A 117,138-nucleotide genomic window follows, 5' to 3' on the forward strand; every position below is an offset into this window, starting at 1 on the left:
GAGGCAAGGCAGAGCGTGTGACATTCTAGGATTTGGAGGGCCGCATAAAACTGGAGGGAGCGAAGATCCAGGCAATTATGGCATAACAGAGGATAGGACAGATGAGGAATTTGTAGGTGGGGAGGATGTCCAGCTAGACAGGAGTTCCAGGAAGTGGAGGTGGGAATGGGCTTCCTGCTGGATAGTCAGGAGATGAGGGGTCCAGGTGAAGTTATGGTCAAGGGTGAGGCCCAAGTTTCTCAGGGTGTGGGTAAGCTGGATGGGATGACCATAAGTGGTGAGGTAGAAACCATTGTGCAGCCTATGATGATTGCCTGGGTTTTGGAGGAATTGATATGAAGCAACCACTGGTTACACTGAGGGGTGGACCGGTCAAGGTGGATTTGGAGGGTGTACTGGGACCGTTGTAGGGTAGGACAACCAGGATGGCGGTGTCATCAGTATACTGGTGGAGGAGGTGGACAGGTGGTGGTGTCTTGGGCATATCAGCGGTGTCCAAGAGATAGAGGAGTGGGGAGAAGACGGAGCCCTGGGGCACCAGCAGTGGGATAAAAGAGATAGGAGTTGGTGTCGTGGGGGGTGACATAGGAAAGACGGTGTGAGAGGAAGGAAGAGACCAAACTGACAGAATTGATAGGCAGGGCGTAGATTTGGGAGTTTAAAGTGGGGACCGGGATGCCATACACGGTCATAGGCATTTCAGAGATCGAGGGAATCAAAAATGGCAGAGCGACGGGAGTTAAATTGGAGGGGAGAAGGTGGACGAGGTTAATGAGTCGGTCTTCAGTGGAGAAGGAGGGTTGGAAGCCACACTGGGTAAGGGGGAGGGTCTGAGCCCATGCACTGCCGGGTTTATAGGAGCACCGTGAGCGCCAATAGGCTGGCGCCATAGGGGTGGCCCTCGTATAGCGCTGTGGCGGCGGCAGAAGCGCTCGCATATTATAGGGACGCCGCCTAGCGGCTGTCGTCGAGGTCTACGCCTACTGGCGGGCTGTCGGAATTGTCGGACCGGGATACCAGACCTATGAGTGGAAGTGTGCAATATCTAAACTGATTTCAGTACATCTTCCACTACAAAGGAAACGAGCGAAAATGGCTTCGTTCCTGTCAATGTTCTTGTGACTTAAGGGGGGTAGGACGTCAAACGGGCCGACTTGGAGCAGGAGAGGCACCACAGGTCATTTTAATTTCCACTGTCTATAATTTTATAAATCAATTCATAAAACTTTATCAGCATTACCAGGAAGGAATCAGAATTAACACTCATAGCAGTGGAAGTTCGAAAACATAACGAACTAATTTTTTTTACGTGTGAAATTTCATCATTTTTTCACTTACTAATGGCTGCATTTGTTGCTATAGGTACACTTTTCTTCATAAGTAAAAGAGATGGTTCGATGAATTTTGCACACCGTACAAACCATACTTAAAGGTGTATGAAACTCTGGAATTTTCCAAATCTATTAAAAACTATGGTAAAAATTCAGGTAATTAACTGCAAAATTTGTGTTTTTTCTAAACATGAAGTTTAAAATACAACAGATCACTCGTTTTCTCATAAATTAAATAAATTCTAAAGTTTCATACACCTGTAAGTATGGTATGTATGCTGTGCAAAATTCATCGAAGAATCTCTCTAAGTTATGAAGAAAAATGTACCTATAGCAACAAATGCAGCCATTAGTAAGTGAAAAAATGATGTAATTTCACACTTAAAAAAAATTAGTTCGTTATGTTTTCGAACTTCCACTGCAATGAGTGTGAATCATGAATCCTTCCTGGTCATGCTGATAAAGTTTTATGAATTTATTTGTAAAAGTACAGACACTGGAAATTAGAATGTCCTGTGATGCCTTTCCCGCTCCAAGTCGGACCGTTTGACGTCCTACACCCCTTAAGCCGTCGGTACAGGAACCGTTCTGTCGAGCGTCAGCATTAAGCGTGCCGTGTTCAGTGTGCTCCTGAACGCTTGGAAACGATGCAGCTTGTGCGTACGGTACATGTTCTCTACGTGATATACGCGATCGCAGCACGCTCCAGCGGCAGTTGTCCACTGTATCTGAGTCGCACATCACACTTTTTACGAAACGGACGGGCGTAAAATACCTACGTTAGTTCTATTCAAACGTACATTTCCTCCGTTTTCCATATGCTATTGCTGTTCCTCCGTCTGTAGAAAGCACAAATAGGAAATTCAGCATCTGTGACCATGTTATAAGGCAAAAAGGAAAGTGCAATGCCATTCCCAATCAACATGGACAACAGCTTAAAGAAGTTAGATTAAAAATAGTGGATAAAACTGTACAATAGTTCTCCACAAAAGGTAAAAATTACGCAGTCCAACGAAAAAGTTTTTTTGAAAAACTTTTTTTACTTTGATAGCTGATCTTTAAAGATTTTTATGAGCTGAATCCAAATCTCGCCTTAGTTTTTTGTATCTCCCGTAGTTTTCGAGCAATATGCTTTTATCATATAGTATGAAAATGCTGAACTACTCAGTGAAGTGACCAACAGTAGTCCCCTACCATGTTGGTGTTCCAGCGGCCTTGGTAGCGTTTTTTTTTTGTCCTTTTTGGACCATTTTCTCAGATCTTCAACACACACATAACATACCTTTAACGGCGCCCAAGATTTATCTTGATCACTATGTTTAGATCCAAAGTATGATTGATAAGCCTTTTTCACAAAGTCTGTGGTGTTTTTTAATCACAAATTCACCACAAATATAATAAAAACTGTGAGAGTTTTTACAACCACGATTAGACATTGTACTGAGCATGTGTACAGGAAATGGGAAAGGGAGGTTAGGTTGACAATAAACTAAACACCATCTGTTAACACAAAAATAGAATCGACCTTTTTTGCCAGCAAATCTTTTTCAGTAGTGCTACCTACGTCTTCTACCATTACACCTCCTTTTTAAATTGTTTTAACTATATAGAAGCTGTTAAATTCTTTAAAAATCGCTTAATTTAATAAATTTAACTGTAAAATGTGAAGAACTGGTGGGTGATACAGGTTTTTAAGTATTATATTTGGATTTCCCACTGAAGCAAACCAAGCGCTGTATCATGTGTGAGATACAGAGGCTAGCGAGTGCGCCGGGACTTACCCCAGTTCACTGCTAGCACCGCCCCGTCACCTTAATACGTCTGCATGTAGCGCACAAGTATTGCATCACAATTTAGTATGAAATTAAAAATCAAAATTTAACTTTGGTAAATTATAGTTTAGTGTAATAATGTTCCAAATACCAAGTTTTGATGTTCTAAACTCAATAGTTTACGGATAATTGCTGTTTTAAGAGAAAAATCAGAGGCGCTAAATAATGACGCTAGGAAGCCAGAGTTTGGTCAGAAGGTGCAGTTAGAAGTTATAAATAAGTGATGCTGGTTTCCAAAACCATAAAACAAAAATTAACGCCATAATCCACGTTTTTAGGAAAAATCAGAGGCGCTAGATAATGGACTTGAAAATTTGTTTTATGCTTCAGTACACCCCAAAAATAATAACAGAGAGTCCACGTTAATCTACCTCTTACAGTTTTTGAGTAATTAAAAACTAATTTTGTAACTAAAATGTACCTAAGTGTTGTAGATTAAGTACTTGAAATTTTAATGATAGAGGATTTTGGTTACACCAGATAATGAAATATATCGAATAATAGAACAGCACCAAGTTTAAGACTTGTAACATAAATAGCAACTGATATAAGTCTTAGCAAAGGCATGGTTCAGAGGTAACAATCTACCGTTAGTTCCACTAAATAAATTCTATTAAGCAAAGTTTTCATTCTAGCGAGCTGAAACTTTCTACGTGCTTTCAAAAGTGCTTATCTGCATACCAGCAAAAATTAAGAAGTTTCTGAAGTAATTGGTAACTACACTCCTGCAAATTGAAATAAGAACACCGTGAATTCATTGTCCCAGGAAGGGGAAACTTTATTGACACATTCCTGGGGTCAGATACATCACATGATCACACTGACAGAACCACAGGCACATAGACACAGGCAACAGAGCATGCACAATGTCGGCACTAGTACAGTGTATATCCACCTTTCGCAGCAATGCAGGCTGCTATTCTCCCATGGAGACGATCGTAGAGATGCTGGATGTAGTCCTGTGGAACGGATTGCCATGCAATTTCCACCTGGTGCCTCAGTTGGACCAGCGTTCGTGCTGGACGTGCAGACCGCGTGAGACGACGCTTCATCCAGTCCCAAACATGCTCAATGGGGGACAGATCCGGAGATCTTGCTGCCCAGGGTAGTTGACTTACACCTTCTAGAGCACGTTGGGTGGCACGGGATACATGCGGACGTGCATTGTCCTGTTGGAACAGCAAGTTCCCTTGCCGGTCTAGGAATGGTAGAACGATGGGTTCGATGACGGTTTGGATGTACCGTGCACTATTCAGTGTCCCCTCGACGATCACCAGTGGTGTACGGCCAGTGTAGGAGATCGCTCCCCACACCATGATGCCAGGTGTTGGCCCTGTGTGCCTCGGTCGTATGCAGTCCTGATTGTGGCGCTCACCTGCACGGCGCCAAACACGCATACGACCATCATTGGCACCAAGTCAGAAGCGATTCTCATCGCTGAAGACGACACGTCTCCATTCGTCCCTCCATTCACGCCTGTCGCGACACCACTGGAGGCGGGCTGCACGATGTTGGGGCGTGAGCGGAAGACGGCCTAACGGTGTGCGGGACCGTAGCCCAGCTTCATGGAGACGGTTGCGAATGGTCCTCGCCGATACCCCAGGAGCAACAGTGTCCCTAATTTGCTGGGAAGTGGCGGTGCGGTCCCCTACGGCACTGCGTAGGATCCTACGGTCTTGGCGTGCATCCGTGCGTCGCTGCGGTCCGGTCCCAGGTCGACGGGCACGTGCACCTTCCGCCGACCACTGGTGACAACATCGATGTACTGTGGAGACCTCACGCCCCACGTGTTGAGCAATTCGGCGGTACGTCCACCCGGCCTCCCGCATGCCCACTATACGCCCTCGCTCAAAGTCCGTCAACTGCACATACGGTTCACGTCCACGCTGTCGCGGTATGCTACCAGTGTTAAAGACTGCGATGGAGCTCCATATGCCACGGCAAACTGGCTGACACTGACGGCGGCGGTGCACAAATGCTGCGCAGCTAGCGCCATTCGACGGCCAACACCGCGTTTCCTGGTGTGTCCGCTATGCCGTGCGTCTGATCATTGCTTGTACAGCCCTCTCGCAGTGTCCGGAGCAAGTATGGTGGGTCTGACACACCGGTGTCAATGTGTTCTTTTTTCCATTTCCAGGAGTGTATATTATTAAAGATTATGTGCCCGAGATAGCGGTCGTTTGTAAACTGCCACCGTATGCAAATAGACAGAGACAACAGATGTTTTCTCGGCAGTCCGCACCGGCACCTTATAAATACAGCCTCTGAAGCAGTAGGAAGCTTCACTTCGCTCTCAGACATCGTGAGGTCCACGCCAGTTGAACGTCCGGTCGCGCTCTGCCTCGGATGACGTCAGAGCCGAGCTGTGAAAAGCGCGTATTTGGCAGTGAAAACGGATAGTGAACTCGCGAGGACTGTACACCGTCCTGGATCGTTTAGAATTCGGCAAAATAACTGGTAGTGTGCCCTCCGTGTGAAACTCAATTCCGCGTGGCAAGTGGTGAATTTATTTCCACTTTTATGGCGAGCATTAATTTTTGAACATTTATTGCGAACTTTCAATTGAGGGATGTTAGTCAGGGCGAAAAACAATCTGGTAGGAAGTTACCGTAGAGGTCGCCTCTGAACTGCTAAAGGTGTTGTTAGATTAAAAAGACGTGTTTTCAATTGAACATAACGCAATTTTAACTGTTGTTTGTGCCGGCCAGTGTGGCCGAGCGGTTCTAGGCGCTACAGTCTGGAACCGCGCGACCGCTACGGTCGCAGGTTCGAATCCTGCTTCGGGCATGGATGTGTGTGATGTCCTTAGGTTAGTTAGGTTTAAATAGTTCTAAGTTCTAGGGGACTGATGACCTTAGAAGTTAAGTCCCATAGTGCTCAGAGCCATTTGAACCATTTAACTGTTGTTTGTGAGAAACTTTAATTAAATTAAATCTTGATTGGAACTTTAAACTTTTACTGAAGTCACAGTCCTGATCCCGCAAAGAAATGGGAAATAGACACTTTTCTTTCAGTGGGCTGGACCGGAATGTGGCCGTGCTGACTGGAAACAAAGGTCAGTATGTTTCCCTTCGCTTTCTGGCTGACCACCAAATTAGTTGCCAGACTCACGTGATTAAAGACGGCATCAAAACTTTAAACCAGTGAAGTATAAATTCTCGCCGCTCCATACCACCCTAAAAAACGTAAGAATAAGGTATTTTCAGCAAAAAAGTTTTTCCATCGTTGGCCTGTGTTATTTAACCTTTCTCACTGTTTAATAGAACCATAAAGTCATTCTTACTTGATCAATGTTCCTATTCAATAGCAGAATCTTTACGACATGTGAAATACAAAACTTAAAACAAAATGGTTCAAATGGCCCTGAGCACTATGGGACTCAATTACTGAGGTCATTAGTCCCCTAGAACTTAGAATTAGTTGAACCTAACTAACCTAAGGACATCACACACATCCATGCCCGAGGCAGGATTCGAACCTGCGACCGTAACAGTCGCGCGGTTCCAGACTGCAGCGCCTAGAACCGCACGGCCACTTCGGCCGGCTAAAACAAGAAAGCGCAAAATATCTTACTGCATGCTCTCTGGTAGATGGAGCCAATCAAACGCTATCACTCCTCAGAAACAGCGCGCACTTATATTTACGTAACATCGAATGCTATACAATATATTTTTATTAAACTGACAATAAAATATCAGAACCTGTTAATAAACTCGAAGGCTAGTAAGAAAAAAATAGACCCAGTGTGTAACATTATGTGATTTCCCTACCATTTCAAATCATTCACTAATCGAGCAGTCGCTCGGCAACAGCTGCAGTTAGCAAATAACGTTCAAAAAAGAAAAAACGAACGTCCTGTGACGTGACGTGTTTATTGTGGAAGCGCCGTCAGAGATGCATTGAGCTATTGACTTTAAAAGCCGCTGCGTGAAAGGCGGACAAAAGAAGAACACTTTTACACATTCCTCTGACGTACGAGATATTCTCAATGAACAGTTGCTCCCTCTTCTGTGTCTTGTACTTTGTGTCGGACACGTATTTCTTGCCACCGTATTATTATTGTTTGCAAATATTATTTTAGTGTAATGCACCTTCAGAGTATTGTAAGTTCGTTATCTACTGATTGCCATAAATTCAAAGTTAAATGGAACTTGTGTATGGACTATTTATTTAGTATAGAAACTATGTCTCACTACTTCATGACCATATGTATGTGATTTGCTTTTATTTTTCTGCAAAGTTTGATGGTTCACAGTCACGAACTGTTTCGTCGAAATCGGACGGAAGTTGCATACGACGAAATATTTTCTCCGCGCCTTATTCTACTAGTAAATGCATGATAAACTTCGGTCCCTTAGGAAATTCATGTTGAGCTATCCAAAAACAATTATGTTTTCAATAGTCATTTACAACCCTCTGCAAAGCAACTTCTGATTGATCAGACGATTCAACAAGAAACAGTCGCACACAGTCGGCGTAAAATTCCTGACCAGTAAAGGTACTCAAAACCACTACAATAACTAGTTATGTCTGTTTGCTTAAAATACAACATATATCATTATGTGCTTTTCTCTGCCAATGTATTTCCACCGCCGATTATAGCTGTATGTCAATGCACAAAAGTAAACCTACTGTTGTAAGTGAGACATGAACCATACCCTACAATTCAGCGACTCTACTCATTGCGCTGTACCGATCGTAAGTATTATATACCACTATTTTACAAGTTACAAAATTTTTGTAACCATCAATACAACTTTACCTTGATTTTATTACCAATCATCAGTTTGCTGACGCTTATAAACGGTATATATATGTATGGGCTTCAGCTCAAAGACAATAAGGCGTTTCGCAACTCTACACTGAGGTGACATAGCGCATGTGACGTAGATGGCGTTCTTTCCTCTCGTTGGTCAACGTTCAAACGCACATTGAGAATATCCGTCGTGTTAGATATTGCTCTGCACGTTCAGAAAGACTCCGCAACGTGCTCTTTCCACGCTATAACTCAGAAACTCGTCACACTCAACGCTCAACGGTCGAATCCACCATCCGTGTGCTGATGCCCTTAGACCCCAGAGCTACAGTTGTAAAAATACTGTAGGCTTCCGTAGAGTATCATAAATAAGCGTAGACCACAGTAGGTTTCCCAGTGGCTTTGGTCAGATAAGTTTGTACCCACATTACCTGTATGTTAGGTGTGTTTCATAACTATCACGCGTTACCTCATAACCACCACTTTGTTTGCATATGCGATCAGTGTCTTACCAGATTCCCCTAAAACCGGAAAACTGGCGCCATATGAAGGCCGAGGTAACCTACAGAACTTTTTTGTCCTGCACAGTTATCCTCCTGTCTGTTACTTAAAAATAAACAGTACTGGTAGCAAAATTGAAATTGTCAATTTTTAATTCAGATTTTATTGTTGATTTGTAATGTGAAACAGAGGAATGTAGAAGTAAAAATAAAGAAAACAGTACAGATTTATCATATAGCTCTAGAAAACGCAATTTCCTCCACAGAAACATAAACAAAAAACATCAAACTTTGCTTCAGTATTTCGTCGAACTTATACAAAACATATTTCTGTTATTCATAAACAACTTTCGTATTTATTAGTAATAACGAGAAATTCTTGCCTTCGATCATTGAGAAGAACGTTCTATCTAGTGCAAAAGAACAACATTAATAATACATAGTTTTATGTTTGTGCATGTAAACTGTACTTGTATCAAAAGTGATCTGACTCTGTTTATGCCCTTATGTACCCTACGAGGGTTGGTAACAACGCAAAATGTGAACAACACTGAAGCACTCTGCTGGCCGTTCTTCCTGTCACAGAGAATTGTAAGTCTAATCATTTATATGTCTGCCCATGATGTGTACGTGTGCGAAGTTAGACTACCTTCCGACCATGGCTTCTGTGTACTATTTGTTAGGCATTGTAACGTTTCATAACACAGTAAAAATAAATAACTTAGATATGTAAACACATAGAACATATACTGATGTTTTACGAGGACGTGACAGGTCTTTGGTCTCTGTATACTGTCATCCCACACACTTCGGACGCCCGCTGGCGGCTCCAGCACGGTGAACAGCTGCTATGCTCCATAAAAACACCGGAGAACTGCCGGATATCAGTAACGTCCTGCCACGATATTTCAGCGCAGAGCCTTCTGGCCACCTTCAGGTGAGTGCCACTGTAGTAGTACTGGCGAGTACGCTTTTTTTTTCTTTCTTTATTGTTATTTTCAAACCCGTACAAACAGGCAGGCTGTCAGCAGCATGTTACGCCGCTCTTCAGCCATAGAGTAGATAAATAAACAACAGAAAGAATACACAGATGTGACATAATGGTGGGTAATAAAACAGTAGACACATAAAGACAAACACGTAGCCGTTCACACTCGACGATAATCCACACTACAAATTGTTGTCACGACGCACTAACACTGAATATGGCGATGGCACAAGTGAACGATGGAGTGTGACGGTGAACACTGAACACTAAACACGACGGCACACACGAGACACTGATGGCGATGATCTCCGGCGCGCGAATGTCCACTTTGCGTGTACGAGTCCGGGGACCTGCCAAGAGGGGAAGAAGGGTGAGGTGAGGGAGAGGGGAGAACAAAGATGCCAATGGCTGAGGAGATGGGCGAAGGAGGAGAGGGACAGGGGAGGAGAAGCCCGAGGGACATCGCTTGTTTGAGGTGGAGAGAGAGTTTTGGCGGCTGGGCTATACCTTCTGGGGTGGATAGCACCCAAACAGTGACCGCGTACATGACTGCAATATGAGGAATCAGTCGAAATGGAACGTAGAGTTATCAGCTATTCCATCAGTGTGAGAGACGAGTTTAAATGTAGAGCTCGTGAATCACCTTCGGACTGTAGTTTGGAGACTCTACACAACATGAGCAAACTCTTCCGGTTTCCTTATGTTGTAACTGTCTTTTATTTAAAATCAGCTGCTGTGTGGTGTATTATGGTGTCCGCCATAAGAACATGATTTACACCGTACAACGTCTAGTTTCCTGCGAAATGCCGTGGATCAGAACTTCCTAATGTCAGTATAGAACCTGACACAGGACTCAAAGTTGTGGCAGAAAAAATAGAATGTATGGCATTGTACAAAAGCATGTTAGAAAACAATATTTCAAACGGCTAAACAGGACCAGAGGGAGCATCTCTTGCGATTAACAGTATAGTCTGTGGGATACGATCATTCGCCTAGGGTATAGGTGATCAAACTTTAAAGTGGTCTCTGCACTACCTGTATATTTAATAGGATCATGCCACACAGGCAGCAGTTTGACAGAATGGGGTGACCCATTAGGAATGCTGTTCTGGGGAGCATTGTGAGATCTCTTTCTCCACACTGGACTGCACTGCTGCTATGCATCATTGCGCCAGCATCTGTGCCTAGGTGACTTCTAATCGGATGAAGTTAGTGGAGCTTTTATAGTTCGTAATTTTTCTCTGTTGGGGGGTAGAGAAAACGATGATAGCATCTTGAGCTGATTGATTTGAATGGACGCAGATCTGCTTCGGACTGTAGTATCTGTAACTAGTTTGGAGACGTACCATATTGCCCGCATTTCCACGGAATGGTCAAAACATGGTACTGTTGCACTATTGGAACTATCACATGAGGAAATGTGTAGAAATGGGAGCAGTTGCAAGATGCGTTGCGGCGGGGGGGGGGGGGGGGGGGGGGGGGGGAGGGGAGTGACTAAAACCAAGTTGGAATTTTACTGTAGCAGCTAGGTTCGGGAATGGTGACTTGTTTCTAGATATGGGAGTGCCAGAAATATGACTGAGTAGTGGTTGTAATCATTAAAGCTTTTGTCAATAGGATCTAATGCAGGTATGTGCTTGAATGGAAAGCCCTGATTCCAAATCATGGACATCATTTCTAGTGGATAGCATAACACTAGAGATCTGGGAAGCTAGTGTACATTTTCTTATGATCTCAATCAGTACATCATATACTACTACTGTTTGTGTTCCTTCTCAATCAGTCATCGCAGAACCTCTGATATGGTATCAAGACAGAATGACCTACAAAATACTATAGAATTATCTATGTGGGGCGGTGTGAGGGAGTCGCAAATGCCGCTTGCATACCACGTTCCTTAGCCGAATCACATTCAAAACGAGGTAATTTTATCACTAGGTTGCATCGTGGGCTATATGGTGGTCTGATAACACACGTTCCTACATTCACTATCACGGTATTTGTCCGAAAAAAACCACCTCATTCAGAGGTAATGTACCACAATTAGTAAAGCGGGTATAGCTTTTAACATGGGTACTTGTGTGCAGCTGTAGAACCAAGACCGCTTGTGACAGCAACATACAGTAGTTGTTGCGATCGGATTTTTTTAGCATCTGGCTGATTACATCTCTCTTTCTAAGACACAGTGGTAGCACTCGCAAGAAAAACCTAAGAGACATGCCCACCCATCGTTGATTTTCGGTCAGTATTATTTTGAATCATGTGGCATCATTTATTGATCAAGTATTATAGTTAGTAGTATTGCAGGGTGCGTGAAATGTTCTCATTTGAGCATCAGGCTTATAATGTATGTGTTTGTGTTCCGACATGTATAAAGGAAATGACTATGTCCAGTCATAAGGATCGTATAGATATTTCCATTTTCAGACCCACAGCCTTCAGCAGGGTGTATTTCCGATACTTCGCTCATTGTCGAATGCCATTCAATTGAGACTGTTGTCATAACATTTAATTGTAAGTATAATGGTGAAATATATATGTGAATGGTTTTCTAGAACGATTCCGTATATCCGTGGCCTGCGGTGAGAATGATTCAAGTTAACAGCAGCAGTCGTTCGAATGCAGACACCTGTTGGAGTTTATAAATGTATCTGAGTCAACTTTGCCGTCCTCTAGACGGCCGAATAGCGAACTAATACTTAGTATGTGTTGGGCAGCTTTCATGATTAAGTGGAAATTTGAGAAGATTGTGTATGGAGGTGTGTTTGCACTGGACCGTTATTCCCTTCCACATAAACTGTTCTGTTGACTGCTTCTGCACATTTCGCGCCTTTATTTAGTTGAGAGAAGATCGATTGTGGTGTGTGCATCTAGCATGTGGAAGACACATTTGCCTGTTCTCTAGACATGGGAAAAACCTTAGTTGGATTGTAAATTATAGGGGTGATTTGGAATCTGTTCGGTATTCGAGAATGGAAATATCAGTTTCCTCTATTTGTTTCTAGTTACTCAGTGGTTTACAGCATGCCCCACCTATCTTAAGTTCCGTGTTTGTAGAGAAATAATTTTCAGTCTATATCTTAGGAATTATGTTGCGCTAACGATCGGTAGGGTGCTACCTAGTGCTTGATATCGAGAAGTACCACGAAAATGGTATAAAATTATGACGAACCATGCGAAAAAATACATGTTTTCTTGTAATCCCCAAGTCTGGAGATGTGTGTAGAAAAGCGAGCAAGCAAGGAAGCAGGTTCAGAGCAGAAACAGTAATGTGTTTGTGCCGAGGGAAAACGATCCCGAATTTGTAGAACAGTTCTGAAAGCGACTTCAGTCCACTGAGGGTACTCTGGCCTCGCATTGGGGGGTTGGATGACTTGTGATCGCTGGCTGTGGGAAAATATCTAGTGCTGAGAGGAGTATATATACAGTACTGTATGTCTTCGCAGTATATGTATGAATGGTGTAAAAGGGATTATTTTGTTTGGTGCAGAATACGAATTGTATGTTTACTACATTGACATGGTACGTGGCGATATATTGCTGGGTTGGAGATCTGTTTCACCCACTAATATTCAAGCTCCTGTCCTCAGTGGGAGAGCAGTGTAATCGAGGAGAAATCTTTCCATGTTTCACTATATGTATGGTAGTTTGCAAGATTTAATTGCCAGTGAAATATGGCGATCTGTGTAAAATAACCACTGAAACTCTCGTCTGCAGAAGGAAAAAACGTGGATGGTGCTTCGATACCGGCGGCATCAATAATTCGGCTGGTAAATTCGATAAGAGCCAATCATAATGCTCGATTCATTTACATCCTTTGTTCTGGGATATAGGAGGCTCTACACAGCGGAGGGAACATTTGTGTGTGTTGAAAGCAGGAAGGGTAACACATGATGGAATGGGTACCACGTTAGGTCTGCAAGGAAGACTAATGCATTCGGCGTTATTCGGCGCTTTTTTCGTAAACAGGTTCTGTTAGGGCAAGAATTTCCGTGCATACAAGTTGAGACAACAAGAAAGCGAGCTTTCTGAGACACTATACAATTCCCAAGAGATTGACTTGACTCTAATTTTTTACAAAGCCATGTGACATCAGAATAACATTGAGAACATTTTAGATGGCGATTCGCCATGTGGACGTTTTGCGGCGAGGTGTCAGTCACACTGGGGCAGGTATGTATGGCTGGATGCCGCCCAAAGCCGCCATCTTGGTTAATGGTGGTTGCATCATAAGCTAACGTCACGGCCGCCATCATGGATTACGTCATGTGCTGTTGCCAAGTCTACCTTGGATGAAGCCATCGCCGCCATCTTGGATACATCTGGCAACAATGCTGAGTGTGCCAGAACCACCTTGTCCCAATACTGTTGTCAGTCATCTGTTTGTTTTCAACAGCTTGTGGTATAAAAGAGAGGAAAAAACATTGTTAGGGATGGATAGGGACTGCACTTGTGTACTGATTCAGGGGGAATTTCCCACTGTCCATAAACAGCTGGAAGCTGTGTTGGCTGTGGCTGACAGGTTCCAGGCTGTTGCCCTGGGCTGCGGAGAGATTGGGACACCCGAGGCGAGCACTTTGGTGCCTCTGGAACCTGTAGCATCGCCTGGGATCTCTGACGCCACTGCCCCTCGGATTCGGACGTCCCTGCCGGTCGTCACTTGCCTGACGGTGCTTGGCGAACCATGGTAGGGTTGCGAATCCCTGGGTGGAAGGTGAAGTTGGTGCTGGTTGCAAGGCTGTACCCTTACACCTCCGTAACATGTTTGAGGTACTGCCCACTGCTGAAAGTACTTCTGAGTCAGCAAGGGCGACGTTGCCTGTTGCGGCAGTGGCCGATCTTCCTGAGAGGTCCAGACAAGAGAAGAAGGTGGGATTGCTTGTCGTTGGAAGCTCCAATGTTAGGTGGGTGATGGAGCATCTTAGGGATATGGCAGCTAAGGATGGGAAAAAAGCCAATGTGCACTCTGTGTGCATACCAGGGGGAGTCATCCAAGGTGTGGAAAGTGTCCTTCTGGATGCCATGAAGGGTACAGGATGCAGCCAACTGCAGGTGGTGGCTCATGTCGGCACTAATGACGTGTGTCGCTATGGATCAGAAGAAATTCTCTCTGGTTCTGGCGGCTATCTGAGTTGGTGAAGACTGCCAGTCTTGCTAGCGAGGTAAAGGCAGAGCTCAGCATCTGCAGCATCGTCGACAGGACCGATTGCGAACCTTTGGTACAGAGCTGAGTGGAGGGTCTGAATCAGAGGCTCAGACGGTTCTGCTCCATAGGTTGGTGAGGTTTCAGGTTCCGCTAAATAGGTCAGGTGTCCACTACACACAGGAGGCGGCTACATGGGTAGCAGGGGCTGTGTGGTGTGGACTGAGCGGTTCTTTAGGTTAGACAGTCTCGGGAAAGATAAAAAAGGGCTCCAGTCTCAAGGAGTACAGGGCACAGAAACGACGAGAATCGACCAAGCAACAGTCGGTATTGTAGTTGTAAATTGTAGTAGCTGTGTTGGAAAAGTACCAGAGCTTCAAGCGCTAGTAGAAAGCACTGAAGCTGAAATCGTTATAGGAACAGAAAGCTTGCTAAAGCTGGAGATAAATTCTGCAGAAACTTTTACAGAGGCGCAAACCGAGTTCAGAAAGAATGTATTTAATAAATTAGGTAGTGGTGTGTTTGTGTCTGTTGGTAGTAGTTTACCTTGTAGTGAAGTTGAAATATATAATTCCTGTGAATCACTATGGGTAGAGGTTATACTCAACAGCCGTACCAAAATAATAATTGGCTCCTTCTACTGACCCACCGACTCAGATGATATAATAGCTGAACAGTTCAAAGAAAACTCGAATCTCATTACAAATAAGTACACCACTCATACAGTTATAATTGGTAGAGACTTCAATCTACCCTCGATTTGTTGACGAAAATAGATGTTCAAAGCCGGTGGAAGAGAGAAAACATTTTCCGAAATTGTACTAAATGCTTGCTCTGAAAATTACTTTGAACAATTAGTTCATGAGCCCACACGAATTGTAAATCGTTGCGAAAACACACTCGACCTCTTAGCCACAAATAATCCTGATCTAATAGAGAGCGTCATGATGAATACAGGGATTAGTGAACACAAGGTCATTGTAGCGAGGCTTAAAACCTTATCAACCAAAACCACTAAAAATAAGTGCAAAATATATCTATTTAAAACAGTAGATAAAAATTCGCTTGATGCCTTCCTAAGAGAGAGTCTCCATTCCTTCCAAGCTAATTATGTAAGTGTAGAACACATATGGCTCAAATTCAAAGATACAGTATCGACAGCAATAGATAGATTCATACCGCATAAGTTAATAAGATACGGGACTGATCCACCATGTTACACAAAACACGTCAGAAAACTGTTACAGAAGCAACGAAAAAAGCATGCGAAATTCAGAAAAACGCAAAATCTCCAAGACTGGCTAAGTTTCATTGAAGCTCGAAATTTAGTGCGAACGACAATGCGAGATGCTTTTAATAGTTTCCACAATGAAACATTGTCTCAAAATATGGTAGAAAACACAAACAGATTCTGGTTGTATGTAAAGTACACCAGTGGCAAGAAACAGTCAATACCATCACTGTGTGATAGCGATGGAAATGTTACCGATGATGGTCCACTAAAGTGGAGTTACTAAATACAGTTTTCCATAATTCCTTCATGAAACAAGACGAATTAAATATTCCAGAATTCGAAACCAGAACAGCTGTTAGCATGAGTGACATAAAAGCAGATATCTTAGGTGTTGCATAACAACTCATATCACTTAAGAAAGGCAAGTCTTACCGTCCAGATGGTATACCAATCAGGTTCCTTTCAGAGTATGCACACACAATAGCGCATTTCTTAGCAATCATATACAACCGCTCACTTGACGAAAGGTCTGTTCCTAAAGACTGGAAAGTAGCACAGGTTACACCAATATTCAAGAAAGGAAATAGGAGTAATCCATTGACTTACAGACCCATATCACTGACCTCAATTTTCAGTAGGATTTTGGAGCATATACTGTTCTCGAACATTATGAATCACCTTTAAGAAAATTACTTATTGATACATAATCAACACGAAATCAGAAAATATCGCTCTTGTGCCACACAGAAGTAATGAGTGCTGTTGACAAGGGATCTCAGATCGATTCCGTATTCCTAAATTTCCAGAAAACTTTTGATATCGTTCCTCACAAGCGACTATTAATCAAATTGCGTGCATATGGAGTATCATCTCAGTTGTGTGACTGGATTCGTCATTTCCTCTCAGAGAGTTCACAGTTCGTAGTGATAGATGGTAAAGCATTGAGTAGAACAGAAGTGGTATCTGGTGTTCCGCAACGCAATGTCATAGGCCCGCTGACTTATCTAAATGATCTAGGTGACAACCTGAGCAGCCCCTTAGATCGTTTGCAGATGATGCTGTAATTTACAGTCTAGTAAAATCATCAGACGATCAATTCCAATTACAAAATGATCCAGAGAGAATTTCTGTATGGTGCAAAAAGTGACAATTGGCACTCAACAAAGAAAAGGGGGAGTTCATACAAATGGGTATTAAAACAAATCCGATAAATTTTGGGTATACGATAAATCGCCCAAATCTAAGGGCTGTCAATTCGACTAAATACCTAGGAAATACAGTTACGAGCAACTTAAACTGGAAAGACCACATAGATAATATTGTGGGGAAGGCGAAACAAAGACTGCACTTTGTTGGCAGAACACTTAGAAAATGCGACAAACCCACTAGAGAGACAGCCTACATTACACTTGTCCGTCCTCTGCTGGAATATTTCTGCACGGTATGGGACTGTGGCGTTCGCTGGATTATTCAGTGGTTTGGTATTTAACTGATTTGTAAATGGAAATGATAATCTTATTTTATTACATTGAGTAATTACTAAATAATTTTTCTCCGGGCTAAAGATTTGATCAAGTTGCTAAAGAACTCCAAGTTAATGTCGTGTTAAAGTGTTGTCTGTAAGTTGTGTAAGTGTCACTAAATCACAGTTCATACAACAGATTCTATACAAATATTGATTAAGATGGAAGCAGTTATCTTCAGCAAAATGATCATTGAAACCACCGAATATCAGCCGCACACAACACTGACGTATGTTACCTGAAACAATATTCTTCGCAACTCATATGTAATTAATTTCGGCTCCATACATCAGCTAGAAAAGTTTGTTATAACGTTAGTGCTATGAGCACTGTTTTTTTAAGAACCAATCTGATTCGAATTATTTTCATTAAAATGAGTTCGGGACCACCGGTGCACATTTATTTTTACACATTTGTATCACCTTCGGCATTTATTCTGCAGAGTTGCGTAATTTAAATTTGAATTTGCCGCTGAGATAATTGTAAAGATGGCGGCAGACAATTGATAGACCTTCTATTGCTAGAGCAAATAAGTAAATATTTAAAATGGTTATTAAACGCTATAAAATCTACTTTCGTATTGTGCACTGTTTAGACTTCATCAAGCAAACATTTGATTTGTTTCTAAGGAAAACACAGACAAACACGCGATGCAAATCACTATCATCAATGGCTGCGCTTGTTGCAGTGGAAAGAAATAATTAACACAGATAATGCTTACTAAGAGAGGAATTAGAGTTACAAATAATTAATCACTCATATTTATAATAGCAATGAACTCTATTTTCAAGTAATAACTAACAAATAATTACAATTTCTTAACAGACCTCAGTTTGATATGTGTCCGCGACTTACAAAAGCCATCCAACAAAAGGTAAAAGCAAAGAAAGACAAATGCAGATCATAAAAGCACTTTACAATTATCGTTGTCTTTGTATGATACACATTGAAATGTCCAATTATATAATAGAATATTATATAAATAATTAATATTTATAAGTTTTCACTGTTCTTTCATATGTCGAATAGATAATGTTTATAACTGTTAGAGGCATAATTTCCTCTCGTAGCCAAAAATTTATCACGTGGATGTTACAATGCCCCTTGAGCTAAGAAAAAAAATTGGTTTATCTATTCTATATTTTTTTTTTCGGTCCACGTAATCCACATAGATTTGCTACTCTCAAGATGCAAATGTTGAGTTTCAATGTTGTTTTAGACATGACAAAATTATAGTTGAATCGAGTAGTTTAAATGACTTCAGTGACTGTATTAACTCGGAAATTGCTGCGGATACTTCGCAGATTAACTTGTTCCCCCCCTTATTTGGGTTCACTGGACTCGGAAAACCGGAAATAAAACTGTCCAAGGGGCTTCAAGAAAATACAGACACCTACTTTTAACAGTCAGGCTTGACATGAATGTAAAAAAAACATGCTGGAAAATGCAAATTTATGACTCTGTTATAAGCATCTGAGGTAATGAATGTTTTTTCATGGTGGTATATCATAAAATTTCCAGTCACTCATTTATCGAACGTCATAATAATTTGCCGCTGACGTCGTAAAACCGCCCCCGTGTCGAGCCGTTGGAACGCAGACAGGTAGTGGCTGCTGCTGGGCCGCCCCCGGCCGAGTCAGTGGGGCTTCAGTTGCCGTCGGCTGCATCGTGGCTTGGACCTTCTGCTGGCTAGAAGTCGCGCTGCAGCAGGTCTTGTTCCTCCTTTCCCACGTCCCTCAATTTAAGATGGGTACATGAAATGTCAAAATATAAGCATCAGTGACAAGATAATTACTATTCTCATCCTGCGGAAAAGTTTATTAGTGTCCATTTCACTTGCATTCACACGGATGGAATTAGACTGTTTTTGGAGTATGTTCTGTATTTTGACACTGTTCAACACAATGTAGCGATTCACATGTAAGTTAATCACAATATGCACATTTTGAACACTGCACTGTTAATCATACAAGTGTCCATAGTGTGCCTCGTTTACTTAAGCGGAATGTAAATATTTTCGCGACACGCTGCATAGCCAACGTTGCATTATCGTTTTGCCACACGGCTGGCTGTACAGTCTGTCACATTAAATTTGGCACACGGAGACGCTTCATATCGAACTACTAAAGGTCATCAGTTCAAATTAATTATTAATACAGTCAACAGAACTCAACGTTCATAGCATTGCTGCTAACTTTGACATTCCAAGAGCGTTCATAAAGTTACGTGATCACAGTTTTTATCACTGTTCATCATTATTGACAATGTTAATCACAGTTCTTCATGTGTCCACTAGTTCCCGCAAAACACGTTTCACTGTTCTGATTGCTGTCAGTAGTTTTCAACAGTACTTAACAGACAGTCTATATGTAAATGACACATTTCAAGTAATGAGGTCTGGAACACTTGCACATAAGTTCATATTACCATGACTGAATAACAAAATTTAAAGTTTTACACTGTCACATGAACATGAGACAATATAAAACTTTCAGAATCTGCTACATTATCTTCACCATGAGATCATTACTGAACTGTCCAGATAACAGTACATTTCCATTTTTATTGCAGATACATATATTTATATATATTTCTATTTTTTATTTTTTTGGGATTGTTATTTACCATGTTTTTGGGACAGATGTCCATGTTCGGTTTATCTAACTGGAATGTTGCTCATAAGAGCATTTTAAATGACTTTGTAATGAAACCGTGTACATAAATCAGTACACATTCAGATTTTGCTTCACTAGTGGTGAAAGCAGTTTATTTTATTTTTTATTTTATTTTTTTTCAGTCACACAGCTCACACACCACCAACACTCACTACGTGTGTGGGACTACATGACATAATCTTATGAAAATATTTTTATTATATCCATTCTTACACATGAACAAATATATTATTTAAGCATTTTAATCATTTCTATGCTATGTATAGAAAGGTAAAATTCCTCATATTTAATGCAATAACACTCAAGTGTTTATCAAGTTATTTATTATGGGGATTTTCTACTCTTTGTTCAATTAAGTCAAGAACATTACAGTGCAATACCTCACATAAAAGCTTATAAACTAATACATACATAATATTATCAAATTATTACTGCTAATTATTTTACCATAAACATTATATATACAGTTATGGGGTAGTGCACTTGCACTTCTGATTGGTCCTTTGTATATTCACTTCGTTTTTCGTAGTCCAGGGGACCGAGTAAGATGCTCTGCAATAGGTCTTGTGCGGATATACTTTCATATTATACTGGTAATCTTTTATGATTCCAGGGCGTTCAATGAATACTTGGAGGTATCCGGATAGTAATTCTGTTAATTGTCTAGCCTCTGAAGTATTAATGCAAGTTGCCTCCTGTACTTTCTCTTCTATTGTTGTGACGATGTCACTCACGTTGCTGGGTGCATCGTTATTTCGATTTTTGTGACACATCTGTGGGTGCTTATGATCCAACACTAACAACTGTTTGCTGACAGAAAGATTCATTTTTCTCATCAGCGGAAGGTTCGCACCGAACTCCCGATTCAGCATTAATGTTATGGGTCGCTGTTGGTACTTAAGTGCACATTTCCCATGGGCGAGATCAATTACAGCTTCTCTTTACCGAAGGAAGTCAAGACCCAGAAGCACCGGTACTGACAAGTTATCCATTAGTAGGAACGTGCATAATAAGCGATCATTTCCCAAGGAAACTTCCACCTGTGTCTGGTATTTTATACTCTGTGCCTTTTTTCCCAATGCCCCTATAACCTTACAATTTGCAACCAGCAAAATCGACAATCTCCTTATCTCCGATACCTTCTTGAAAAACTGCGTGTTCATAACTGATACATTCGCACCTGTGTCAAGCAGAATAGTAGTTGTTACACCATTTACAGCTCCGGTGACACTTGCTTGGATATTTTCCCTTTGTGGCTTATCAGAGACAGCAGGTTCCTGATATAGCTCATCTTCGATCTTGTTGCCATCCTGATACCGTATCATGTTTATTTTTTGTTCTGTCGACCTATTGCCTTCATTGTTGGCCTCGGTCACCTGGCAAAGGCCTACAGGGACCGAAATTAGTTTGTTGGCTTCTGAGTGTTTTGTTTTGTTTCTGAAGGTACCTCCAGTATCCTAACATTTTGTGAGTTTTCAGTCAGAGGAGACCTGCTTGGATCCCACCAGGTGGATATTGATTGCTTGGTATAGGTATTGCCTGCACATAATTTATTGGCTGAACTGAATTGATAGAATTTTGCTGCAGCTGCCAATGACTTGGCCCTGGCTGTCACCAATATTCACTGCCACCCAGCATATTTTTAGGCTTGTCTTTATATGGACTGTCTGACCTGTTGTCATTTCGTCTCTTTCATTTGCTATTGTTATTGTTTGGGTTTTCATTGTGGTACGGCCTCTGATTACCATTAGGTTGTTCGTGTTCTTTGGCCTTTTGATAATTACTGTTATTATTATTAGGATAACCAAAATTTTGGTTGTAGGGACTCCTACTACTATTATTATTATTATTGTATTTTCCATTAGTACAAGCCTTTCTTTTATTTTTCTTTGGACTACCTTCGCCCCTATTTCCATTATTTCCATGCCATGAATTTTTCTATTAGGACTATTATTATTGCTGATCATGTCAGAATTTTTTCTGGCGTCTTCTTGCACTAGATCCAGAGAATCAATTACAGACAGAAATTCTTTCAGATCGGTGTCTGTAACATTAAATAATTTTTCTCTAATATGTGTGGGTAATCTAGCTTTTAACACTCGCAACAAGTCTCTGGTGGTTACTGGCTCATCCCAGTACCGGGTCATGTTAATATATTTTTCAAAGTACTTTCTTAAGGAACCTGACTTCGGATTGTACATTTCTGCACTGTAAACAATTTTACGGAGTCGCTCTTGAGTAGACGCTGACCAGAATTGATCACGGAATGCCTTCTCAAAGTCGTGGAAAGTCTTGCAAGGTTCTGCTGCATTTAATGCCCACAGTGACGCATCACCAGAAATATGTGAAACCACAAAGTGTATTTTCTGTTCTTCCGACCATGATTTTGGAAGAACTCTTTTGAAGTTTCGAATGAAGACTATGTATGTTTTTCTTGCTTTCTTCGTTAAATATTTGAAACTGTCTATACTTAATCAGGCTTTCTTCATGCATCAAAGTAGTTAAGTGCATGGAATTGCTATCATTCGCAGGTGGTGTGGTTACTTTATTACAAGTACATTCTATTGCACTATTATTGTTCCTTGGTGTCACATATTGCTCTGGTAATATCGGTTGATTACCAAAATTTGGGCTTCCTTACGGTGCATTAATATTTGCCGTCAGATTATCTGCAATCTTTTGCCTGTCAGTACCAGTGTTGTCATTACTGCATACTGTCAGATTTTCAAAGTTTTGATTTTCAGAGCTCAGCACCCTGGCTACTTCTGTTCGGACTTGCTTTCGGATTTCCGAGGGAATGTCCTCCTGCATTGTTTCCACAGCGGTAGCCAAGGCTTTGAATTGGTTCTCTAGTCTATCTACTTCAGTTTGAAGACTATTGACCTGAACTGGAATGTTTGTTAACGGTTCAATAGTGGTTTTTACTGCATCGATCTCCTGCTTAAAATGGGTAGTAATAGCATTATCACGATCGACCAACACTTGATTTGTCCTATGGACAATTTCTTTATCTCTTTCCAGAAAAATATTGTTTATATTTTCCATAAACTTCTTTTCCTTTTCTTGGTCCCTGAGCCCCTATTTCTGTTTTTCTATAAGCTTTTGCTGTCTACGTTTTTCCTTTTCCTGTTAACATTGTCTTTCACACTCCTGCTCTTTAAGCTTGCGTTGTTTTTCAGGCTCCTGCTCTTTAAGCTCGCGTTGCTTTTCATGCTCCTGCTCTTTAATAATAAACTTTTCAAATAATGCTGTTAGCATATCCTGTATGGACATAGCTTGAGCATTGCTAACTTCTGCCCCTTGCCCAGAAGAGATATTGTCATTAATTCCTAACTGGTCGAATGCAGGAGTGTCAGTTTGTTTTGGCAACTCCTTTGTTTTACTATCACTCGGGACATCAGTTTCTAAATCATCATTCGTAATTAAATTTTCTAATAATTCGACAGAAATGTGGGTAGATTGTTCTACCTGAGACTCTGATGTCATCTCAGCATCAGTATGCTCATTCGGTTTATTTCTCTTTTGTTTAACCATTCTATCACCAATATAGCACAACAAATATATAAATCACTGACAAGCACCAGTTGACACAAAATGAACTTATAACTAACACATATACACAAATAATACTCAAAACTATTATTTTCGCAGCCAGAAAATTCAATTATTACTACTTATGGCTGCAGGTACTGATTTAAATTTAAAATTGCACACGCAGCAAATGTTGTTAGTGTGCTACTATGTAATAACAGAACATGAACATCTGTTCCTACCTGAATTGATTGACAGTTGTGGACTGCACTGCTTATGTGAAGTTACTCGTGTGTCTGGCACCAGTGCAGATACAGCTTTGTACAAATAAATAAACAATGATTAATAGTTTGTTTTGGTACTCCGTACCTCTAATAAATCACAATTTCAATTATTAAAATGAATACATGTGCATTGGTGGCCCCACGCTGGGTTATCCAGTGGTTTGGTATTTAACTAATTTGTAAATGGAAATGATAATCTTATTTTATTACATTGAGTAATTACTAAATAATTTTTCTCCCAGCTAAAGATTTGATCAAGTTGCTAAAGAACTCCAAGTTAAGGTCGTGTTAAAGTGTTGTCTGTAAGTTGTGTAAGTGTCACTAAATCACAGTTCATACAACAAATTCTATATAACTATTGATTGAGATGGAAGCAGTTATCTTCAGCAAAATGATCATTAAAACCACCGAATATCAGCCACGCACAACGCTGACGTATGTTACCTGAAACAATATTCTTCACAACTCGTGCGTAATTAATTTCGGCTCCATACATCAGCTAGAAAAGTTTGTTATAACGTTAGTGCTATGAGCACTGTTTTTTTAAGAACCAATCTGATTCGAATTATTTTCATTAAAATGAGTTCGGGACCACCGGTGCACATTTATTTTTACACATTTGTATCACCTTCAGCATTTATTCTGCAGAGTTGCGTAATTTAAATTTGAATTTGCTGCTGAGATAATTGTAAAGATGGCGGCAGACAATTGATAGAGACTTTCTATTGTTAGAACAAATAAGTAAATATTTAAAATGGTTATTAAACGCTATAAAATCTACTTTCGTATTGTGCACTATTTAGACTTCATCAAGCAAACATTTGATTTGTTTCTAAGGAAAACACAGACAAACATGTGATACAAATCGCTATCATCAATGGCAGTGCTCATTGCAGCGGAAAGAAATAATTAACACAGATAATGCTTACTGAGAGAGGAATTAAAGTTACAAATAATTAATCACTCATATTTATAATAGTAATGAACTCTATTTTCAAGTAATAATTAACAAATAATTACAATTTCTTAACAGACCTCAGTTTGATATGCATCCGCAACTTACAAAAGCCATCCAACAAAAGGTAAAAGCAAAGGAAGACAAACGCAGATCATAAAAGCACTTTACAATTATCATTGTCTTTGTATGATACACATTGAAATGTCCAATTGTATCATAGAATATTATATAAATAATTAATATTTATAAGTTTTCACTGTTTTTTCATATGTCGAATAGATAATGTTTATAACTGTTAGAGGCATAATTTCCTCTCATAGCCAAAAATTTATCACGTGGATGTTACAGGATCCTGACCAGATAGGATTGATGGAGGACATTGAAAAAGTGCAAAGAAGGGCAGCTCATTTCATGTTATCACGCAATAGAGGTGAGAGTGCCACTGATATGATATGTGAGTTGGGGTGGCAGTCACTGAAACAAAGGCGGTTTTCTTTGCGGCGAGATCTATTTACGAAACTTCATTCACCAACTTTCTCTTCCGAATGCGAAAATATTTTGTTGACACCCACCTACGTAGGGAGAAATGATCATCATAATAAAATAAGAGAAATCAGAGCTCAAAAAGAAAGATGTAGATGTTCCTTTTTCCCATGCGCCATTCGAGAGTGGAATGCTAAGTGTGAATTGCAGAGTAACCATGTAAATGTAGATCATCTGCCTGGTCATACTCTGGATAAGACATCACACCACTACATATCCAAACTCTCATACCAATTAATGTCCACACAAACCATGCCCCAAAACAATCCATATAAAAGGGTCAGCAGTAACATCCCAAGTATCTCAGAAACCAAAACACAGCTGCATAAACCTTGGATCACTGCTCTAGATACAAATAGTTAAAACTGTTGCTTTGCATCGACATGTAGTGCATGACATTACTTTTGCATGTAAAATTATAATTAACTCAAAATGCGTGTTATGTGTAATAATAAAAAGGTTGCTTACTTTTGTTAAGCTTCTGAGGGTTGATTTTATAAACATCCTTGTTAGTAATAATAAGCAACGGAGTTTTAGGTAGATGTTAGTAGGGGTATTTTGTACCTCCCTACATTTCTCAAGTCATAAACAGCCCTCCTTACCCTAATACAACGCAATATCATAAACAACTATAACGCAATACAGTGTCAGAAACAGGGTGAGTGTCCTAAGACAGTCAAAGATTATATGACATCACAAAACTGCACAATTGTTGACCATATTTGTAGTTGGAAGGCTCTGGATTCAAATCCCGACCTGCATAAACTGCTTAAATTTCATCATAATTAAATGAAATTACACAGCACCTAAACTATGGAGTTCCAAGGCCTCAGGTTCAAGTCCTGGTATCTGTAACTTTCTTAAATTTCAGTGAATTTAAACACATTTATTGTTTAAATTATTTCACATCCAACTAACTGTCCTACCATCTTTATAGTCAGATGTCTCTGTGTAATTTTGTTTAAATTATTACAACACTGACCCAACTCTATAGGATGTAATGTTCAATCTAAAACACATTAAATTTTCATAGTTGCAGGGCAGATGTTGAGATCATATCCATCACCACAATTAAATGTGGATGATAAGATGTAAGCATATGTTTAAAAAACTTTGATTTTGTTCATGAAATTTCAAGCACATATGACGCCCTTGATACACATCCAGTACAGGAGATAAGATTTTCCCCATTTCTTCATTATGTCTAATGAATTAACTTCAGTCAAAAGACACCTGTTTCCACAGATCAATACATGTGGTACAATGAGCAAAATTCCGTGCTATTACTTTGTGAACTGTCACACAATTTTTTGCAAACTGCACTTTCTTACTATGCATAAGCATGATGATCAATACCATCTCTGATTCAAATTACCATCACATTAATGATACAATAATGTTAGGAATAACATTCACCCAACAATTATTTGATCATTAAATATCAATGCAGCAAAACAGGAGTAGTAAATTAATAATGTTAATAAAATACCATTTAGCATTTAGTCTTTCAGTGCCACTTCACCACTACTGTAGGAACATGTGTGTATTGGAGTTCGCTAATGATATGTTTATTGTTGCCCTCACTGATGCTTTACAACAATCCAATTCTACATCACTCTGTCAGCATGGTGAAACAAGTTAGCATAACTTCCATCAAAAGGAGCGTATAGGGATGCTGCTGCCACTAATAATGATAACAGTAATAATTATAATAATGACAATAATAACAATAGTGATAGGAGCAGATAGAAAAAGAATGTATAGGTGTACAAAATAGATTTTCTGATACAGCGAGTTCCAAGAGGAGAAATTTAATGAGACCGCACAATCTAAGAATACTGGGAAAGGAGGAAGATCTGGTTGGATAGAAGGATTTACAGGGGTAACAAGTGTGTAAAAGGACAATGGTAATCGTTATTGTTGCTTTAGCAGATATGTTATTAACAGTCTTTAGAAGCTGGAGATGTTGTTCAGTTCTCTAATATAAGACAAGGTGTTATTCTAAAGTCAGGTTCCTGCTGCTAAGAAGGAATTCGAGATAGGGCTGAACAGTGGAGTGGAACAGAATGGATTTTTCTCTGATGGGAACGCATGTTTCCGTCAGGTTGTTCAGATAAGAGTGATAAGGTCCAGGGGGGATATGATGGACAGTGTAGATTGATAAAACAGTAGAGAAGACAATCTGCACACAGCCATGATAGTTGTGCACTTGGTGAAATATCACCAAAGAGTCGAACTTCAAAGATATAATGAACACAGGCATTCATAACCAGTTCTAGGCGTCATGAGCTTTCCTGAGAAAGACTTTCCAGGATTACATCCGTGTAATCAATACGTGGAAGTACAAGTATTTGTACAAGTTTCTTTTTGAGGTCAGTAGGGAAAGCTTCTTATATTTTTGTAGGGCATGGAGAGATAGTGATACCTTCTTGCTGACTGCTGAGTCTAACGTAGATTTTCATCTATTATTACTCCAAAACTCTTTGCTGAGGAATAGAAGCTGATATTTGCCCAATTTATGGTCAAGGATGGTAGGGATTCCCGATATTTCGGGTTAACAAGCCTAGAATGACCCTTGTACCACTTGGTATTGGACACATTGAGCTTTAATCCTATACATGGTGTGCATTTTGATAGTGCACACAGGTCGGTTTTGAGATCCTCGATAACTGTCTACAGGTTTGTTGGTTTTGCACTTACAATAAGGAGGTGATCAGAATACATGTGGTACCACAAAATTGACGAAATATCTTTGATATCGAAGATATAGGATCTAATACCGAAGCCTAGGGGATGCCTGAAAACACCTGTCCCATTGTGACTTTCTCATGCCAGACATGACACACTCCTGGCGAGACATCTGGAATGAACGAAACCATTGCACTGCACTTCGCAAGAAATATAGTGTCAAAGGTTTCGCTGAAGTCTTGTTCATTAATATATCATACAGCATTCAGCAGTTATTAATTATCATTGAGTACCTTGATAATATTCGTTTGCTGCACATGTCTAACTCCTATAATTTTTGAGATACATACAATATTAATTCCTACAACACATCTTAGTGTTGTAAATGTTCTGAAATGCTTGTATTTGTGCTGTGATGAACTATCTGATTATTACAGAATTAAGGATGTTTGAATGTCTCCATATTCCAACAACTGGCTAACACCACCACTATACACTTTTCCTGCACTGTCCCTTTCACACTGCTGGCCACAAGCTCAGCCTGGCCGCCAGCTTCCATGGGAAAAACCGTCGATTACCTGGTTATGACTGCCTCTTAGCCAGCCGTGGTGGTCTAGCGGTTCTAGGCGCTCAGTCAGGAACCGCGCGACTGCTACGGCCGCAAGTTCGAATCCTGCCTCGGGCATGGATGTGTGTGATGTCCTTAGGTTAGTTAGGTTTAAGTAGTTCTAAGTTCTAGGGGACTGATGACCACAGATGTTAAGTCCCATAGTACTCAGAGCCATTGACTGCCTCTTTGTCACTGAGTGTGAGACCATCCCTTCCATTACTACCTGCACTGGTCTGACTCAGCTCAGCTAAGTCTTACCTTCAACATCTCATACTTTAAGGTGTCCAATTTCTCACACGATAAAAATTTAAGAACTCTGGTTCATTATGACACTTTTCCATCGAACTGTGGTACTTGACTTTCTGGGAGAACTTCTTGATAGCTGCTGTTATATCTTTGTTTTGATGAGACATTGATACTGACGATTTTTGCATGCATTATCAACCTCCTTAGCAAATCTTTCATTCTTGGGCTTTTTTTCTTGCACATGTCAATAAACTCAAAAATTCTGTTTTAAGAGCTCCCTTATCATCTTATCATTACCATCTATAATCAGATCTCATTATAATTCACTATAAAACCAACAAGCCTACTATTGCGACCTACATAAAACACTGGGCATGATTTTGTGCTAGTGCCATGTGCAATTCCTGTAGCAGCATATTATTCAATGTTTGCATAACCTTTTGCTTTTTAGTATGCCCTGTATTGCTTCTTTCACATGGTTAGCGAAAACAGCCCTCTAATCAACAATCAGCATTTTAATTTTACTGTGGAACTCTCTTGCAAATGCCGGTTTCCATCAGATCACCGAAGTTAAGTGCTGTTGGGCTGAGCTAGAACTTGGATGGGTGACCATCCAGTCTGCTGAGCACTGTTGGCAAGTGGGGTGCACTCAGCCCTTGTGAGGCAAACTGAGGAGCTACTTGATTCAGAAGTAGTGGCTCTGGTCTTGTAAACTGACGTGCGGCTGGGAGAGCAGTGTGCTGACCACATGCCCCTCCATATCCACATCCAGTGACACCTGTGGGATGAGGACGACACAGTGGCCGGTTGGTGCCATTGGGCCTTCCAAGGACTGTTCGGACGGAGTTTACTTTAGGGAATTTTCTCAGACCGAAAGAAAATTCGTTTGCAATCTCAATCAATACATATAATTGCGAATACTTCCATGCTCACTTTCAGATCAAATAAATCTTTGCAGACCTTTTTTACGTAGAAACACTGTTCCTTATAAAAAAATCTAACAATTCCCAGTTCACTTTTGATTTTTTATTAACTGAACACCACTAACTTCGATTAACTTAATATGACTTATTTCTGAAACAGTCACTCGAGGTTCAGTTGCTTCAGTTATTTGTTTAATATTTGATACTGTTTCTGACAAAGCATCAGTTACTAAATTTTAACTTTCTTCATCATTCCTTCAGTAGTACTGAGTTTTCTGAGCGAATCTCATCTTTTATCTAATCAAGTTTTTTTCGGTTTTTTCAAGTTTGATAGCCTGCTTATCAATATTTCGATTTGTCTTTTCAGAAGTTTTAACTGACATTTCGAGTTTTTCTTCTTGATTTTTCACGGAATTTTCGACTGATTCCCAGAGTTCTCTGAGAAACCCCATCATCCTGATTTCATGGTCAGTAATATTTACCACTGTACTTTCAATAGAGAGTTCACCATCACTATCAACCGGTGCAGTGCCTAATAATAAAGTGCATTGACTTTCACTCAGTACACTCATTTCTAAACCATAATCATTTGAATGAATCTGATCTGTGTATTCTGTGACATCTGAAATATCTTTTATTGATAAGCTTTTCTCATGTAATTCTGTCAATTCGTTATGTGATTCTGACTAAAGTTCATCGTTGTTATCTCTCCCATGAGAACACTAACATATTTCCATGTTGCTTAATAATGTGACATTTCCTCTGTTGGCACTCATGGATCAAATCTTACTGATATTTATAATAAAAATATCTGTTGCGCATCTTCATATTTTCACGACGCAATGACTGTTCCATAAAATTTTGAGCGTGCAACCACGTAAATTTTACTTCTTCTTCTGATATTCTGACTATATACCGTCCAGCCATCTTCAGAGTGAGCCAAGTGAGTGAGGCTTCAGCACTTGCTCCATCGTTTTAAATCCACTGGCCGTGCCACTGTGCATGCCACCACAGATGCACAAGGCGCCGGAGACTTTGATTGGTGGCAAAGAGGTACAGCGTATGCGTAAAATTAGATCTATGGCTGCACTCTCGATATTGATACATCACTGCGAGCTGTGCCGTTGCGACGTCTTTGTGAGTTTGTTACAGAAAGTGACTGATTCCATGATTTGCCCAAGCTCAAGTCGACATCTGTATTCATTAAATTTGTCGCCAACCGAATTTCGATTGCTTCTTTCACTACTGAGTCCCAGAAAGATGAAGTCAAGGCTAAAATTTCGATGTTATCGTACACCACAGAGTGTCCCATGTCAATAGAGTGCTCTGCAACTGCCGATTTGTTTTCTTGTAAGAGCTGGGTGTATCCACAGTGCTCTGTGCAAACAGATGTACGCACTGTAACTGTTCATTGCACATTTTTGATGTGGTTTTCACATCTTCGAAATATATTTAACTATGTTATGATGATTTGGAAATGGGCTTGGCCTGAAACTAGTCATGGAGTGAGTAAAAAAATAAAATTTGCAACTTTGGACTCATTTTTTGTTGCTGACCCACAGCTATTTCAGCATACTGGAAGTCCGTAAACAACAATAACAACATGATTGCCCTGTCATGAAACTGTGACATCTCTCTGTCCGTTGTCAAGGAATGCGAAATCTCCCTGCCCATCAGGTGGTGACTTTCGGTTTCTGTGACGGCTCCCTGTGGTGCAAAGGGTCGTCTGTCTGCCTGCCACAAAGTAAAGTAGAGTAAAGTAAAGTGCGATAGTTCTTATCAGTGATGTTACATACACAACCGCTCTCTGTTGTTGCCACTACTTAACTCTAGCAATGTAATATTTCTTAAGAATTGTCTACAGCCATCTCATATGTGACCATTCACCTTGGCCATCACCACCTGATTCTAACCAGCAATGACACCAAAGTTGTTGCCTCAAACTTATCAGCCAATACGGGACAAGGGAAATTTTCGCTACCTTATTAGGGTCTGCTTCCTTCAGCCAATACTAAGCGAATCTGCTGTCTCCAGGTGGATTGTAACGCTGTAACTTCTCACCAGGATGCCTTCACCTTGTAAAAGGCCACCCAGCAGTAGGGTTTGCTACATATTGCATAATATGACTATTTGAGGGATACTCATTTGCCATAAATGTTTCAAAGCCAAACTTTGCATTTGTTTCTATAAAACATAGCTCCACTTTCCACGATAGTTAGTCGTTGTATGTCATGAGAGTGAACTTTTTTTAGCTTTTCTTTGTTTTTCCTAGGTCAAGCCATTTTCATTAGCATTTTGTGAGTCTTCTGTTTTTGAAGTTGCTTATATACAATAGACACATCATAGGTTTTAGATCCACTAGCTACTGCTACCTGCTTGTAACATCTCTATTTCTTTGCTGATTTTGTTGTGTCGTAAAGGTAGCCACGTGAGACTGTGGATCATAGAGCTAGAAATTGCTTTCTTGCTTTCTGAAACAGGAAGGTGGTAGTATCTATAGAAGACCTCTTCTAGCTTTCTGAAACAGGAAGGCAGTAGTCTCTATTTTTCTTGTTCAAGAATTATATATCTCTGGTGGCATCTTTTTTAAAGCCAATAATCCCATTTGGATTAAACAAGGACTTTGTTTTTTTAATGTAGTTGCTATCATATATGACATCTGTATTATCTTTATCGCCCTCAGTAATGGTAACTTCAGCCATTTCTAGTTTTTATGAAGGTTACTCAATATCTGAATACTGTTCCATTGGCATTTTTCTATTTTAAAAGCTGTATTAGTTTTGATTGATCTACCTTAGCTACTTCAGTGACTAATATTATTTCCCCAATAATTTCTTTGATTTTATTCATCTTAAGATCAAGTCAAAAATTGTATTGAAAGTCTTTAACATAGCATGTTGCTTATTGGTCAATGCAATTTGAGTAAGACTAATTACTATATCATAGAACATTTGTACTTTCTGAGTTTCTTTTCAACTGTTTTCCTGGATTCCCAATATATGTTAGATATATTTTTTCATGTTAAACTACATTCCTGTCACTACTGTGTATTCTGTAAAACCACTTAAGGACCATATTAACTTCCTCAATTCCAATGCCACTACAGTCATTTCGATAGAAAAGAAGCATCATATCATACCCCAAACTAACAAATCTACAGCAAATCACGTATTTTTCGCTCATGATAAATAATGATTAGGCAAGAATAAGTTTATTAACTTACTGAGGAATAAGAAAAATCATTTGCAAAAATTTAGCCCATATGAAACTCTAAGTAAAGGAAACTAGTAGTGGAAATTTTTTGAAAGAAACAAAATAAATTTACACACCTTCCGGAAACATGAACTAAAAAAATGTAGGAATAAGCTCTGCTTAACTATGCTGGTAAAAAAAGCAATGACCGTCTGCTTACCACGACAAAACGTACACAATTATATGACTACAGACCGGATTTACGAACATTTAGCGTTTTCTTGAATGATACGTAAAAAAAAGTGAAACTTTTAATAGGAGACTGACAACACACACTATTACACGTATTTACTGCATAGTCTTTACAGAACTAGCCGTTATTGCACGCCAAATAACTTATCTTTAAGTGAGCACAAAACTTGGGTGCCTCCCTGTTACGTCGCCCTTCCGTTCAGTTCCGTTGACGTCCAGTGTGACTCGACCTCTAAGCGAACTAATGATTCTAAGTGTTCTTTAGATGACCAAACGAAACAGTAACAATCATAATAATAATAACAGTCTAAACTGATGCAAAAAACTCTCTAAAAATTAGGTACGTACATTTTGGGCGTGTTTGTGGCGACAACGTCTTTTTATTTTCATATCTCTGACGCGAGTAGAGTCACATGTTCCGTTATGGAAATCTTTGCACAAACCTACGTACTACGTAGTCGATATTGATGGCGTCGGAACAGTGCGAGTATTTGCGACCAAAAACGAGGGATTGAACGTCGATATCTATTTGTCAAAAGTTGATTATATCGGAAATATCGCGGTAAATTTTGAGTGATAAACAATTTAAAGTTACAAAGTGTTTACACTTTTTGTAGTTTTTCTCGGTATCACTTCATGGTATTAACTTCAACGTATATGAAATGTGTGGCATCCATTTTGAAGTGAATTGTGCGTTTTAAGATTGCCTAGACAAGCGTAGTGTAGTGTGTTGTGGAGCGACAATGTCAGTAAATTAAACACTTGGGTGCCGTTTTCTATGAAAATGATTGTGAATGTCATGCTTCGAAGTGTTAGGCGTGTGTTGTATGTAGTGTAAATATTTAAAATGGATTTCCTTTAAATATTATGAGGAAACCAAGACATGGATTCAAAAATACAAATGCAGATGATGTTAGCAAAAATGATGGAAGAAAAACACACATTTACGTATAAGAAGTTGGTTGTGCCGATGTCGATGAGGAGTATTTACTGGAAGTATTTCGGATTCCCTGCTACCGATGAGGGAGATATTTTGACAAAGGTAAAAATTGTCTGCATACTTTGCAAGACGCAAATAACATATAATCGAAACACCAGTAATTTAAGAATGCACTTGCAAAATAAACATGCCCACGAGTTGTTGGAGCTGGAGGCGTCAGCGCCGCCCCGTAGGCCAAGCATGGATCCCAAGGAAAAGCGCGCAATGAAAAAGCTAAAGTTGCCTGGACTTTCACCACATATTTACACAACGGCTGCGGACGGAACCGTGCAGATTGAGGGAGATATACAGTTTATAACGGATCCAAATATAACTCTTCAGAACATAGACGATGATTCGTCTAGTAACCAGAATGTTCGTGTTGTCCTGAAGGGTAATACGCAAGGAATGAGCAATCAAAATGTTGCCATTATTCTTCCAGAAGAAAACAATTCTAGTAGCCACATCCATAGTATGGTGGATGGTAAGACAGTGTCTGACGCAATAGCAGAATTTATCATTTTAGATTTACAATTACCTGATGTTGTTGAAGGTCGTGGATTTCAGAGACTTATAGCAACGCTACGTTCACCATGTGAAATACCAAGTAAGACCAAGCTTGAAGAAGAAATAATACCCAAGATATATGATTCTTTCAAGGATTCTGCCATGTCAGCACTGTCAGGTATAAACAGCGAAATGTCAATGAGTATAGAGGAATGGAGCCTTGCAAGTGGAGAACTGTATATCACTGTGTCAGTTCATTACCAGCCGTCTGTTGAGCCAGTAATGGAAACAAAAGTGTTATGTTCAATACACTGTGCTGCTGATATGGACTCGAGTCAGTGGAGTATTACTTTTGATGCATTATTTCAAGAGTGGGACCTAAAGATAGATCATATTACTGCTGTTGTTATTGCCACAACAAGGGAAGAAATCCTTACAGCATTGTCGCATAAGGGCCTATCATTGGTGCCATGCCTTGTTCATAGTTTACAGGTAAGTTTATGAGTAATGAACTGTGCCATTCTTTGTCTAGTATCCACCCTGCAGAATACCTATAGGCCTATTTATTTATTTTATGTCAAATGTCATGATGTTTGAGCATTGTCACACTGAATGTGATTATTTTTCTACCTAACCTTCTTTTTCCTCTAACCAATCTTCAAGGTATCATTTCTTGTTTTGATTTATTAGGTGAATTCTAAAAATGGAAGAACATGTATGTATGTTTATGTTGTAGGAGAGGTGTTTTAATACTCTCCATTTGTTGTACCATAATGAACTTAAGAGGTTATATTCATTACGGTACAACAAATGGAAAGTTTGAAGGCATTTCTCCTACAACATTGCTTACCACAAGTCTTACTTGTGCTCTTTGTAGCTTTCAAATAAAGCAATTGGTTTAATCTCTCTCTCTCTCTCTCTCTCTCTCTCTCTCTCTCTCTCTCTCTCTCTCTCTCTCCCTCCCCCTCCCCCTCCCCCTCCCCCTCCCCCTCCCCCTCCCCCTCCCCCCCCCCTCCCCCCCCTTCCCCCCCCCCACTGACTCTGTGTGTGTGTGTGTGTGTGTGTGTGTGTGTCGGAGGGAGGGGGGGGGTTTGTCAGTTATTTAATATTGTAAATATATGAGGGACTAGTGTAGCAGGGGATACAACCCGTCGGCTTTGGACAATGACGTCACAAGTCGCCAAACGAGAAGCGATTCTTCTTAGTGTTGTAGTTCCTTTCTGTAGCTGATAAGTGTTTTTTGGCTTAAAAAAAAAATCTCACGAGATAGAATAAACAGATCCACTTTATTAAGCAATCAGTAAAAAAACGAAACTGAAACATAACGGCAAAAGCGAAAATGGTAAACTGCTCTCTGGCGACTTGTGACGTCATTGTCCAAAGCCGACGGGTTGTATCCCTTGCTACACTAGACCCATATATGAAATACAGTATCTGCATGTGCAGTGTAAGAGGTGAATTCTGTATAAACTCTTAAGATAGATTGTTCGTATTTGACACCATCCTGTTCAGAATGTGTGTAGGTCATTCTCACAAATGACTTTCCAAGTGACAGACACTAGGGGTAGGTACACTGAAACTCTTACTGCTACATTTGAAAATGAATAGTAATGAATCTTTAAAACATTGTTTTGGGCTAACTGTACTTCCTTTCTGGTGTAGATTCTGATTGTCACAAGCATCTGCAAAGGTCTCAAGAGATGAGAATTTTCTGCAGAAGAATGAAACAAATGGTAAACATTAAAATTGGGGGAGGATCATTGTGGGTGATTGCAGCTTAGTTTGTAGATCACATGATTGGTTTCACAGGTAGCGTCTTCAGCCTATTACCCACAACCTACCTTCCTATAGAAAAGATACCAACCACTTACTCCACCAACTCTCCACATTTCCTGATCCTGTATCACATGGTGACTACAGCACCCTTCCTGGTCACCATGACTTCTTCTTTAAAGGCATCACCTACAAACAAATCTGGGGTATAACTATGGCACACACATGCCACCATCCTATGCCAACCTATTTATGGGCCATGTAGAGGAATCTGTCCTAACCATCCAGAATCCCAAACCCTCACCTCGTTCAGATTCATTGATGACATCTTTGCAATCTGGATTGAGGGTGAGGACACCCTATCCACATCCCTCCAGAACCCGAACATCATCTCCCCCATTTGTTTCACCTAGTTCTCCTCAACTCAACAAGCCACCATCCTCGACATGTAACTCCACCTCAAAGATGGCTACATCAGTACCTCCGTCCACATCAAACCTACCAACCACCAGCAAAAGCTCCCCGTCAACAGCTGCCACCCATTCCATCCCAAAAAGATCCTAGCCACCCATGGGTGTTGCATCTGTTGTAATGAGCAGTCCTTCTTGAAATACACCAAGGATCTCGCTGCGGTCTTCACAGACTGCAATTGCTCTCCAAACTGTGTACAAAAGTAGATCTCCCTTGCCTTATCTTTCCGGTCATCCAGCACCTCCCAAAGACCCACTGTGGCCACAAAGGAGCATTCCCCTTGTGACTCAGGACCACACAGGACTGGAGCAACTGAATCACATTCTCCGTCAGGTTTCGACTGTTCTCATCATGCATTTCATGAGGAATGCCCTACCCGCTAACCTTCCCAGTCCCACAGTGATATTCTGCTGCCCACTGAACCTACACAATATCCTTGTCCATTCCAACACAACACCTTGCCTCATGGCTCATATCCCTGTAATAGACCTAAATGGAAGACCTGCCCCACACATCCTCCCACCATTGCCTACTCCAGTCCGGTTACAAACATCACCTACCCATCAAAAGCAGGACTTCCTGTGAAACCAGTCATGTGATCTATGAACTATGCTTCAACCACTGTGCTTCATTCTATGTGGGCATGACAACCAACAAGCTACCTGTCAGCATGAATGGCCACTGACAAACTATGCCCAAGAAACAGCTGGATCACCCACTAGCTGAGCACTCTGCCCAACACGACATTCTTCAGTTCAGTGAATGCTTCGCATCCTGTGCCATCGGGATGCTTCCCACCTACACAAGCATTACTGAATTCTGCAATACATCCTACAAACCCATAATCCTCCTGGCCTCAACCTTCATTGGTCATTGCCCTTTACACGCCTATCTTCTTCAGCACTAAACAGCCCTGTATTCAGTTAATGAACCCACAGTCCTCCTCCCTCCTTTACCACTGCCTCCTTCTCCTCCCTCTACCCCCTCTCCGTTTAACCTCCAGACTGCACCTAGCTGCCTCACCCTCTCCCTACCTCGTTCCTGTATGCTCCCAGAAGCAGGACTTTACCGTACCCCATCCCTACTCTGCTATTCCTCCCCCTCCCCGCACCAGCCTCCTCCTCACCATCACCACCCAGTTGCTTCTCCCACAGTGTGCTGCTACTCGCAGTGTGGTGTTGGCAGTCAGAGAATGTTGTGTTTGTGTGTGGGGGGGGGGGGGGGGGTGCAGGACTGCACTGTTTAAAACAGTGATGCCTCATTTGGTTGACCCACAGTGTACAATGCTGTTTTACAAATAATTTACTTAATAAAGTAAAAGGCTGCATGTACATACATATTCTGCAAGCCACTGACCAGTGCATGGCAGAGAGTACCAAGCATCACTACTAGTCATTTCCTTCTCTCACAACTTTGCTGTCCATATGCGAGATGTACATTGGTGGCAATAAAATCATTGTGCAGTTTGGCCAAAATGCCGGTTCTCTAAATTTCTGCAGTAGTGCCTTGTGAAAGAGTATCTTCTTCCCTCCAGGGAAGCTGATTGAACCTACCAGCAATACATTTAGCAGCACACCTCTGAATGGCTTCGATTTCTTGTTTTAATCTAACCTGGTGGGGATCGCAAAAGCTTGAACAGTACTCAAGAATTAATCATACTAGCTTTCTGTATGCCGTCTCCATTATGGATGAGCTACCCATTCCCAAAATTCTCCTGATAAAAATAAACATCAAGCATTTGCTGTCTATACTATCAACCTGTCCTGCTCATTCCGTTTCATGTTGTTTTGCAACGTTATGCCTAGATATTTAATCGCTGTGACTGGTCAAGCAGTACGCTACTAATGTTGTATTTGAACATTACTGGATTGTCTTTCCTACTCATCTGCATTGCCATCCATCACACCAACTAGAAATTCTGTTTGCAGGGTGACAATTATTGAACTATATGAAATAAATTCATCATAACTTCTGAACAGTTGGTGTTACGATGTTCAAACTGCACACTTGGCCACAGGGCCTGGTGGGAATTAGTTCACGCTGTATGGTTTGGTTTAGCGACGAAGCCCACTTTCATTTGGGTGGGTTCATCAATAAGCACAATTGAAGCATTTGGAGGACTGATAATCTGCATTTCGCAATTGGAAAGTGTCTTCACCCTCTGTGGGTAACTGTGTGGTGTGCAATGTCCGGTCACGGAGTAATCAGTGCAATGTTCCGTGATGTCACAGTGAATACCCAATGGTACGTGAAAGTTTTGGGAGATGATTTCATCCTCATTATCCAAAATGAGCCTCTTTTCAACAAGATGTGGTTCACGCAAGATGGAGCTCGACCCCGTCGAAGCAGGAAAAAACTGTTTGATGTCCTGGAGGAGCACTCTGGGGACCGCATTTTGGCTCTGAGGTACCCAGAGGCCACTGGCATTAATTGGTTGCCGCATTCTCTGGATGTGAACACAAGTGACTCCCTTCTATGGGGCTATGTTGTACAGCAATAACCCCAAAACCATTGCTGAGCTGAAAACAGCCATTCTAGAGGTCATTGACAGCATCGATGTTCCAACCCTTCAGCAGGTCAAACAGAATTTTAATATTCGTCTGCGCCATATCATCGCAAATGAGGGCAGGTATATTGAATACGTCATAATCTAAATCCGTAGTGATATTTACATGTTGAATAAAGTGTATGCATACTGTAGTTTGTAACTAATCTATGTCCCCCCCATATGATTCAGTCATTGTCACCCTGTAAGTCATCTTGACTAGTCACTCAAAAATGACACCTTCCCATATACTACAGTGTCATAAGCAAACAGCTGTAAATTGCTGCTCACCATATCCAGAAGGTCATTTATGTATATAGTGAATAAGAGCCGCCCTGTCACACTTTCATGGGGCACTCCTGATGATACCAGTGTTTGTCACCTCACACACACACACACACACACACACACACACACACACACGTAAATATTTTCTTTAATGATGTTGCAGCCATTTGACTGCAACAATTTTTATTATATTGTTATGTTCGCTGTATTTCATACCAGTCTGATATATTTTGACACATAAATAAGCTAATGTACTTGAAAATGGCCAAAGGCCGAACTGTGGATTTTATAATAATAAAATAAAAATTATTCAACATTAACTAGGTAAAGCAAATTGCACAAATGTTATGTGTAAAATATCGAATAAGGACGTTATCTCTATTTTTTGTGCAGGAGAACAACCACATAGTCTTCGGTATCTTCACTGCTACTGTTCTCATCATCTGATAAAGAAATTACAATATTATGAACGGGTTCTTCTCTTACACTTTCTTCTACGTTTGACCTTGTAAGCTCTTTCCACGCGTGGTTCACGACATTCTTCCAATTTTCTGGCATTGTTCATGTGACAGCCTTATTTACCAGCCTCTCTGTGTCTCGCAAAGTAAAGGTTTTGTTTCGCTCCACAACATCTGCGTTTATTTGAGCCCAGATAAGTTCAATTGCGTTGTAATTGCAGTGGTACGGTGAAAGACGTATAACATTTTGGCCGTGGTTTTCTGCTACTGTATCAATCACATAATGCATTTTCTGTGGCTTGTATCATTTCACTAATTCCAGAAGTTCCACTTTCCGCATATTCTGTTCAAAGTCTATTTTACTACCTTTCAACCAAGTGACTATTTCATCTCTCCTTGCAACAGCCGGTGGTGCCTTATTTAATTGTACAGAATGGTACGGCATATTGTCCATTACAAAAACACTACCAGAATTGGCGTTTGGTAGCAAACCATCTCCTCGTGGTAGTCGACAGTTTTCTTTTTTTTTTTTACTCAAACATCATCATAGCCCAGACACAAAACCGTACATAGAGCCAGCATGAACTATAATTAGTCCCCCTCCCTTACCAGTTCCGTCGCGCATGTCGTCTGTCCATGCAACAGAACATGCATGATGCACGTTGACCCATGTTTCGTCAATCCGTATTACCTTTTCCGGATTCATTACTAGCAACTCACGCAAAAAAACGACATTTCCATGCTACAATGTCTCCACATTCCATTAATTCCTTTTGTCCTGAGAACTTTTTCCAATGGAAGCCAATTTTTTTCAAAACAGTGGAGAGACTTGTTCTGCCTGTGAACTAACCACTGCCCTATAGTGATGCCATCAACTTTTTAAGTGTCAGATACTACTTTCTCTTGTAGTACGTGTCTGTGTGTTGCCTGATAAAACGTTCGTCAAAGTTGTCCTTTTCGGTCACACGACACAATCTCTTCCTTGAGTATCCAGGTGTCACAATAACAGTTTCGCAGCCAAATTGGCAGCCTCCTTATCATTTGTGACTCTCTTCACTGTCGCTGTAGAGATGTTAAATGCTTCTGCCACTCTGTCAACCAGTTTACTCACTGATGTCAAAGGCCCACCATTGTCCCTTTCCCTTTCAAAGTAAACATGCAATCTGCATATAAATTCACATGTTTGGGATTTCAGCATAGCTCCTTTCGCTAACGCTCTCTTCTCTGCACTACAGGTAGCCATTTTCCACTTATACACGGCAAGAAACTCACAGAAGTAACAGAATGCACACACATATGCACAAACCTGAGCATAGAACGTAACGCAACTAACTGAAAGCAGCGGTTGCCCAGCACAACCACAACGCTGGGGCGTTGCCACAGTAATGTAAACAAAAGCTCATGATCTGATTGGCCCTCGTGAATGCGCGAAGCACGTGAGCCAAGGCCACGTCAACTGTCAGAGCTCTTCCCTCGCCGTGTGGAGTATAGTACTTCAGAGATTTACTAACTTTAGCAATGATCGTCACTATTGCGGCATGGTAGTCACTAATTCCTATCTTTCCACAGACACTGTCAATAAGGTCAGGCCTGTTTGTAGCTGTTGTTGTGGTCTTCAGTCCAGAGACTGGTTTGATTCAGTTCTTCATGCTACTCTATCCTGTGCAAGCTTCATCTCTCCCAGTACCTACTGCAACCTACATCCTTCTGAATCTGCATAGTGTATTCATCTCTTGGTCTCCCTCTATGATTTTTACCCTCCACACTGTCCTCCAATACTAAATTGGTGATCCAACCAATCCCTTCTTCTAGTCAAGTTGTGCCACAAATTTCTCTTCTCCCCAATTCTATTCAATACCTCCTCATTAGTTACGTGATGTACCCATCTAATCTTCAGCATTCGTCTGTAGCACCACATTTCGAAAGCTTCTATTCTCTTCTTGTCCAAACTACTTATCGTCCATGTTTCACTTGTATACATGGCTACACTCCAAAAAAATACTTTCAGAAAAGACTTCCTGACACTTAAATCTATACTCAATGTTAACAAACTTCTCTTCTTTAGAAATGCTTTCCTTGCCATTGCCAGTCTGCATTTTATATCCTCTCTACTTCAACCATCATCAGTTATTTTGCTCCCCAAACAGCAAAACTCTTCTATTACTTTAAGTGTCTCATTTCCTAATCTGATTCCCTCAGCATCACCCGACGTAATTCGACTACAGTCCATTATCCTCATTTTGATTTTGTTGATGTTCTTCTTATATCCTTCTTTAAAGACACTGTCCATTCCATTCAACTGCTGTTCCAGGCCCTTTGCTGTCTCTGACAGAATTACAATATCATCGGCAAACTCCAAAGTTTTTATTTCTACTCCAAATTTTTCTTTTGTTTCCTTTACTGCTTGCTAAATATACTGATTGAATAACATCAGGTTGAATTACATAAGGTTACAGCCCTGTCTCACTCCCTTCCAAACTACTGCTTCCCTTTCATGCCCGTTGACTCGTATAACTACCATCTGTTTTCTGAGCAAATTGTAAACAGCCTTTTGTTTCCTGTATTTGACCCCTGCCACCTTCAGAATTTGAAAGAGAGTATTCCAGTCAGCATTGTCAAAAGCTTTCTGTAAGTCTACAAATGCTACAAACGTAGGTTTGCCTTTCCTTAATCTATCTTGTAAGATAAGTCAGAGGGTCATTATTGCCCCACGGGCTCCAACATTTCTACGGAATCCAAACTGATCTTCCCCGAGGTCAGCTTCTACCAGTTTTTCTATTCGCCCGTAAAGAATTCATGTTAGTATTTTGCAGCTGTGACTTATTAAACTGATAGTTCGGTAATTTTCACATATGTCAACACCTGCTTTCTTGGGGATTGGAATTATTATTTTCTTCTTGAAGTCTGAGGGTATTTCGCCTGTCCCATACATTTTGCTCACCAGATGCTAGAGTTTTGTCAGGACCGGCTCTCCCAAGGCTGTCAGTAGTTCTAATGGAATGTTGTCTACTCCCGGGGCTTTGTTTCGACTTAGGCCTTTTAGTGCTCTGCCAAACTCTTCACGTAGTATCATATCTCCAATTTCGTCTTCATCTACGTCCTCTTCCATCTCCATAATATTGCCCTCAAATACATCACCCTTGTATAAACCCTCTATATACTCCTTCCACCTTTCTGCTTTCCCTTCTTTGCATAGAACTGGGTTACCATCTGAGCTCTTGATATTCATACAAGTGGTTCTGTTTTCTCCAAAGGTCTCCTTAATTTTCCTGTAGGCAGTATCTATCTTACCACTAGTGAGGTAAGCCTCTACATCCTTAAATTTGTCCTCTATCCATGCCTGCTTAGCCATTTTGCACTTCCTGTCGATCTCATTTTTGATACATTTGTATTCCTTTTTGACTGCTTCATTCACTGCATTTTTATATTTTCTCCTTTCATCAATTAAATTCAATATTTATTCTGTTACCCAAGGATTTCTGCTAGCCCTCATCTTTTTACCTACTTGATCCTCTGCTACCTTCACTACTTCATCCCTCAAAGCTACCCATTCTTCTTCTACTGTATTTCTTTCCCCCATTCTTGTCAATTGTTCCCTTATGCTCTCCCTGAAGCTCTGTACATCCTCTGGTTTAGTCAGCTTATGTAGGTCCCATGTTCTTAAATCCCCACCTTTTTGCAGTTTCTTCAGTTTTAATCTACAGTTCTTAACCAATAGATTGTGGTCAGAGTCCACATCTGCCCCTGGAAATGTCTTAAATTAAAGCCTGGTTCCTAAATCTCTGTCTTAGCATTATATAATCTATCTGAAACCTGTTAGTATCTCCAGGCTTCTTCCATGTATACAACCTTCTTTTATGATTCTTGAACCAAGTGTTAGCTATGATTAAGTTATGCTCTGTGCAAAATTCTACCAGGCGGCTTCCTCTTTCATTTCTTACCCCCAATCCATATTCACCTACTATGTTTCCTTCTCTACCTTTTCCTTCTATCAAATTCCAGTCACCCATGACTATTAAATTGTCGTCTCCCTTCACTTCTGAATAATGTATTTTCTCTCATCATACATTTCTTCAATTTCTTCGTCATCTGCAGAGGTAGTAGGCGTATAAACTTGTACTACTGTGGTAGGCGTGGGCTTCGTGTCTATCTTGGCCACAATAATGCGTTCACTATGCTGTTTGTAGTAGCTTACCTGCACTCCTATTTTTTTATGCATTATTAAACCTACTCTTGCATTACCCCTATTTGATTTTGTATTTATAACCCTGTATTCACCTGACCAAAAGTCTTGATCCTCCTGCCACCGAACTTCACTAATTCCCACTATATTTAACTTTAACCTGTCCATTTCCCTTTTTAAATTTTCTAACCTATCTGCCCGATTAAGGGATCTGACATTCCATGCTCCGATCCGTAGAACGCCAGTATTCTTTCTCCTGATAATGACATCCTCTTGAGTAGTCCCCGCCTGGAGATCCGAATGGGGGACTATTTTACCTCCGGAATATTTTACCCAAGAGGACACCATCATCATTTAAGCATACAGTAAAGCTGTATACCCTTGAGAAAAATTACGCCTGTAGTTTCCCCTTGCTTCCAGCCATGCACACTACCAGCACAGCAAGGCCGTTTTGGTTAAGGTTACAAGGCCAGATCAGTCAGTCATCCAGACTGTTGACCCTGCAACTACTGAAAAGGGTGCTGCCCCTCTTCAGGAACCACTCATTTGTCTGGCCTCTCAGATACCCCTCCGTTGTGGCTGCACCTACGATATGGCTATCTATATTGCTGAAGCATGTAAGCCTCACCTCCAACAACAAGGTCCATGGTATTATTGTCCATGGTTCATGGTTTGTAGCTTTGAGGTCTAAAATTCTTCCGTTGCACTTGCATTGCCCAACTATTTGTTAAAAGCACTTTTCTGAAAATTCTATCTAGAGCACTTCGCCGGACTGTCTTTCTGTACCACCTGCAGTGAATCTATTGGCGTCTCAGTCTATATTCAGTAAATTTGCTAAGTCACCAACAGCTAATATAACGTGATATGGGTATTCCTGCACTACTGAATGCAGACTTTCCTTGATTGGCTGGTAAAAACATCTGTAATCACCTAGGCTTACTACTCGTGTCTAGATACTTCACACCAGACTCAATTTCGACCTTGATAGTCACAATATTTTTGTCATCAGTAATGAACGTTCCTCTCTATTGTGTCTAATCTGCCTTTTCAATGTATGCTCCATGCCTCACTAAATGTTTTGGAGCGATCTACTTCAGGTTTCAGCCAGCTCTCGGTTCTGAGAGGCTAATGCTGCACATTTCATTCATTTCTATTTGGGAGTGTCATGAAATTCCGCTCCGTAAGGTAAGTTTCGGCCAGCCAGTATGTCTTGTAATACAGAAAGAAAAGTGCAACATTTAAAATTATAGTATGCAGGCATGTAGTGTGGATGTTCATTCACTATGAGATGCCTACCAGTAGTGATCATTTCTGTGCCTGAGGCTAGACGTTTATGGCTCAGTTTTATTATAACCCTCTGAAGCAACTGGATGAAGCAGCTAGCACAACTGTCATGAATAAGTAAATTTGTTTTGGTTTCATCCAATCCCAGCGATCTGTGATAGTATTGCTCTCCCATGCTTCATATTCTCCAATTTACTCCCGTGAGATCTTGGAGAAGGCTTCATAGCAATAACTCCATGTTCCAGCAGGAATTCAGAAGACAATGAAAAGCAGTGACATTCAGGAATCTGGCATTGCTTTACAAATAGTCCCATATATCTGACGTTCGAGAAACCGTGAGAGTATCTCAAATGTTTCTTTTATTTTTTCATAAATTCTGTCATGATGCCAGGAACATTTTTTTGGGGGAATGTTTGTACAATGTGGCAATTTATAACAGGACACAGCTTATTTTAGGAGTCATCTAAATCCAATCCTGTCTAGAAGCGATAATATTATTTTTTGGCTTCTGTGTCATTTACATACCAAAACAATTTCCTTCCAAATAATTCTGACAGTTCATTTCTTTTCTGTCGATGTTGAAGACAACCTTATACCAGAGGTGGTGAAAGATGGTGTAGGCACAGCAGTGACTATCCTTTATTAATTACTTGGAATTTAATTGGATGTTTCTTTCTCAAATAATTTTTCGTAGCGGAAGTACCTATTAAACGATAAAAATATTGGGTTTAGGATAGATTAGATACTTACTATTAGTTGTGAGTGATTTTTTATTACTGCATTCCACAAAAACATCTGTGCATCCCTAACCAGTTTACATAAATGATATATTCAGTAAATAGGCACATACTTGGCAATATTAATCATCATATCTAGGGACAAACATGTTGTGGATCAGTGTTACAGAGCAATTCAAATCAACAGAATAAATAACAATCTAAGTCTTTGGTACACAGCTGCTTTTCTTTCTTCTCTGCCACAAGAAATTTGAATTTTATACAACAAACAAATGGAAAACTTATTATTGTCACTGTTTATATCCACATGTTCTCTGATAACATTTTTTGTAATTTATCTTGCAATTAACAAATTGTTTTCAGTAGTTATCTCATATAACAAAAAGTGAATGTGATTACAATTCACAACCAGTAGAATAGTCAGGTCAGTCAGTATATCATTCACTTGGTTCACTCATGAACTAAAATGTCTGTGTTTACCAAAACCTGCCTGATCATCCACGCTGACCTCTGAAGGCTTGCTCAGATGTATGTGGTATGGCGTGCTTTGGGATGATGTTCGGCCGAATATCTGGCCACCGGCTATCCATCTTACAGGATGGCCAGACATTCAGTGTCTGGTCAGAGTTATACATGTAACCTCTAGTTACAACACTCCTGAGATGAAAAATTTATTGGTGCTGGTGCAAAAAAAAGTATGCTTATCAGATTTTTGCTGTGTTATCATTGGATGCAGGTATAGTTATAAGTTGAGTTCTGTGCAATACCACTGGTTTAGGGCGCTAAGCAAGAAATTTTCTCTGCATATATGTGCAAGTCAAATAATTAGATGAGTCATAATGCCCTGACATCATGGAATACTGTTGTTTTCGGATCACCACAGGAGCAAGTGAAATGGTATATTGACTAACTTGAGTATTTTATTTGTTGCAAATTGTGATCACATTCACTTTTTGTTGTATGAGGTAACTACTGAAAATAAATTGCTAATTTCAAGATCACCACTGATCGGATCAAATATACCCAGAGTCATCATCATCGGATGTGAGTCTTGAGTTCTGCAGTACTGTACCATGAACTATTTGCAGTAACAAGGAGGCAGAATAGCTGACCAGTAATTACTTTCAGGATCTGAAATCCCAATTACTGCCAACAGTAGTTTTTTCCTCTAATGTTGTACGTGTGGAGATCATTATTCTTCTCGAATTGCAATGGCATACTTATGATGAATTTCATTAATATATGTATTGTGATGATGCAGTTAAAATACATAACTCCTTGGCAATGTACCTACATGACAACTGCCAATGAACACCACATTTTATTTTTTTCTGCTCGCTTTGCTTTTGTGTAATCGGTACTTCATTTCTAAGTGATGAGTTACCACTGAAAATAATTCCATGAGACATTATTGAGTGAAAATATGCTAAATATGTCAGGAGATTGGTTTGTTTGTTTCTGAGATCAGTAATTATACAAGGAGCAAAACTAGCTGAACTTGAGTGTTTGAGAAGCTCAGTAATATGCTTTTTTCCAGTTCAAGTTTTCATTGATATGAGCACTCAAAAATTTGGATCATTCTACTCACTGACTCTTGTTCATGTGCTACATAAATTGTTTGTATGACTTCTTGTACATAATTGAATAGCGTCCTTTTTTTCCAAAATTAATGGGGAATCCGTTTTCAGAAAACCACTCAATAATTCTTCAAAAAACACCATTAACAATATCTTCTGTTGCTTTCTGTTTAATAGGATTTATTATTATAACAGATCTGCTGCCCAATATTTTACAGTTGGAATGAATGAGTAGACTCCCCCAGAGTAGTTTCTAGCTCAGCTTTAGTATAAGTTGGATTAAGATCTTTCATATTAATGTATTGTATTACACAACAATGACCAGTTGTATCCATGTTTACAGATTTGCTTAGAGTTTTCACTGTTGATGGCTGTGAAACAAATATTAAATAATGTGACATCATCAAACCTCGAACTTAAGCTTTTATAAGGATGGTACTTTCTACCATAGTCATTTGTTTGAAACAACCACCACTATCTGTACTTTAGGTCTGATGTTTCCGAGACAACCATTTCACTTAACAATCTCTGTACCACTGGCATACTTCGAGATGCAGTGTGGGATATGAAATCTCCTGTTGTAGTGATGGTAATGACGTTGGTGGCATGTGTTGCACACCACCACCGTCCCCAATTTATTCAGAAGTTCAAACGTATTCCACTCAACATTGTCAAATACTTTCTGTGATTCACAAATTACCTGAAGAGAAACAGTCTATCGTCTTTTTTCCCCAGTTGTCTCTTCTGTTATTACAGGTAAGATCAGATTTATATCTTTCCCTTTCGGAAACTGGTTAATTTTTATGTTGTGCCCCTTTAGCTTTCCTTAACTCTCACCTGCACACTATTCCTGTCAGCAGTTCGCAGATGTGAAATGTGAGACAGATAATGTGATAGGTCACACATTTATCTATGTTTTCGCTTTATGTAGCAATGTAATGATAATTATTCTGTGGGAATCTGGTGACATAAGTCTTGCGTCATAAAATATATCAAATAAAAATTTTGAAAATTTACCAATGTTTTGAATATGAACTGATGGTAAGGTTATATAATTGTACCAAATTAACCAGTAACAGGCCTTCTCTTTATGGATACAGTTTTGCTGCCTTTACACGAGAAACTCTTTGCAGAGCAAATGTGTGAATATTTTTGTTGACATTGTCCCTTTATTGGAGAAGTGGATGCTTCAAGATTTTACTTTGGACAAATATTAAAGCTTTGCAGCCCCTCAGGGGGCTTAGCATTTAGTTGCTGGGTACGGGCTTGGCGACCCCGGGGGTCCCTGAGCTGGGGACTGGGAAGCGCCAACAGCCCACAATACCGTAAGCTCTGAGCGTGCTTCAACGACCACCGTAAGGCGCGACCGTGGAACGTTGTACAGTACAGAGCCCGGGGATCTTGGCTTAACTGCCTGGGTCGTGAGGATGGTATAAACCCCTATAAAAAAAACCTCAATCTCAAGGTGTGCTGCACGCCGAGGAGACGCATGGCTGTTGAGGCAGAACGGTTGCTAGCGGGCGACCTCTGGGGAACCTGCCACCCCCCCGGTTGTATTAGGCTTACCCAGGCAAGCGGGGCTCTGTCTGCTTGGACAGTCCTTCCCCTAGCTGCTCATAGGACCACCATGAAACAAAATATGAATAGTGCGCAAGCACGAGTCTCTAAAAAATGAAAGTTCAATGCTTTACAGTATGACCCCAAATCGTTCCCCTCCCTGTCCACACCAGGGGAGGAACGGCGGTCTAAATTACCTGGTGAGACGTATTCTCCTCGATTTCTGGTTTGCAGCCGAACAGATGGGGACCCATTTCTGACCACAAAGCCTCAGGTTTTTGTGGAAAATTTAGAGGACAAGTTTGGAGAAGTTGAGGGCATGTCTAAAATGAGTTCTGGAGCAGTCACGGGCATTGCTTGCTTGTGACAAGCTCGGTGATGTTGCAGTCTTCATTACACCTCATAAGAGCCTCAATATGGTTCAGGGACTTATTTTTCATCGTGACCTGTTGTTGCAGTCTGACGACGAGCTCCGTGCGAATCTGGAATGCCGCGATGTCCACTTTGTATGACGTGTCTTCAGGGGACCTAAAGATAGTAGGGTCGCCATCAGCGCCTTCATCTTGGCTTTCGAGGGAGACACCCTGCCCGAGAAGGTCAAGGTGATGATATATTGATGTGATGTTAAGCCTTATGTCCCTCCTCCCATGTGCTGCTTTAAGTGCTGGAGGTTTGGGCATATGTCATCGAGATGTGATGCCAACCCTACCTGTCGGGATTGTGGATGTGCCTCCCACCCCAACTTCCCGTGTTCACCGCCTCCTGTTTGTGTCAACTGCATACAGAAACAGTCACCTTGCTCGTCAGGCTGTGTGGTTTATCAAAAAGAATGGAAGATTATGGAGTATAAGACCTTGGACAGGCTCACTTACACAGAGGCTAAACGCAAGTACAACCGACTTGCTCCTGTGCGCATTTCATCGATGTTTGCTGCAGCAGCATCGATGTCGCCATCCCTGGCGACACGCCCCCAAGCTCAGCCGCTTGTTGTGGGCCCTCCAGCCCGACCGTCTGTTCCTGCCCCCCAGATAGTTGGGGGAACACCCTCTTCCGTTGCTCCCCTGTTATCAACATCGGGAGTAACAACCCCTCCTTCTTTGGGGACTTCAGTCCCCACCTCTGAGCCAGAGAGTGCCCGACTCCTCCGGCTCCCCTCGCACGGAAGGGATCGCTTGGTGCCCTCCCTTCCATTGTTACTGCCCCTCCAGATGTCAGCCAGTGGCTGAAAAAGCCACCACCTGAGGGCCATAGGGCTTCCAGGTCTTCCTCGGTCCGTGAGACTGGGTCGGAAAAGCCCACCCAACCTGATAACCTGAGGGACAAACAGGACCCTACCAAAAAGAAGAAAAAGCAAAAGGAGAAGGACATAGAGGCCACTGCACCTGAAGATGATGTGGAGCACCTAGTTTCCCCTCAGGAGCTAGATGTTGCTCGACCCGCAGCTCCTATGGAAGTTGACCAGGCTACTTCGCAATCGGTGGCGGCGAGTGCTTCTAAGGCGTAACCTATCCCCCCCTCCCAGTTCTTTCAAGTCTTCACAGTTGGATACCATTATCCTTCAATGGAACTGCCGTGGTTTTTTACACTACCTTGCTGAGTTGAAACAGCTTTTGTGCTGCTTCCCTGCCACTTGTCTGGCTCTACAGGAAACCTGGTTTCCTGTTCAGTGAACCCCGTCCCTCTGTGGCTACCAGGGTTACTATAAGAACCACGTAGAATACGACAGGGTTTCTGGCGGTGCCTGTGTTTATGTTCTTGCCACTGTTCCTAGTGCCTCAGTGCCACTTCACAGGGCTCTCGAGGCTGTGGCTGTTAGAGTCTGGGCAGGAATGGAGCTTACCATCTGTTCCCTCTACCTTCCCCCGGATGAGGTTGACCCTCTTGCCAACCTAGCTGCCTTGTTCACCCAGCCCCCCCCCACACCATTCCTCCTTTTGGGGAACTTTAATGCCCACCACCCTTAATGAAGTGGGGCCCAGATCTTGGGCCAGGGTAGGAACGTTGAGGCTCCCTTGGCACAGCAGGACATTTGCCTCCTTAACACTGGTGCTCCTACATATTTTAGCTTGACTCATGGCACATACTCGGCCATTGACCTCTCGCTTAGTGGCCCAGGTCTTCTTCCATACCCCTGTTGGAGGGTCCACGATGACCTCTGTGGTAGCGACCACTTTCCTATCCTGGTTTCTCTTCTTCAAACCCAACCCCCTGACCACTGCCACGATGGTCTCTTCGTGGAGCTGATTGGGCAGCCTACACCTCAGCTACTATGGCCATTGCTCCGCTTCCTGGTGACATTAATTTGGCGGTGGAAGAGGTCACTATGGCCATTGTTTCTGCTGTCGATGCAACTGTCTCCTGCTCTTCAAGTACCCTAAGGCGTAAGTCAGTCCCTTGGTGGACACCAGAGATTGCAGAAGCTATACGGGACTGCCAGCGAGCCCTGCAACGACACTGGCGTCACCCTTCCCTAGAGAATCTGGTTGCCTTTAAACAGCTGCGGGCCCAGGCTTGGCGGTTAATCCGGTGGAGCAAACAGGATTGCCAGGAACGATATGTTGCCACCATAGGTTCTCGCACCTCCCCATCTCAGGCGTGGTCGCAGGTTCGACGCATTTTTGGCTTTCGCCCTCATGCGTCTGTCCCTTCCCTTTCTCTTCGGGGTACACTTTGTACTGACCCAATCGCCATTGCCGAACATCTGGCAGAGTACTTCGCTCGTATTTCCGTGACATCAGGCTACAGCGCAGAATTCCGCGCCATTAAAGAGCAGGCTGAGCATACGCAGTTGTCGTTTCACACGATACAACGCCCCATTTAGTGAATGAGAGTTCCAAAGTGCCCTTACAGCTTGCCCCAATACCTCTCCAGGTACAGACCAAATTCACAGCCAGTTTCTTCGCCATCTCTCAACGCACTGTCAAGATGGCATGCTGTTTGATGCTCAGCTCACTTGGACACCTCATCTTTGCGAGCTTAAACAATGGTGCTGGCGGCACCTCAACATCTTTCCCTGCCTCAGCCACACCGTTTGGGGGGCTGCACGAACAACCCTCCTACAGCTCTATAAGACCTAAGTCCAGTCCCGTCTCGACTACGGGAGCGTGGTGTACGACTCAGCAGCACCTTCAGTGTTGCAGATCCTTGACCCGATTCTCCATTGTGGCGTCAGACTGGCGAGAGGTGCCTTCCGCACTAGTCCAGTGACTAGCCTTCTTCTAGAAGCTGGAATCCCTCCCCTACGATTCCGCCGACAACAGTTGCTTGTATCATACATCGCCCACATCCATGCCTCACCCGACCATCCAAACCACAGGCTCCTTTTTCCATCTTCTGCACTCCCCTCCCCACGATGGCGGCCTAGGTCGGGTCTCCGGATCACGGTCTGCGTTCGTTCCCTTCTCTCGTCACTCGAGTCCTTTCCCCTTCCTCCATCCTTCCGGCCCTCTCTTCTACCCCTCCTTGGTCCCTCCCTCGCTTGCGGCTTTGCTTGGATTTGTCCTGCGATTCCAAGTCCTCCATTCCACCTGCCAGTCTTCGTCAACAATTCCTGGTTCTTCTTGCCTCATTTCGCAATGCAGATGGTTCTGTGGTTGATGGACGCACTGGGTTTGCTTTCATCCATGGCGATTATGTTGAGCAGCATTCCCTGCCTTGTGGGAGCAGTGTTTTCACTGCGGAGCTGGTTGCTCTTTATCGTGCACGCGCTCACCTTTCCTCCTGCCCTGGGGAGTCATTTGTCATATGCAGTGACTCCCTGAGTGAATTGCAAGCACTCGACCAGTGTTTTTCTTGGGACCCTTTGGTGCGCGGTATTCAAGATGCTGTTTTTGCTCTCGCCGAGTGTGGTCGTTCAGCGACGTTTGTGTGGACCCCGGGCCACATCGGCATTCCAGGAAATGAATGTGTCGATCGGTTGGCCAAGCAGGCCACCACTTCGCCACCCCGGGAGCTTGGTCTCGTGGAAAGAGACCTCCGGTCAGCCCTACATCGCAAGGTCCGCGATGTCTGGAGCTCTGAATGGTCTGTCTTGAACACGCCAAGTAAGCTCTGTATGGTCAAGTCATCCACGGCCGCATGGAACTCATCCTTGAGGGGCGCACGTAGAGACCAGTTGTTCTCTGCCGTCTCCGAATTGGACATACACGGTTGACCCACAGCTATCTCTTTCGTCCTGAGAAACTCCCCCCCCCCCCCCCCCCCCCCCCCCCCCCCCCCCCCCCCCGCCCCAAGTGTCGCTGTGATGCAGGACTGACGGTGGTCTATCTTCTGATGGACTGCCCCCTTTTAGCCCCCTTGCGGCAGTCGTTTAATTTACCAGCTGCACTTCCTTTAACTCTCGGTGACGATGCCTCTACGGCTGACTCAGTTTTACGTTTTATCCGTGCAGCTGGGTTTTATCACTCGCTCTAGTGTGGGCACTCTTGCATGATTTCTCAGGCTACACCCACTCCAGCGACTTTTAATCGTGACGTGGGTACCAAAATAGTGTCTTTTATGGTAACAAGTTGTGTTGGTACCTCTATCAATGCTTTCCAGCTGGAGGTTCTTCATTTGTAGTTGAGTGGTTGACCTTTTACCTGATCCATCAACCACTGTAGTCTGTTTTACTCTAGTCAACTATTTGCTCTGCTCCTTTAAGTGTCCTCTATTTTGTGTTACTGCAGTGTTCATTTTAGCTCTGTATCCCTTGGTGTTCCCTCCCTCTGGGTGCAGAGGTTACGCTTTTACTGTATATGCCTTTTACAAGAATGTCTGTTTGGAACTGGGGACTGATGACCTCAATGTTTAGCCCCCATCAAACCCCAAAACCAACCAACCAAAGCTTTTCAATATTACAACAGACTTATTTGCCTTTTATTGTGGACACACAATATAGGTCTAAAATTCAAGTAATTGTAGGGCCATTCCTCGTGATAGAATGGGACAGTCACAACATTTTTCTGTGTGATTTTAATTTTTATTGGAGACTAAATGTTTGTATATGTTGGAACTTGATGTACTGTAGTAAAAAAAAAGTATTATTTCTTTATTATGGAATAAAAAACAAAGAAGTACCTTACTTAATACAACCAAATTTATAAATAGTCACATTTGTGGTGGAACAGGACTCATAAAAACAAATACTGTCATCCTTCTGAGTGTGAGGTGGAATTCCTGTGAAAGTAATTATTGTTAGTAGCATTTCTTTTTAGTGGTACATTAGGGATGCTGCTTGGGTATACAAGTCACATAAATGCAATAGCTCTAATGATTAATATAGGCCTATTAAAAATATACCAGGATTTGAACTTTAATGGTGGCAACTATTTATTTACCGAGTTTTACTGACCTTCAAAGTAGTCACCAGCATTGCGTATAACCCATTGCCAGTGATGTGGAAGTCGTAGGATATTCTTAGCAGTGCCAGTTGTGTTGACAGTTCAAGCAGTGCGGTCTATTTCCTGACAGATTTGTAGCAGTTCTGAAGCAAATGCCGTGAAGTGTTTCCTTCACTTTATAAATTAATTTGAACTCACAAGGGCTTAAGTCAGGGGAGTGCAGTAGGTGGTGTAGCACTTAGCAGCACCGTCAGTCAAACAAATCAGTAACATCTTGCACTTTACGTGCTTGAGCATTGTCCTGCAAAATGATGGTCAGGTCCTGCAGAAAGTGTCATCACTTCTGTCTCTAATCTGGTATTAGGTTGTGTTCCAAAAATGAACAACATAGATACAGAAATGATGACACTTTCTGCAGGACCTGACCATCATTTTGCAGGGCAATGCTCAAGCACTTACAGTGCAAGCTGTTACTGATTTGTTTGACTGATGGGGTTGCTAGGTGCTATACCACTTACTGCACTCCCCTGACTTAAGCCCTCATGAGTTCAACTCGATTTCTAAACTGAAGACGGGAAAAGGAGTGTTGGGAGTGATACATCTTGACCTTTGGGTGCCATACATCACCTTTTCAAGTCTGGGCAAAGATCAAATGAGTTTTTGGGTACCAGACCCCAACACGTGTTCCAGGTGTTAACATAAATGGCCCTACCGACACAAATGCTGTTGCAGAGCACTTTGCTGAGCATTATGCTCGAGCCTCTGTCAGAGAACTACCCCTCACCCTTTTGCACCCTCAAACGGTAGTCCTCTCATTCATGGCATTTGCTTCAGAACTGCTACAAATTCGTCGGGCAATAGACCACACTGCTCGAACTATCAACACATCAGGCACTGCTAAGCTCTTCCTACAAAAATGCTGATGACTACTATGAAAGTCAGTAAAACTTTGAAACACATATCTATTTCCCCTCCCCTGCAGGTCCGGGGGATAGAATAGGCCCGAGGTATTCCTGCCTGTCGTAAGAGGCGACTCAGAGGAGTCTCACATGTTTCAGCCTTTGTGTGATGGTCCCCTGTAGGGTTTGGCCTCTAGTTTTCAAAATTTTCCCGAAGAGTAAGCCAATTGAGGAAGGGTGCCTGACATTGTGCATTGAATCCATCCTGCACTGAGATCTTTAGCCCACTTTCTCGTCATCGCATTGCAGTCCCACACATTCTCCTTCTCTTGGGCGAGGACACCTTCCTGGGTACATTTTCCACCATGCCTATGCAGTGTCACTTTCTGTGCCGACGATGACCATGGACTTCTTTGTGCCTCATATCCAGCATGGTAGCAAGTCAGTTGTGGTGGGGCCACCGTGTACCCTGTTGGTTGTAGCCCCCTGACAACACAGGGATCATCCGCTGATGCCTGCGCCATTAACTCCCCACATATGCCAAGGAGTAGATGCCCATCACTCTAGGGCATTGGGACTCCCAGCAATGGCCATCCTGCCAGGTGGCCTTTGCTGTGGCTGGGTGGCACACTAGGGGAGCGACCCTGGTCGGAGTGGGTGGCATCAGGGTGGATGACACGCCATGAAGCGTAGTACGTCATCTCTTGCTGGTGATCCACTGCCAGCAGTCTCTTAAGCTGGCAAAGTCTAACTTCAATGCCGGAAATATGACCCCCAGTCGTTCCCCTCCCTGGCCACACCATGGGAGGAACTTCAGGCTAAGGATGGCAGTGAAGTTTATTCGCCCCGGTACCTCGTATGTACAAGAGTTGATGGGGAATCTTTCATGTCCACGAAGCCTCAGTTTTTGGTGGAGCATTTGGAGGACAAGTTTGAGGAGTTGGAGGGCTTGTCCAAAATATGCCCTGGGTCAGTTTGGATAAAAACAGCATCCTCTGCCCAGTCACAGGAATTACTCTTTTGTGGCAAGTTGGGGAATGTTTCTGTTACCAACACACCCCATAAGAGCTTAAATATGGTCCAGGGTATTATATTCCACAGGGACCTCCTTTTGCAATCTGATGACGAGCTGCGCACCAATTTAGAGCGGCGAGGTGTTCATTTCGTCCAGCGTGTCTATCGGGGTCCGAGGGATAACCAGGTCACCATCGGTGCCTTCATCTTGGCCTTCGAGGGTGACACATTGCCTGAGAAGGTCAAAGTGATAGTGTACCGCTGTGACGTCAAGCCAAATATCCCTCCCCCGATGCAGTACTGTAAGTGCTGGAAGTTTGGCCATATGTCTTCCTGTTGTACTTCTGTTGAGATTGTGGATGTCCATCGCACCCCAATACTCCATGTGTCCCGCCACCTACCTGTGTCATCGGTGGAGAGCATCATTCACCTTGCTCGCCAGACTGCAGGATTTTACAGAAAAAGAGGAAAATTATGGAATATAAGACCCTGGACTGACTGACTTACACTGCGGCTAAGAGGAAATTTGAGTGCCTACATCCTGTGGTTATGACCACCTCATATGCCGCCGCTATGAGAACAGTTGTCACCCCATCAGCTCCTCAAATTCCTGTCGCATCTTAGAACCGGGAGACAACATCTGCCGCCTTCATGGTGGGGGATGGGAAGGGGGGGGGGGGCACTTCCCTCCCTGTTGCTCCCGCACCACCTACTTTGGGAGCAACAACCCCCCCCCCTCAACCATCAGGGATTTCAGTCCCCGCTTCTGAGCCAGAGAACTGTAAGGCTTCTTCAGCTTCTCTCGCTAGGAAGGGGTCCCTTGGGTCACTCCCTTCCCGGGTTCCTACTATTGAGAAAGATGGCACCTGCCAGTGGCAGAAGAGTCCAAAAGCAGCTGGTCGTAGGGCTTCACACTCATACTCAGTCCCAGAGACTGATTCAGTGAAGTCCTCCCAGCCAGGGAAACCCAAGGAACAGCGAGAGAAATTGGAAAAGACCACCCCCAAGAACAGGAAACTTGCAGTGGCACCCACACCACCGCTACCTACAAGCTCTGTGTCTGGAGGATGGGGGTGGAGAGTCCAGCGTCCGCTGAGGACCTGGATCTCGCCGGACCCTCAGACACAACGGATATAGACTGTTCGGAGGTGTAAACTGCATCATTGAATGTTCCATGCCTTCCCAGACTCACAATGATGTCATCTTCCAATGGAATTGCGCCGGTTTCTTCCACACCTGGCTGAGCTATAGCAACTGTTAAGCATTACACCTGCTTTCTGCATTGCCCTCCAGGAAAGCTGGTTCCCAGCAATGCAGACCCCTGCCCTCTGCACCTGGCACATATTTGGCCATTGATCTCTGGCCATTGAACTCTCGGTTTTGCAGTCCTGGCCTTCTCCCATCTATCCACTGGAGAGCACATGGCGACCTGTGTGGTAATGACCACTTCCCAATCTTCCTGTCACTGCCCCGGGATCAGGTCCATGGAAGCCTGCCCAGATGGGCTTTAAACAAGGGGACTGGGAAACATTCACCTCTGATGTCACTGTTGACTCTCCCCCACATGGTAACATTGATGTGATTGTTGAGCAAGTGACCATCACAATCATTTCTGCAGCAGAAAACACGATCCCTTGCTCTTTAGGGTACCCCCGATGAAAGACAGTCCCTTGGTGGTCACCAGAAGTCGCTGAGGGCAATTAAAGAGAATCGCCAAGCTCCACAGTGGCATAAGTGGCACCCTTTTCTGGAGCACCTAACAGCCTTTAAATGGCTCGCCAGCTTATTGGAAGATGGAAAAAGGAGTGTTGGGAGAGATAAGTCTTGACCATTGGGTGCCCCCTTTTCAAGTCTGGGCAAAAATCAAATGAGTTTTTGGGTACCAGACACCTAACAGATGTTCCTGGTGCTAACATAAATGGCGTGTTATCTACCGACACAAACACTATTGCAGAGCACTTTGCTGAGCACTATGCTCGAGCCTCTGTGTTGGAGAACTACCCTCCAGCCTCTCGCACCCTCAAACGGCAGATGGAAAGGAAAGTCCTCTCCTTCACTACATGCCACAGTGAATCCTATAACATGCCATTTACAGAGTGGAAGCTCCTCATGCCCTTGCACATTGCCCTGACACAGCTCCTTGGCCGGATCGGATCCACAGTCAGACGATTAAACATCTCTCGTCTGACTACAAGCGACGTCTCCTTGCAATCTCAACCAGCGCTGGTGTGACAGCGTCTTTCCATTGGAATGGCGGGAGAGCACTATCGTTCCGGTGCTCAAACCTGGTAAAAACCTGCTTGATGTGGGTAGCTATTGGCCCATCAGCCTCACCAACATTGTTTGTAAGCTGTAGGAACGTATGGTGTGACGCCAGTTGGGTTGCATCCTGGAGTGACATGACCTACTGGCTCCGTGCCAGGACGGTTTCCACCTGGGTCGCTCTACCACGGATAATCTTGTGTCTGCCATTTGAACAGCCTTTTCCAGACGCCAACACCTTGTTGCCCTTTTTTTTTTTTTTAAATCTACGCAAAGTGTATGACACCACCTGACGACATCATATCCTTGCCACATAATACGAGTGGGATCTCTGAAGCCCGCTCATGATTTTGATTCGGAATTTCCTGTTGCTCCATACTTTCCACGTGCAAGTTGGTTCCTCCCGTAATAGTCCCCCCCCCCCTCCTCCCCCATATCCAGGAGAATGGGGATCCACAGGTCTCTGTATTGAGTGTATCACTACTTTTACTGGCCATTAACGGTTGTAGCAGCAACTCTAGGGCCGTCCATCTCACTATCTGTGTATGCAGACAACTTCTGCATTTTATACTGTTCCACCAGTTCTGGTGTTGCTGAGCGGCACTTGCAGGGAGCCATCTAGAAGGCGCAGTCATGAGCTCTAGCCCATGGCTTCCAGTTTTTGACTGCAAAGTCATGTGTTATGCCCTTCTGCTGGCGTCATACTGTTCATCCGGAACCAGAACTTTACGTTACTCATGATCCCCTCACTGCAGCGGAGACATATCGATTCTTAGGACTGGTTTTCAGCACTCAATTGTCTTGGCTTCCTCACCTTTGTCAGCTTAAGCGGAAGTGCTGGCAGCACCTCAGTGCCCTCCACTGCGTGAGCAACACCAATTGGGGTGCAAATCGCTCTACGCCGCTGCAGCTCTACAGAGCCCTTGTTCAATCCTGCCTTGACTATGGTAGTCTGGTTTATGGTTTGGTGACGCCCTCAGCATTGCGTTTACTCGACCCAGTGCACCACTGTGGCGTTCGAGTAGCGATGGGAGCTTTTAGGACGAGTCTGGTGACCAATGTCCTGGTGGACGCTGGAGTCCCGCAATTGCAGGTCAGGGATCCGCAACTGCTCTTCATGTATGTTGCACACGTTTGTAGTTCTCTCTGCGCATCGGAATTACCATCTCCTTTTCCTACCCACGGCGTTTCGTCTCCCGCATCGGCGGCCCAGGTCAGGGCTTGTAATTGCAGTTCGCGTCCGATCCCTTCTATCTGAACTGGAGTCCTCGTCTTTACCGCCTATACTCGAGGTCCATTCGCGTACAGCTCCATGATGTACACCTAGGCCGTGGCTTCTTTTGGACCTTTCACATGGCCCAAAGGACTCAGTTGACCCTGTGGCTCTCGGCTGTCACTTCCTCTCAATTCTTGACATGTACCGAAACCATGAAGTGGTTTACACCAACAGCTCGATAGCTGATGGTCATATCGGCTTTGCGTATGTCCATGGAGGACATATGGAACAGAATTCCTTGCCCGATGGTTGCAGTGTTTTCACTGCCGAGCTGATGGCTGTATCTCGTGCTCTTGAGCACATCTGTTCATGCCCTGGAGAGTCGTTTCTTCTGTGTACTGACTCCTTGAACAGACTACAAGCTATCGACCAATGCTACCCTCATCATCCTTTGGTAGCGACCATTCAGGAGACCATCTGTGCCCTCGAATGGACCGGTCATTCAGTGGTGTTTGGATGGCCCCCAGGACACAACGGAATCCCAGGCAATGAACAGGCTGGCCAAACAGGCTACACGGAAACCACTTATGGAGATCAGCATTCCAATAACTGACCTATGTTCATGTTTATGCCACCAGGTTTTTTGGCTTTGGGAGACGGAATGGCATAGTCTCAGTACGCACAACAAACTGTGCGCCATTAAGGAGACTACGAATGTGTGGCAGTCCTCCATGTGGGCCTCTCCGCATTGGCCATGCTTGGGCGACCCACGGATACAGCCTGCGCCGTGAAGACCCACCTCAGTGTCGATGCGGCGCCTGATTGAGAGTGGCCCATATTCTGGTGCACTGTCCCACTTTGACTGCCCTGTGACGAAATCTTTGGTTACTGGACTTGTTGCCACTAATTTTATCTGACAACACCTCATCGGCTGATGTAGTTTTACGTTTTATTTGTGAGGGTGGGTTTTATCATTTGATGTAAGTTTTAGCGCGTGTCCTTTGCCCCTCTGTGCCCTCCACCCTAGTGCTTTTAGGGTGAAGGTTTTAATGTGTTGTGGAGTGGCTGGCTTTTCCTTTCTATTCTCATGGTCAGCCAGCTGTGGTAATTTGTTTTGTTGTTTTAATCTCTTCTACCTGTTTCTTGCGTTTCTGTGTTTTTTTTTTGTGCCCTTTTGTCCATTTAAGTGTTTGGTGATTAAGATGATGTGACAAAGGTATATAAATAAAAAAATTACATTTAAACCAATTAATTGAATAAAAATAATGATCGAAGTAATATCGATAAAGATTTAAATATTAAAAAAAGAAGTTACTGCTCCTGACAAGGTTCAAACCCACAACCTCCTGCATGCAAAGCTGTAGTCCTATCCATTATACCGTGCAACCATACCGTATAATGCATCTTTTTAACAATATTGAGTATCTCTCATAAAATTCTGTTTTTTTTCCGATTACTCACAAATGAGGGTCCACCAAGGTGAATGGCTGCAGCATGTGATACCTGGGATCTTAACCTACATCACCATATAGATTTTTCAAAAAGTTGATTCTACTGCTGATGAGCCCTTCTTGGAAGCGAAAAAAAAATTTCAGTTTCCAATTTTGATGGCTGTATGTTCATTTTTGAGAATTGGATAGGCTTCTGCAATAGTTATGTACATATATCTCCTTGGGCATTTGGTTTTCACATTATCATGCTCCCACAGGGTTCACCCCTCTTTGGTGGGTTCGTGCTTAGTTATCAAGGGTCCCCAGCCTTTGCAGCATCTTTTCCCTTCCATACTGCATGTCTCTCCTGTTGCTATTTCTTTCCCCTCTCTTGGGGAACATGTCTGAGATTTTTTGTAAATGTGTTCTGCATTTTCAGCAGCCTGCCATCAGAACAGTCCCTCCACTGTTTTTTCGTTCTTTTTCTTTCTTCATTCCCCTTTTCTTATCCTTCCTCCGCTTTGGCATTTGAGGTTCATCTTTTTCTTCTTCTTTCACCTGCACTCCTGAAGGTTGGCCCACATGTCTGATGAATAACAGTGACCGGGTAACATGTAATTCCCAGCCCTGCTCAGGGAGAGGTAATTGTCTTAGCTTTTACCTTCCCAAAATGCCATTGCCAGTTAGTCCTTCTGTCAGGTGTTTGGGAGGTGTGACTTGAGGTGTGAACAATCACCTAAGGCGGGTGAGCACGCCCCCCACCCCCACCCCTTCCCGCCTTTTGAGAGGGGGGTCCCCAGTTGGAAGGCGCCCACTATCGGAGACACTGGCAATCATGGGGGATTTTCTCGCAATGGGCCAATTATGTTTTTCAAAGTCTACATCTACTAAATGTAAATTGAATGAGGCTAATGATTCAAAGATGCTCCCAGCTGCATCACAGTTCCTCGTGGTCTCACATACTGAAGACGGTCAGTCCTTTGCCACAGTAAATCCGTTTATTATTCAGAAAGATGTTGATGCAGCTGCAAGCCCTGTGAAATCTTGCTCTCGTTTATGCAGTGGCGCTTCTGATTTTTAAGCACAACTGCTTGCAGCTTCACTCCTTCATGGCTATCCTGTTCATGTCGAGGCCCATCAAATACTGAATTCTTCGCATTGTGTTATTTACACTAGACTGTTCGATGGTCTGACTGAGGGAGAAATCCAAACTTACCTCTCTGATCAGGGTGTCATTGCAGTCCATCAATTGATGAAAAAGGTAGATGCATCTTTAGTGCCCAAACACACTCTTTTTCTCATGTTTGATAGAGTAGTGCTTCCATCAAGGTTCAAAGCAGTATGAAGTTATCACAGTCTGACCATACATTCTGAACCCAATGTGCTAATACCAGTCATCGTTACAACCACACTTAAATGTCCCGTCGACACACAGCCAAATGTGTAACCTGTGGTAGGGATGCTCACGAGGGTGATTGTCCGCCTCCTTCTCCCTGCTGTATCAGTTGCAATGGTGACTATGCAGCCTCCTCCCAAGATTTTCCTTTGTATCTCGATGAGCAGGCCATCGAGGTGATCCGGGTGAAGGAAAAAGCGCCTTACCCTGTGGATCACAAGTTGTTGGCTAGTTGCAAATCCTGCCTCTTACCATCTGGTTCTTACAGTACTGTTCTCGCTACATCTCACTACACGAAGGACATGGCCATGCAGACGTGCTGCCTCAAATTCAGCACCCCAGTTCTAAAATCGCCCACTGTCATGGTAGCCTCCTCGTCTCCTCCTCCTCCTCCTCCTCCTCCTCCAGCTGTCCAGCAAGCCACCAAATTTTTGGTGTTACTATGAATGTCATCCCGTATGAGCAGCATGACTCCCCCATGAGATGGAATGCCGTCCTTGGGGAGAAAGTCAAAGTGGACCATAAAGGAATAATCCCACGAAGACTTTCTACATCCCTCCAGCCAGCAGACATCTGAATCGTCATCTGCCAACCGCAAAGACTCCAAGAAATCCAACAGGGGGAAACAGTCTCCTCCTTTGCCAACTCGGAGATCCTCTTCAATGATGTTGCCGTGTGATACTCTCGTACGGCCGACCTCCGTGTCATCGGTGTGCACCACCAATCGTTTTTCTGCTCTGAACTCGGGAGACTGATAGAGGGAGTATGCTGATGCCTCTGCAGATCTCATGGAGCAGGATCCTCTAGCCTCTGCACCCTGCAGCAGAGTGTCTTTGAAGGTTGGCAGTCAGCAGCCACTGAGGTGACACTTCTTCATTTAAATGATGACTAACTGAAACCCTCAGTTGCCGACAGGTGTTGTTGATATACCTCAATGTGGACAGCTGAAAATGTGTGCCCCGACCGGGACTCAAACCTGGGATCTCCTGCTTACATGGCAGACGCTCTATCCATCTGAGCCAGCGAGGACACAGATGAATAGTGCGACTGCGGGGACTTATCCCTTGCACACTTCCCGTGAGACTCACATTCCCAACTGTCCACAATTCTACATATGTAATGTACATTATAGACATTTACCCATTCACTCGTTACTCGCGCACACTTTGGCGATTCCCGTAAGAGTTTGGGCAACCTGTGCGCATTCGCACAGACGAAGGTCAATGGCTGGGTACCCTTACTATATATATATGAAGACATTAACTGTTCTTGAAAGAACAGAATACTGTTGATGACCGTGCAGCTTTTCCCTGGAAAAGCAAATGCGCACAGGTTGCCCAAACTCTTACGGGAATCGCCAAAGCATGCACGAGTAATGAGTGAATGGGCAAATGTCTATAACGTACATTACATATGTAGAATTGTGGACAGTTGGGAATGTGATTCTCACGGGAAGCGTGCAAGGGATAAGTCCCTGCAGTCGCACTATTCATCTGTGTCCTCGGTGGCTCAGATGGATAGAGCGTCTGACATGTGAGCAGGAGATCCCAGGTTCGAGTCCCGGTCAGGGCACACATTTTCAGCTGTCCACATCGAGGTATATCAACAACACCTGTCGGCAGCTGTGGGTTTCAGTTAGTCATCATTTATTCCAGGGAAAAGCTGCACGGTCATCAACAGTATTCTGTTCTTTTGAGAACAGTTACTGTCTTCATATACTCCTCCTCCTCCTCCTCCTCTCTCCTCGTCATGATTCTCCTTCAATGGGACGTTCGCGACCTTAGATCCAACAGGGAGGAATTATTGCTCCACTTGTTCTCTATCTCCAGGAAACAAAATTGTGTGCTCACGTCCGCTTTGACCTCTTGTATTTCTTTCTGGTCTGCTTTGACCTTCTCCCCAAGGATGGCATTCTATCTCATGGGGGAGTCATGCTGCTCATATGGGATGACATTCATAGTCACACCATCTCCCGACCACCCAGCTGCACGCTGTTGCACTCTGCATTTTCCTTCCTCACTTCCCCGTTTCTCTTGGTACCATTTACATCACTCTGTCATTTGGTGTCACCAGGGAAGACTTCCTCCAGCTTATTGGGCAAGTCCCTCACCCCCTTTTTGCTGCTCAGTGACTTTAATGGGCACCAGAGCATGTGGGGCTCTCCCAGAACCTATCAGAGGTGTCCCTTTTGCTGACCATCTCAATCAACTCAACCTCATCTGCCTTAACACTGGAGCACATTCCTTGCAGACTCCATGAACACCTATTCCCATTTGGACTTCTCTTTCTGTACTGCCCCCACATATCCGTCATATCAAGTGTCTGTTCTCTCTGATACATACTCGAGCGACCATTTCCCATGTGCTGTCCATTTCCTGACTCCTACCCCACATATGTGCACACACAAATGGCATCTTTCTAAGGCTGACTGGCGGCTTTACTCTCCCTGGCAACCTTCAGTGAACAACACTTCTTGAGATGACTAGGTCGAATACCTTACCAACATTATTCTTACTGCCGCAGGACGTTCCATTCCTTGCACTTCATCTTAACCGCTCCATGTCCCGGTCCTTTAGTGCACTGAGGCATGCCGTGACACAATTCGCACACGGGGACGTGCTCTCCGCATTTATAACTATCATCCTATGATGGTAAACTGCAATCGTTATAAACAGTTGCGTGCGCAGTGTCGTTGCATTATTTGGGATAGCAAAAAAGCTAGCTGGATTTCATTTACTAGTTCTTTTAACAGTTCCACTATCTCTTCCATTGTGTGGGACAACCTCTAATGGCTCTCTGGAACCAAGGTCCATTCCCCAATTTCCAGCCTGACTGTAGCAGATGATGTCATAGTGGACCTTGTTGCTATCTCCAACACCTTGGGCCACTATTACGCAGAGATTTCGAGCTCCAGCCATCACCCAAACTTCCTCCATCAGTAATGAGTGGAGGTGGCTCAAGCGATACCCTTTTCTTCTCAAAATGAGGGAGCTAGATCATGCTCTCCCTTCATCCCAGTCCTCCGCACCAGGGCCGGACAGTGTTCACATTTAGATGTTGCAGCACCTTTCTCTTTTGAGCAAGCACTTTCTCCTTCATACATTCAATCACATCTGGGCATAGGGCACATTTCCCAGATGCTGGCTTGAAGCCAGTGTCATACCCATACCTAAGACTGGTAAAGACAAACACCTTCCTTATAGTTACTGCCCCATTTCTCTCACCAGCTGCATTTGCAAGGTGATGGAACACGTGATTCGCACCCAGCTTGTATGGTGGCTCGAGTCTCGCAATTTATTAGCCACTTCACAGTGTGGATTTTGAGCACGCCGTTCTGCAGTTGACCATCTCGTCACTTTGTCAACCCATGTCATGAATGGTTTTCTGCGGAAATACCAGATTGTGACAGTGTTTTTTTGATTTGAAGAAAGCCTATGACATCTGCTGGAGGACTGGTATCCTCTGTAGTCTCTACATGTGGGGCTCCTGAGGCCACCTGCCCCATTTCCTTCAGGAATTTTTAAAAGATGAAGGTATGTGTGGGTTCTGCCCTGTTGGACACCTTTATCCAGGAAAGCGGTGTGCCTCAACGTTCTGTCCTGAGCATCGTCCTCTTTGCTATGGCTATTAACCCTGTTATGGCCTGTCTCCTGCCAGCTCCCTTTTTATTAACGATTTTGCCATCTATTTCAGTTGTTCACAGACTTGTCTCCTTGAGCAGTGTCTTCAGCATTGTCACAATCATCTTTACTTATGGAGCATTGACAATGGCTTTTGCTTTCCCACAGACAAAACCATTTGTATGAATTTCTTCTCGAAAAGAAGAGCAACAAGCCCAAGATGTAAAGATTTATATCTAGGGCTTGTAGCTCTTATGTTCGTTGAAACTATGAAATTCCTGGGGCTCATGCTTTATAGGAAAGTTTCTAGGGCCTCCCACATGTCTTACCTGACTGCCTGCTGTGCCTGGTCCCTCAGTGTCCTCCGTGTCCTCAGTGGTACTTCCTGGGGAGTTGATTGTACCACCCTCCTCTATTTGTACTGGCCCTCGTCCATTTGAAACTAGACTATGGGTGTTTCATTTATGCGTCTGCATGTCCGTCCATCTTATGCCGTCTCAATGCAGTGCACCTCTGTGGCATCCATTTGGCCACTGGCACCCTTAACACTAGCCCATTTGAGAGTCTATCTGCAGAAGCTGCCAAACTATCACTGTCGTACCAACGTGAATTTCTACTCAGCAGGCTCGCACGTCGTTTGTCTGTCACGCTTGGCCACCCGTCCTGTGCCTCCTTACAGTATTGCCAACCAAATTTCATACAGTCTATAAAAGAGGAACATTTTCTCTATCAAAAGAATACAGTTTGTTAACTGTAAACAAAATTTCAAGTGTAACTTATTAGGGTTCACTTTTCATGGAATGGCCCTGTAGTCACATGTACAGGATTTATTATTAACTTGCTGCTATGTTATCAGAATATCCCTTTTACCCCAATTGTAAATGGTATACAAATATTCTCTCCCTACTCCCTTTCTTCCCTTGCAAAGACTCAGCACAATACTGGATGATCCCAAAAAGGAATGGAGCATGCAGCTGCAATTTGTGAAAAGGCACCATGGTTTCACAATGTGCTATAAAATTATAAAAAAGATTTCCTCTGAAACTCAAAAATAAACTCATACTAGTATTTTGAAATCTTGTTTGTCCATAGCTGCTTTTTGAATAAATTAAATCCAGCAAAAAGTGTGCATTACAATCAGAAAATGAAGAGGTATGTAAACCAGCCATAAAAAAAGGTTAAGAAAAATCAAAACACATAAATGGAGGAACTACTGTATGTATGTAATCTTTGCCAAAACTGTGGGATTCATTATAATTTGAGCCATTTCTTTCAGCAGCAAAAAATAAGGAAAGAGCTCTATATTTACTGTATCCCCCTTTCTGTCCCCTGTACTGTAATTTATTGGGTCTTGGGGCTTCATAGCTAATCGTATGGATACTAGCACAAATCAAGTACAAAATACGCAACACACACTACGGCTAATATTTTACCATCCATTGTGTATATGACTAGCAATTTCACTCTTCCTAACGCTTTCACACAACTCATTTCCTTTCTGTCTGTGCAAGTATATCGTAAATAGACCCACATTTCATTTGACATGTGTTTCTTACTTTATTTTGTTTTTGTGAAATGTTATGAAAAATGTTGTAGTAGCAGCTGTGTTGGATTTCAAAAGTTAGCTGTAGTAAATATAAAAAATAGTCAACGTGTTGTAAGGTCTAATGGGATGACTTGTTGCCAAGTGGAATCAAAAAACTGGAACAGATGTAGAAGAATATTTATATTGGTTTTAGAGTTATAATATCAGATTTCTATGTGTTACTGTTATTCACATAAGTTGCCTTCGACTTACGAATATGGCGCTAGATACTATTGTGAAGCAAGAGCCTATTCTCTCCTCTCAGTATTATTTATTTCTTTCAGCTCTGTACAACTTCGTGTTTCGAGCAACCAGAAGTTGCAGCAGTCCTCAACAAATGTCGAGCTATTATTGCCTCGATTAATAGAAATGCTAATGCAGCCGCCACACTTAGGATACAAGAACAAATGATGCAGGTAATATATAACTAGCATGAACTGCATGCCTGAATGTAATGGCATTTTAAACTAATCGACTTTGTTACTACATTGATATTGTTACCTATTTTTCCCTGTTCTACTCTCCCGACTTCAATTTTTTCCTAGAACAATACTATACGAAAAATAGTGTTAGTGATAAATATTGAAAATGGTTACCTAGACATGATGCCAAGTCAGTGAATAGTGGCACTGACCTTTTTTTGTCCCCCTCCCTTATGCACTTGTAGTTGTGAGCGGTTGTTTCATGAGATGGCTAAGTCCACACAGGATTCACAGCAGAAAAATAGGAATGTGTCACAACAAAGCACTGTTTGTAAACATTCTGTGCTGGAAAATGGGAGCACTTTGTAGTGAGCAACCTGTGGCTAACTTTCCCCCTCTTCAGAAATCTGAGATGAAAGTTTACAAATTTTTGCTGCAGGCTCATGGTGAATATGACTTTCCATACTTAACTTCATGTTATCAGTTGAAACTCTGCGGGAGAACCATCCTTCAAAATCAAAACAAAGCAATCCAGAAACTCTGACTACCAGAGTAATAAGATCATTATCAACATGATTGTCTCTATTGTAGAAAGACAGACCTATGGTGCTGGATACATATGAAAAGGCATTCAATGTCTACTGGGATGAATCATTAATTTTGGTTTATTGGCAACGCATACAGCAATGTTTAAGCCTGTTTTTAGAGATAATCACCTTCAGAATTGAGACACTTGTCATATGGGGATCCAACTTTTGCATTCCTGTGTCATAGAAGTGCACTGCCTGGAAGTGGAACCAGTGTGTGACAGTCATCTTCAGCATTGTGAAAATGCTGACTGGAGGAAAGAAATTTATTGGGGTATGAGAGAAGATGAAAACTTTTGGAACAAGATGAGGACTGTACAGTGGATGATCAAACATCTCCCAGCTGAACTACTTCTAAGCACTTGTTGCATGCAAAGCCATTTGTGGATGAGAAGTGATATGGATCAGCAGAACACCTGCACTGAGCATTCCATGTCACTTATTTTGAATGGCCTGTTGCAATTTCCACAGTGTTTCCCAGTAAATCGGAATTCACTGTTTCACCTCTTGGTAGATAGTTAATAAACAGAATGCCCTTCCTGTCATAGAACACCATGCACACTACTTTCCATGTCAGCACAGTCTGTTTGAACTTTTTCTTGACCAGACATCCATTGTGAAGCCAGTGTGTCGAGTGATGCTTGCCAATGTGTCTACTGATGCCTGATTTCTGGCATAAAGTGAATGACCTGTGTCTCGTTGTCTGTGATAATCCTGTGGGATAATTTGCTACCTTCATAGAACCACTCCTGAAATGTCCGTTCTTCTCCTAAGTGATTCATTTTCAGCTTTGGTGTCAGGGTTTTTCGGCACCCACTTGGCATACTTGAACAGCAGTTTGTAATCTTACCCTCCCACACATCACCATTAAAGTTCTCATTCTTTGCACAACTTTTGAGAATCACGAGAGGAGTAAGATTACAAAATCTTGATTATCTCGTTGTTGTTGTCAATGGCTCAAAGTCTTGTCTAGGAGTACTTTCTGGCAGCTGAAAATTTTGATTTCCTAGGTTCGTGGTGACAAAATAACTGTTGAAGAGTTGTCTGCTGCTATGGATATCTTTTTATTTTATCCAACAATGGAAAACTCCAGGGTGGAATGTAACAATATTCTGAGAAGGAAAGTTGCTACTTACCATATAGCGGAGATTTTCACACGTGAAGCTTTCAGCCAATGGCCTTTGTCAACAACAACACACACACACACACACACTTGCCCGAGTTGTGTGGTGTTTTTTTTCTTTTTGTGTGTGTGTGTGTGTGTGTGTGTGTGTGTGTGTGTGTGTGTGTGTGTGTGTGTTTGACAAAGGCCATTGGCCCAACGCTATAAGTGTGAAAATCTTTTTGTTATGTCTATCTACGACTCAGCATCTCTGCTATATGGTGAGTAGCAATTTTCCTTCTCAAAATATTTTTATTTTATCCAATTATTCTAAATCACACTGACTTTACAATTTCCACATTCAAAAAAAACATCAGTTACATTGTTGTTGACAAATTTAGCTGAATACATGCATTTCCATCACAGGCATGCCCACCACTCCTTACATTCTGCAGTACTCACAATTTCCAAAGAGTTTACAAACTTTCTCAACAGGAGAGTAATCTTTACCAAATTATATCATTATTTCATAAATAAATCCAGAAACAAATTTAATAATTAGCATTTGATTGTGCAATTAATAATGTGAATTTTAAGTACACCACAAGTTTTGTAATTTCAAATATTTGTAAAAGAAGAATAATTTTAATTGTTAGTACATATCAATTGTAACACATTAATTTTTTTTAAACACATTTTAGCGTGAAATATAATACATAGTATACAAAATCATATGAATTCTTTTAATGAAACAGCTGAGATAATTTTAACCTATGTGATATTCGAGATTATACATGGTCGGTTACCTCTTAAAAAAAAAAGTAATGTTAGAGGAGGATGATTTATTACAAGATGCTTAGTGACAGTTTATGCTACAAGGATCATGATATCAGAGGAAAATGACTGCCGAGATCATTTTCATGGAGTGACCTTTCTCAGTAATGTGCTGCCACACCAACTCTGATGAACAATGGTTGTCCATGGCCCAGCTTTGACAACCTTTGGAAAATTACCTACACCAGTGCCGTACCTTTTGGCTTGCTCCCAACTTTCAGCCCATACCTCTTCACAAGGGACAATGAATTTCGATGAGCACTATGTTTTGTGCATTAAGAAACTTTATCACACAATAAACCTTGCAGCCAATTGGAGAAAGAGTAAGACTTCCATTGTCAGCTACTAATCCAGCGTTCCTGACAACAGTAGAGGCTTGTCTGGCTGTCATATGATTGTTAGATCATAGCTCTGTGTATATTTCTGATTAAATATAGTGACATAATGTCTGGATGCCATTCATAACTGATACATTGGTAATTGGTGGCTATTGAGATTACCAGAAGCAAGTGCAACAGAGGTTTTCTTAAGAGCTTCGGTAATATGTAGTACAGTATAGTGGGGCTTACTATTAAATGAAACAGACTTCATTATTTTGACTCTGAAAGCAAACATTATTCTAACCCCAAAAGAAAATATGCAGCCACAGTCTGGAAGCACCTTGGTTTGTCAACATCATAGATGGCCCTATTTGTTTGATTTGTGAGGAATGTAAGTGTGATGTTTTGTTAACACAGAGGACCCATGCCATATATGCTGGAGGTTATTACATATTGTCAAACATCGTGGCCTATCACATCTAAAGAAGACTCTTGAACTCCATCCATTTGCCTGGTGCCTGCACCACAGTCAAGTATATCCCAACATTGCCAACAAAATTATCCAATACTGAATGTGCACTATGCCAATGGAACAACTCATAACTTCCTCCTTCTTGCCACCCCACCCCCCCCCCCCCCTCAACTTAATTGAGAAGCTATTGTGAAAAATATGGAAGCAATTCTTAGAATAATGTTGGTATGAGTGTATCCTGCACTGTTGCATACACATTGAGGCATGTAAATATAACACAAACTGCTCTTTTTATAAGTGAAAAGTTCATTCTCTGACTTTATTAACAGTTCTTGCTTGTCATATTTCAATGATCACACATTATGGCATATGTTGTACTGGGTCACAAACCTGTTTCACCAATGCAACAGAACACAAAACACTCTGAACAAATTAACATCAAAACCTCCTGTCTGATTAAAATTGTGTGGCAGATCAGGATTCCAAACTGGGGCATGTGTCTTTCATGAGAAGGTGCTCTTCTGACAGATATCCAAGCAAAATTCAGAACCTGCCATCATAGCTTTACTTCCACCAACACTAAATCCACATAAATAAGCTGACCTGTCGACATTGTCTGACTAATAGTGGGTATAAATAGACAGTTTCGTGTTTTGTAACTTGCAGTGAGTGTCTTCAGAAACAGTAATTTAAAGTCCGTGACACCATTTAAGATTGTGTGTTAAAATTATGTGAAATGTATTTGCAGTTGTGAATACAACCAACCATCAGCTGTGTAAGGGAATGATGACAGTGAAAATTTTGTGTTGAACTGGGACTCAAAACACGCACAGAATTTTCATTGTCATCATTACCTTATACAGCTAACGACCGAGGTGGCGCAGCAGTTAGCACACTGGACACACATTCAGGAGGACAACAGTTCAAACAAGTGTCTGTAGGTTTTCTGTGATTTCCCTAAATTGCTTCAGGCAAATGCTGGGATGATTCCATTGAAAGGGCACAGTTGTTTTCCTTCCCCACTGTTCCCTATTCCAAGCTTATGCTCCAACTCTAATGACCCCATTGTCGATGGGACGTTAAACACTAATCTCCTCCTCCTCCTCCTCCTCCTCATCATCATCAGCAGCAGCAGCAGCAGGGGGGGGGGGGGGGGGGGGGGTAGCAAACAGCTGAGAAGAGAGTGAGATGGGAATAAGTAACAAACAGAATCCAAATTTTGTGCATGGGAAGTAGTTATCAAATGTATGGGTATTTGCTCTATGATGAGTGCAAAGGAAAAGCTGTACAGCAGCATTATTCACACGTCTGTGAACAACTTTACAAAGAAGTATGTTAAAGATGAAAATAGGGCCCACTTAGAATATTGCAGCAGTCGGTGGAGGCCTCATTTTGGGGCACAAATTAATAAAAATGCCATTCTGACAGAGTAATTTTGTTATGGGTTGAACTAATACACTATACTGCCAGAAAAATAAGGAATTCAGTACACATGGAAAGATGACATTGATTTTGATCCAATGACGGCTTATGTCTCCTGGCAGATGTACTGATAATGGTTTCAACATAACCTGCCAACAGATAGCATAGTAAAATAGCTACCAGAGTGAATCTATGTCTACCCTTTAATAGGGAATGTTCACTACATGAAGGCTCAGTGTGGTGCAAAGGTGTGAAGTAAACAGGCAACCATACCACAGAGACATACTCGTACTTGTCCTTCCAAGTGGCAGGATGGTCCTTTCGGAGAATTACCACACAAGTTGGATGTGCTGCATCATTTGTGCAATGATCCTGGTATCAGTGGCCATGTGAACATTTTCACACCCATAGAAAATGTTCTGGATGTCCATGCGGCACAGACACCCCCCAGGATCACCGTATTGTAAGGACAACAATGGACAGATTGTACAACTACCACAGCCCAGATAAGAAAGCATGGAAGTCCAGACATTTCAACACATACTGTTGCAAACCAGTTATTTGTAGTGGGACTACAAGCATGCACACCTCTAGCCTGTCTTCACTCACTGCACAGCATCAATATGCACGACTCAGCTGGTGCCATCAGAGGATCACATGGAAGATGGAATGGCACACCATGGTCTTCAACTTGAAAGCAGATTCTGCCTGCATGCAGTTGACGGTCATTTGCACATACAATGTACACCTGGTGGGCACTGTCTAATAAGAGTGCATTGGTCCAAGACACGTTGGGCCCACCCCACGCCTAATAGTCTGAGATGTGATATGCTGCAACTCTCGTTCACCTTTGGTGTTTCTGGAGGGGAAGCTAACTAGTGCTCTGTATGTGCAGAATGTTGTTAGACCCGTTCTTTTTCCATTCTTGCAATAGGAAGGTGACATGTTGTTCCAACAGGATAATCCTCACCCATACGCTGCCCTTGGAACTCAATGTGTTCTGCAAGATGTGCAGCATCTTCCCCAACACAACAATCTCCAGACTTGTCTCCAGTCAAGCACATGTAGGATATGATGGGACGAAAAGTGGTTTGTGCTACTCGTCAACCAACAGCTTTATAGATCTGTGTGAACAGGTCAAACATGCATGGTATAACATATCCCAGGACAGTATTTGTCATCTGTATGATCAACTTTATGGCAGAGTCAGTGCCTGCATTGTCTCCTGTGGAGGCTACACCCCATACTAATATGGGTATTTTGGCATGGGTACCTGGTCCCTCAGAATTGCTTGTGCTAGTGATCTGTAAATGTAGTCATTTCATGCACTCCATACACACTGTTGCAACAATAAATCTTGAGTGATATGGAAACGTCTAAAAGTGTGTACTTTTTTCCCATCAGTGTGGATGGAGGTACACGCAGTGGTTGGTACAAGGTGATGCTTTAGTAATTTCCATAACTGTAAGTTATTCCATACTTTTAGTGTTTTCCATACCATATAACTCCCCTTCTCCGCCCCAGCCTCCTGCTTACTCTCATCATCCACAGATAACTTCTCCCATTCAGTGCAGTTGCGGGGCGCAGTCTGGACTCAGCGGCCAGAGACAGTGGTCACAGGTGTGCTGAACTCTGCTTGTGTGAATGTTTGTGTGTTTTCTACTTTAGAAGAAGGCCTTTCGTCCAAAATCTCAAATGTATAGTGGTCTTTTTGCTGTGAAGTTTTTTCTTTTTTTCTTTTAATATAAACAGAGTAAGATCACATTTAAGTTGTTAATATTTAACATTCTTTAATCTTGTGACAGATTGCGATCATGATAGCACTGGTAAACACAGTGTTTCCAGCACTACGTAACAAGCTGCTCCTCTCCGCGCTCTTTCCAGCCAATGTCATGGAGTGTTAATGGGCTGAAGATGATATACCATGATTGAAACTAGTCACCTGATTAAAGCAATGTAAATTTCAATGGGCAATCTTTGATTGTTTTTATTTAAAAAACAGAACTTTTAATTTCACTCACTGTTTCCAAAGAACAATGTTCGAAAAGATATTTTTTTTGTACCTGTCTGCGACTCAGCATCTCCTCTGTACGGTGAGCAGCAATCTATCCTTTTCAAAATAATGTCGTTATTGCATCCCGGATTTTCCATTTTTTGTTAAACTTTTCGGATTTTTCTGGCCTCTTGTAATGTGTTTACATAGAGAATGGGCAATTACTGTGTTCTCCAAGGTATGGTTGGCTACTCCGAAGAAAATCCATCAGGAAACAACACACAAAAGTTTGACACAAAGAAGTTACTGGAATCCAACGTAAAACAGGAATGGGAAAAGCAAACACATGGGAAGAATTCCATAGAAAGATCATACAAAAAGCAAAAGAACTAATACCACGGAGAAAGAACACTAACACCCTTGGTGGGACTCAGAGTGTGAAAAGGCACTGGAAATACATAAACAAGCTTTCCAGGACTACAGTAGCAAAAAATCCCCAGAAAGACTATGCTGTTTCCAAAAATTAAGAAAACAGGTTGCAAAACTTATTAGGCAAACGAAGCTAAAGTAGCTGAAGGAGTAACTGGATGATATAGAGGTAAACTTCTGCAACCACAACACAAGAGAATTCTGCAGGACCTTCTCAAGGAAGATCTGTGGGTACACACCTCAAAATTTGTGCTTCAGGAAACCAGATGCAAAACTAGCACTAACTAACCAAGAGAATTGTCAAGAACTGGCAAGCTATTTCTCTACTCTCCTTAACTGCCCTGAACCTGTAACAAGATTTCCAGTACAGTACTGTACCTCCACCGAACCAGAATCACTCCCACCAACATGTGAAGAGATCAACAAACACGTACTTAAACTAAAACACAATAGGACATCTGGTGAAGATGGCATTGTTGGAGAAGTACTAAAGAATCTTGGACCAGGAGTTTACACAAATAATCTCTACCATCTGGCAAACAGAAAAACTTCCTGACAACAGGAAATGTGCACTTATCCATCCACTGCACAAGAAAGGAGATAGGATGAACCTGAACAACTGCAGAGGAATCTCCCTGCTACAAGTCACCTACAAAATTTTCTCAGCATGCTTACTCCAGAGAACACAATAACAGTTAGAATGCAAAATTGGTGAATACCAGGCGGGCTTTTGCCGCAGTCGATCATGCACAGAACAATTCCTCAATCTGAAAACAAGTTTAAAGTACAAGGCCATCAGGAATGCATCAATCATTTTGCCCCTTCATAGATTTCAAGACAGCATTGATTCTGTTGACTGACAATCCTTGTTCAACTTGAACAGTTCTCGGGTATCCAACTGGGTAGCATCGTAATTTCTGCACAATATTTCGGCAATGTACATGCTGCCATCTTCAGGTGGTTCCTGACGAATGCTGTGCTGTTCCTCTCGGCAACCTATATATACTAGCCGTTACCCCCTCCACCGTTCCTCACCTGGTGTCTTTGGTGCGGCCGGCACGGCGGCTACTGGACATGGTGGGGGAAGCGGCGCCTGGGTCTGAACTGGGGTCTGCAGTCTCTCTGCTGCCACCATCGGGGCGGTCTTCGATCCCTGGGACCGCATCTTTGTCTCCATGCTGAGTGCAGGGTTCCAAGCCTGTCTAAGTTGAAAGCCACTGTCTTTATTAATTAGATCGTCCTGTAATCGGGTTTCAATGGCCTCTTTAGCAACGCAGTCCCAGAAGTAGTAGAATTGACAGAGTATTTTTGTTTTTTTATAGCCCATAGTATGGCCAGTCTTTATACAGTGGTCAGCCACGGCTGATTTAGTAGCCTGGCATAATTCGGTATGGTGCTTGTATTTGTGGCACTTCTCTTCTACAGTGTGGACTGTCTCCCCAATGTATGATTTTCCGCACTGACAGAGAATTTGATAAAGTCTGGTTTTTGAAGGCCTAGGTCATCTTTCACTGAACCCAGTAGAGTCAAGGTTTTTGCAGGGCATCGGAATACACATTTCACATTGTGTTTCCCCAGGATTCTACGAGTAGAATCCTGGGGAAACACAATGTGAAATGTGTATTCCAATCCACTGCAAAAACCTTTAGTTTACTGGGTTCAGTGAAAGATGACCTAAGCCTTCAAAAACCAGGCGTGTATCAAATTCCCTGTCAGTGCGGAGACTCATACATTGGGGATACAGTCCGCACTGTAGAAGAGAGGTGCCGCAAACACAAGTGCCATACCGAATTATGCCAGGCCACTAAATCAGCCGTGGCTGACCATTGTATAAAGACTGGCCATACTATGGACTATGAAAAAAACAAAAATACTCTGTCAATCCTCCTACTTCTGGGACTTCATTACTATAGAGGCCATCAAAATCCGACTATAGGACGATCTAATTAATAAAGACAGCAGCCTTCAACTTAGGCTTGGAACCCTGCACTCAGCATGGAGAGAAAGATATGGTCCCAGAGATCGAGGACCACCCCAGACGGCGGCAGCAGGGAGACTGCAGATACCAGTGCAGACCCAGGCGCCGCTTCCCCCACCATGTCCAGTAGCCGCCGTGCCGGCCGCACCAAAGACACCAGGTGAGGAACGGTGGAGGGGTTAACGGCTAGTATATATAGGGCGCCGAGAGGAACAGCACAGCATTCATCAGAAACCACCTGAAGATGGAAGCATGTACGTCTGCCGAAATATTGTGGAGAAATTACAACGCTACCCGGTTGCATACCCAAGAACTGTTCAAATTGGAAATACGCTGGTAAAACTTCAGATCACAAATCCTTGTTCAACATCATAGAAAACAGGGACTCAACCTAATCAGACAGACATTAGCTGAAACGACATCAAAAGTTAAATTCGTGGGTGAAATCTCTGATCCCTTCATGATCAAAACCAGAGTGTGCGAGGGTGACGGATTATCCCACTATTATTCAACCTAGTCCTGGGCAAAGTAATGAGGGAATGGGAAAAAGAACTGAAAACTCAAGGACACTGGAAACCAACACACTGGGAAGATGCCGGGACAAAATAGAAATATCAAACCTAGCTTTCACAGACGATCTGGCCATACTATCAGACAACCGAGCAACAGCAATCAAATAAATAGAGGCGCTAAAAGAATGTGCAGAAAAAGTTGGGCTCCAAATCTCTTTCGAGAAGCCTGAATTTTTCTGCTCAAAATTAAGCATAACAAAATTAGACACAAAATATGGCAAAATAAACAGAGTTGCACACTTCAAGTATCTAGGATACTTGAACCTACAGGAGTTGAAAAGATTGCACAGAAGACTCGACTACAAAAACTTGAACGTACAGGAGGTGAAAAGATTGCACAGAAGACTCGACTACAAAAACTGAAGAGAGCATGTAGCAAGACACAGCACGTGTATAATAAAAACTGCATGTCCATTCACACAAAAGTCAGACACTACAACACAATAACCAAGCCTGAAATACTGTTTGCAAGTGAGACTCTAACACTTCATATGAAAAGTGACATGGAAAGCATACTGAAGGAAGAAAGGAAAATTGTGTGGAAATTCTTGGTCCAAAGCTGACAGAAGAGGGATACAGGTTACACCGTAGGAAAACTACAGAGATTATGTCAAACATATCAGCAGATGTCAGAGAAAGAAAGTTGAAGTTCTATGGGCACATCATTAGGCTATCACCAAAATACTCACCAAGAGAATTCTAACATACATACAAGAGGTAAAATAAACAATACCGTGAATCTCACAAGGCAAACTGGACCTAGAAGCAGCAAAAATCGACCCAATAGAAATTGAATACAGAAATGTATACAGGGACAAGATACACAAGTGGAATGTGAGGTCAGAGAATGCAGTCCCAAAGAAACAAGGGACAAAGTGGACTGAAGATAGAAAGAGATTCCATGGAGAAAATGAGAGAATCATGTAATAGCTATTGCCAGATGAGAGCAGAAGTCTGAATTTTGTCTTCATGTGTTCCTTCACAGAGGATAATTAATGAATTTTGTTACCATTCTGTTGCTGTATCACCATAAAGATGAATGACGTTAGTAGTAATGGTCTTGAAAAGTAGCTGAATTCAGTTAAATTCAACCAAACTACAGATACAGCTTGTAAATAGAATGATAAGATTCCTTAGGTGAAATTTTTTTCCAGTATTCATTGAAAGAGACTCATTACTCACATCTACTAAAAACAAAGGGGGGGGGGGGGGGGTCAAGAACTAATCCACAGAACTGTTACATCACACCTCTCTTTATGTTATTTAATTATAAAACATATGCAAAATTTTAACGTTGCAACCTATCTGGTCCAGAATAACTTCCCTTGAATGTGATATGAATTCCAAAAACCTCACTCTCACAGAATCCAGCTCACTCATCACATGATATACCAAGTTCCATAGACTGTTTCTAGACTTTAGTAAAGTTATTGATTCAGGACCATACCAAAATACACTAAAAAAAATTAATATTCACTGTCTAACAAAGTTTGTAGCCAGGCTGAAAATTTGCTCACAGAGAGAATGTGGGTGAACCTACAGGGAATGCTTGCTTTTGTTTAACCTACATTCCTCTCAAGGGTACGGGATCCATATCATATTTGACTAATATGGGCCATCAGACACAAACAAATAAGGGTGATAGGCTTATTCGACGGGCAAGAGAGAATAACAGAAATGCTGAAAAATCTTCACTGGCGGATAATGTGAAAAATTATCTTTAGGAAACTATGGCAACTGGTTTTCAGGACATAAATTGTGAAAATTGTAGAGGTGTCTCTTTATAGATTGCTGTTCATTTGTTAAAGTATGGTAAGGATAATAACAGCTTGCACAAAGACAAGTAATCAGTCTTTCAAATTGCATTCTTGAATGAAACAAGTAGGAACCTGAATATGTGGTACAATAAAAGAAAGTCTCTACAAAAAACTTCATAGTGATTCACACCACATAAATGTAGATTAGAGAAGTCTATGTTTTAGCATGTGCGGGTAGTTCCTGAGGAGATGATAATTGAATTGTACATTGTTTACTGTGTGGCGTTATATGCATCCTAAGCTGTGCTGATTTCTGTTACTAATTACACATAAATGGCAGCATTCTGTGTTTCAGATTGAAGAGGGGGTGTTGGCAGCAGATTACCCAAAGGTATGGACGTCAACATATCTAATGTTGGAACAGATGTTAGTCCGAAGAAATATCCTGCCATCAGTCTTAGAGAATGTTGAAATTGCTGATAAAGAAGCTTTTATATTAAATGACCATGAATGGAAAATGTTAGAAGATCTAGTGATGATCTTGGAACCATTCAAGGTAATTGAAGCAAGTTTTCTGATTTGCTAAAACTAAAAACTCTTGTTTTGTTGGTTTCCTTTCATGGAAAAGCTTCATTTCAGGTTACAATTATGACGTTAAGTGAAGAGAAGATACCTCTCATATCACTTCTGAAGCCCCTCTTATGGCAGCTCAACAGTTCTCACCTTAAAGTTAAGGATACTGATACAGAATTTGCACAGAGCTTCAAAGCAACACTATCAGAAAGTCTTTCAGCCAGGTGAGTAGAAGCACTCTCACACACCTTACAGATACAATATCAGTTTCTTTAGTAATGGTAGGAATACTGATATACAATGATTGTTAGTTATTGAGTATGAGTAATTGTAGATAACTCTGCAGCATCCTTCAGACATTTCTTAGAGACAAATGTAAGTCAACACATATATCTTTAACTTATAGCTTTTTGATTAGAATCTGTAATGATTTATGTGTTTGCTTGAATATTAAGACATACTTGGAACACACACACATCCTGCTCTGTTGTTTTGCAGTTTCTCCAAGCTAATATTAACAGTGTCACTGATGTCCATTTGTAATCACTTCAGTTACAGCCCCCTGTTTTCCATTGATGTTTGAAACTTCTTGGTGAATGTTTTGTAAAAATTAATCAACTTTAAGGTTTAGTACTACCTGTCTTTCAACCAGGCAACTGGCTCACCCGTATCATGAAATCATACTGTGTCATGGGGCAGCATATCATTTTTCACATACTCAAGGCATTAAATGCCAGAATTAGTCTGAATCATTGGAGATGTATTGGGGTAGCTGCATTTGAATATCTGATATTTTCCCACAGTTTTAATTTTTGTCAGTAAATAATGATACTGCCATGTACAAGATGTTTGAAAAGTCCAAACCATTCTCTAAATATGATAGATGGTGCATTTCTCCTGGCTCAGTACACCAATATGCCCCAATTCTGTCATTCTGGTGTAGACTTGGGTCAGACTGTTGTAGCAGTCTTTGACATCTCTTTAATATGATATCAAATTATTATTATTGCAGCTTATTCTGATTTCACAGAATAGTGTCTTAATGTCAGAGGTGTAGTATAATCAATCTGTAAGTTTGATCCTCTCTTTTCATCCTTGTTCCTCCCATGCAGCCTAAATATCACATTATAATGATTCTGTTGTGGTATAAGTGTTTCTGTGTATAGCAGGGTAATTTCTTCAATGCTATGGACCCACGTAATCTCAAACATTATTTTTATTGCAAGGAAGGGGGGAAAATACTGATGATGATATGCCACATGTATAAATTTCTTTTTGTTATAGATACAGTGATCCTGCAGTTGATGTATTGCTTCAGACTGCCACCACCTTAGATCCACGTTTTAAGTTACTTCCGTATGCTACCGAAGAAGACAAGAGCATTATTTCAGGACCAATGAAACAAATGTTAATATCATATGTTGAAGAAGAACGTGGGTGTCCTAATGGAGAAGAATCTCCAAGCAAAAAAAGCAGGTTATCAGGTGTGTGTTTTAAATTAATAAATGTTCAGTGGTGTTTGTAAGCCCTAATGTGGAAACCAAATGCACCAGTCTTTCTCAAGATGAATAAGCAAGTATGTTTTCTTAGTCCAGTTCTTCAGTATGTTCATGCAACAGCTAAGAGACAAACCCCTGAGTTCAGATATATGTATTGAGTGTCCATGATTTCTGTAATTAATTCCTGTAGCAAAAAGAGGTAATTTCATATGTTTTCCTAGAGCAACCTGCCTTGAAACTGATAAAGTTTTCTTCAGTGATGTCATCTTCACAAATTTCAAATAACTGCACCAGTGCTTTCTTTATCAAGTCCTACACACATTTCAGGATAAAGCCATTATCAACAGTCAGATTTCCAAATATGCAGAATTATCCATGTTTATACAGGGTGTTACAAAAAGGTACGGCCAAACTTTCAGGAAACACACAAAGAAAGAAAATATGTTATGTGGACATGTGTCCGGAAATGCTTACTTTCCATGTTAGAGTTCATTTTATTACTTCTCTTCAAATCACATTAATCATGGAATGGAAACACACAGCAACAGAACGTACCAGCGTGACTTCAAACACTTTGTTACAAGAAATGTTCAAAATGTCCTCCATTAGCCAGGATACATGCATCCACCCTCCATCGCATGGAATCCCTGATGCGCTGATGCAGCCCTGGAGAATGGCATATTGTATCACAGCCGTCCACAATTAGAGCACGAAGAGTCTCTACATTTGGTACCGGGGTTGCATAGACAAGAGCTTTCAAAAGCCCCCATAAATGAAAGTCAAGAGGGTTGAGGTCAGGAGAGCATGGAGGCCATGGAATTGGTCCGCCTCTACCAATCCATCGGTCACCGAATCTGTTGTTGAGAAGCATACAAACACTTCGACTGAAATGTGCAGGAGCTCTATCGTGCATGAACCACATGTTGTGTCGTATTTGTAAAGGCACAGGTTCTAGTAGCACAGGTAGAGTATCCCTTATGAAATCATGATAATGTACTCCATTGAGCGTAGGTGGAGGAACATGGGGCCCAATCAAGACATCACCAACAATGCCTGCCTAAACGTACTGTAGAGCAATGAGTCGCATGTCAACACAAGCACCGAAGTCGACATTACCTTCCTTCAATTGGGCCAACTGGCGGTGAATCGAGGAAGTACAGTACATACTGACGAAACTAAAATGAGCTCTAACATGGAAATTAAGTGTTTCCGGACACATGTCCACATAACATCTTTTCTTTATTTGTGTGTGAGGAATGTTTCCTGAAAGTTTGGCCGTATCTTTTTGTAACACCCTGTATAGACACCCATGAAACGGGCATAACTATTTTACACAAAAACATCAGACTATATGCATTCTGTAAAAAAACGTATGCTTATTCAGTAATTAACACTTTATGGGAAATAAAATGAATTTTTTCATTCTGGCTGAGTGAGGTGGTGCAGTGGTGATACACTTGACTTTTATTCTGGAGGCTGACAGTTTGAGTCCCTGTCCAGCCATACCGATTTAGATTTTCCCATAGGTACCCTAAATCATTTAGTGCAAGTGTCAGGATGATTGCTTTGAAAAATAAATGGCCAATACCCTTTCACATCCTTCCCTCAGTCCAAGCCTGTGTTCCATCTCAAATGACCTTATTGTCAACAAGACAATAAACTTTAATCTTTCTTGTTTTGTGTATTCTTAAGTGTACCATCCAGTTCTGTTCTGAGTCCCATAAGTGCAGAATTTTATTACAGGGTTTTACGTAACTTTCCCGTCTTTATTCCCCCATACTAAGTGAATAATTTTATTTAGGGTCATTAAGCAAAAGAATTAATTGAGAACCATTTGCACAAGTACTGTGCTAAGGTGTAATAACTGATATAATACAGAATTAACATCTGCTTTGTGTAGGCTCCTGGAAAGTTTCCATTTCTATTCCATAGACAAATTTGTAAAAAAGGCGGGCCCTAGTTTTTAAATGTAGTTGCATGGGTATTACTAAAAATAAAATGGTAAGTAATGTTTACACTAATCAACTATACTTATCCTGTAAACTGAATCATTCCATACCATTTCAGTGAAAGAATCATTCAAGTGATCTATCAGACATGTAACTAAATAACTAATTACATATGTGCATACATCAGTATGTTCTATTCAGTAGCATTTCATATAACAGAGAGCAGGAATATCATGAAATTGTTCCAATCAGCTTAGAAGAACCTCAGGCAGCTTGAAAAGAGATGAAAGACGGAAAGGTAGCAGGAATTATTGAAATACAGTAGCCTGATCCTACAATGGAGACTGTTACACACATTAAATTAATACTGGCAAATGAGAAAGGCACCATATTCTTGAAAGACAGCAGAATCAATATCCTTGTTTAAGAAAAGGCTCCAGAGATTGTGAAAATACTTAAATTTCACAGATAAATTGCATGCAACAATAATATTAGGTGACTTAAAAAAATTTCTCTCACGCATGTGTGCCCCCCCCCCCCCCTCCCCCCTTTACACACACACACACACACACACACACACACACACAGAGAGAGAGAGAGAGAGAGAGAGAGAGAGAGAGAGAGAGAGAGAGAGAGAGAGTGTTAATGAAAATCAGTAGTCAGAAATCTTTATAAGGGCAAGAGGAACAAAGATTAAAGGAATTTTAACGAGGAAGGTTATCCAATATCACTTTTTTTTACCTCACAGAAATGACATAATGGCACACGGGGGCACTGTGAAGATAAGGGTAGCAGATTACCAGAAGGAAATATTTTAAGTAGTTTACACTGATGAGGCTTAGTTCTCCAAGAAATGGAAGATGACTTCCAAGGAAGACGGAATCACTTTATCATGTGTACAAGCATTATGATTATGTGATTTCAAGAAAAGAGTAAAGTAATTGCCTTTCTGTGGTAAGGATTCAATAAGAATTGAAGTCACTGTACATGGAGAGGTCTCCAGCGATGGGATTGATCTTTTGAAACCCCTGTTTGCTGGTGTAGGTTAGGGTCCTAGATATCAAACACCATAAAGTCATTCACCGTGGTGGCCCCTCGTTTATAAGTAATAAGTGTAAAAGAATTTCTCCTGATGGTCTAGTGTGTTGTTATTTACGCAGTCATTTGGAGTGGCGTGGTGTATCGTACAACGCTGATAAGCTGAAGGGGATGGGTTGAGATCCCATTGGATGCTTTTTAAATTTTTACCAAAATTATTTCCCTCGTTCTTTTTATTTGTTTAACTGGTTCAAATGTACATTTTTTTCTAACACTTTGCTACATCATTTTAATAATTGTATTACATTTCCCATTTCCTCTCATTTTGTCTTCCTATCATTCTTTTTTCATTTGGAATCTTTGTCGGTATGGTTTTAATTATTTTATTTATATATTGTAATATTTAATCATTTAGAAATACTGATGCATCAGTTAAACAACATAAGGTGAAATAATATACCAGAATTTGTATTGGTTATGCAATAATTCAAGACTTTATTTTTCATTGTGACTTGCACATTTCTTTTTGGGTAGTAATTGTCTTATAAACATTTAAAACATAAACTGTTCTTGCACCATGGACAACATCTTCATGTTTAGTAATTTGTGATTATCTTGAAGTAATTCAGATGTGATCTGGAGTTTTTTTATCATATTTTTCACCTGATGATAGAAATATACATCACTTGAATGATACAGAGGAATACATTATGGAGAAATAATTTTCACAGTGCAAATAACTTTTACAGAATTATTCACAAATATTAAGCATATAATGAGCTGTCCATCTGACTACTCTATGAATCTACAAGTAACAAAAAATTATCTTGTTCGGCGTCAGGATACATGCATCCACCCTCCATCGCATTATTTTCCTCTCCTCCACCTTCAAGTAGGTGATGATGACGTTATTCTAATGTTCAATTTCCGTGGCAACCCTCAGCCTGAATTTATTTCCGAAATCCTGCATACACCACATGTGGTAGCAATTCTCTGTAGAATGTCGAAGTATATTGTGCTGTCGCTTTTGAGCAAAAACTGTTTTGATCCCCGAAACCTAAGTGAGCGATGATACATTGATTTTGTAACTGCAACCCATCAAGTATTATGACATTGTTTGCACTAACGAATTTAGTCTCTTTTCTTTTATGGATTCTGTGTTTCATTTTAAAATTCTTTACACACTTCCCATTTGCAAAGAATGAAAAGTTTTCTGGTATGTACAGAACAGTGACAGCCATCGCAGAGACTTGCAGTGCACTCATTGTCACTTGGTCGTGAAACATCCGAGCAATCTTAAATTTTTTGCACATTTTAAATGCTGCACTTAACAAAGAACAAACACAAGAGGAAAATGAGAAACAAAAAAGGAACTGATTTGTTATAGGTAAAAGCAAAATGCGCAATGATTACGAATCCATTGGGATGGTCAAACATTTATCTAGATTTCCTTATACCTGCTCTGACAAAAATATTTATTATAGTCACAATACTATAGATGAAGATTTAACAAAAAAAAAAAAAAAAATTATAAATAAAATGGAATTCAAATGAAGTGATGATTAGAAACAGTAATTACAATAACATGGATGAAAGTATAAAATGAAAATAATGGAAGAAATTAAATCAGTGTTAACACAGAAAAGGCAGGGATGCCAACAAATACTGGAATTCTTGAGAACTACAGTGTGCGTCGCATTTACTTTCTATTCACTACACCTAATTCCATCTTGTAAGAGCACTTCCTGAGGCTGGTTGTTGTTGTTGTTGTTGTTGTGGTCTTCAGTCCAGAGACTGGTTTGGTGCAGCTCTTCATGCTACCCTATCCTGTGCAAGCTTCTTCATCTTGAAGTACCTACTGCAATCTACATCCTTCTGAACCTGTTTTGTGTATTCATCTCTTGGCCTCCCTCTATGATTTTTACCCTCCATGCTGCCCCCCCCCCCCCCCCCCAGTACTAAATTGGTGATCCATTGATGCCTCAGAAGATGTACCAACCAATCCCTTCTTCTAGTCAAGTTGTGCCACAAATTTCTCTTCTCCCCAATTCTATTCAATACCTCCTCATTAGTTACGTGATCTACCCATCAAATCTTCAGCATTCTTCTGTAGCACCACATTTCGAATGCCTCTACTCTCTTCTTGTATAAAGTATTTATCATCCATGTTTCACTTCCATACGTGGCTATACTCCATATAAATACTTTCAGAAAGGACTTCCTGACACTTAAATCTATACTCTATGTTAACAAATTTCTCTTCTTCAGAAACGCTTTCCTTGCCATTGCCAGTCTACATTTTATACCCTTTCTACTTCTACCATCATCAGTCATTTTCCTCCCCAAATAGCAAAACTCATCTACTACTTTAAGTGTCTCATTTCCTAATCTAATTCTTTCAGCATCACCTGACTTCATTTCACTACATTCCATTATCCTTGCCTTGCTTTTGTTGATGTTCATTTTATATCCTCCTTTCAAGACACGTCCATTCTGTTCAACTACTCTTCCAGGTCCTTTGCTGCCTCTGACAGAATTACAATGTCATCGGCAAACCACAAAGTTTTTATTTCTTTTCCATGGATTTTAATTCTTACTCCAAATTTTTCTTTTGTTTCCTTTACTGCTTGCTCAATGTACAGAATGAATAACATCAGGGACAGGCTACAACCTTGTCTCACTCCCTTCCCAACCACTGCTTCCCTTTCATGCCCCTCAACTCTTATAACTGCCATCTGGTTTCTGTACAAATTGTAAACAGCCCTTTGTTTCCTGTATTTGACCCCTGCCACCTTCAGAATTTGAAAGAGAATATTCCAGTCAACATTGTCAGAAGCTTTCTCTAAGTCTACAAATGCTAGAAACATAGGTTTGCCTTTTCCTTAATCTATTTTCTAAGATAAGTCATATGGTTAGTATTGCTTCATGTGTTCCAACATTTCAACGGAATCCAAACTGGTCTTCCCCAAGGTCAGCTTCTACCAGTTTTTCCATTCGTCTGTAAAGAATTCGTGTTAGTATTTTGCAGCCGTGACTTATTAAACTGATAGTTCGGTAATTTTCACACCTGTCAACACCTGCTTTCTTTGGGATTGGAATTATTATATTCCTCTTGAAATCTGGGGGCATTTCGCCTGTCTCATATATCTTGCTTACCAGATGGTAGAGTTTTGTCAGGACTGTCTCTCCCAAGGCTGTCAGTAATTCTAATGGAATGTTGTCGACTCCCGGGGCCTTGTTATGACTCAGGTCTTTCAGTGCTCTGTCAAACTCTTCACGCAATATCATATCTCCCATTTCATCTTCATTTACATCCTCTTCCAATCGCCCTTGTATAGACCCTCTATATACTCCTTCCACCTCTCTGCTTACCCTCCTTTGCTTAGAACTGGGCTTTCATCTGAGCTCTTGATATTCATACAAGTGGTTCTCTTTTCTGAAAAGGTCTCTTATTTTCCTGTAGGCACTATCTATCTTACCCCATTTATAAATGCTTCTACATTCTTACATTTGTCCCCTAGACATCCCTGCTTAGCCATTCTGCAAGGCCATTTACTAACCTATAATTGTATAAGATAGGATATAATTTCTGGCTGATAGTGAAAACATTACAGTAGTAAACCTGTATTACTTTGGCTTCATTTGGCCCATTATAGTGAGACTGTAAAATTAAATGATTGGTGGAAGCATTAAACATTCCAATATCGTGAACTCAACATATTACTCGATATGTTTTTGATGTATACCTTAGCAATACAGGCAGGCCCTAACTGCAGTATCATCATTTGGAATTTTTGGTTATTTAAACCGGTAGCTGCTGCTCTGTAAACAAACATGTCTTAACAATTTGTCTTTTCAGTGTCCATGTAGACTTTTACATTATTTTATAAACCCATAGCTGTATAGTATTATTAAAAAAAGGTCTATTTAAAGACTTATCACAGTTGTGAAAGTAAAATATGCTGACAGAAAAGATTGTATTAACAAATCATAATAGTTGTAGATGTTTGACAGTGTGTGTATGATTTTCGTAAGTACAGAACAGACATATTCCATTAGTAATGAAATTAATGTTTGCTAATTTGTTTAGGTATGGAGTTCCTATTGGGAGATCTTTGCACAGGTCAGTCTGGCATGCCAGCTGAGGAACGAGCAAATCTGGAATTAGTGCAATATCAGTCAGAAAGTGCAGCTGCCCTCGACCAGTGCCCGCTAACGTGGTGGGCACGAGCTGCAGCAAAATGCCCAAACTTGGCACGCCTCGCTCGCAAATATAACTGTGTTCCTGCTTCATCAGTTCCACCTGGCCGAATTCCTGTGGAAAACCAAGTACTGTTTCACAAACGGAGGGCTAATCTGTCGCCAGAATTAGTTGATAAACTTCTTTTTCTCAATGGAAACCATGTGGTGTGAACAGTGGCTTCCAGTTTTTGAGTCTTTGCAGTGATTGCAAATCACTTTTATTAAAAGCTGTTCAGTTTGTGTATACTTCTGTAAAGCTGTTTAAAACAGTGCATGATGGAGTCACATATTGTGAAGACTTTTATGGTGCTGTGAACACCTTGATGCCTGTGTGTGTGTGTGTGTGTGTGTGTGTGTGTGTGTGTGTGTGTGTGTGTGTGTGTCCTATTTAGAACAGTAAGACATTCTGTGAAAGTCATTTACTGTTTGTTACCATTACAAGTCAACAACTGAACAGAATCCTTTTTGTGCTTAAGGTAAGAGACTGTGCAAAAACTAACTTATGTAACGTCTAGTGTTCATGTTTCATAAAATGCTGTGGGAAGGGTTAGAGTGGGTAATATTTGTACTTTGCAGTGTAAGAGTCTGTATAGAGATTTTACCTTTGCGTGGTGTTCTTTTTTTTCCAGTACTGCCTCTCTCTCTTCCCACTTTACAAAAATGTACCTGTCATGTTTTAAAACAAACTGTACTGTTAAATATGGTATGTGAAAATTTATATGTAATGACGTGAAATATAGTGTGACACTGTATTTTGTGGAGTTATGCTTTTTGAAACCCTGTTATCTGGGAAAAATTGTAACATATTGCAGATATTATGAAGATATTCTGCATATGCAGGGTAATTTATCTATGTTTCTCTCTGTCTCTTCTTCTCATTGAGTACAGTAGCTTGTCACACCATAACCCCGACAAAACCCATAGGTTCCAAAAGTACTATGTTATGTTAATGATAGAAAGACAATATCTATTCTGTCTTAGATACAAAGTTCTTGTAAACATGAAGTGTGTCATAATGTCAGCCTTTTGCTAGAATGAAGTAATTGTAAATGATACACTAGTTTTGAAATTTGCTGTTGCTAAAAAAACTACCTTGCAATTCAGCACTTATTTCCTAATGGCTGTCAATTTGTTTATTGATTATTTCTGTTTATTATTAGAAGTTCTACGAATTTCTCAAATGCTATATAAATTTTACATAGATAAGCAATTGTATTTTTATGTACAACCATTAAAAGAATAATGTTTGTTGGATGCCACTCACTGAAGCTGTATGATAAATATAATGTATATATGAAATTCTAATTTTATGTAACTTAAAACTTTTGTATACAGATGTACCAGGAATTACCAGTATTTTATAGATCTCTTCTACAAACAAGTCACTCTGAATAAATCAGTAGAAATATTCAAAGATTATTTTGAACTACAGTGTGTGTAAGTATTAGCCCCATACGTAATATACCAAAGTAAGTCCATGCAGTGAATGGTTTCAGTCTTGTACTGAAGGTGCTGCTCTTCATCAGACCAGTTTGCCTACACGTGAAAATGATCTATTCAAAACAGTATACCAGATACATTATGTGATCAAAAGTACCCGGACACTTGGCTGAAAATGACTTACAAGTTCGTGGCGCCCTCCATTGGTAATGCTGGAATTCTATATGGTGTTGGCCCACCCTTAGCCTTGATGACAGCTTCCACTCTCACTGGCATATGTTGAATCAGCTGCTGAGAGATTTCTTGGAGAATTGCAGCCCATTCTTCACGGAGTGCTGCACTGAGAAGAGGTATCAATGTCGGTCGGTGAGGACTGGCACGAAGTCGGCATTCCAAAATATCCCAAAGGTGTTCTATAGGATTCAGGTCAGGACTCTCTGCAGGCGAGTCCATTACAGAGATGTTATTGCCATGTAACCACTACACCACAGGCTCTGCATTAGGAACAGGTGTTCGATTGTGTTGAAAAATGCAATTGTCATCCACGAATTGCTCTTCAACAGTGGGAACCAAGGAGGTACTTAAAACATCAATGTAGGCCTGTGCTGTGATAGTGCCACGCAAAACAATGAGGAGTGCAAGCCCCCTCCATGAAAACCACGACACACCATAACACCACCGCCTCCAAACTTCAGAGAAGGAAGCAGGGACCAGAACTTGTGGCTGTTGCTGGCGGCTCCGTGTCATCCCCTCGTGTGGCGTATCCTGTGTGTCTCTGTAGCAGTGCTCAACTGCAAATGACACTGCTACAAAATCTGCAGTTATTTATACCAAGTAGCAGCCATTGTGGCACTCTTGGCCGTGTAATTGGAAACATGACCGAAATACCGATGTTGGAGACACCACCTGACCTGTGCCACATTTTACTGCTGCATTGGAAAGTTAATGCAAAGTGAGACCAGCCCGTCCCACAAGTTTCACATGCTTGCTGTCTTCATCCAAATGGCGAGACACTGTACTCACTGGCGGCTAATCCAGTGTTCTGTTGCACCTTCTGACAAAATTTACTCCTAATCTGTTAATGGTAGTACACTTCATTGATTTCAATAACTGCTGATGGTGAAATGGAGGGGAAACATGTAACACATCGCATTCCGTAAATCCTTTAATGAAGGTAAGCTTTAGGGATGTGGAAGAAGTCAAATTTGTACATTAGTATGCAGAATCAGTCTTTGCAGGCTACTTTTGTACAGTATACTACCAACAAATTATGACTGCTGCTAGCCTACTCACATTGTTAACTATGGAAATTACTTTTATCCTTTCTGTGAGTTTTCTGCACCATGTGGCATGTATCCCATGCAAGTTTTCGTTTCCTCGTATCCTGCCAGTGTCGTGCATCACTCAGGTCACTCCATCATTCTATTGTCGCCGTGTCATGGAAGTCTCCAGTGCCAAATTTTAGAAGGCCATGTTATTGTAGCACTTCATTTCTTATTTTGTCTCTTCTTGTTAGTTCACAACTCCATTTCCTTTGCCTTTAATATCTTCTCGTTGACTCTGGAGACTTCCCACAGTTCAGCACCATACACAACAGTGGCTCACAACTATAATTTTGTACATCCTCCTTTTCATATTTTTTGTTGTCATTTTATTCCAGATAATGGAGTGTAACTGGTTAATTGCCAACTTTCCATTTCCTATTCTGTACTTTATTTTCTCATTGCTTCCACCTTTATGTAAAATGATCGTCCCTAAATATTTATGTCATCAACAACACGTTACTATAGGTCCGTCATTCATAATAAGAACCCTTCCTATACATCTCACAACAAAGTGTTCGGTCTTTGTAAAGTTAATGTTCATGCTCCACTACTCATCCTTACTTACTTTTAGATTGCTAATTGTAGGAGAGACCAATAAGGGTACTCTTTCATTTAAGTTTGAATACTTTGGGTTTTCCAAATTCTTGACTGATGTCTGCAAGGAACCTGCCACTATAGTGCCAAGGATATACAACTACATTCTGAACCCTAAGATATATATTTATGTAGTTTTTACCAACCACTATTACCATTTAGGGAGTAAATGTATTGGCATGGTGCAAGAATCCCAAGGTCGCTGAAGAGGTTCCTTGATGAAATTCAGTGAGTATAAATATGCAAAATACACTAACATTCCATCCAAAGGTCAAAGCAGTGAAGAGAGATTTCTAAGTGAAAGGCAAATGTGAGCTTTTTGGTTAACATGCTCACATTTGCTGATACCACGTCAGTTTACATCCACGTAGAAATTGAGGAATATCGCAGAATGAGTTACATTTTGTGGATGCCCATTGATCTTAATTTCTGCTACTGTAAGTCATTTTCTTTGTTTCAAATAGCGTAATATAAGGCTTTGTAAGATTTAGGGTTAAGTTGTTTACTGTAAACATGTTCCATTATCCTCCTGATTGTACCTTTTATTTTTGCATCACCAACCATCAGTTTTTGAAGAGTCCGGTCCATCACAGTCTTTGGTAATAAGAACAGGTGTAGGCCAAGTACCAAACCATGTTCCACTGTATTTGTTTCCCCACTCTGCACTTGTATTCTCATGATATTTGTCATTGTGACCCTTTCTTATCTCTTGCTAAGATATGATTTCATATTTGCAAAGGAGATGCGTGTTAACTCCATAACATTTTACTTTTCGTATTAGAAGTTTGTTGTGGTTCACGCTGTTGAATGCAAACAGAATGGTTTTTCTAGTTTTGTTCTACCAGATGTGAGTTTGTGGGGTTGTCAGGGCTCTCTCTACAAAGCACCCTGGACTGATGGCAAACTGAGTAGTTGTGGGAAGGTTTTTGTCCAAAAAATGGCTCAAAATATTCTATTATAGGCTATTACCATCATTTTATTTAGGCTGTCTTGGCAAAATTGTTTGTTAAAGTAGTTGTACAAACAAACCATCTCAATACTGAAATCCAATCAGTTATGAAGTTTCGAAAGGTAAGTGGACATAGTGATGTTGAAAGTCACTTCCAGTAGTGTCAAACATACGGGTCAGTTGTAGTGAGCAAAGGAAACACAAGGTACAGGTCTTGAGCATTCAAGGAAGGTCATTCACATTGGCACACAACTGCATCTGCACAAATGACTAAAAGTATTGGGTTAGGAATTTTTTTATTGTTCCCCTTATGGCCACACACTGTTGTGCAGCGACTGGAGTCTCTTCTGTCTGAAAGCCAGGTTTATGTTTAAACATTTTGAGGAGAGTAAAATGAAATTTGCAAAATTGGCTAATATCTCATGAGGCGGAATGTGAAAAGTTCAAAATAGTCTTTGGAATGACAAATTGAAAAATAAATTATATCTGTAGATTTTTTTTTAACCATTAATTTTTATCCTACTGTCATAGTATTATTCCTGATGGGTCCTTAATTCTGAAATGCTCTTCATATTTTACCTAGAAGAAAGGTGAGCTAGTCCAGCAAGTTATGCAGTAGAATTTCTGTGAAGTTTGGCAGGTAGGAGAGAGATACTGGTGGAAGTAAAGCTGTGGAAATTGGTCACGAGTCATGCTTGGGTAGCTCAGTTAATAGAGCACTTACCTGCAAAAGTCCCAGGTTTTAGTCCTAGTCCAGCACTCAGTTTTAATCTGCCAGGAAGGTTTTTGCCATTTGTGTCAGAAGCATCAATACAAAGAAACACAAAAGATGAACAGAATACACAACACAAGTTACTTAAAGTGAACATGTCTGGGCATATGAACATGGAAGAGTACACCACTGATGGCCAAAGTGGGCACCTGCTTCCTTAGTGCAGGATATGGGACAGAGCTGTCAGCAGAGCAGGTGGCTCACGATTTGCACTTCTCTGTAGTCACAGTTGGTAGTGATGACTGGAAATCCCCCGTTTTGGAGATTACATCTTGATCTTCCAACTCCAGAGGGTAGGTAACTGAGAGTAGGCTTTGTCATCAATTTTTTTAGTGGCCATGAGGGAGATTTTCAGATAGTGGAGGCCAATTAGAATTGTTTACATCTTGTACTCTCTACGTTTCTATTCTTGCTTTGGATGCAACTGTTAGCAAGATTTTGCTGCTTTTCATCAAGCTTTTTCTGGACTGCAATTGCTGGACAGTTACTACATAAACATGTAACAAGTGCCTAGGCTTTGTTACCAGGTCTTTTATTCCACATTGGCAGCAGATTCATGAGTGATGTTGGGGAAAGTAATACTTGTCAGATGATTTACCTTGGTAAGCAGTGTATGTCACAGACATCTATAATAACATTATGTGTCAGAGACAGACTATGGCTCCAGCTGCCAGGGACTGGTCGTGTGTGTTGCATTTGCATGGGTGTGTGTCTGTTGTTTAATTTTGACAAAGGCCTTGTTGTGATTGGCAAGCTTTCAGAGCCATTGACTCCTTCTTCAGGCAGAAGAGTTGAGGGGAATGAAGAAGGGTGAAGGAGAAGGACTGGAGAGGTCTAGGAAAAGGATCAGGGACTGTGGTCATGTGTGTGTGAGTTGCATTTGTGTGGGTGTGTGTGTGTTGTTTAATTTTGACAAAGGCCTTGTTGGCCGAAAGCCAACTGTGTGACAGTCTTTTTGTTGTACCTTTCTGCGACTCGGCATCTCTGCTATATGGTGAGTAGCAACCGTCCTTTTCATCATATTATAACCTCATAGGTCTCATTCAGTCACTTGCTGAATTCATTGGCGAAGGCAGATGTGCTAGACACAGTGGACTCGCATTCGGGAGGACGACGGTTCAATCCTATCGTCCAGCCATCCTGATTTAGGTTTTCCGTGATTTCCCTGAATCGCTCCAGGCAAATGCCGGGATGGTTCATTCGAAAGGGCAAGGCCGACTTCCTTTCCTAATCCAATGAGACCGATGACCTCGCTGTCTGGTCTCCTCCCCCAAAATAACCCAACCCCAACTACCCCTTAACGGCTGAGAGAGCCAATCAGATGTGCTAAACAGGGTATGCATATTCTGCCACGGATTTACAGGCTGTAGGTTCATGGCTGAGAGCTGTACGTGCAATTGATTGTCTTCCTATAGATGTTATTCCTGGCTTCTAATTTGAGCCTTGTGTTAGGGAAGTTGTTTGTATGTCAAAGTGTGATATGGTGTACCATCTAACTAGGAACCCCATGAGTGAGGTCACAAGTTCAGTCTTTATTAAGATTCATTTGAAAGTGTTGTTTTAACAATTATGACAGTAAAAATATTAACTGCTAATGTCTCATCATGTGCATCAGGAGGGTGATAGAAAATTAGTGTCCGGTAGGTGCAGAGATCAACCTCTGGGATATATGTTATTTAACTGAATTGATAAACAATCTGCTCACCAAGTAGCAGCAGAACACACGCATAAAAGACAGTTGTGATTGGCAAGTCTCCCCTGACCCGCAGTTCTGGGTGACTTTCCCAAAATCTGCCCCTTTTTCCTAGACCTCTGCAGTCCTTTTCCTTCACCCTTCTTCCTTCCCCTTCAACCCTCCCGCCAGAAGTAGTAGCCTCTGGTTCCGAAAGCTTGCCAATCACAACAGTCTTTTATGTGTATGTTCTGCCGCCGCTGCATGAGCAGATTTTTTTATATATCCAATTAAATAATTTATATCTAAAAACAAAGATGATGTAACTTACCAAACGAAAGCATTGGTATGTTGATAGACACACAAAATTCAAGCTTTCGCAACCCATGTTTGCTTCATCAGGAAAGAGGGAAGGAGAGGGAAAGACGAAAGGATGTGGATTTTAAGGGAGAGGGTAAGGAGTCACTCCAATCCCGGGAGCGGAAAGACTTACCTTAGGGGGAAAAAAGGACAGGTATACACTCGCGTGCGCACACACACATATCCATCTGCACATATACAGACCCCAATAATTGATTTTCTTCTAGAATTTATATGTTGAACATCCTAAAATGAGCATCATTGACCTTCAAGAAATGTTCAAAACAAAGCATTAACTTGCACCATGAACACCAAACGAAAACTGGCATGCCACAGTGATCTCAAAGGCTTGCACCATCAAGATTGAAGGTGAACTCCTTGAGACAATCAGCTAGGTATCCACTTTTGAAGAACACAGGTGTAAGGGGGAGAACTGATGGAATGTGATGGCATGCAACTGACTGTCATGGGGCTTATCATGAAACTGGCTATCCTTTAAGATGTAGCTGCAGGTAGTGCGATAATATGTGTTATAGGCACAGAAGAAAAGAAACATCAAGAGGCTGCATTTGTCTAGTGGTTCCAGGTGGTGTGAACTGAAGCATCAAACACTTTTCAGGGGGATAGTTTATTCTAAAGGAGTATGATTTTTATATGCAGACCTGGAGTTAAGAAAAATCAAGTTATTTTGACCAGCTATTGGCCAAAAGCAGTGCTCATACCATAGTTGTAGTTCTCTTACGCCCGTTTTCCCACTATTGCTTGCTGTGACAGAAATATGCCCTACTGCCCTTGCAAGGTCATGCACACAAGAAAGAAGCATAGGGGGCAGAGCACCTCAAACTTCTCTCAGTACAATAAATAACTTTGCAGCCTATTTACCATCCTGTTTGGCAGTTGGCATAATTGTATACAAATGCAAAAAGGCACCAGTGTTACTTGGTCTTGATACAACTCCCTTAGTGCCCCTAATTTCCAGGGTTCCTTTCATATGGATTTCCTCTTAAAATCCCGATTGGTCAGAGATGAAAACAAATTCCTTATTGAATGATGGGATAAGTGTTTATCTCATCTACAAATTTTAGGCTGATTCATCATCGTCAAGTTGACGCTTTGCTGTTCTTTTGTCTTCCGATTCAGTACACAGTTTTGAAGTTAGGCAACCATCCACTGCTTGCCTTGAAGTCACTGTAATCTATGTTGCACTCAATTTGATGTGTGTAACATAGTGGGTTACTATCATGCACATCCTGTAAACTGCATCAAGCAATCTTAAAATGTGGAGTCCACAGCTCTTGATCTAGTGGTTAGCATTACTGGCTCTGGATTGGGGGGTCCCAGGTTCGACTCCCGGCTGGGTCAGGGATTTTCTCTGCCCAGTAACTGGGTATTTGTGTTGTCATCATCATTCAGGAAAATGGCGAGACTAGACAGTGAGAAGATTGGGAATTTGTACGGCACCGATAAACGTGCCATTGAGCACCCCAAAACTCAAAATCATCTTCATGCAGAAACAGCAGAGTTTGTAACAAGTCCTGCCTTTAATATCTGATCATACTGCTGCAGACTTACTGGAAATCTGTACATAATTGTTTTTTAATTATGTTGTGGATGATCTTCCGTGCACCCTGTCGAATAAGGATGCTGGCTTGACACCTGTTTCTGTATTACTTTCACTTGTTAAGCACGTATCATCATTGTACTCCTCATGTAAATTGTCTGCATCTCGAGCGTATACAACACTACACATTTCACTAACTCATCTTTCAGAAGTGCAAATATTTCATCTGCCTCTTCTTTCTCACTCTGCAAAATTCCTTGGGTTCCTTTCTGATGAAATGTCAACTTTGGCAACTGCTGTTGTAGATATAATGTAATGTTTGCTTTGTTTATCATTGCCATTGCTCTGCTTTGTAGCGCCACCACTAGCACTGTTTCGAGCTACATGTTGACTAAACAGTTCAACTATGCTGCATAGCCTTATGCTGTGCACACCATTCGATATGTCCAGCCCCACCCCCGTTGCCATGTCAGCCAATATTGTGGTTGCATGGTAGATAACGCATGGGGCATCGAGTGCCATAAACATCATTTGCCTTTTGCGACCTTGCACTCAAGGGGTCCCTTGTAAGTGTACTCTTTGCTATGACAGATTGAGTTTACAACATGACTGCTGTAAGTGGCTGGTCATTAGAATAAATCTTAAAAAAAAGACCACTATGCTTCCTTGTGGTAACCTATTTTTCAGGCATCTCTCAAAAATCTACGTAAGAACCTTCTGTTGTTTAATAATTCTACAACATGTTTGAGGAAACTGTAATCCTTGGTGTGCCCTTAGATCTTTCTTTTATCAGTATGCACTGAATGACAGTATCATAAGCAGCTGTTAGGTCTGTGAAAGCTACACATGATGTATGTCTCTCCAACCCATTCTGTACATCACACTGACTGCTGCACAGGTAGTGTTGGGTGTTTCACCAGAAGACCAGTTTGCTGTGGCTGTTGGTGGGCACATGGTGTCAGGATCAAGGATCTGCTGTGGCCAGCAGTCAGCTTGTGGCTGTCAATGTGATGTACTATATTAGACTAAGAATTAGAGATGTACATTTGTTTCCTGGTCTAAAATATGCTTCACGAATTGACACTGGCTCTGTCCTGTGCTGCAAGCAGTGTAATTACATTCATTCAAATGGATTTATATAAAAGATGTTAATGTATGTTAGTTATTTATCTGGTTTCAGAATGGTGATATCACATGTTATTTTCTTCATATTTTTGGGATGTGACATGTTACAAGAAAGAATTATGAACTGATGTGCACCCTGTGCTTTGATAGATAAATTAGTATCCTCCAGAGTTGTGTTGAGCCAGGGTACTCAGTGTGTGCAAGAAGCAGCTGGGTCTTACTTCCCGAATTAAAGAAAGAGCTGCAAAGCATATGCTTTTACAAACAATGAGACACCTAAAAAAGATATATTTCAATATTTATTTCCTGACTGAATTCCTTGACATCGGCTGTATTACATATTGATCGTCTACCCAATAGTGTCGTATGAAAATTTGTGTCAGGCTGGGATTCAAACCCAGTCTGGCACAAATTTTCAAATGGCGCTATTGAGTAGAAGGTCTATGCCTTATACAGCTAATGTCAAGGAAATCAGTTAGCAAACAAATTTTGAAATATTACGTACAGCAATGGATCGTCAGCAGTGTCTGTTCTTTCAGATATGCATGTAAATATAAAAATTATGCAAGCAAAAAGTACAAGTTAACTGGACTATATTGTGGCTTTCCTGGAATCAAAGCGGTCAATAGTGCATTTTTGAAAATATCCAGTTATTGATTTTGAAACTAGCTTTTAAGTGGTCTGTGTCACATTTCTTTCTGAAAGTGCCTCTAATTTGAAAAGATCAGTTTAGAATTTATACAAGGTATGTTCAAAAAATTCTGGAACTTATTCCACAAAATTTTTCTATGCTGACCTTTTACTTATTGTGCATGATCTCATTCGAAGTACTGTCCTCCACAATTGATACATCACTCCGAACGCTGTTTTCACTTCTGGCAGCAGTCTTGTTACATCTCTTGTCAGATCACAAGAAGCGCCATCTGCGAATTTTCTTTTATCTTGTCTATCATTGCAAATCATCCTTTCAAGAGGGTTTTCCACTTTGGAAATAAAAAAAAAAAAAAAGGTCTGCAGGGGCCAGGTCACCAGTTGCAATTCTCTTAAGGAAACCTCATTCTCATTTGTGTGCTCTAAAAGCTCTTCAGAGATTAAAAGACATAGGTCTTTCTGGTCATGAGCCATGTGATGAACTTGGTGGCAACATGATGCATTCCAAGATGCTGTCACAGGATTTCACGACATGATCCAACTGAAATGTTACATTCTTCTGCAATCTCTCGGTCAGTCAGTCTTCAATTTCGTTGTTGTTCCTGACACAGCGTCATTGGTAGACATTGAAGGGCATCCTGAATGAAGGTCATCTTTGAACTTCTGTCTGGACATTTTTTAACCATGTGAACCATTCAAAACATCGAGTACGGCTTAAGCACTCACCACTGTCTTCCGCCGGGCATCTCCGGCTCCGTTTTTGTTAACAATTTTGTCATCTATTGCTGTTGTCCATGGACCTGTCTCACTGAGCAGCATCTTCAGCAATGTCTTGATCATCTTTATTCCTGGAACATCGACAATGGCTTTCGCTTTTCCGCTGACAAAACCATCTGTACGTATTTATGGTGGCGTAAATCTTTACATCTTGAGCCTGTTGCCCTTCCGTTCATTGAAACTACGAAATTCCTGGGGCTCATGCTCAATAGGAAACTCTCTTGGTCCTCACATGTGTCTTGCCTGGCAGCCCACTGTACTCGGTTCCTCAGTGTCCTATGTGTCCTCAATGGTACTTGCTGGGGTGCTGATCGAACCTCCCTCCTCTGTTTGTACCAGTCTCTTGTCTGTTCGAAACTTGACTATGGGTGCTTTGTTTATGCATCTGCATGTCCATCCCTCTTACACTGTCTCAACACTATCCACCATCGTGGCATCCATTTGACCAAGGATGCCTTTTACACTAGCCCGGTTGAGAGTCCGTATGCTGAAACTGCTGAACTACCATTGTGATTTTCTCCTCAGCAGGTATGCATGCTGTTTATCTGCCATTTGTGTCCACCTATCCTGTGCCTCCTTCTTCAATGATTCCTTTTATCGCCATTAAGGGGAATGTCCCTCTTCTCTGTTACCCCCTCGAGTCCGCTTTCAGCACTTGCTACGGCGGCTTAACTTCACACTACCTTCAATTTTCCTGGTGGGTGTGAACCCTTCACCACCTTGGCTTCGTGAAGTGGCACATATTAACCTTGGCCTTCATTAGCTTCATAAGGACACTACTCCAGCCTCGGTCTATCACTTTCAGTTTCACGACCTTCACATGGAACTTCACGATAGTACCTTTGTATATGCTGATGGCTCTTGGACTGACCGAGGGGTCGGGTGTGCCTTCGTCATTGGCACCCGTGTCTTTCGATATCAGGTTCCAGCAAACTGCTCAGTATTTACATCCGAGCTCTTCACCCTGTATCAGGCCACGGAGTACATCCAGCGACACTGCCTTTTCAATAGTGTCCTCTGCTCAGACTCACTCAGCGCCCTTCAAAGTCTGTGTGTGCTGTACACCGCCTATCCCTTACTACAGAAGGTCCAGGAAAACTGTTACTTGCTGACTCTTGGTGGAGCCAGTGTGATGCTTCCGTGGGTTTCTGGTCATGTTGGTCTGCCAGTAAACAAGGTCGCAGTCCTCATACCTCAGCCTGCGAGTTCGTATGTTCCCTTTGATGATCTCTGTGTTACCATCTGTCAGGAGGTGGTATCCCTTTGGCATCACCAATGGACCTCCCATCACGGGAATAAGCTCAGTGTTATTAAGCCTCTCCCATGGGCTTGGACGAGCTCCGCTCGGCCTTCCCAATGGGAGGAGGTCATTTTAACTAGGCTGCATATTGCGCACTGCCTTTTTAGCCATTGTCATTTCCTAAGTGGTGCTATCCCATCACTCTGTACACATTGTGCCCAAGTTTTAACTGTCTGCCACTTCCTGATGGAATTCCTATTTTTTAACCGTTTATGTTTCTTCTTGAGTTTGTCATCTGAGTTACCAGCTGTTTTAGCAAATGACGCATGGGATGTTGACCGCATTTTACTTTTTATCCAACAAAGCAATCTGGCGAAGGCCATTTAATTTTTAGTATTGGACCTCTGTTTCAGTATGGTGTCTTTCTTAGCCCTTTTTCCATGCGCCTGATTTTAGCTGTCTTCTATTATGTCAACAGGGACTGACATATAGTCATCTTTTAACTCCTCTCTGTCTTCATGTTCTATAGTTTTGACTTGAGTGCTTATGACCCCAGTTATTTTTTGCGCCCTAAAGCAAAACAAAACCAAACCAACTGTAGGTTTCCTGCATCATTTGACATGTCTCTGTAAAGGTTTTCATGTGTCTCACACAAAATTTAGTGCAGATGGTTGCCCCTCTAACTCTGCCATCTCGAAATTTGCAAACTGTGTGATACAGTGTTCTACTCAATACAGCGCTGAACAGTAACTAACAGACATACGACAATGAAACTTCCGACAGTTATGCATCAAACACAGACGAGTGCAGGGATGCCAACCGCATTCCAGTCCAACACACCATTGGCACGAAATTATGAATGTTCCGGAATTTTTTTGAACTTACCTCATACAAGTTTGGGTTATTAATTTTTTCTTAAATGTTTTTCTCCATTTTTGCTATTTGTCACAATTGTATGCCAGCCATGTGGCTATCATCTTCAGCTACTTTCTACTTTACTTACACTTCACATATTTAATACAATTGGCCTCAGCACCCAGAGACAGATGAATGTGTTTGTGTGAATGTGTGTGTGTATGTGGTCTAATTCAGAATTAAGCCTTTCGGCCAAAAGCTTACTTGTTTCACAGTCTTTTTGTTGTACCTGTCTGTTACTCAACATCTCCACCATATGGTGAGCAGCAATCTAGCCTTTTCATAATATTTTCATTATTCTAGCCTGGATTATCCTTTGTTTGATATATTACATTAAGAGATTCTAGATGGTTGCCTAAAACAGTTTTCATAGCAGCAGTGGTCATAGGTATAACTTGTCGCCACAAGGCCTCCTACAGTAGGACAAACACAAAAATCACTGCCTCTGGCCAGTGAGATCATATGTATAGCGGTCTTTTGTTGTATCTGTCTGCATTGCAATGTGTCCTCTACATCTACATGATTACTCTGCTATTCACAATAAAGTGCCTGGCAGAGGGATTCAATTAACCACCTTCAAGCTGTCTCTCTGCCGTTCCATTCTCAAACAGCGCCTGGGAAAAACGAGCACTTAAATTTTTCTGTGCGAGCCCTGATTTCTCTTATTTTATTGTGATGATCATTTCTCCCTATGTAGGTGGGTGCCCTCAGAGTGTTTTCACAATCAGAGGAGAAAACTGGTGATTGAAATTTCATGAGAAGATCCCGTCGCAACTACAAACGCCTTTGTTTTAATGACTCAATTCACGTATCATGTCTGTGGCACTACCTCCCCTGCTTCGCTATAACACAAAATGAGCTGCCCTTCTTTGTACTTTTTCGATGTCGTCCGTCAGTCCCATCTGATGCGTATCCCAAACGCACAGCAATACTCCAGAATAGGGCAGACAAGCGTGGTGTAAGCAGTCTCTTTAGTAGATCTGTTGCACCCTCTAAGTGTTCTGCCAATGAATCACAGTCCTTGGTTTTGCTCTACCCACAACATTATCTATGTGATCGTTCCAATTTAGGGTATTTATAATTGTAATCCCTAAGTATTTAGTTGAATTTACAGCCTTCAGATTTGTGTAACTTATCGCATAATCGAAACTTAGCGGATTTCTTTTAGTACTCATGTGAATAACTTCACACTTTTCTTTATTCAGGGCCAACTGCCACTTTTCACACCATACAGATATCTTATCTAAATCATTTTGCAATTTGTTTTGGTCATCTGATGACTTTACAAGATGGTAAATGACAGCATCATCTGCACTCTATACAGTGAGCCACTGGGGTTTGGCATGCCATGCAAAACAGTCAGTGCTGAACCAAATTACAATCCAACATGGCAGATGCATTTACTTCTTCCAACATGGCAGATGCATTTACTTCTTTTTTTATACAAATGGGGTAAGCAGCCATCCCACTTTACAACTGCAGAGCATCAAATACATCACAGAAGAATGACACACAAGATCATACACGATGATAGACCAGAAGTCTTTCTGCTGGCAACTCGAAAGTCAATAGATTGCATAAATATGCTGTACGTTTATCTAAAAGATTTTATATTGTAAACATTACACTCTATGTACTTTTTTTCAATGTATCAAAAAGCTGTATGATAAATAAATAAATATGCCTCTGGTTGATCTTTTTGGCAACACGTCCACGAGAATGACACCATCAGTATCCCAAAAGACTGTCATAATGACTTTGTTTGCAGAGGGAGCTGCCCTTTTGTGTCCAGTTCAAAGTGATACACAAAGGTTCTGTCACACGCAACAAACCATGACAGAATGGCTTCTGCATTGACCTCACACTGCTCCAACATTTCAAATGAAATGATTTTTCTTTGAATCGTGCAGTCTGTTATGAACTTTTGTGGGACCCACATTGAGCACACCTTTAAATATCCAAGTGCACCATTGCACACGCACTTGCAGGACTCACCAATTGCTGTAGAGTTGTGATACACAGGTCTGCATGATTCATCATGTCAGGAGCAGTGGCTGTGACAGGACATCCCAAACGTGACTGATCAGGGAGTTCAGTTTCTGCACTTCCTGACAATTTAACTGTATTTACTCATTGTACAACAGTACTATCAACTGCATCATTACCAGACATGGTCACAAACATTTAAGGTTGTTCACTATGGTTCCTTTTTCTGCAACCAAGAATTCAGCACATTGCCTGTACCAAGTGTCTTGCGTAGAAGCCATTTTCTTGATACACTACAGCCTTGTCATCTGTTGGAATTGCTCAGAATCTTCATCCATTGATGGCTGTAAAACAATTGGGGCATTATTTACTGAATGACCCTTGTAGTTTATAAACAGGCTGTTCAACATAATTTATGGTTCAAACTTTTCTCCAGCACACATGAAATTGTCATCAAATATTTCTTGGTGAGACTGATCACCAAATGTCAAGATGTCACCATAGCACTCCAAGCCACAAAACATTTAAACTTGGGCAAATTCTGGTCAGTGACACAACAGTGTGACTGGGGCCATTAGCACCATCCAGCCAATCCCAAGAAAATCCTGAAATTGTCAAAGCAATCCTTAAATAGAACTGAAATAATTCTTTAGAAATAAGTCACACTATTGTGAAATATAATGGATTTGATCAGAAACAAGACCTTCCTTGATATGAAGGGGCAGGAGAATAGAACATCTGAACAGCATTGTGGTCTTGATACACAACAAAAATGAATGTGCACATTGGAATCTCATTTGTCTACCATGAAGCTTACCTACCTTCCACAAATAACAACATACTTCCTCCAAACAAAGATTATTGTGTATTTGCTGTCTTCGTGCACACGCCATGTTTTGTTTCTGTGTCAGCAGAGCTATCTCTTGTTGCGTTTGTGTCTTGAAAATGACATAATGTTCACCATTAAACTATTGGCAGATGTTAAGGAAGTTACTCAGCCGCATTCCCATACGTTATTTCAAACAATGGAAAGTCCAGGTAGGAATATCAACAATGCACGAAAAGATGGACTGCTACTTGCCATAAAGAAGACACATCAAGTTGCAGACAGACACAATTAAAAGACACTCACATACAGCTTTTGGCCACAGCCTTCATCAGTAAAACACACACACACAGTATTGGTTTGTGTATTTTAGGGAGCATGTATAAGGTAGGTGTGTAGGGTATCAGAGGTGAGGAGGGACATGGATTCAGGGGAGATGCTCTGGGAAGGGCCTACGGCATTAAGCAGGGGTTGAAGTTTGTGTTGGACTTCTGGGATGGGATCGCTCTGGCAGAGTTTATAGGCAGAGGAGTTGGATAATTGGCAGAGGCCTTCTGCCAGGTAGTCACTGTGATTCTTAACAGCAGTGGTAGAAACTTTGTCTGTAGGTAGGATGATTATAGATCAGGATTTGTTTTGAGGTTGTGTACGGCTATTCTTTCTTCTATGGGTTCGTGTTCTGAGGAAGGGATCTGGGGAAGGAGGGTGAGGCTAAATTTGAGGTAAGGAATTCCTGGAAGCGTGACCAGCGGGTGGTAGTTTGGGGGGGGGGGGGGGGGGATCATGGTTGGATGGTGGTATGAACTGGAAGACGCAGGGTTCAGTGTTGGAGTTAGGGTGGTTTTAGTTGGAGGGATTGGTGGTAAAGAAGTGCTTCCATTGCAGGGATCAAGAGAAGGAGAGTAGTTCTTTAATAAGTCCAGTGTTGTTAAATTTCTTCATATTAGAGAGAGTCAAATGAACACCTGCCATAATGGGACTATGGAATGGTTCCATTCAAATGTAATCACCGCACATGTAAAGACATTTATCCCACTGGGAGATGAGATGATCAGTTCCTGTTTCACAGAATGTGGTTGGCCTCTGACTGCACCCACACTTGCACTTCCTCGTCCGACAGAAACTGACAGCCACACACATCTTTCTTTACATCGCCACCATTTTGAGCACGAGGACAAACAGCAAAGCCAATAGTGGAAACACTCCACATCTCCCCCACTAAAGGAATCCAAAGCTGTTCGCACAAGTTCTAGTAAGGTCATGATGACTTACTTTGACATAAAGGGCCCTCAGCTCATTGAATTTCTTGAGCGTAGAACCATAATCAGCGTTCAGCAATATGAAGACACTTGCAGAAATTGTGCTGTAAAGCCAAATGCCAATGGATGCTGTCGAACGGAATCATCCTGTTGCACAACAATGCCCTCCCCCACACTGCCAATCAGAGGAAGGCTGTGCTATGCTTCAGCGATTTGGTTTAGGAAAACTGAAACATTCTCTGTACACTCTAGATCTTTCACTACGTGATCATCACATCTTTGGCGACCTGAGGAAAGATGTGAGTGGACGTCAGTTTCGATCAGATGAGGAAGTGCTAGAGTGGGTGCGGTTGTGGATCCATCAGTGGCCGACCGCATTCCAAGAAACAGGAATTACCAGTCTTGTCTCACAGTGGGGTGAATGTTTTAACGAATGTGCTGATTACTTTCAGATGGAATCACTGCATGGTCCCACTGTGGTGGATGTTTGGTTTTCATTTGACTGCCCCTTATGGTTTCCTTTGTTATAGCTATAGTTGTTTGTTCAACTTCTGTGACCGCCCTTTTAGTGATACTCATTACTCAACTACATCACCACAGTGTCTACAGCTTCAGTGTTTTTGTATCCAACTTATTTGTATGTTGATTCTCTTAAAGATCGATCTACTCTTCAACTTTACTATACTGTGATCTGAGTCTATACCTCCTCGTGAACGGGCCTTCAATTCCAGTACCTGATTTCAGAATATCTGGTCCACCACAATGTAATCCAGCTTGTATCTTTCTGTGTCACCTGGCCTTTTACAATTATAATTCCACCTCTCATGATTTTCAAGTAGTATATTTTATATTACCAACTGAATTTTACTGCAGAACTCAAGAAGTCTTTCTCCTCCCCTTCCTTCCCATACAAGATCATTCCATTCTCCCACGATTATTAGATTTTCATTTCGTTTTGCATATTCAATGACCCGTTTTATTCCCTCATATACTCACTTTGTCACATCATTACCTGCCTGTGATGTGAACATGTAAACCTGAACTATATAAGATGGCATACATTACTCCAGTCCACCACTCTGTGTTGTCTTTATTTCAATTCTCATGAAAATAATCCTATTGCTGAACTGTTCACAGTAATTCAATCTTTGTCCTGCCTTCTTATTCATAACACATCCTACTCCCATTTTACCATTTTCTGCTGTACTGATGTTACCTCATATACATCTGACCATATATTATCATCTTCTTTCCATTTCAATTCACTGACCCCTACTACATCTAGATTCAGTCTTTGCATTTCCCTTTTCAGATTCGCCAGTTTTCACACTATATTCAGACTTCTGACATTCCTCACACGAACTCACAGAATGCCACTCCTCATTGGTTTTCCAAATTTTTACCTCATGATCACCTCCCCCCAAGGCAGTCAACTTTTGAAGATCCAAATGAAAATGAGAGACAGTAATGTCGAATCTTTTACCAACAGAGAGATGACTGTGACACTGTTTAAATCACAGGCTATGTTTCCTGTGGTTTTGTATCTTATGTCATTAACCTGGTGGTTTCCTTTGCCTTCTGTATCCTATCATCATTGATCATTGCCAATTCTTCTGGATTTAAGGGCAGTTTCCCTCCCCAAGGGCAAGAGGGTGCCTTGAATCCTATCCTTTCCTCTGTTCTTTTTTTTTTAGTAGAATGAGTGAGTGTCCTTAAATTGGGGTCTTTGGCTGCCATACCTGATGATTTTTTATTCAAGATCCAAGCAATGGCTGTGACTGAACCATGGAACCAAGACTTTTGATATTGGTAGTCACAGATGCTAACCCTAGTACATGTGTGCCCTTCATTACTGGAATATTCAGTTCCATCTCAATTGTTTCAAAATATCATTCCAACCTTCATTTATTTTGATGCCTCCATAGTGGCGTTTAATTTATTTGTTGCTGTAGTTCATCTGATGGCTAAATGTAAAAGCTGGTAGTAGCAGGAATAATCAAAAAGTGTGATTGTACTTGATAACTACAAGAGAACTGAAATGTAACTGAATGTTAAAAAAGTAAATTTAAATGATCACCTCAACACATCTCTCTGGACTTCATAGGGTACCAAGAACAAGCAACATATTGTTGCTGTTCTTCTTCTTTTCAACTCTAAATGAGGAAGGTAAAAGGTTAATTATTTTATCCCCTCACTCTCTTTATACTGAAACCAGCAATGATGTGTGTAGTTAATACATACTGTATTTTATTGTACCAAATTCCTAACCACATACAGTGGAACTTCAATTTTATGTTCTCTGATTTTACGTTTTTCTAAGATTCTATGCCATACATTTATAGCCCCTGTGAGAAACCCATAAGATCAGTTCTAGAAATTCCCCGATTCTGCATTCTTACTCAATGTCTCGCTTGAGTTCATCCTGTTTTCTTCCTATTGACATTTGAGTGACTGAACGAGTTATAAGTGGCACGAAAGATGGACGGTTGACACCGTGGGTGGTGGTGGATTTAAGGGAATATTTTAGGCCGTTGCAGAGAGGGGAGACACGAGAGAGAAAATGCTGACATAATCCACAATCTATGTTGCCAACTCAACTTGCAACATTTAGCTTCACCGTGCAATTATAATACAACTATTACTAGGCTGTGGCAGCAATGGAAAAACAGGACAGTTGATGCAAAGTTTTCTGGATTGAATCAAAATGTGGCAAAGGGGCCCAGCAGCTGCCACCTTTTCTTGAGTCACTTATAATTGAGTCTGCTCCTTTTGATGTATTTTTGACATAATGTGCCCAGCAACATTATCAATCTACATCTACATCTACATGACTACTCTGCAATTCACATTTAAGTGCTTGGCAGAGGGTTCATCGAATCACAATCATACTATCTCTCTACCATTCCACTCCCGAACACCTAAACCTTTCTGTTCAAGCTCTGATTTCTCTTATTTTATTTTGATGATCATTCCTACCTATGTAGGTTGGGCTCAACAAAATATTTTCGCATTCGGAAGAGAAAGTTGTTGACTGAAATTTCGTGAATAGATCTTGCCGTGACAAAAAACGTCTTTGCTTTAATGACTTCCATCCCAACTCGTGTATCATATCTGCCCCAATCTCTCCCTTATTACGTGATAATACAAAACGAGCTGCCCTTTTTTGCACCCTTTCGATGTCCTCCATCAATCCCACCTGGTAAGGATCCCACACCGCGCAGCAATATTCTAACAGAGGACGAACGAGTGTAGTGTAAGCTGTCTCTTTAGTGGACTTGTTGCATCTTCTAAGTGTCCTGCCAATGAAACGCAACCTTTGGCTCGCCTTCCCCACAATATTATCTATGTGGTCTTTCCAACTGAAGTTGTTCGTAATTTTAACACCCAGGTAGTTATTTGAATTGACAACCTTGAGAATTGTACTATTTATCGAGTAATCGAATTCCAACGGATTTCTTTTGGAACTCATGTGGATCACCTCACACTTTTCGTTATTTAGCATCAACTGCCACCTGTCACACCATACAGCAATCTTTTCTAAATCGCTTTGCAACTGATACTGGTCTTCGGATGACATTACTAAACGGTAAATTACAGCATCATCTGCGAACAACCTAAGAGAACTGCTCAGATTGTCACACAGGTCATTTATATAGATCAGTAACAGCAGAGGTCCCAGGACGCTTCCCTGTGGAACACCTGGTATCACTTCAGCTTTACTCGATGATTTGCCATCTATTACTACGAACTGCGACCTTCCTGACAGGAAATCACGAATCCAGTTGCATAATTGAGATGATACCCCATAGGCTCGCAGCTTGATTAGAAGTCACTTGTGAGGAACGGTGTCAAAAGCTTTCCGGAAATCTAGAAATACAGAATCAACTTGAGATCCCCTGTCGATAGTGGCCATTACTTCGTGCGAATAAAGAGATAGCTGCGTTGCACAAGAACGATGTTTTATGAAACCATGCTGATTATGTATCAATAGATCGTTCCCTTCGAGGTGATTTATAATGTTTGAATACAGTAAATGCTCCAAAACCCTACTGCAAACCGACGTCAATGATATAGGTCTGTAGTTCAATGGATTACTCCTACTACCCTTCTTAAAAACTGGTGCGACCTGCGCAATTTTCCAATCTGTAGGTACAGATCTATCGGTGAGCGAGCGGTTGTATATGATTGCTAAGTAAGGAGCTATTGTATCAGCGTAATCTGAAAGGAACCTAATCGGTATACAATCTGGACCTGAAGACTTGCCCGTATCAAGTGGTTTGAGTTGCTTCGCAACCCCTATGGTATCTACTTCTAAGAAACTCATGCTAGCAGCTGTTCGTGTTTCAAATTCTGGAATATTCCATTCATCTTCCTTGGTGAAGGAATTTCGGAAAACTGCGTTCAATAACTCCGCTTTAGTGGCATAGTCGTCGGTAACAGTACCATCGGCACTGCGCAGCGAAGGTATTGACTGCATCTTGCCGCTTGTGTACTTCACATATGACCAGAATCTCTTCAGATTTTCTACCAAATTTTGAGACAATGTTTCGTTGTGGAACCTATTAAAGGCATCTCGCATTGAAGTCTGTGCCAAATTTTGCGTGTCTGTAAATTTTAGCCAATCTTCGGGATTTCGCGTTCTTCTGAACTTCGAATGCTTTTTCCGTTTAAATTCAAACACTGAGTCTCGAAGGATATGCTAGATCAGAATCACGGAAATGTCAGCCATTTCCAGCTAATGAGCTCTTATTGGCTGGCGACTTGTGCCCAGAGCAGCCACCACACCACACTAACACAAATAAAGTGAAAAACATACTTTTGAAATTACCATATCTGAGCGCTGACAGTTTGTGTAATTTATAGTCTTTGGTATAATAATTTACATGAGCCGTTCTGCATGAGAAATATGTTTTTAACTATGCATGAGATTCCTGCCCCCCCTCCCCTCCCACACACACACACACACACACACACACACACACTCTCTCTCTCTCTCTCTCTCTCTCTCTCTCTCTCTCTCTCTCACACACACACACACACACACACACACACACACATTTCAAACTTTTACATCATATAATAGACCTATTAGGAAAAAATGTGGGTTTTGCCACTAGTGATACCGTAGGGCACGTAACTAAAAAGATTATTTTGCAAAAACAGACATAATGTCTTATGGGATAACAGCAATCAGTGATTTTATAAAGTTACTTTAAATCCGTCTTGATTGCAAATTTTTTTTTATTATTCATATGACCGGTTTCGGTTCATTCAGAACCATCTTCAGATCTGATATTTAAGTTACAGGAGTAACCCGTCCAATTCAGCAACTTTCACATGCTGAATGAACCGAAACCGGTCATATAAATAATAAAAAAAAATTTGCAATCAAGACGGATTTAAAGTAACTTTATAAAAAGATTATCACTTTTGCTGATGATGTACGAGGTAATTGAGCCATTTCCCAACTCACTACTGCCACAAATTACACCTTAAAACATACTGTTTTGAGGGCTCTTTCATTTTATGTTCACCTCAAAAATAGCAAAAATTTGTAGCCTACATACTGGAATAAACTGAAAACTGTGAAATATGGTGAAAACTATCGGATTACAACATCTCACATATTTGTAAAATCTTGGATATTTGTTTTCCACCTGCAGTTAGTAGCTGTATAGCATGGTGACATCATGCTAATGCACTAGCTTCTAGCATATAGAATGACAAAACAGCAAACTCACTTGGCGACTTGTTCCAAAATACAGCTGATGTGATCATTGTACTACAAATGGAGCAACTCCAGCTTCCACTTAGGTTTAATTTATATAGTTACACCTCATACGTCCTTCATCATCATTAAGTTTACTTACAGTAATTCTGCTCAGAGCCTGTTGGCAGAATCTGGAATGTATTGTCTCTCTCCCAACTACAGCCAATGTAGGCTACCCCATTTGCTATGTGTGGCACCACAATTAACACGACATGTTCAGTGAACAGTTGTGCGATGGCTTGTTCATCTTTGTTGCAGTCCTCAATGGTATTTAATGTGTTTTGATGGCACATAGATTGTTTAAAATTTAATAGATTGCTGGGACAGAGAAACACTGAAATCACAGCAGGCTTAACCCTTCACTATGCAGATTTGCATATCTGCAAAGTGGAATTACATGAAATTTTCTCAGGTTCTTTGCTAGTTTAAAATTGAAGTCCCCTTTGCACAACTGCAATGCTGCCTATCCAAAACTGTGTGCAAGAATTTGCCACTAGTCTGCACCACTGTTGACTTACATTCGTCATGTGCACAGAAACTTCAGTTTGGCATGAAGTGCTGTCCTAAAGAGTCTGTACACATGGTGAAAACGAAAATAATGTATATATATTTGTGATTCATTAACAATGGTAAACATATCTTCATGTTCATGCATATTTCTAATAATTAACAAGTAAGTAATAAGTAATATTATTCTGTTTGCACATCTCCAAAGGTGTGTGATATGGTTGTAGTGTTGTTTCAACTCTTACATTATACACATTCCAATTACATGGTTTTTTGTTTCAGTTTCCTGTACACTTGTTGACAAACATCACTGGGATGGACTCCATTGTGTATTGGGATAATGAAAAAAGGATAATGAAGGAATTCGGTACTGTGGTACAATTCAACACAATAGAATACCTAACTTCAAGTTCACTGATGAAAAAGAACTCAAAAAGGAATCACGCAGTTATTCAGAGGAATTCACAATAAATTTTGAGTCACTTGACATTTCTACTGTTTTGTACAAGGACAACAACGTCAGTTTCCTCTCGACTTTTCTTGGAGAACTTCCAAAATCAGAAGTGAGAAGATCTGATAGGAAGAAAAAGGAGCACGTAATGGTGCCTTGTCCAGCAGTTGTCTCCGTGTACAGTTCTCACATGGGGTATTTTGGTTTGCTTGACAGCAATATAGGAAGACACCACATCAAGATAAGATCAAAGAAATGGTATCTCTGTCTACTTTTTCACCTGCTTGATACAATGGTAATAAATTCATAGATACTGTACCGAAGAATGCTTCTTGAAACAGGATCAACAGACATGCCCATGAACCAAAAGAGGTTTAGCAATGAGTTAGCCCTAACTCTATGCCAGGTAGGCTGGGAGCCAAGAAAGTGTGGAAGACCAAGCAGCTTGGACCAAGTAGAGAACAAGAGAATAAAAGTCACGGGATCTTCACTACCACCAAAAGATGTATGATTGGATCCAGTAAACCACTGGCCAATTTGGAATGAGAAAATAACATCACGCAAAAATCCAGAGTGCAACGGCTACATATTTGTTTCATGTGAAAAATGTAAAGTAAATTTGTGCTTGAATAACACAAATAACTGTTTCACCTCATTTCACAAAAATGAAATTGCTTATACATATTTTATTAAAACACATTTAAATTTTTTCTCTATTGTTGTAATTTTGATAGTTTTATTTCAACATTTTATTTTATTAGAAAAATACAAAATAAATATTTGTTTGAATAAGAAAAATAACTGTTTCACCTCATTTCATGGATGCAAAGTCTCTTAGTTGCATGCACATATACTCTAACTCAAGATATCATTGCAGTTTTTTCACAATTTTAGTTAATTCTATTGTTTTTAAATGTTTCAGCTTTTTACTGTTGAGTTAACTTTATCACTTAGTTCGATTGTAAATGCGCTGCTTTGCATATCTGCAAAGTGTCAAAGAATAAAATTTATCACTTAAATCAACTACTTATGTGTGGCTTTGCATTTGTGCAAGGTGTCAAAAAATCAACTTTTCTCAAAAACTGTAAGTGGAAGATTTTTTAAAATATTTTTCCGATGTTCTGTAGCCCATCCTAAATGCATATCAAATTATTGTTACTGAGGAAAAAAAATTGTGTAACGAAGGGTTAACTTTGTTTCATATTCATTGGTAATAATTATTATGGCATGTGAAGGAAAACTTTTATGTATATATGTGCTTTCACTAAACCTACTGTGTTTACACTACAGCAGGTGACAAGTTCGAAGTGCAAACGGTGCTCATTGGTAATGCTGCAGAATGCTCCACTTCAACCACTCGACACAATGAACAAGAAAAAGTTGACAAGCAATACACTAGACATCACTGTGCTTGCATCACCATAGTATGCTGCACTGGCTACAGAAAGAAAACGCACACCCCCACATGTTAAGTTTCTGATGCCTTTCACATGCTCATCAATTCTTGATTTTTTTCTGGGTGAGCACAAGGGAAAGATCTCCCTAAAACATGTGTTTTGAAGTATAATTTGAGGCTGGAGCATGTCGGAAAACAGCTTGATTACCTTGTAGCAATATCAATTTTTTGATGAGTTCTTACTTGCTGTTACTCATACAGATCTGTAATTTTTTAAGGAACGATTAAATTCTTATCATAAAATTATTGAATAATGTTGTGTTGTACATTAAATTTCCATTACTTGCACAGATTTTATATAATTTATTGGAGAAGATTATGATTTTTAATCATATATAAGAGTTACACATGTTTCTGCTTGTATTTTGTGGCTTTTAATGTTTTCATTGCTTTTGCATTTTCCTCATTTTTGCGTTTTTTAAGTCAGGGCCACTTGAAAATGTAAAATAAGGGTCACACTGTATATGGAATTTGTTACTTTTTCTGTTACATGAAAACGTAATTCCATACAAAGACACCCTAATTTACTTTCTCAAAATATCAGAAGACTCTTTTCTCGACTGTTTAAAGTACCAGTACTGAATTTCTCATCAAATCTTCACAACTGTTTCAAGAGTGTTCATGTTTCACTCATCACTGGCTGGGCTTCCAACATCGATCACAGTTATAATTTTACTACTGTTGTAACTAGCAGTTTTGCTAACATACAATAAAATAATTCATCTTACATGCTAATTTTAAAGATATGCCTCTTTTCCTCATGAGCCAAATACATAATCTTCCAGAGTTGTCTCTTTCAGTGTCTTTGTCCCTCATGCCATGCAACTTCTTGGAATCCATGATAGTATAGCAAATAGCTAGTTTATTCCAAAGTACTTTCTTCAAAATGTGCATTACAATCCTCCTTTTGAAATAATTTGTGGAATACATAATGAGAGGCCAAACAGTCATTTTTTATGTTTGCATTAAAAGACATCAGAATCGCTGACCGCTACTTACCTTGAGGAAGCTAAAATTTAAGTCCTGATGACTCACAAGTAGAAAAAACTTTCCTAGCTTTTGGAACGTTTATGGCTGTTCATCAGGCAGGAAAATGGGATTGGTTGGAAGGGAGAAGTAGGCCTCTCACACCCTAGGTTGACAGGGATCAAGCTGTTGAAAATCAATAGAGGAAAGAAAGACAAAGTGGTGGTCTAGCAACTTGCTGCTCATGCTGTATCCTTGCTACATGGAGTTTCTACTATCTGTTCTGTCAAAGTTGACAGTAAAACTTCTTATGCCAGTCCTCCAATTCCAACCTCTGCTTTCTTACATCCCATTGGATTTTGCTCTTGCATTCCCTATCTTCCATGGCTCCTCCAATGATCCAGTCTTCTAGGCTCTTAGGGCACTTTCAGATTATTTTCCCCTTTTGCATATTGATCCTATAAAAGTTATACTTATTACTCATGAACGTATCTGTTGATAGGAGTGGCTGTTTGTCATTAAAACAACTGCTACTCCTTATATACACTCCTGGAAATGGAAAAAAGAACACATTGACACCAGTGTGTCAGACCCACCATACTTGCTCCGGACACTGCGAGAGGGCTGTACAAGCAATGATCACACGCACGGCACAGCGGACACACCAGGAACCGCGGTGTTGGCCGTCGAATGGCGCTAGCTGCGCAGCATTTGTGCACCGCCGCCGTCAGTGTCAGCCAGTTTGCCGTGGCATACGGAGCTCCATCGCAGTCTTTAACACTGGTAGCATGCCGCGACAGCGTGGACGTGAACCGTATGTGCAGTTGACGGACTTTGAGCGAGGGCGTATAGTGGGCATGCGGGAGGCCGGGTGGACGTACCGCCGAATTGCTCAACACGTGGGGCGTGAGGTCTCCACAATACATCGATGTTGTCGCCAGTGGTCGGCGGAAGGTGCACGTGCCCGTCGACCTGGGACCGGACCGCAGCGACGCACGGATGCACGCCAAGACCGTAGGATCCTACGCAGTGCCGT

The 117,138-nt window shown here is 41.4% G+C and overlaps 1 protein-coding gene across 2 annotated transcripts; it reads left to right on the forward strand.

Moving 5' to 3' along the window:
* Positions 1-33,671: 33,671 nt before the first annotated feature.
* On the forward strand, positions 33,672-89,883 carry LOC126417976 (E3 SUMO-protein ligase ZBED1). 2 transcript variants are annotated; one of them, XM_050085158.1, is made up of 6 exons: positions 33,672-35,187; positions 68,596-68,727; positions 80,540-80,755; positions 80,839-80,996; positions 82,057-82,256; positions 89,349-89,883. In XM_050085158.1, exons 1-6 carry the CDS (start codon positions 34,093-34,095, stop codon positions 89,669-89,671), a joined length of 2,124 nt encoding a protein of 707 aa, XP_049941115.1. In that variant the 5' UTR covers positions 33,672-34,092; the 3' UTR covers positions 89,672-89,883. The 2 variants fall into 2 exon arrangements, with proteins under 2 accessions (XP_049941115.1, XP_049941116.1); XM_050085159.1 differs by having other exon boundaries at positions 80,555-80,755.
* The last annotated feature ends 27,255 nt before the right edge of the window (positions 89,884-117,138 follow it).

Source organism: Schistocerca serialis, chromosome 1 (genome assembly GCF_023864345.2).
Source record: "Schistocerca serialis cubense isolate TAMUIC-IGC-003099 chromosome 1, iqSchSeri2.2, whole genome shotgun sequence".
Taxonomy (NCBI): Eukaryota; Metazoa; Arthropoda; class Insecta; order Orthoptera; family Acrididae; genus Schistocerca; species Schistocerca serialis.

Coding starts and splice junctions, on each gene's coding strand:
- LOC126417976 (XM_050085158.1), top strand. CDS start 34,093: ATGGATTCAAAAATACAAATGCAGATGATGTTAGCAAAAATGATGGAA. Junction 35,188..68,595: donor GCCTTGTTCATAGTTTACAG/GTAAGTTTATGA, acceptor TATTTCTTTCAG/CTCTGTACAACTTCGTGTTT. Junction 80,997..82,056: donor TCAGAAAGTCTTTCAGCCAG/GTGAGTAGAAGC, acceptor TTTTTGTTATAG/ATACAGTGATCCTGCAGTTG.